Source organism: Micropterus salmoides, unplaced genomic scaffold (genome assembly GCF_014851395.1).
Source record: "Micropterus salmoides isolate LMB-PRFRI ecotype aquatic unplaced genomic scaffold, ASM1485139v1 Ms_hic_scaffold_18, whole genome shotgun sequence".
Lineage (NCBI taxonomy): Eukaryota > Metazoa > Chordata > Actinopteri > Centrarchiformes > Centrarchidae > Micropterus > Micropterus salmoides.
The window spans coordinates 13254857-13382734 of record NW_024040928.1 but is presented as its reverse complement, the minus strand read 5'-3'; the positions used below and the strand labels follow the sequence as shown (position 1 = coordinate 13382734).

The window sequence follows — 127878 nt, the reverse complement described above, 5'->3', positions numbered from 1 at the left end:
GACAAGTAATCTGATTCACATAATTCCAGTGTTAAATTTCACATCATACATAATGTTCAAACAGTTTTACCAAGAATTCATGTCACTCTAATAAATGTTTAAAGCCTCTTTTATTCTGCAGAACATGAGTTAATAATGTACATCTGTCATGTTCAGCCCATATCCCACTCACCACGTACCATCTGCTGGGTGCAGCTCTCCACCTTTCTTTTATCAAAGAAGCCGTTGCAGGGGATTCCCAATTCCTCCCAAGGTCTTATTCCTGCGATTTGGGGATGAGAAGTCCAATAAAAGCGGAGAGCATTTTGAAGGTGAAAGGTCGGTGTTGGATGAAATTCCTCAAAGAAGAGAGGCAGCTTTATAGAGCAGGGCCAGAGCCTGAATGCGGCTCCACATGACACAATACCCAAATAAGAGGTGAGGATTATTGTTCATAGCGCATGCGTGTTCGCACTGTTGCCGCAAATACATGGACACACACATGCATGTGGGGAGGCTCACACACACGAAGCTTGCATACATCCACGTAAACGTGTATGTACGCACAGTCTCACACCTGCCTTTCATGTACAGTGATGCTATATGGCAAAAAGGTGAGAAACACTGCAAATAAAAACATGCAGAATTTTTCACATTCACATTCACACCGATTCGCCATTCGTCATTCGCGCGCTCTTACCACACACACCCGCAGCACGGCTCAGCTGGGGTAAGCAAATTAGCTCTGTGTTGTTAAAACCAGCTTTCTGTCTATCCTTACACAGCTGCTCACACCCCTAAACAAACACACACTCTCACACACACACACACACACACTCACACATAAACACACAGTACCTGTCATTTCCTGAAGAAAAGCTTGATATGACCCCTGACGGACATCCACACGCTTGTACAGTGGACATTATGACAGTGGAAGCCAAAGGGAAACCAGATGAGAGAGTGTGTGAGGAAATGAGAAGCAGGGGTTATGCAAAAACAATCATACGACACGACTTCGTCACACAATCGGTACGTCACTAACTGGATGAGTAAAAAAACAAGAAACAATACTTGTTCTTCAGTAAAATGCTGCCTGATGAATGGTTTGGACTGCGACTTACTGGCATCTGTTGGAGGAGAAGATTACCATGAATGTGCATTTGTGCAAGAGGGAGAAACAATACAAATGTGTCAGTGCAAAATCCTCGGTCTGTGTGTGCACATCACCAGCAGTGAAGGTACATTCGGTTTAAATCATATTCTGAGAATTTGCGGGCCCACATCAGACACATGTGCCAAAATGTATTAGACACACACACGCATACACAACACACACACACACACACACACACACACACACACACACACACACACATACACATACCCTGTCATAAACAAAGGGTCCTGTGGGAGGAAGTGTGAGGGAGGGAAAGTACCTCATCAAGACAACAACAACAGCAGAGGTGCAGGGAGTGACAGCTGCTCAGCGAGAGATACATGAGGGATCACCTCTGTGCCATAACAACAAACACAACCCGCACAGCACGGCCACCACTCCCACAGACAGGGCTGCACAGAGAGCAGACAAATGTAGACATACTTGACAGGCATAAGATGTCAGGGTCCATACCCACAAGCAGATGTTGGCTGTGATGTGCAGTTTTGTTGATTGCTGACCAACAGAACACGAAGAAGATGCTGGGATTTCCTTCTGTCAACAACATCGTGTGTGTGTGTGTGTGTGTGTGTGTGTGTGTGTGTGTGTGTGTGTGTGGTAAGATAGCCCCAAATGTATGAAAGGGGTGTTTGCTCTCTCTCCACCTGTTCTGCTGAAACATTGTATTTGCTGGAACAAACTTCCTCTAGGATGTACCCTAAAGAGTGCAGCAGTGTGTGATATAAACAGACTTGGTCAGACACCTGAGGCCTTCACACCCACGGCTACAACATACTCTGGATTCCCCTCTATTTCTTTCTGCTTTCAGTCTACAGACAATGCATATGGCCAGCACTTTTTGTGACCTTGCTGCTGTGACCTTTATCACTTTAATTTCTCAGTAAAAAGGCCCTATTCTTTTGTGGTTATGATAGGAGCAAAAAGCCCTACCCAGCTCCACCCATCCTGAGCACAAACCACATAACACGTGCACACTCACTCTCACTCACACACACACACACACACACGCACGCACACACATACAGTGTCTGACCACAGTAGGTACCTTTCCTGACCACAATTGACTCCAATCAAACGCATTCACAGCACAAACCATGGCCACACCTAGAGGTCCTGTGCTGGACGTGCCCTGCTATTATGTATAAAGGCAATGTTAATTTAGAGGTAACATTGTTGTTAGATTGGGAATCCTTGACTTGCTTGTTTGACTGTATGAAGAATATGAATCTGACAGTCATTTAGACATCGATCATTGTACGGTATTGATAAGTGAAAGTTGTGAATTACTTAACTTGGGGGAACTCCCGGCTGCAGTGTCGATCTCACACATATGCAAACAGGCACACACCTGCCTCCAGGGGAAAGCACCTCAATGGGCATGGCCTTAGATAAATCAATTATTCATTATAATACACAAAATGCAATAATCATGGACAGAAAACCCCCCCACCATGTAACAGTAGCACCACGTAGAGGTATTTGGCCTGACTCAGTTTTCTCAAGTGTTATTGTTGGCATGTTAGTCAGGTGAGTTGTAAAGTACAGGTGCACAGCCCTCTGGACAGATAATTGCAGGGTGAGGAGGAGTTTTTCATATGCAAACACACACGCACTCCCACACACACACGCGCACAGGTGCATCCTGGTATCATGCAATTTAATCACCCAGGATGATGTTACAATTTATTTAGGCTGGATGTCTCACCTGCAACATAAAGATAGCCAGTCCTATCACCCACGCTATGTCAAATGTATTTACATTTTTTGTATTTCTGCCAATTTACGGCATATAATAATGCGCTGTCCACATTTTTTTTCTTTAAAACTAGGGTAGGAAATTTATTTTAAATGCATTTTCTGTTGTATTTGTTGAAATTCTCTTTCCATCCCGGTGGCAAACAATAAATCAAATGCTTGGACACAAAAAAAAAGGAAAAATCTGTTTTCTGTGGCTGTCGCAGGCAGCACTACCTACCTGCCTACCTACTTGTCTTACTACCAAACTGCGCACACTCTGCCCGTGTACTCCTTGCACATGAAAATGTGTGTGGCTTTGGAGGGAGGCCTGAAGGGATGGGGTGGGATATTTTTTGTTGGCTAGTTTCTCCGCAATATTACGTTGGCTGCACAAAGTACAGCAATGAATGTATAGCTATAGCTAGCTAGCAACATTCTCTTTTTGAGGTTACAGCTCACGTAAGTTCACAACTAGCATATCCCCAGTGTTGTATTGCCCTACTGTTTGGAAGCGTACTATCAGGAGTTAAGCTAACGTTTGCAGCTCTGTCTGGCTCTTTATTTGATTTGATGAAATTTCAACTCCAGCAACTCCAGCAGCTTTACCAGAGATAGCATTACGTTAGCCAAACACATCGGTTAGTCCTCGTCCTATAAGCTTTTTCTCTTGTATAAGTGAAGACATACTGTTTCTTATTATATTTACATACCGACCCTAACTAGTTTTACACTGCAATACAATGGTGTTTCTGTCTTCTACATGGATCATCAACTGATGAGGATGCTGACTGGGACTTTAGCCTCATTCTTTTACTGTGTACATAGCCATCAAGTGCACATTTAAGACCCCTGTTTTAATGAGTCAGCTGGAAACTTTAAAAAAAAATGAATTCAGCCACCAAAAAACAATGGTTGCCAGCTAGCTAGATGAGAAGCCTGTTTATGTATACCTCTGTCTGAAATAAAAAAAAGACCAAACATTTTGTGTGGTAAATCAACCACTGTTATCATTCTAAACTCCAAATGTGCCATATGAGAAGGGAAAGCTTGGAAGTAATTAAACAGAGTGGTGCTCCAAAACTTGAATCTATTTCAACCTTAACACATCTTTATCCTCAACTTTCTATTTATTTTAGCCATAACTCAGGCTCTAAATGATCATTTGAATGGATTCAGACCTTAAGAACCCTTTTTATTGCCTAATGAAAGGCAGTCATCTAAACCATTTTATGAAAGCTTTATGATATGAAAAATGTTTAAAACAAATGGCCAACATTTGTGCTAGGCTTCTCTAAGAGGCCACATACATACATATGTCTCAATGTTGAATGCCCACTCTTAGGGTGTCAGAAAACAGGCTGTTCCTGAATCAGCCAGAGGCAGACGTTTTCTGGGAGGGCATGGTGAGAATTGCAAAACAGGAAACACAGGGTCTTGATAACACACACACACACGCACATTACACATACAAAAAGTGTGTGGGCATGTTGCGTAGGACACTTGGAAATGGTATGTGTATTTGTCACTGCTACAGGGCCCCTGATGCTCTTCTCTACACACCTCTGCAAGTACAGGATGTGTGTGTGTGTGTGTGTGTAGGTGTGTGTGCAAGCTGTGAAGTTGAAGATGCGTTTGGGGCTCGCAGTACATGCCAAGATGATCACAAGGTGTGATTGATGGCACTGAGGCTGTTCTGCAAGATTAACAGGTACCTAAATGGAAGGAGGCCTGGGTGGAAAAAAAAGAAGCATAAGGGCAAAACATCATAAATGAAACCAAAGGTACAGTAACATGAGTAAGTGCTCATTCAGGAGGATGAGCACCTCCTTCTCTTCATCTCTCTCTGTACCTGTTCCTCTGCAATACACAGAAACACACTCAACAAGGTGTCACCTTTTATGTGAGTCCTGGACAAGTTTGAACATGTGCATCAGCCCGTGATGACTTAAACACACACGGTTCACATGTTGAACCAGCACTTAGCATATGTTTCATCAGAAACATGATAGGGTTGTGTCACCAGGGAGTTATTGTAGCAGGTATAATTGTGGTAAAAGATCCTACATCCTTGAACACACATGGTTAAGTTGGATATTATTCTGTTTAAATGCCTGTTAACATAAAAAAATCACATTAAAAGTCAGGGTTTCTTGACCTTGACATTCTCATTAGAAACCTGCACGTTACCTAAACAGTCGTGTCTTGTTCCTTTCTTATTTCTTTTATGTTATAGGAATTGCTGTTCTGAAAATGTATGTTACACCTTTGATCTCGTTCTCACAATTCATCTAACATAGGAGCCCCGCTTCTCTTTGCTGTGCTTCACAGGAGCTTAGAGCTTAAAAACTTTTCCCTTGCATTTAAAAAGCTACTACTGCAACCACTCAAACGTCCTTTTCAGACATGGAATATGTAACTTTGCTGACTTCATCAGTCTGTTAAAGTATTGAGTTTTAGGCATACTTCATAAATGTCTTTAATGGCTTTATTGAGACATGACAGTAATATTATAGCCACAGTGCTTCACATTTGGCACCGAGCATGCAAGAGGGACTTGTGGCATCACCGTCGTGCTCGGGTGCTACGGCGGATTTCCCTATCGTAGCTTCCCAACAACGCTTTCGAATGTCTTTCCGGCAACCGCAACTCTCGTACATCTTTCTGTTTAGATCATCAATAAATCATTTAATCATACCTGTTGATTGTGTGGTCCTTGCTAGTGAAAAACTCAGTAATGATGCGTTAATTAATGACCATCATCAATTTCACTATTGATAAGTAAATTCCGCTGTCATCAATGCAGTTGGCATGAATTCAAATTTAAATAGGGGGGAAATTATCAATAATTATTATTTATCAAGTGCATGTCTGAAAGGGACCAACGTCTTCTAGTGGTTGAGAGTCAAGTCTGTTGCCAAAATCCCAAAAATTTTTTTGGTTGTTTCATTGCTACACATGCAAAAGAGTGCAAAACATATCATCTTTGGACTGAGTCACTGGGCCCAGTCTTTGGAGCATTTGTATTCTACTGATTTTGTAATGTGATGATAGTACAGCATTTTGACTAGAGAATATCTAAGGAAGACATGTTGTTTTTATTGGCAGAAAGAGAGACTGCGTATGCCCCGTATCAGGTCAGAGGCAGTGGACAGGGAAGAGATTGAAGAATTAATGCTAAAATTGGACAGTGAACAATAGACTGCCGGTGATATTTTTGTCCTCCTACAGTCATACCGAGTACAGACTGGTGCTTCATATCTGAAGCCCATTTATAAAATGCAGTTATTCAAATTGAACCGGTTTCTTCATCCCTAAAAATAACATCCAAACCCCTACAGCACAAATCAAACTGGCTTTTTTCTGGTACCTCAGAGTTAAAAAGCCCCGTGCAGGAGCTGGCGCTTGAAACAATATTAATATGGCACCAGAGAAACACTATGTAAAAGTATGGTTTTGTCCTTGCCATTAAGGGGAACTTACTTTAAATGCTGTGGTACGGGTGGATGTGTGTGTGGAGGGGTTCTCTGGAACAGGATGTACTGAGGCTGTAGCTGTGCAAACACCCAAAACCTTCTTTTGCTTGTGTTTGCACATGAGATGAAGCAGCAAAAAGAAAACAAAAAAACAGCAGCCCAGATCCTTTGCCGCAAGCCTCAGGTCTGCAAAGTACCCTTAGTGGGAACTTTACCATAACCTTCATCCTGCCAAACCAATGGAGAAGAAGCTAACACCAGATAAAAATCTCAGTTTGGGATTTACTTTATAATAATTTAGAGGTTTAGGCACACATAAGAAACACACACTATTTTACAAATGTACAGCAGAATGGATAAGCTGGCAAGCAACACAGTAGAATGCAAAACTATGCAAATAAGATGCAAAGAGTGAATCGGTGCTATGGAGGAAAATGTGTTCTTGCTCAAACACAGTTTTTCACTACAGTGAATAAGTAAATAAAATGTGATAGTCTTATGGTCACAGTCATAGTTAGTAGTTAGTTAGTCACAACAATCATGACAATACTTAAAAACATTTATGTAATTACGTACTGTATTTAAGTACAATTATCAGCTACTTTACTTGAACATTTCCATTTTGTGCTACTTTATAGTTCTACTCCATTACATGTCAGAGTGGAACATTGTACTTTTTACCCCACAAGATGAATGTGGCAGCTGTACTAACTACTTTTCAGAGTTCTATATAAAAAGAACAAAATAAGTTTATAAAATACTATGCATTTTTTAAAGCTTAAACCAGCGCTCTCCAACCATTTTGACTTGTGACCTGTTACAAAAAAGCAGCTTCTGGTTAGGGCCCCCTTGTTCTGTATGTCTATGAGACATTTCCCATCAGAACTTTTAATTAAAAAATTATTTGAGACACAGAGAGTTCAGATTATCCAATATTTCACAAAAAAGCAAACACACCCAAAAAAAAACCCAAAAATGTATACACATTTGTGTAGATTGGGAACCATTGGCCTAAACTACCTATCTGTTGGTCAAAATTACCTCCATCTACCAACAGTAAAATGTTATTCAACCAAGTATGAGTATTAACAATCAAATATTAAAAAACATATAATAATATATCAGTCACCGGGGCCATTTTACAGTGTTGAAATGTAACTAACTACATTTACTCCACTAATGTGCTTAACTACAATTTTGAAGTTCTTTGTTTGAATATTTCCATTTTATGCTACTCCACTGCATTTCAAGGGAAATATTTTTTCCACTACACTACATTTATTTGACAACTTTGTCTAAAATGTGATGCATTATTACAGTACCCAAAAGTAAATAAAAGACTCCATATTGATAATCAGTAATAATCTTTCAACAATAAATATGACAACTATAACTCTGTAAAATGGGCCATTCTGTAATTTAACTTTTGACACTTTGAGTACATTTTGCTCCAAATACTTTTACTTTTACCTTTACCTTTTTGTGTAATGAAGTATTGTTATATTGTAGTGTAAGTACTTTAATTGAGTAAAATATCTCAATGATCCTTCCACCTCTTACTTTTAAGTTTGCTAATAATACTTATTCAGCCTACTTAAGTATCCAATTGAATGTAGAACTTTTACTTAATGGTGTATTGTTAGATTGTTGTATTTGTACTTTTACTAGTAGTAAGTAAAGGACCCTGATATTTTTTCCACCACAGTAGCAATGTTACACTTCAATACTTTTTAAATCAATTACTTAAAGTCAGAGACACATGTAGCAAAAAACTGAAGAGAGAATAAAGTCTTGTTGTCTCCAGATGTAAAGTTGTAAAGTTCTTGTTTCAGTTGCTCGCTCCACAAGGAGGCCAAAGCTCAGACACAGTGAGTAGACCTTGTCTGCAGGCACCAGGTGCTTGTCAACACCAGCTTGAACTCACCCCGCGGAGTATAGATTATACGGCATACATACACTGTATGTAGAGGCATTAACGGTCTAATAAACTACTTAGGTCCTTGCTTTTGGCTCATAATAATTCCCCTGCTGTGTTCCTTAAAAGAGCAGGAAGAGGTGGTGAAGAAAAGAAATCCCTCGAAGATCCAGCTGATAAATGAAGAGAAAGAACAGGTTTGACAGCTATGACTTATCCTCCCAACAAAGATAGCAAGTGGTGGATGGAGGAGTTGGAAAGAAGAAGGGAAAAAGAGGGCAGAAAGGAATAAAAAGTCACGTCATCGTTAGTGGGTCACATGAGATGCCAATGGCAGGGGCAAAGGAGGCATGACATGAACCACACCCTGGCATATTCTACAAGTGTGTCTGTAGTGTATGTGTTTGTCCACATGGCAAACAGCTGCAAGGAGTATTTAACCAAATACATTATTCTTCTCACACTGACATCTTGATAAAACTACGTAGGCATTAAACTCCTGTCTCCAGGCTGAAAACCTGAACAGTTATGAGAATCTTGTGGTCCAGAGATGGCCAGCTGATGCCTATCTATCATTTTTTCTCATGAAGCTCACATTTAATCCCACCTACAATACACTGAAATATGCCCCCAGTTTCCCCATGCAGCTCCATATATCTTTATATTTATCTCCTCGTCTCTCCTGCCTTTGCTGATTTTATTTTGCTTCTCCCTGGACCGAGAAACGCCGGAGGTTTTTCTCGTGGGAAACTCTTGGAGAGGTATGTTGCTCCGCGAGGGCGGAATCCCGTTTTTCTGGGTCTAGTCTCACTCCCTGTTCTGCGATCCCATCCCGGACTCTGTGTCACGGTCGGCATCGTGTCAGAACTCGCACCGGTGTTAGGAAACTCTCGTCTGTTCTCGCTCAGCCGGATTGTGGGGTTTTAGTTCTACACGCCACATATCCTCTACTTCCCTCTGAGTCTCTCTTTATTTTCTGTCCCTTTCTTACATCACTCTGTTTTTAATCATCCTTCCATTAGTCATCAATCCTTTTTTCCATCCAGTTTCACTCCTATGTTTCCATTTAATTTTAAACATTCAAACCACTTTATTTCTGATTTCCACCTGATAGTGCAGTGTGTTACTATAACACACATAAAGGCATCTTACAATGACCTTTATTTTATTCTTTTAAAAGAACAGAAAGCAAAGGAACCAAATCCTTTTAAAGAACACTGAACTGTATTTTTAGTTGATGAAATAAATCATCATAATTAATTGTTAAAAAAAACACACCCAATACATTTGGCTCTATTGTACATGTGCTACTAGACCTTCACATAAAACTCACCAGTCAAGTTTAAATAAAAGACTTCTCCTGAAGTCACATGCTTTTCAGTAAGTGGCGTCATCTTCAAGGAGGGAAAACAACAGTGAGAAGTGTGTTTTCCAGCTGCAGAATATTTAGAATATAATATATAATAGAATAGAATGATGTATGAATAATCCACTGATTTATCTCACAACAAGTAATATGCCTTTATGAGCGAAAATAAAACACCACTTCTTGTGAAAAGCAAACCCCTACTGTACCTAATCCTGTCCAGATTATCATTTATTCTGGGAGTTAAAGGTACTCAGAAGATAAGGATTTTGGTGACAACTTGAATGTTTGTCTAATGCCACCACCATGTCAAACTTTCCTCTTGATGGACACTTGGTCCACGATAATGCATCTGAAAAGACTGGTGGCTGGGTTTCCAGAAGGCCAGAGTATGCTTGAAACTTTCTAGTTTATACTATGTGTCATCCAAACACAAGAAAAAGTGGGTCTTTGAGCCACACTCCAAGGTGGGGTGAAAAGCCTGCTGTAGAGGTGGGAAGCTGTAACAGCACACACTTCCGTACAGTCTCTCCTCAAAAGGTTTTCATGGTGTTGCACTAAGTTGTGCATATGCAAAGTGAACAAAATACTGGCATATAGAATGAAAAAAACTAAATACCTACCTGTCTGCTATCTTACTTACGCTGAGTGAAGTGGGTGTGCTTGTCATGGAATTGTCATGTTTCAAAATGTTTCATAAATTGTTGGAGGCAGAAAGAAGTTTTTTGGTGACCTAATGACCTTTTCTTTTACATCAGCATGGAACTAATATTTCCACTCTGATTGCATTCAAATATACTGGGTTTCCCAGAGGATGAACCCTTTTAATGGAAAACAGCACTTTAAGGTGTTAAACACAAATGTGCCTTGTAAATTTAACAGAACAAAGTCATAGTAGAAAAGAAAACACTAATCAAGAGTCCACAACTGTCTGTGCTGAAATAAAAAAACTGAAAGTATCTGATTCCTGTATTTTGAAAAAATTTATTTTTGATTAAAAAAGTGTGTCTAAAAAGTTCTAAAACATGATGTGGGCAAATCTTTTTAATAACATTAACATGCAAAAAAGAGAGATACAGTCTGCCCTGTGAACTTCCTCATTCCTCTTCTCCTCTCCCCATTTCCCAGAAAGCGAAAGGGAGAACAAGGAAGAACCCTCGTATGTGTGTGTGTGTATTTTTCACACATCTGGAGTCAACCTTAAAAACTGTGAGCCAAACCTGGATTTTTGGTGAAATTAAAATTTTATTTAATGAATTTAACACATTTAAAAGCAAACCACACGCTTTGTATGCCGATGGATTATTTTGAGATGATCAAAAAGTCTCATATCCCTGTTCTACTTTCAGAATCATGTCACTATAAATAAGAAACTGCTTTTAGTTTTTGTTTGGAGTCCAAATGGATCAGCCATCAAAACATGGAGACAAACAGCCCATCAGAGAGGAAAACACTGAGACAGGTTGGCAGGAAAGCAAGCAGAGAGGCCATGTGGACCCGTGTAAATCAGGATTCTTAAAACAAGAGAGGAAGACAAAAAGAGAGGCCAAAAGCCCGGACAAGGAGGTCTAGAATGAACAAAGCGAACAAAAGATGGTCACAGACTTACACTGAGATGACACAACATCTGATGTCCGTACGCTTCGTCGTGTGGAAATGAAAACGCCAGGACTTGAGACTGAAGGAAGGGACGCAGAGAGAGTGGACAGGAGAAGACGTCAGGAAGTGAGTGATATCAGCTGGGGGAAGCGTCTGAGAGAGACGCAGCAAAGCTTCCTGGGTCACTCAGATACACACACACACGTGTACTCACATGTGCATACATGGGCGTTTGACGACTAACACACGGTGATGCAAGCGGCGCTGTCGTGACATAACCATGATTACACATCTAGCCTACATATGTTTATGCTTTAATTTCAAACATTTAGAAAAATGTTCTCACACACCAACACGCATAAATGCCTTTTTTCGCACATTTTTGCTCTTTGCTAGTGGGAAAGGTCAGCAAAGGTCAGAGTAAGAGTTTGGTAACTTGTGTTGTTGGGAGGTAAAAAGTCAAATTAAGTTAATTAATGTTTTACTGGGAAGCAATTAGGTTAAAAATTAGGAGGAACCTTCTCAATTTTATGGTATAATCACTTCATAGAGAACTTAAGTGGAGGAAGTTTGATGCAGGAGGAACAACAACAAAAGCAATTTCTAGTAATTTTATATGTGTGTCAGTAGTGGAGCACTGGGCGCATCGATCTTTCTGCAAAATGCACACACACCTATGAATGCAGGAATACTACACACACAAGCGCACACAGTCACCCTATTGTACATGCACAGAAGAAAAAAAGGGAACCTCTCTTTCAATGAGGTGAACAATACTTGACATATCTTGACACAGTTTTACTACACACTTCCCCTCTTTGTGACAACTTCCTCACATTTTTCACTACTAGCACTGCTTACTACTAGAGGCGGCATATGAATGAAGAAAGATGCACACACACACACACACACACACACACACACACACACACACACACAAGCAGGAGGAGAGAGAACAAGAAGAGAGTTGTTTTGCAACTAGAAAGAGGAAGGCCACATGTGTCACTCAGTCTTCTGTGATGCAACACGGGCAACTCAATGGACACGCGCTCACACTCTCGCACACAGGCTCACGTTATCCCAATCTCTTATCCAATCTTTTATGCATAATATTATATATCCCACCTGGGTACATTTTCATTAGAGAGAAAAAAAAGACAATGGGGGATCTGTGGCAACAAGATGGAGCATGCAGCATTCCTCTTTCCCTCAGTGCGCACACACACACACACACACATCTGAACTGACCCACCCCACTTTGTACACTCTCCCTGCATCCAACTCAGTGGCACAGCTGATTTGCATAGATATTTGCCAGTCAAATGAGATGCATGGGAAAGTAGGAGTGTAACTTAGGAGAGCAAGCTCCAGAATTCCCCTCTTCTGGGACACTCCCAAATCACTTCCAAGAAAAAGGGCAGGTGGGATAAGAGGATATCTCACAGGACAGTTTGAAATTTTTGGACATGCGTACAAATGCTTGGCCACACTAAGTTCTGGGATTTGTTGAACTGACTAACACAAAAAAGAAAAAAGAAAAATATGCATTGCACCTGCTCACATGTGAGCAGAACTTTAAAAACAGCTACAAAGACCCCAAGAACATTGCACAATAAGCTTCCTCATGCACACACCTATGTTTTTTCAAACTTATTTCAGAACAAAAACAGTAGATTGACATTCTTCATGAACCTCACACAAATCAGCCTCAGGGCACATTGCTGAAATAAAAATGCTGTCACGGTCATTTGCTTTGCTTGTAGGTACATTGTTGATAGAGATGGGAATGTTGCCTTGGTTTTCTGCTAATTGACGCTTGAGGGCTCAAGACCTTACTGCACTTCGCAGGCTTTGATTACACACACAGTTTACCACAAGTATGACCATGACCCTCATTTTAAGGTCAGGGTTTGGAAAGTACTTTCTGAATGGAGTTTTTGGTGCTCATAAGCAGACTAAGAAATACCGGAGGCTCCCAACATTTGTCCCAGGTACCTCCACATCAGAGGAGCTCAAGTGTTTGAGTGTTTTAAAGTGCATGTTATTTAACACTATCACTTTTAGAAATATAGGCCTATTGTTACAATAAATTTTTCTTAAAGTTAATGTGGTTGTTGTGGTCAAGTTTGCATTCAACTACCACCACCACATTTCAACCATTTATCCATTACTTTTGGTGTTCAGGTGTATATAAATTATTTTTATCTATTTCAAACTACTTACTTCTAGCTATTTCAGCCACTAATGCATAGCTTTTCGCTAACAATTTGTCATTCATTACTTTTAGCTAAAGCCTTCAGCTGTGAAGCAACTACTTTCAGTGACCCGTTTAAACTCTTTACAGATTATTTTAAGTTGACTATGCTATTATTTATCCCTTACTTTCAGCAAATTATTTCAACTTCATTGTCAGGTTATTGAAGCTGGTTGCTAACTGGTTATTGTGACATTAAATGCACTAAAAGTCAGTGTCACACCAGTTTCTTATTCTATTTGTTTTCCTCCTTAACACAAACATGTGGATATACAGCATGTGGATATATAATACTACCTTATACCTCTGGTATAAATGGCTATAAAACTGTATATCTTGTTGGAACCAAACAAATGTATAGGGAAACATACACATAATCACTCTAAAAATCTCACTGCCCTGATGTGAATTGGAGCCTCTTTGAATTGATCAGGTGACATTTTGACTATGCAAATGTGTGGGTCTGCCCTGTGGCCCCATTGGTCCTTAAGTTAGAATACTACTGAAGTTATTTTTTTGCTCTATTTTGGGTAATTAAGGATTCTATAGGATCTTCCAAAGGCTCCCTATCAGTCTCATGTTGCCCGTCTACCTTCAGTTCAAAGGTGATATCATTTAGTAGACTGGAGTTTCACACTTTTGCTGAACACGACTCTATAGTGTTAACTCCAAAACACGAAAGGTAAATTTGAGATTCTGCAGGCGGTGTTCCGGATTTAAACACAATCCTACCATAAAACTTGGCCGTGCAAACCACAAACAGATCGCAGATCCGCCAAATCTATACAAATAAACACTGACACGCATGGATTCATCCAAAACTAAACACTGTGTTTACAGCAGCAACAAGGAGCCCTTACTGAGCCCATATAATTGTGACTGTGATAACAATATGATTTGACTAATGATGCAGAGATGGAGGAACAGGTTGAGCAGGTTGAACTGTACTTGTAACAACAGGAGGAGACGTGACTTACTGGAAACTGCTTGTACTCCCTCACCAGGCCTGAACGGGAACTGCATAAACCAGCATAGATTTGGTTTCATGCAAACAATGAAGGGCCCCTGTCACAATACTTTTTGGGGGCCACAAGCAACACTTAATAATACGCTATTAAGTATGTTAGTATTTTCATAAATTAAGTATCTTAAATTGAAGCCGCCAGCAAGAAAAATGAGAGGGAATATTTCAGCTCACAATTTTACAAACAAATGCTCACTAATGGGTACTACTCAGTCTACGAATACAGTCAAATGATCTTTTCTGTGGCTCTAGAGAGAGTTTTCCAAAGTTTGAGAAAAATAACTTAAAACATAACTGTGATGATATCATCATTCTCAGGTGCATCATCGGAGTTGTAGGATCAAGTATTTTTGAGCATACCCCATACCAGGGACTAAAATGATTTGACCCCTCTTTTTTTTCTCCTTTGAGTACCCCGACTTTATGGGTACAATAATAAATCACTGGAATAGGTTACTCCTTAAACTATTTCTTCCTTTAGTAGATTCAAGGTTTTGGGTTCTACTTCTGCAACAAACGTGTGGGTTTTACTGCAAAGACCAAAATTCACTACCAGGGCATCTATTTTAACAACATAAACATCAGGAAAAGACAGGAAACCATACACAACCCACTTAAATATTTTGGTGACAAATTACAAAAACACTCTCACTGTGTGTGATAATGAATAAGTCACAGCAGGTCGCTGCACCCCCTGTTTGGAAATGAACATCTAGCTAGGCCCTAAGTGCATAATAATCTGTTACTGAGGCTTGTGTCAAATGGTCAGAGAAAAACTAAAAAAAACCCTATGTTCATCATGTACTTTTCATATGCTAAAAGCCCTCTCATCTGCCCACACATTCTTACACATATTTGCAGTATGCAAATTTCTGAAAGCAGCCAAGAAATCTGTACACATACACATGCATTAACCCTCCAAAAAAACACAAAATCACCACACTGTGAAAATATGAACACTAATGACTGTGCTTAGATGTACACTACTGACTGTCCATCATCCACACAAACACACACACACACACACACACACACACACACACACACACACACACTGAAACGGAGCAGGTGAAATGTGGCAGGTGTGCTTCTAGAGAACCTGAGGGTGTATCATTTAGTCAGAGTTACAGCAGAAGGACAGGGGTTAAGAAAATAAGATAAGAGATATTTATGCACACACGCACACACACACACACACACACTCAAGCACACACACACAGTCAGCGGCGCAAACAGGTTTTGCTCCTGGATATTGATCATGTACATATTTGTTTTCAGAATGTTTGTGGATGTGTGGGTGTTGCATATAAGCCATCTCAATACTGCATGACAGATTAACCCTTTATTTCCCCTAAGTGTACGCTTTAGTCATTCCACAACACAGAGTGCTGCTTGGAAACCACCTGCTGCACAGAAACACTCAATCGCAGGGATGTAGTGGAGTGTAAACCCGCCAAAATCCAGTTTACAATTAATTTTAGTCATACATCAGTGTATATATCTGAATGCATAGCTTTTATCATCAAAAAATGTATAAATAATTTATGATTTAACGTAAATTAAAGTTTCAGCTTTGACTGTTAATCAGTGTCTGGAGGTCTTTTACTCAACACTAATTTCTTTGTAATCACCACATTTAGTTTAAATAATCTTTATATATTTATTTAACACATCCACGATTTCACCTCAATGCTCAATGTGTTTAGTAACTTTTTTCAGGTAGTCTCATTGAGATCAAGATCTCTTTGTCAAGAAGGACATGAAAACAACATTCATAGTCAGACAATCGCACAAGCAGTATAAAGCCAGTCAACCAATAATCAAGCGGGAAATAGAATTAATAAAAATAACTGGCATAAAAAACAATAGTACATTTTTGAATCTCCAAATGGGACTGAAAGAATTTCACTTGAGGGAGATTGCAGTTCAAGGTGCATGTTACCTGGATCTCTGCACATTCTGTACATATGGAATATTCAAGGTTAAGCTGTAAGTAGATTGTGTACTGTATTTACAAGACTTAAATGAGAGAAGAGATCTAAGATAATTTAAAACAGCAGAGCTTTAAAGATAATATCACGATGAATTGTTCCTTCTTTAGTGAGGAATTACTTTGTGACACAGAAAGCAGTTATGAGTACAAAATGTGGCATTAGTGATACAGCGTGACGCACCTATATTGTATATTTAGGTATTGCTTGAACGTCTAACACTATTATTAATGACGTCTCGTTTAATGTGCACAGGATTAATGCTACATTAACGTTTACAACACAGCAAACCAAAGTGGCACTCTGGCATGTGCCTCTCTGGTGTAAAAATAAAAGCACATTGGCAAAAAGGTGCCTAGGGTGCCCCACTCCTACACCAGCGGGAGGGCCACAGCAGTTCCTCATTTTCTGAAGTTGAAAATAGAATAGCTGATCTACATGGTGACATAAACTGTGCAGTATGTACTGTATGTAAGTGACAGTGGGGTACAGAAAGAGCGAGTAAGATATCATTCGCATATTTATATCTCACATGCTAACGTAGAGGGGGTGGACAGAATAACAGAGACACACGCTTCAGAAACATAGTAGTTATAGCAGTGCTGTTGGACTGCATTAAACTGGCATACATTCTTGTTGTTCAAAAAAAGAAAGAAACATAATGCACAGTAAGAGAGCATAATACAGTACACATAGCAGGGACAATGACAAACAACAGGAGATTAACCCTTTCAGGGCACAGTACAGGGGCCAGACAGACATAGCGAGACAGACACAGTGTAAGACCACAAGTTTCATTTTTCACTTTCGGCACACACAGTCTTAACTCTTCATCTCACAGCAGTGAGGCCAAGGAGATGTCAGAGTTCACTTGACATTTCCTTCTCAGCTCATCATGTGATCAACCCCCGTCCCCCTTTTTTTACTTAGGTGAAAAAATTAAATGTGTATGGATGTCATGTGATGGAGTATTACTATATACAGTACTCACACATCTATTGGTTAAAAATGCCAAAAAAGCGTCTTTTTCATGTTGGAGGTAGATGGTTATCAGCACGATGCGCTGTTGGGTTGTTGGGCTGTTGGGCTGTTGGGCTGTTGGGCTGATGGTCGACGGTCATTTAAGGGGCAAAAGAGGGGGCTCTGTTTGCAGTGTCAATATTTACAGTGACACATTCTGACTGACTGAGGTGAATTGTGTGTGTGTGTGTGTGTGTGTTTGAGTGAGAGACAGAAAGGCGGTAAGACATGCTCTGATGAACAGATTTGGGCCTTAAAAAACACAATTTATTGTTTGGAGAGTGTGCACTTTCATCCTCCCTGGAGTTGAAGCAAACTAAAACACCTGCCTCACCTTTTCCTAACTGTCCACAAGATGAATTTTAGTCCACCAGTATGGTGTAATTAAAGATTAATAGGTGACCAATCACAAGTGGACTCTGCATCTGTCACAATCTACAAGCCTCTTTTGCATTGCAAATCAGAGATGTGCAAATGAGGGAAACACAGGCTGCCTGTACCACTTTCTTCACCACACTATCTGTATCTCTTATCCAATGTGCTTTCCCTTTTACCTCTTTTTCATCCATATATTTACACTAGTTTCACATTTCTTTGGTCTTCTCTTTTGAATACTAAATCCCCATTAATCCTCTTATCATTAGTTCTCCTTTGTCTGACTATTTTCACTTTACATTTCCCTCCCTTCTGCTCATATTTTATCTTTGAACTCTATCATTCTGCTTTATGCACTCTACGTTCTGTAAAAATGAGCTTGTAAGTTGGTGAGAAGACGCTAACAACCTCCCTGCAGTAACTCAGTATAAAGTTTCATGATTCAACACTGACTCATTCAGCTTTATGTTCTGTTGTTTGCTCTGCAAGCTCTACAGCTAAGCGCAACTTGACGCTGTTTGATTACAGCCTGTCTTCCCTCAAGTTTTTTTATTTACATATGAGCTCATAGCCCCCAGCTATGCTTACATTACAGAAATCATCAAGTTGACTCACAGGTTGACAACTGTATTTATATTGTAAACAAAGCAGCAGGGAGAGGCGCCCATAATGTACCCCTACCATGAGGAGTAATAGTGTTTTCCTCTGGTACACAGAGCCACTGAAATGATTTTATTGCCCTCTAGTGGTCAAACAGTGTCAGTCCCCTGTATCTCTCTGTAAGTCTGTCTTGTTTCTAACACACACAAATACGCATGGAATACCTAATGCATCGGATGTTAATTGTAAAACATTTATTTTATTGTTCACAGTGCTCAGAGGCTGGTTGTCAGGACAAACGTATACAGTCAAGAAGTCAGATGACCCATTCAAACACCAAAATACAGAGATTCAGATTAGACAAGTCAGTCTTGTTTGGATCACTTGATAGAACACAGCGCAAACATCTCTATCAACTCATGCACTGTTAGTTATGGCTACTAATAACAGTACAAAAATTAATTTTGGATATCATTGGCTTCATTTGAAGGGTCCCATTCAAAAAGTCTGTAATAATTACTAAGTAGATTCTTTTTTTTCTCCGAAGACATTAAGGTAGCATTTACTTTAGCTATCTCCTGCTATCAGTAGCGATCTGTACCCCGAGAGAACAGAAATCTGAACGTAAAATTTCATATGATATGACTGAAAGCTACTTAATGGATCTTATGGTGACATATTATTTCTCAGCTGCTGGTTAAGAATGAACTTTGAAAAACATAGATAAGAGGTGCTTGAAGTATTCAGAGAAAACAGAAATTTGAACATCTACATCTCCACAACTAAGTGGACAGTGTGGTGAGATCTGTTAAATTTTTCACATGGTGTATCTGCCTCAGTGGGACCCGCTTTTAATTTTGCAGGTCAAAAAAAGAAAAGCATACTGTTCGATTACTACCGGGGCACTGGGATGGGTTATTCTTTCAGACCATCAGGTGACTAACTCAACTACCTCTGTCATAGTTTACAGACATATTAGTATTCCTGTTAAATTTTGCCCATTAGTTGTGTCTGATCTGATGATAATCACAGTCACTGATTTTGTGAAAGTAACTTCTTTTTAATAAGATTATAATTATATTGAGTCTGGCATAATAATCACTTCGGCATAAAAATGTTTATTAAACACATACAGTAAATATTTGTACTTGTTAGTGAAACCAGTATGGCTCAGTAAACCTGTATCAGTGCTGATTCAGAGAGGTATCGAAATACAAGGCAGCCTGACGCCTCCTGTCTCAACTAGGTCTACAATGCGGCAGTAATAAACGGTGTGCACTTAATAGTGTTACATAGAGTGGGAGTTACAGCAAAGCCAATGGAGTGCTATAGCGAAGACATGACTGATTTGCTTATTAATTTACCAGAGCTATAGATAGATATGAATATGTCTGCTTTCTTACAACTTGGCCAGGACTTAACTTTATTGCACTGCACACAGTTACTTTTAAAAATAAACCTTCAGAAATGCATCATATATTGTTAATTTTTTTTAGATAATTGTCAATATTTGAGGTGTGATAACTTTAAAATATACATTTTATATAGAATATACTGTGTGTTAGCTGGGTTGTTAGAATCATAAAGCTCAGGTTATTCCTCTATAGTTCAGGGAAGACGTGGGGGCCGGGGCCTCTGTTAGCACCGTGTGCACAGCCTCGGCAGTGCCGTTGTGAATCTTAAATGTGACAATTGTAACTATACATATTTAGTGGTTAAAAAAAAATTCTGTTTTATATCAGTACAGCTTACACTTGGACCAACTAGCGTTTACAAATACTTTATATACAGTTTATATCAGTTTCACCATTGAAATTACACATGTACAGTATAATTTAAGATTGTATATATTTTTAATAATGAATGACCGTATATACTTTTCTGTAAGAGACATTTTAATTGTCTTGAATCTCACTGCAGGACATAGTGAATTACATATTATAATTAGAGGTATTTGCAATTACTAATTGGCCCAAGTCTGTTCATGACATAAGATGCAGTGCACACAGTGCCTGCAGTATGTGTAAAAAGAAAGTAATCTAAATGCATTAGAGAGGTAACAGAGCAGTGAGATGATGTGTCAGAACAGTACATTGGCACCTTGGCAATGATGAATGGGTATAAGACAAAATCTGACCCTGATACTGGGTGAAAGATCAAACAGGAAACAAGCTGCTACAGTACTGTGTGTGTGTGTGTGTGTGTGTGTGTGTGTGTGTGTGTGTGTGTGTGTGTGTGTGTGTGTGTGTGTTTCAGTATGCTGGTATGGCTGAAAAACAAACAGGCAGAAATGAAGTATAAGAAAGCTTGTTCACAGACAGACCAAGTTGCTGTTAAGGCCTTGTTGTATATGAGCTTGTAAAGAGAGGTTATCTGATACATAAATGTACCCATTAAGTTGTTTTTAAGGTCACACCAGTATAAGAGTTACATTTCCCAATATCCACACCCAGTAAAAAGGTTAATACATTGCTGAGATTTTGGCATGTGAAGTGCTGAGGTTTTATGTCACAGTAAGTACAGATTATACTGTTCATAACAATACATGAACACAAACACTTGGCTCTTGTTTGTGTTCTCCACATCGGTGAGTTTGCTCAAGTCCAGAAAAACCATCAAGCTGACTTTGTGTCAGTCATTATTTTGTATCGGCCTATTCAGTCAGTCTTACAAGTTACACCATTAAAACAGAATACATTTTACAGTACCTTGACATACCAACTTAGTGCTTGAGTTAAAAACGCATGTCAGTGAAAAGTAGATAAGTGAGACACTTGTAAGAAAGAGCATCTAATATAAGTGAAAGCTGTACAAAAAGAGGAAAAGTGAAAAGAGCTTAATGCAGTATGTCTTGTCTAAAAGTTTAAAAAGCATAATATAGTGGATATATTCCTCTTTTTCTATTATTTATTTTATGTCATCTTTTCCAGCACAGCCCAGCTGACTTGTATATAATTTTGGATTTTTCATTACTGTTCTAGCAGCATTGTGCAAACAATATTTGTCTTCACTGATCCCTCCTCTTTCATTAGCCACAACCTTTTAATAGTATTCCTGCTTTTCTCAGATAGTTTGATATATCACAGGGTCAAAGAGAAAGGCATAACTTTATCAAATTGGCATATATTTACTAAGATTATCCTCCATCTGCCCAACCTTGAATCTCTCCATCTTATTTTTCCCCCCTGCAGGGCTATAATCCTCTGCTCCAGCAGAGGGAGCCATTTCTCATGAATCCAAGCCAGACTCCCTTCCAGTGCTCCCACTTTCAGAAGCTGCGAACAACCAGCAGTGGGAGAAAATCTGCTGGAGAACCAACAAGGAGGTGGTTAAACACTCCTCCTCCGTTCACAAAGGGAGATAAAACGCCTCAAGAAACAAGATGGAGATTAAGGGATGTCTTCCCCCTTTCCTCCTCCTTCAGGCACGGGCTCCTCAGAATGAGGTTGTTTTTGCATGTCTGAAGGTGTGTGCGCATATCGCAGTTGGCTCCAGCGGGCCTTGTTCTTGTGCAAATGACCCATCATGGTCTGGCTGAGCGAGCTGGGCTCGGTGAAGCGGTACCACTCCTCAAACAGAGGCTCCACAATGTAGGAGATGAACCCTGAGAAAAACACAAAGGCGTCTCCTAGTAAGTTGTGGAACATCTTCAGTCAGGGATACATGATGACATCGTATACAGTTCTGGGTGTATGCAAGTGTGTACACAAGTACTCACCTATCTGAATGGCTGGGACAGAGTCAGCCTGCTGGTTACATAGAGGACTTATCTCCAAGTCAATCTTTCTCTCCAGGTCACCTTTCAGGATAAAGACACAATTCAGAAAACAGTATCCACATGAATAAAAGACAAGCAATAACTAATTATGAGGCTGATGCAGACCATCATACAATCTTTAGGGTAATAACTTAACACACTAAAATGCTAGGGAACCTGAGAATTTTATAAGCTGTTCAAACATCAATGACAGCCAGAATCATCTCATATCTGAGTTATCGTAATTTTCAGTTTTTTTTACTTGTAAATAGCATTCACCTAAAAATCCAAGTCTTGGAGATGTAGATTAAGAAAACTTATGATATATCCGACTTGGTGCTTAATAATACAAAAGTCCCTGAAAACCAAACAAACACGGATGCCTGACATCTGTTTTTCAAGAAAATATACACCAAATTTATTAGTTATTGTTACAGTTAGCAGTATTATTAACCCTCACACAGCCAACTCTGCAGTCATATAAACATGTTGACAAACATGTTTGTTAACGTGGGAAAATTCCTCATCCCTACCATCCATCCCATACAATGTCAATGCAGAATAAGCCTTTAAAGTTTCCTTCAATCATCTTTTAACATAAAGCAAAGGGAAATGTGGTCTTACTTAAGGAAAATTTGCTCTTAAGATAATTCTCCTGTGAAATTGAGACTATAAATAATTTCCGCTGTACTAACAAAGTATGTAATGGTATTTAATGGTATTTAGACCAGAAAAGCATCAGTTACTTCTGAGTATTTTCCTGTTAACTGAAATTCTGCTGTCTGAGATTCCTCAGGTCTGATAGCTCCGGAGGGTGAGGAGCTTGGTTTTGAAAATTTCAAATGACTGTTGGGCCAACGACAGGACAACTATCTTAACAAAAGTTTACTGGGCCATCTTGTTTCTGTTTTCTTCAGTAATGTTGAAAGGGAAGACGTCTCCAACCTCTCAATTTTCTTTATGGAGGACGGCGTGTCAGTCCTGCAGGTGCTTTGCTCAATTGGTTTTGTTAGCACCGCTCTGTACCATCGCTTGCATATGGGCTTGCTTGTATCATTTGCCAGCATCCATTCACAAAGTGACGAGTAGGGCTGAAACGATTCAATGATTAATAAAATGCATCGACACAAATTCCTTGCATCGATGCTTCGTTTAAAACTATTTAGCACACTGTTTCGCACGGACATTTATAGCGGTCGCACATCATGCTTACACTGTGAACACCACGTAATTATAATGAAGCTGTTTGCAAAGTGGAGGAAGAGAGAGAAAATAGCGAGGGACAAAGAAGAAAGTATCCAAAGTATGGGATTATTTCAAGCTAAAGAAAACAACAACAACTCTGTAATGTTACCGTCCGTCCACCATAAAACGAAACTTATGTCGCCTCGGCAACAGCACGACGGCGCCTGATAAGAAAGAAGCCGGTGTTCTGCCAGCGGACCACAGACAAGTTAACAGTAACTGCAACTTTGGCATTTAACTGAAATCATGACTGATTTTTGAGTTGAAGGCTAGCCAAAGTAAGCCGCAGACCTCAGCTGTAAATGTACACACATGCGTTTGTTGTTGTTCTTTTTGGGCCGTGAGGTGTAACCTCACAGTCAAGAGATAACTAGGTGTTGGGGAGCTGCACCTTTTAACTCACCCCCAGCTCTCTCTGTACCTCAGACAATCCCTGCTACCTGCATGTGCTAATCCATCCTTTCACCCATATTCTTTGTCTTTATAATTGCCATCTTTATAATATCAAACAACAGCTGTTTCGTGTGCAGGATCGATCATTTCCCGTTTCACATTTCACGTGTTTTCTTGACAAAACATGGTTTGGAGCCGCTGCCGCCTCCAAGAAAAAGTAGCTACTTCTTAAATGGCTCATCCATGAATCGTTGAAATAATCTATAGAAGCTTTGAATACTAAAATCATCTTTAGCTGCAGCCCTAGTGACGAGTACTAGCCAATCACAGCACAGTAGGGTGGGACAAGTCGAAAAGGCAGTCAAAAAATAAAGCGAGTCAAGACGAGAAGATGGCACTATGAGTGAGAGGAGGCGGGGCTATGTGGGCACTGCTGCAGTGTGTGTGTGTCAACTCGCTATCAGGGAGAAGAGATCTTGAGGATGTGCATTTTCAGTATCGATACTGAAGAAAATGAGTAGAAAAACCGTCTAAAATATTCGCAATCGATATTTATCAGAAACTCGATATTTTTGACAACACTACTTCTTATATTGATAATCTATTTCAACTGAAAGGACACTTTACTCACCCTGTCTGTAGAATTCCTCACACACCCTCTCACTCCACTGTCTGCTCAGCTCCCAAACCCGACACGGATTACAGATGTCCGCACACTTCAGAGCAATCTGAAGGCAAAGAGAGAGGGATTCACACATACTGTACTGTGTAGCTATGCTAGTTTTGCTATTTAAATAAATGCATAATGCAAGTTATTCAATGACATACATATTATAATTTTTGTGAAAATTTCATGGATATGCTGTACTGTCAGGTGGGTGTGAAGCATACCTGCAGTATGAAATGCCTGTGTGAAGTGAGTTGAAGATCTAAGTCCTGGTTGTCCAGATGTTCTCTGAAGGTCAACAGGAACTCGTTCTGCCTGCTGATGTCTGTAGCCAGGATGAGAGAGCCCAGCTGCTGCTCCATGTCCTGCCTGCAGAGTAGAGGGGGACACCACTGAGCCAAAACAACAAAACTACTAATGCTATGGTAATTTCTGATTCTACCTGCACCCCAGCAACAGCTACAGGTTTAGGAATATGCTGTACATTTGCTTGTAACTTATAAAAGGCGGTCCACTTTCTATACCTTTTTACAGCTGTGTGCTAATTGGAGAGAAGACCCTGACCTTTCAGAGGAGGCTGGTAGATGAAAGGAGATTATGTCACCAAATCCATAATGATCAAATATACTGATGTGAGTACAAAGCACTGACAAGGTTATTTTACAACTGGTTAAAATTTGTCTTGATCAGAATTCTTCAATGACCAAAGGAGTAAGTGATGTGTTTCTGTAAAAAATCTCAAGAATTGATATCAGCCTTAAAAATGCACAGACTCTGGTGTGCGTGTGTGTGTGTACTTACGACATGTCAGCAGGCAGGTGGGACAGCAGTCCTGACTCTCGCAGCATGCCCACTGTGGATCTCCAGTGGTGACTCTCCAGCACAGACGTGTTCTGTACACGGACGGGTAACATCCAGAGCGTGTTAGAAACAGACTTGGTTACAGACCGGACACTAAACATGCCACACATGTGTTAACCCACACACAGACACATATCAGCACGCCCGTGTGTACCTGGTAGAGGGATGCCAGGTGGTGTCGGGTCTTGATGAGGAAGGGCTGGTTGACCCCTGGATGGTCCACGTCGTGGGCCGCTGCTGCCATCAGACCCAGGAACACGTCCAGAGGACTCAGCTGCTCTGCCAGCTACAACATACGAAAAGTTCACAGGGAAATGGTTGTTCCTTGTGTAGGAAGGACACTTGCACACATTTCGAATGAAACTTTGAAAAACTTTTCTTCAAAGATTCAAGAGAGACACCATGAAGAGCTGAATTTACAGTGTTTATCCTGATTAGCATCCGGTTTCTTCATTATTGTCACCTTGTCAGTTTTTCAATGATGATGGATACAAAGACAGTGAATATTTTATTTTTTGTGGGTCTTCTCCAATACATTAAATTTTAAATGAAGGGTGTTCGAAGGTGTTCATGTTGGTGAACAGTGCAGGACTTGAGCCCTTTAATTCTTAGATATATATAGTACTGGGTTAAAAAAAAAAGCTTTGATTTCTACATCATCAGGGCCCAGTTGTTCAAAAGTAATCAGATTGGATTTCGGCTATTGGATTGGATCAAATCTTGAAAATGGGCTGTTCCAAAAAACTTTCAGTTTGTGTTGTTCAAAACTTTTTAGTAGGATCGGGATCCTTTTGATCCAAAAAAAAACCAACAAAAAAAACAGGATTACCCTGATCCCAACAGAAGGGTGGATTCAGGGTGGATTTTAAGAACAAAATGTCATAACCTTTTTAAATTTTCCACATAATACAACATTTTAAGAACTGCATTCCTTATTGCACATCCAGTCAGTCCATCCTTCTGAGATCGCCTCCTAAAAGCTTCTCTCTGAATGATCTTGGACAACACATGCTCAAAATATCCAGTGTTATCTGTGAATAATGTACAGTGAGGAAAATAAGTATTTGAACACCCTGCTATTTTGCAAGTTCTCCCACTTAGAAATCATGGAGGGGTCTGAAATTGTCATCGTAGGTGCATGTCCACTGTGAGAGACATAATCTAAAAAAAAAAAAATCCAGAAATCACAATGTATGATTTTTTAACTATTTATTTGTATGATACAGCTGCAAATAAGTATTTGAACACCTGAGAAAATCAATGTTAATATTTGGTACAGAAGCCTTTGTTTGCAATTACAGAGGTCAAACGTTTCCTGTAGATTTTCACTGCAGGAGGGATTTTGGCCCACTCCTCCACACAGATCTTCTCTAGATCAGTCAGGTTTCTGGGCTGTCGCTGAGAAACACGGAGTTTGAGCTCCCTCCAAAGATTCTCTATTGGGTTTAGGTCTGGAGACTGGCTAGGCCACGCCTGAACCTTGATATGCTTCTTACAGAGCCACTCCTTGGTTATCCTGGCTGTGTGCTTCATTCATCGTTGGAAGATCCGGCCTCGACCCATCTTCAATGCTCTAACTGAGGGAAGGAGGTTGTTCCCCAAAATCTCGCAATACACGGCCCCGGTCATCCTCTCCTTAATACAGTGCAGTCGCCCTGTCCCATGTGCAGAAAAACACCCCCAAAGCATGATGCTACCACCCCCATGCTTCACAGTAGGGATGGTGTTCTTGGGATGGTACTCATCATTCTTCTTCCTCCAAACACTGTTAGTGGAATTATGACCAAAAAGTTCTATTTTGGTCTCATCTGACCACATGACTTTCTCCCATGACTCCTCTGGATCATCCAAATGGTCATTTGCAAACTGAAGATGGGCCTTGACATGTGCTGGTTTAAGCAGGGGAACCTTCCGTGCCATGCATGATTTCAAACCATGACGTCTTAGTGTATTACCAACAGTAACCTTGGAAACGGTGGTCCCAGCTCTTTTCTGGTCATTGGCCAGCTCCTCCCGTGTAGTTCTGGGCTGATTTCTCACCTTTCTTAGGATCATTGAGACCCCACGAGGTGAGATCTTGCATGGAGCCCCAGTCCGAGGGAGATTGACAGTCATGTTTAGCTTCGTCCATTTTCTAATGATCGCTCCAACAGTGGACCTTTTTTCACCAAGCTGCTTGGCTATTTCCCCGTAGCCCTTTCCAGCCTTGTGGAGGTGTACAAGTTTGTCTCTAGTGTCTTTGGACAGCTCTTTGGTCTTGGCCATGTTAGTAGTTGGATTCTTACTGATTGTATGGGGTGGACAGGTGTCTTTATGCAGCTAACGACCTCAAACAGGTGCATCTAATTTAGGATAATAAATGGAGTGGAGGTGGACATTTTGAAGGCAGACTAACAGGTCTTTGAGAGACAGAATTCTAGCTGATAGACAGGTGTTCAAATACTTATTTGCAGCTGTATCATACAAATAAATAGTTAAAAAAATCATACATTGTGATTTCTGTATATATATATTTTTTTTAGATTATGTCTCTCACAGTGGACATGCACCTACGATGACAATTTCAGACCCCTCCATGATTTCTAAGTGGGAGAACTTGCAAAATAGCAGGGTGTTCAAATACTTATTTTCCTCACTGTATATTTGTTGTGGCTCAGATGGGGGGTCTGATTGTTTAAAGAAATTGAAAACGAAAGGAAATGTGTTATCGTAGCGACTGGGCCCAGATGAGCACTTTTAACATCCTCAAATTTGCTCCTAAACTCCTAATATTTTATTATTATGATTCAGGAAAGTTCTGATTGTGTTTTAATTTTTTTTTTCAACTGTATAAGTCTCTGCGACCCTGTACACAGGATAAGCGGTTGACGACGGATGGATGGATGGAACTGTATAAGTAAAATAGGTAAACTAAGTATATTTACCTCTGAAAAAAAACTCCAACAGTGACACAGTTCAACACTGGCCTCCATTTCTGTACACTCATAATTATGGACTTTCATTCGTCATCAATAAAGGACAAAATGGCATATTGATCAGAGAATCTTATATTGTGAGCGTCTGCTTGTTATCTTCAACACATCGTGTGCTGTGTTGGATTCAATTTATGTAAGTGCTTTTAACAAAATAGGTGCATCCCTAAGTGTCTTAAAGGGCAGCAAAGGACACAAAAGCAATTACGGTATAAAAGGAAAGATGCAGAGACACTTAATCTGGTCAGAGGGGTTCAGGGATTTTCTCCAGGCTGTCGATGGATGTGTTGTTGTGTCTAAGTGAGCAGGAATGATCCCTCAGGAAGAGAAGCTAATAGAATATGTCAAGGAGAGGCTAAGGCCTAGTGAAGACTTATAGTTTGTGCGTGTGTGTGTGCGCGAGTGAGAGAGGTGGGCAGAGGGAGGGGTAAATACAGCATTATTCATTACCTTGGGCTCCTTCAGGTAGCAGTACATGGCTTGAGTGACATCAGCAGCATGAACAGCATTGTGATAGGGATTCTGGGAGTGGTAGTCGTCTTGAACCATGCCTGGCAAACACACAAAGATAACCCAATTAAAAGTTCCCATTTTTATCTGATCTTTTGGCAACACTGCTGAAACTGTCATGTAAATGCATTTATTTCTTCAGAGAAGAGGCTTCAGTGGAATAGGTACAATCCAGTTTACATGCCAAGACTTTAGCTTAAAGGTTCAGTGTGTAAGATGTAGTAGCATCTAGTGGTGAGGGTTGTGAATTGCAACATTCTATCCAGCCTACCCCTAAGAGGGTAAGAGCGCTACGGTGTCTGACACAGCACAAAAGATGTCTCTTCTGAGACAGCAGAGAGTGGCCAGTCAAGATATTAGGTTTCTTTAGGTATATTTATTAAGAAATTATCTTTACTTAATTATTCAATAAAACCATATATTATTGCAACTTTGCCACAACTGTATGATTGAACTGGTTAATTAAGTATTATCATAGATGTATTGCTAAACAACTACATATGTACTTTATTTCTTTGTAAAGATGGATTCAGACTATAGCTGCACAAAACGTGGTGCTTTCGTTTTCTTCTGCCGTTTTTAGATGCAAAGCCTCTCTATGAGTTGTAGGTGAAACTCATTACCAGGATCATGATTAGCTAGGCTCGCTCCAACACGCTGTATGCAGTCATGTGATTCTGATGACACTTGATATTCAAAATGAGGCATGAAGGGATGGAGTAAAGCCCGTACTGTGCTAGTTACTGTTTGTTCATTGTATTGTCTCAGTCAACATGTGTGTGAAATCTGCAATCAATCCAATTCATTCATAAAAGTGACATCACAATCTCTCCTGCTTTCATGAGTAATGGTATTGAATAATACCCTTCTATGTAAAAAAGGTCATCACTTAATCGTTGTATCACATTAAACATCGGTCTGAAATTTTATCATAATTACTGCATCAATTCCTTAGTTATGGCCAAAAATGTGTTAGTCAAGGTAATTTTGAGGTCACAGTGACCTTGACCTTTGTCTACCAAATTCAAATTGCTGGTGCCAAATCTAAAGAAGTTCCCTGTCCTTCCTGGGATATTGCGAGAATTTAACGGACGGATGGATATGTATACTTTCTGTAGTGAGGGTATTTGCCGTGCATGTACATGTAAATGATCAGTTTGCAGGCAGTGAACATCAATTACTAAATTCAAGTTACATATTCTGCTAATAACAGAACTAGTCTAAAAATGTATAAAGTTGCCAAAGTGTCTAGCAAATCTCTAAAGTCATGAGCCTAAAATGTTGATGAAAATTGTGATACACTTTTACATCTCTTCTTGCGGGAGAGAAAAGAGGGGAGAGGGAGGATGGGTATAGTCTGTCACACTTCCTTACCAAGAAACCTGTGTAGTTTGACCATGTCCAGCTGGAAGTGGTGAATGAGACCGTAGACATTGAATAGATGGCACATCAGAGTCACCAGGCTGTTACCTAACACACAAAACCATTCAAGAAAAAAACTTTTTTAGCGCAGTAAGTCAATTATCTGAAAATTTGATTTTATAGTACATAATGTATGTGATCACTGTATTATGAGAGAAAAAACAACATCACCTTCTAAAAACACACAATTAGTTCAAGTGAAGGCATTTGGTATGTGAGGGACAACATCTGTTGAATTTTAAGCAACACAAAAAGCCATCTTACCATTTGTAAGACGGTCAAAGAGGAAAATGTCAAAGTTCCATGTGCCTACTTTTGATAGCATGTGCTGTAACGAAAGACAAGTTGTAATCAGAACTGATCCGTGATTCACACCTAACACGTATGCAATACAGCGAGCTATGCCGGTACCTGTACCATTTGCACAGCTGTTTGGGCTGCGAGTGTTCTTACCACAGCTTGTCCCAGGTAGTCATCGTCCAGCAGGTGCAGTGACCCTGGGGTGTGGGGCACCAACCCCCTGAGCAGCCTGGAGGCGTGGCAGTATCTCTGAAAGCTCAGCAGACGCTTCACCTTTCTCCTGGTGCCGGACTCTACCTCCCCCTGCTGGGTACTGGCTGAAAGTTCAAATGATTCACATTACCTTGCAGACATTCCTGAATTGTATGCGGCTCTGTTAAAGGACTAGGATTTTTGGAATTGAGCAGTTTCGTACTTCATCAGGCAAGTAGACAAATGTTTCTCTTGACGCAAATTTAAGGCTCAAGTACCCTGATTCTGTCCCCGAGCTGTGTTCAGAGACAAGCATTTCCCATAATCCAAAATCAAAATGCTGATAATTACCTGCATCACATATTAGTAGCCACATCAACAAAATTATTAGCTGTTTAATAATTATTATACATGTGGGTAAATCTGGCACATGGATTATTGTAGGAGCTTTCTTATAATCTGTCAGAGATTTTTTTATATCAGGTTGTGTCCCTTAATTTATGTACAGAACTCACTTTAACAGCTTTATTAAAGTCATTACATTGAGTAGTTTTGTATTTAAATGTGTCAGAAGACTTACTTTTGAGGATTCGCAGGTCAATCAGCGGGTAGGAGCCTCGTCTCTCAACCAGCAACACACCAGCATGACTAGTGTTCAGTCTGCCATCAGCTGCAAACGGACAAAGAAAGAGGGGAGGAAAAGGAGCGGGGGGGGGGGGATTAAGGAAGAAATATAAATATTTGGAGGCATTACTGATGTTCTGTTGTGGCTACTTTTACAAACATGCTAACAAGATCCATGAATCAAACTTTCCAGGAGGAAGGAGAGAGAAGAAGGCAGTGTTTAGACTAGAGAAGAGGAAACAGAGGAAGAATCAAGCAAAAGGTTGATGGCTAGACGACAAGCAGGAGTGATGAGAGAATAACTGAGCAAAGTGTTCTCCAGTGCTGTGAATTGATGTTCAACATAATCAGCCTCAAAAAAGCAGATCTAGAGACATTCTTAAATCAGCCTCAATGAAACAAGAGGATCTTTGACATCGCTGAATCACCAGGACATCATGTGGATTTCACGCCATGGTGCAGCTGTTATGGTGCATATCTGAACATATTTTACTGATCAGACTGCTGCATTGACTGCGTATATTCTGCTCATACAATAATTATTCTTGTTTTTCCTGTAGTTTTACAGCGATGCTGATTGGTTAGAGTGGTTCATTTTGCAGCATAGGTATCAGGGCTTGTGGTTCATAACCTGTGTGTATTATAACCAACGATTAAACAGAAGGAGTTGCTTTTCTGCTATAAAAAAAAGGTGTTTGATTCTATAACATGATAGGCACCATTTAAACAACTTAAATGTTTTCTTGTGAAGAAAAGGAAATGAATATTAGTCGTGCTTATGTATTTCTGACACTTTTTCCCCCTTGAATCCTTGAATACTGTCTCTGTTTAAAATGCGCAGTTCACATACCCTGCGGCCAGTGACAAGAAGACACAACAGAACTAGGTCCTAAGTCACAGTGCACATGCACACACAGGCAATTTACACTTGAATAAACTAAATGGGAATACTGAATAATTTACAGATCAGATGCGAGGAACTGGAGCGTATTATGTCCCTGAGGTGCCCAATTCACATCACCTCTGTGACTCCCGCTTATGAGAGCAGCTAAACTACCTGTTAATGGGTTTAAAGTCACTGTGGTAACTCCCTCAGTTTGCCAGATCTTGCCCTGGAAGTGCAGGTTGCCAAAGGGGCAGGCCGAGTTTGCGGGCAGGTGTTGTGGTTTTGGTAAATGTGTGTGTGCGCTGTGTAAGCCACCCACATTTGGTGGAAAAGTGCCATCATTCCCTATTTATGCATCTTATAGTCTAACAAACAAATATAAACTGCTTGGGGGGGAAGTGACTCAGCCTTGTGAGGCAGAAGAGTCCTGGCTGCCGGCCTAGTTGAAGCAAGAAAAGGGGGAAAGCCTCGTTGCTTTTTTATTATCCTGCATGGTCGTGGGCGAAAAGCGGAGGAAATTCATCATCTGGAAAAAACACCACAGTAATACACACACACACACACCACCCCCTGGCTCTCTTCCTTTACTCAAGCCATCTCTCCATACTTCTATTTTATATGTCACCACATCCCTCATTCCTCCCCTACTTCTGGCTCTTGTCTCCACATCCTTCTCTCTATCCCTTACTACCCACTCAACCTTCCCATCATCCTTCATTCCTTCCTATTCAACAACAACACCCCCTCTCCCTGTCTTGATCCATCACCCCCCCCCCCCCCCCCGGTGGTAAATAGGTCATTGTCTCTGCGCAGCTCAGAAGTGGGTCATTTTGCATGAAAACGTGAATCAGTTACAAAGGGTGTTTAAAGATGTGGCAATGCACACGTGCCTCATCACACACCTGTGCATGACACTCAAAGCGTGCGCACACACACACATGCGCACACACACACACACAAACTCTTGCGAATGAGGTTAAATCCCTGATTCCAAATGCGAAAACAAGATCACACACTTGGCAGACATCACACACACACACACACACACTTAAACACGAGGCACTGATATAAATATGTTCACATGGGTTCATTTGAATCTGTGGGTGTTTACGGCACAAATTGTGCTTTGGGACTGTTTTCAGACACATCACTGCAACACTCGAATACAAACACTTTTAAATACACAGTGGCAGTTTCCTGCTGCCTGCAGCTGCTGCTGCTTTATCCGGATACATAGACACACACAGTGCATCCACACAGCTGGCTGGAATCTCCAGATACAGTTAACTCACTGGCAGTGCTAACACTTTTCTGCATGATTTGGCAGCAAACAAGCCAACATATACTGTATGTTACACTCCAAAGATATGTTGTACTGATTTATATTTGCTTATCCCACCTTTCTTCTAAACACATTGAGGCACACACATTTTCAAGTACTTCAGAACTTAAAGAAAACGTGGCTTCATCTTCTTCTAAATGTACCAGCAGCCTAAATTCCAAAAGATTGTTTAATATCACAGCAAATTAAGAACACCAGCTAATTTGAGGGGCTTCAACAAGTGAATTCTTGGCACTTGGGACGGTTAATTGATTATCAAAATAATCTGCAATAAATATTCTGCCGATTGACTAATCAATAAATTGACTAATCATTTCAACTCAATCACAATCAGAAAAAGTTAACTTTTCATTTTTTTTAAGATTTTTCAGTTGGCCTGTATCCTTGGGATAAAATGCTGAACTCTGAAAGAGTAATTTTTTCTACCCATCTTCACCTATAAACACTGATCTTTTTTTTTTATCCCCTTTCAGTCCTTGCTACAGTAAATGTCAGAATGACTCACTATCACCGCTGACAAGTTATCTCACAGCGTCCCTACACATGTTGTGGTGAGATCAAATATTGCACAGATAGCCTTTCACCCTCTGTCAAGGGTCATCAAATGAACGAGGTCATCACTATGCAGAGGGAAAGTCACAGGAAGTGAAGAGCGTGCATTTGTCCATTTTCCACCTTATGAGTCAGTGCTTGTGCTCAGGTAATTCCCCACAGTGTGAATCATCACTTCGTCATAACTCTTCAAAAGCACATTTATATGTACAATTTTCCAATTTTGTAACCAGCTGATCACTGCTTAAATTATTACTCTGTAAAGACAATGCTTGTCAATCTCAGCATTCACTACTCGTGTTTATATGCTAATATCAAAGTAAAGTCTTCTACTGCATCATGCTCACTAAACGGCGATGACATCACCTTTATCAAAAAACATTTGACAGCTTCAGTCTTGTGTCAATCTGACATTAACAACGACATGATATCAATGTATGAGGCAGAAAGCCTGATGATTAGATCTGGTCATTGTTTTAATGTCAAATCATCCTGTCTCTATTGAAGTCATTCACATCTAACTGTCAACAATGTTACTTTGCGTGGTGTTACACTCCAGAGAGATGGGACAGCTCGACTGATGGTGTCACCTCAGCGTCATCAGTAGAGCTGCAGCTCAGCAGATGTTAACAGAGCTTTATTTAATGGACAGTCTTGGGCTTTACAACCCAAATCCCCCATTTCACTGTCTACTCTGCCTGGGTGTCTGGGCTGCTCTGAACCTCGTCTCGAACTACGTCACTCACAAATCACACACGCACGTAAATATAATGCCAGAGGCGTGCTTGTCAAAAATAATCTGTCACACACACACACACACGTCACCCAGGCATGTTCAAATATTCAAATCCAGGAATTGGTGCACAAAACCACACAAAAACAAGACCACATGTATTCATAATGTGTGGCCTGCCAAAAAACATGAACACTATTTTAAAGAGACAAATGAACAATAAATTAAACACAAATCACTACACAAAGGAGGAAGGATGTCTTTTTTCTACCATGAATGTGTTTTCATGTAGAATACACAGTTGCTGTAAAACATACATTAGACGTTAAATATTTATCAGATATCTGACTCCCATAAGCATGTACATCATGTAGTACGTGAAAGTTACCCTCAAGATGAGCGCTCCTGTCCTCTATGTCATTCTTCACCTCCTCTACCTCTTCCTTCTCTGCTTGTACCCAAGCGCTCTTCTGACTTCTCTCAGGCCCCAGAGGGCCTCCCCTGCGAGCCTTCCAGGCCGCCCTGAGGTGCCGTATGAGGGCAGGAAGCTCCAGGGCCAGCGACAGGCCCCCGCAGGTAACAGGAGGCATCCTGAGAGGCCCCCAGAGCGGTGAACGGGGAGCCTCATCTGGACAGACCCCGACTTCGACCCCAACACCGAGACCGGAGTCCCGCATCCTGAGATCTGGGCCCCAAAGCTCCTCCAACACTGGCATCCTCACTCCAAAAGAAAGCAGATGGATGACGGACAGGTGCAAGGAAAGGAAAGATCAAAGTGAAGGGAGGGTTGAAGCTGAGGAAGGGGAGAGAAAAGACGGTGGTGAAAAAGAGAGTGGGAGAGGAAAAGAGATGGTGGAAGGACAATCTCACTGTCAGGTAGCCATAGGTGAGGAAGAGGAGGACAGACAGAGATAGTAGCAAGTCGGGATGTAGGACAGCAGAATAAAAAAACAGCAGGGAGAGACAGAATCAGCAGCAGGAAGGACAGAGGGACAGGGAAACTGAAAGAGAATGGGTGTGGAGTGATAAAAAAGGTGCAGGGAAAAGAAGCGCTGTAAAGCTCGATGAAAGAAGTGAGAATCTGTCTCTATCCCTCTCTCCCGGAGTCGGCCGCTGACGGTCTGCTGCCTCCTTCTGCCGCATTCTCTCTCCCCGCAACAGTCTCACTCGCGCCAGTGTTGTTGTAGAGTCTGAAAGCCCCTCCCCTCCCCACTTGGAGCTCGCTTACACACTCTCTCACTCTGCCTATGTGCTGCTACCCCGATGGCAGACCAATAGAATTTGTGCAGAGCTTTGGGTTCACGGACAGAGCGCCGTCTCACAGTCAGGTCAGTGGGAAGACAACACATATACGCAGAGTCACACCTTCCCCACATGCATTTCTATAACACACAGGAACACTTTTGTACAGACTTTGCATATAAAAGCAGTTAAGAGCATCAGAATAATAAAAAGTAGAGAAAGAAGCCCGTCAGAATTTACCAGAGCCCAAGGTGATGCCTTCATGTTGACTCCAAAAAATAAAGGCTTCAAATAACAATGATATAAAACCGAGAAAAGCAGGAAATCCTCACATTTGAGAGGCTTGAACCTGAAACTATTTTTTTTGTGAATTTACATAAACAATCATTTTGGTGTCTAATTGTGCACATTTATTTAACCTTTTACACAAACACCTTGTTTCCAGACACACTGAATAAATAACATATTGCCACAGGAGCAGCCTCCATTGGAACAGAATATTTAGCTTGAAGGTAAAACAAGGTACAAGCTGTGAGTCACCCCTCATTAAGGATTCACTGGAATAGAAACACTTTGGCGGGTTTGATTTATTTGTTCTGAATTCTCCTGTCCATGTGACTAACCAGCCTTGGGCTTAAACGCAACTAGGGTTCCTGATAGAAGCAGAAGGACACGTTGTGATTGAAACATTAAATTATTGGAAGCTCAAAGAAATGTCAAAGATGGCCTCTAAACTAAAGACTAAATTGTGCTCTGCAGAGTCTCAGAGTCAGAGTCCGATTCAGCCTTAACTGAATCAGTTTTAACGCAGATAAACTGAACATCCGTTTGGGACTGAAACCACTCTCTTCTTGTTGTCCTTAGATGTCACACCAAAGGCTTTCCTATGGCTGCCTAAAAGATCAGATATTAATTAACATGAATACAATTAGGTGAATGTATGAAGTAAATAAGATGCATGCGTTCCTCTTTACATACACGTAATCATGAAGGATGCAGTGCTATAACCATTAGATTTTTCCAGGGAAATGTTCCCTTGAGAAACAGTCACACGCAGACGAAAGTACTGATACACACACACACACATACACACACACACACACACAAACACACAGGCAGCCACATAGCCTTGAACGTCATACATTAGACACAAGAAGTCGATTGCAAGGAATCATGAGACAAAGAGCGCTAAGATAAAAGATACAGGCTGTGAGAAACCGTGAGAGAGGCAGTGAGACGTAAGTGATTCAGTGGAAATGCACCGTGGCTATGTATGATCAGTGTACAGTTGTTTTGTTGTAGCTCTGATCAGCAATTCATATTGTAGTGTAAAATATTGTTTTTCCGTCAGGTGTAGCGATATCATGACAAATAAAGCACGTCCCTTCCTCAATTTCTTCCTTTAAGCTGTGAACACACCTTAAGATTATTGAAACCTACAACGACTACATACTTCACCTAAGACCTTTTTCACCAACATGCTTGCATGTTTGTTTGTCTTCACAGTCACATATTGAAAGACAACATGTTTCTGATTACAGTCACGATACTAGTTAACCCCTGAAATCCTGCGGGAACATGAATTCTCATGTGTTTCTGTACCAAACCTCCATCAAAACGAATTTATGATGCAGTTGTGTGTGGAAAAGGGAAACGAACAGGGAAAATGCAACATTTGAAGGTGGAGGTGGGTGAGCTTTTTAAGAACGAGGTGAACTTGGGGTGAGCTCTGCACTTAAACCTGATGAACTGGATTATACAATTATTCTCACTCACGAAACATTGCACTGCTTGACTTTTTGGTCTCTGTTTGTTTCCATCATGTTCTCTTCTGCTAGGCGACATCGGCTATGCTCCTTCCCATCGTAAAAATGGCATCATTATGTTAGACTGAAACAGTGCCAAAGACAGCGAAACTACCCCTATTTATTTTAACCAGTAAAACAAAATTATAAAACCTGTACTGTAAAATACAATATGTGACTTTGATAGATGTGAATGTGTGAATAAAGCTGAAAGAGAACAGTAGCAGCAAAGAAACGGAGCCAAGGTTCGTAACTGTGTGAATGTGTGAAAAGAGAGCATGTGACAGGGAAAGTAAGAAACAATGATACAGTGATAAAAGCACAGAATTAGAGGGAGAAAGATATCAGACAGTAGACAAGGTCAGTGGGAGTCTAGATGAGTAAACTTGGGAGTCAGCCAGTGGACTGCTGGCTCCAATGATCCCTTCCTCCCTCTCAGACTCTCAGACACACACACACAAACACACGAGATGCCCAGTATGGAGTACGACTGAGCACTCAGCATGTGTGTGTGAGTGGCAAAGTCTTACTTTTGATTCCCTTCAATGAAGCCACAGGTCACATTTTCTGGCAGGTGGTAGCAGAGGGTCAGCCAGTGACTGAAATGGCCGGTCTAAAGAAAACTCTGGCAAGTGTTTGTATCTACATTACTGCTTTTTTGTGCATGTGCATTATGAATAATGAGTAATGTTTAAGGCTGCTTCAAACTTGCACACAACTAAGCACTTTTTCAGGGAACTTTTAAACAACTTTGACTTTAATATGGAGAAGAAAAAGCTTTAGCTACATTTCAAGGTCTGAAACTGTAGTTATGATAAACAGCTACATTTTAGTCTCCAGTCCAGACACTACTTCACCCATGACTGGAGTAAAACACTTAACACTTGCGTACAGGCTTCTCAACTAGGTGGGTTCAGATTTATTACTTACTTACTTCAAATTGACAGAGATAGCAGAAATATGCCTCCATGTTTCACAGAGATTAGGCCAAACATTAATTACAGTCTGAAGCACTGTTAGCAAATATTAGGACACATTCAGCACCATCAATTTGCAGCTAACTATATATATTAACAACCTTTTGCACTGAGGTATTCAGGTCAGTTAAGAGTTCTTACCCAGCATGCGAACTTGCGTGGCATTCTGCTCCGACCTTTTAAATGCGACTGCTCCACACCTCTGTGGCAGAGAGAAAGAGAGGCTGAGATTAACATTACAACACCCCAAAATACACACTGCTATCAAAGAGCATCAATGGGCCTCGCTAATAAATAGAAACTGTGCGAAAAGTCATGGTGACCCCTCTTTGCAAGGCTTCACATACCTCTTTCACTCTAGTGTGCCATTCCGCCAGCCTGTACTGTACCCACAAGCCCTCAATACCTACAGGAGACTTTAACTTTACATTTCGTCTTCTATTCTTTCACATGTAAGCAACATTAAAACATATAAATTAGTTTTTCATTAAGATACGAATTCTGATTAAATGATTATGTGTGTAAAAATCAAATAACTTAATCTAGGGCGCTTAACTTAGGCAAATATATGATGTCAGTCAGTGTAATTCACTGTTTTATATCCTTTGCACGTTTTTAGTCCACTAAATAGTTACAATGGGGATGTTTCACAATTTATGTCACCTTCATTCGTTTGGTAGTAAATCAAAAACTAAGTCATGCTTTTGGAACTGGAGTAAAAGCATCTGTTTAAAGACAAGGCTATTCTTCATCTTAGTGAGCAAAATAGGGTAAGTGCATTTAGCGACAGTGGCATCTGCCGTTCTAGTAGCAACATGTCTGTGTCTTGGCCAACAACACTGAATAAGTGGGTCAGGCATAAACTGGCAAGGATTTGCACATTAATCACATGCTTCCACATGGTTGGTCCTCATGGTCAGGGTCTTAGTCATCTTTTTTTTTGTCATTTTCTTTCAGACGTGTTTGTTTCAAATCCCAGTTTTTTATTTAAATACTGATGACAGACAGACATGCTGCTTTTCTCACATTTATCTGCTCACTCTCCCCTAACATAATACTGCTGGGGGATTTTCATATACATATGGACAATACCACTAATGCATATACAAGGGAATTTACATCTTGCCTGGACAGTTTTGGATTGAAGCAACATATTCACTTTCCCACTCACTCCAAAGGTCGTGTTTTGGACTTGGTTTGCTGCTCTGGTGTCACTCCTCATGGTTGCACTGCAGCTGACCTCCCCATTTCTGATCACATGTTAATTTCTTTTAATGTCAACTTAACACTATCCAAAATAAAACTGCCACGTGTCATTTCATTCAGAAATATTAAGGACATTAATTTAAACACTCTCTACTGAAATTGACTGCCGCCCCATTATAAACTGTTTTTCCAACCCTGATGATCTGGTTTTTCATTACAACGATGGCCTACAAAACATTTTAAATTCTCTGGCTCCTTTAAAAACCCGGACTGTTTCCTTCACCCATTCTGCCCCATGGTTTACATCAGAACTACGCCAGCTCAAGGTAAAAGGTCGTCGCCTGGAACCCCTTTACAAGAAAACTGGACTCGTTGTGCACCAAGAAATGTACAAAAACCACATTCTCCACTACAAGGATGCTCTTTCTACAGCCAAATCCATCTATTATGCAGATATAATCAGTTCAGGCGAAGGTAATACCAGAACCCTGTTCTCTATGGTCAACAACATAATACAACCACCGGACTCTCTTGCATCTCATCTGTACTCATCTGCTTACTGTAACTCCTTAATGTCATTTTCTTATTCTAAAGTGAACAAGATTCGCCAGCAACTGACTACTAATACCTCTCACAGTCTGGCTTTTTCAGTTCACGCACTGGTCACATCCCGCATTGATTATTGTAATTCTCTTCTCGTTGGTCTTCCACTCAAATCCATACATAAACTTCAACTGGTTCAGAACTCTGCAGCCCGTATCCTCACCAGAACCCCTTCTATTAATCACATTACTCCTGTCCTTCAGCAGCTTCATTGGCTTCCAGTTAAATACCGCATTGATTTCAAAACTCTGCTCCTGACCTTCAAGGCCATTCACAACCTCGCTCCTCGGTACCTTACTGACCTCCTTCATATTAACACACCCACCCATACTCTTAGGTCATCTTCTTCTATTCACCTCACTGTACCTCCTGCTCGTTTGACCACCATGGGGTTCAGAGCCTTCAGCTACTCTGCCCCTCGTTTCTGGAACTCTCTTCCACCAGACATTTGCAACATTGACTCGCTTTCCATTTTGAAATCCCACCTGAAAACACATCTTTTTAAACTGGCATATCCCACATGATCACTCTTCCTCAATCTTTGTTTCCAGTTGTTTTGTACCCTGATTTTATGCACTGTAATTATAGTTGTTAATTTTATCGATTATTGCTGTACTGTTTTATTATGTTTTGTAAAGTGACCTTCAGCGTTCAGAAAGGCAACCTATAAATAAAATATATTATTATTATTATTATTATTATTATTACTACACACACACACACAGTCCCTGGCTACTGTATAGTAAACTTAAGTACCGGGTTGAACCCTCCTTTGCCTTCATAACTGCTTTAATTCTTCGTGGCTTTCAACAAGGTGTCCTCAGAGACTTTGGTCCATATTGACATAGCATCACGCAGTTGCTGCAGATTTGTCGGCTGCACATCAATGATGCCAATCTCCTGTTCCACCACATCCCAAAGGTGCTCTGTTGCATTGGTCAGCAACAATACTCAGGTAGGCCCACACCGTTACACCACCACCACCAGCACCGTCAATACAAGGCAGGATGGATCTATGCTTTCATGTTGATCAAGCGAAATTCTGACCCTAAAAAAAAAGTTTCCTGTTCTTAGCTGACAGGAGCGGCACAAGGTGTGGTCTTCTGCTGCGGTTGCCCATCTGCTTCAAGGTTTGACATGTTGTGTGTTCAGAGATGGTATTCTGCATACCTTGGTTATAATGAGTGGTTATTTAGGTTACTGTTGCCTTTCTGTCATCTCAAACTATTCTGCCCATTCTCCTTTGACCTCTGACATCAACAAGGCATATTCATCCACACAATGCACGCTCACTGGATATTCTCTCTTTTTCAGTCTATTCTCTGTAAATCCTGGAGATGGTTGTGCATGAAAATCCCAGTAGATCAGCAGTTTCTGAAATACTCAGATCAGCCCGTCTGCAACCAACAACCATGCCACGTTCAAAGTCAATTAAATCCCCTTTCTTTCCCATTCTGATGCTCGGTTTGACCTTCAGCCAGTTGTCTTGACCATGTCTACATGTATGCTTTGAGTTGCTGCCATTTGATTGGCTGATTAGCTATTTGTGTTAACAAGCCATTGAACAGTACCAAATAAAGTGGCCCATTTGTTTGGCAACTGAGATTGAAAGAAGAGTCATATCAAGCCTCCATTTGTGAGTCCTTCTGTTGTATCACTCCTAATCTACGCAAAGCAATATGTTGTGTGTGTTGAGTGCTGACAGACACATATTTCCCATCAACAGTCCTGACAATACCATGCCCATCTCTTTCTGACATATTTACATCATTGTGATAATCTGTCACTGTTCCGCGAGATGAGGCCAGTTCCTAAGGCTAATTACAACCCAAAGTCCTGCACTGTAGTTCAGGCAGACGCAGCTCGGCACATTTCCCAATTGAGGTCATCTATTTATAATAGCAAGTAATGGCTATAATAGTTATAATGGCACAACATCTGTGTGCAAGAGCGAGGGTGGACTGAGTGCACTAAGCAGCGTCATTCAGAGACACATGAAGGCAAAGACAAAGACACATACACATTTGATTGAAACAAGGCATCCCAGCTGACGTGATGGACACATAACAAATCATCTGTCTTATCACACAATGTTCAGTGTTACCCCTCTGGAGGAAAACAGTCATACAAGTGTACCTTGAGTAGGAGGATTTGCATCTAAATCTGCACACTGTTGTTTCCTGGCAGGCAGGAAACAGGTGGATGGAGACAAACCAGAGGCAATGATGCTTCACTCATCCAGCCCACATGGCTATATGTTTAGGAAGCCCTCTGTCAAATGTTTTTCCAAATGTCCATGATCTCTAGCTCAATGCTCACATCATTATTCACATCAACTGGGCAGCTCTCAAGTTAATCACTCTGTTTCATCTCTCTTTGTCTTTGTTTAAGGCTAGCTGTTTAAACTGGGCAGATCTGTTCACCGTCTCCCTTGTGTCCACTGAACTGGCATAAAATATGTTTTGGAATTTTAATTTGGAATATAATGTACATTGCTGATGCACAGTGTTGCAGTGATACATATCTTCTGTGCAATAACTATCTATTTTCACACAAAAACACAAGAAATGTGTATAAGTTGATTCAAATGTGGTTGAGAGATTACACAAAACTCCCATTTATATTTAAAAAAGAAATGTAAACACATGTTACTTAAAATTTTAAATATGGAAGGGCGGAGACGCAAGTACAGAACAAAACAACAGAGGTATTAGTTGGGGATACGCTCTCCAACAAATAACAAGTGCTCAATTAAAATATTAGCTAACAGAAAAAAAAAGTCTACAATGCATTAGGTTATGCCAACTGAGCCATCTCCAGGACAACCAAGCAAACTTGAAACCATGAGATGTGTTCTTAAACAAAAAAAAAGTTGGTCACCGGACCTTGAGTTAATTTGTTTCCAAGTTCAAGAATGAGCCTTGTGTTCTCTAAAAAGCTAGGAAGTGAACCTTCAGCTAAGATTTGTCTTACAAACTACTGTTTAAGCTCAAGAAAGAAGTTTCACGCTCAAAATGCAAATTTGTTTTACATATCAAAGCACCTCTATGTGTATTTTAACTGTAAATATAAACAATAAACCCGCTGGTTACCACAATCAAGTTCTTCCACAACCACTTTACCTGGACATATTGTGCTTATTAAGATATCTTATTAAGCATCCATAACTGTTTTAATAAATATAGCATATAAACAAAAACCCAAGCTCCTTCCTTATAATGCATCATAGGTGCCTCCTCTTATGTGGTCTGCAGTATCCAAGCTGCAGGTTGGCTGCTGTAGAGCTGTCACATTGACGTGACACACTGAAGTAATACACAAGGCCTACTGTAGTCCATCACTGGGGCTTATTAAAAGGATATATATAATTGAAGAAGTGGAAAAATATTCCTGCCATAAAAAAACAAGGTCACGATAAACTCACTACAAAACATTTTAGTCACTATGACAACATACATATTGGAATTTCATAACGCCGCAGCACACATAAAGTAGTCTATACTTCAATACGATCAGTTTAAACTCTAGTCTGAGCACTAAAAACACTTTCCTTACAGTAGCATATGAATGTCTGTAATGTAATGTGTTTTTTGTTTTGGTTTAGCCAGGCCTATTCCAAAACAACTCTCTCTGTGAACAAACCTGTGCGCGTGTGTGTCATTTAGGAGGCACGCAGCTCTTATAGCTGTAAAAGTCACAGTCTACATACCTCGACCATTAAACAGGACATTTAACCATCGTGGCCGCTCCTGGACAGCAAGTGAATGCGACGGAAGCAGGCGCGTGCGGAGCGTTTTCATGTCACGGGAAGCGCACGAGTGAGTGAACCGCATGCAGCAAGACGAAAGGTGACTGCGCCCTAGCTGACACCAAACTAACTATTTCATCCTCCTACCGCGGTTCTGTCTTAACTTCCTCACACTGTCAGGACAGTGTCGGCTTTTTAAAAGGTAAGGTGAAGTTGGCGTTTCCCTCCGCCGCGTCTCTCCGCGTGCCGCGTGTATGACTTGGTTGTGAGCCGCAGAGAGAGGGGAGGGGAGGGGCTGGTTGTAGCATCACAGGGGTGGGGCTTGTGGGGATGAAGACGGTCACTGATTTGAGTAGCCTACACTTTATAGTCCTCAGTAAATGGTCCTTTAATTTGGAATATTATGACTGGAAGAATGAAGAGTGTGAGGGACATTGTTTGCAAGGAGTATCTCCCAAGTAAAAGGATCTGAAATAGAGCGAGGGCCAGATCAATCCACTAGAGGGACACAAGAGCTGTGGGACCATGTTGACCCTCCAAACACCCGCCATTTCTTGGAGCTCTGCGCATTGTATTTAAATTAGATAGATGTAATTCCTTTGTGGTAACTTGTGTAAACACAAATGTATTTTGCAAACTGCAGCATGCAAGTGAAATGGGCTATACTGAAACACTACAGGCCTCAGGGCCTTCACAAGAAAAATGCAGGTGGCGCCATAAAGCCCATCATTTCAGTTCATATTGTGTTTTTGTGGTGCATACAGTATTAACAAGAAAAATACCTAGTTGATAATCCAGCCTATCATGGAATGGCTTATTAGTTTACGTTTGTGGAACCAGATGAAAATGAATACAAAGAGACTTGACTGAAACACTGCAGCAAACTTTAATGAATTGAACTACCAGTTGGTTTAAACATAATATTGGAACACACTGATACTACTGCTGCAGTTTTAATGGCCATTTGGATAGTGAACAGGCCGTCATTACTTCCTTTTGAAGAACAAGAATTGGTTGTTATTTTGCATTGTATGTATAAAAAAAAAAAAAAAAAAAAAAAAAAACTACAAAAGACAAGCAACTTAGCCACCATATGCTTAGTTTGTACATATGAAAACCCAGAAAGGCAGTAACCATGAAAAACAAAAAACTGCTCACACACATGTATGAACACTTGACACCATTTCAGGAAAAAAGTCCAGACACCAAGAAAATGCTACTATGCCTGAAATGAATAAAAAAGGCATTCATTTGTAAATTAAAATCATAAAAATGCAGTCAGTTGTAGAAATATTAAATGGCCTTCATACACTGACACCTGCTGGAACAGAAATTAAAGTTACTGTACAGGTGCTGGTTATATAATTAGAATATCATCAAAAAGTTGATTTATTTCAGTAATTCCATTCAAAAAGTGAAACTTGTATAATGTATACATTCATTCCACACAGACTGATATATTTCAAGTGTTCATTCCTTTTAATTTTGATGATTATAACTGACAACTAATGAAAACCCCAAAATCAGTATCTCAGAAAATTAGAATATTGTGAAAAGGTTCAATATTGAAAAACCTGGTGCCACACTCTAATCAGCTAATTAACTCAAAACACCTGCAAAGGCCTTGAAATGGTCTCTCAGTCTAGTTCTGTAGGCTACACAATCATGGGGAAGACTGCTGACTTGACAGCTCGCCAAAAGACGACCACTGACACCTTGTACAAGGAGGGCAAGACACAAAAGGTCATTGCTAAAGAGGCTGGCTGTTCACAGAGCTCTGTGTCCAAGCACATTAATAGAGAGGCGAAGGGAAGGAAAAGATGTGGTAGAAAAAAAGTGTACAAGCAATAGGGATAACCGCACCCTGGAGAGGATTGTGAAACAAACCCATTCAAAAATTTGGGGGAGATTCACGAAGAGTGGACTGCAGCTGGAGTCAGTGCTTCAAGAACCACCATGCACAGACGTATGCAAGACATGGGTTTCAGCTGTCGCATTCCTTGTGTCAAGCCACTCTTGAACAAGACACAGCGTCAGAAGCGTCTCGCCTGGGCTAAAGACAAAAAAGACTGGACTGCTGCTGAGTGGTCCAAAGTTATGTTCTCTGATGAAAGTAAATTTTGCATTTCCTTTCCTTCCTTCCCAGTGTCTGGAGGAAGAGAGGAGAGGCACAGAATCCACGTTGCTTGAAGTCCAGTGTAAAGTTTCCACAGTCAGTGATGGTTTGGGGTGCCATGTCATCTGCTGGTGTTGGTCCACTGTGTTTTCTGAGGTCCAAGGTCAACGCAGCCATCTACCAGGAAGTTTTAGAGCACTTCATGCTTCCTGCTGCTGACCAACTTTATGGAGATGCAGATGGAGATGCAGATTTCTTTTTCTTTCAGATTTTCGGAGATACTGAATTTGGGATTTTCATTAGTTGTCAGTTTTAATCATCACAATTAAATGAAATAAACATTTGAAATATGTCAGTCTCTGTGTAATGAATGAATATAATATCCAAGTTTCACTTTTTGAATGGAATTACTGAAATAAATCAAATTTTTTATGATATTCTAATTATATGACCAGCACCTGTATGTACTGCATAAACACAGTATGTAGTGAGACAATTATTCAAACTAAAACAACAAAAAATGTAGATGCCGGTTGAACATGCTACACTCTAGAAGCACTACAAGTTTTTATTATGCTGCACAATTAAGCTAATACATCAAATGGTAACATTTATGTTTAATATTATAAATGGTGTCGGGATTAATCGTGTGTGAAACAGGTTTAGGACTCAAACGCAAGAAGTGAAAAAGCCCAAAGTACACCCCAAAGGGAGTTCCCATCTCCCACAGAAAACACTGCTCTAAACAGCTCGTTTGTAGTTTGTTTGTAGTTTCTTGTGACGTCACAAAAAACACACGTCATAATTCTTGCCTAGCTGCTACCCAGACACATCTTCAATAACACATGGAAAAACACACTGAGCTGCAACACACAGTGACTGTCTCCACTTTCCCTTCCAAACATTAGCTACCCTCCATGCAGTCAGTGGACATAAAGATGTTACTGTGATGTGGAGACACAGTTAAAAAAAATTAATAACTCACCACTCTGAAACTCTTGCTCCCGTCTATGTTGCTAAGCTAGTAAGGGGAACATAAACAGCTTAACCGAGCCATGTTTCCCGGCCGGTTTCAGGACCCGGCCTACTCTGCTTCTGATTGGCTAGTTGTTGTTGACTAGGAACTGCGCATGTGCAACTCCAAAGAACTTGTAGAGGTAAGATGCTTCACTCCATAGTTGAAACGGAGAGTTCAACACAGGGTGAAAAGAGGAGCTGCAGCAATGTGCAGTATGGCAAAAATATAGTGTTACCATGTAAACCTGTTCTGGTACAACCCCTAAATAAAATGATACACATGAAAATGAGCAAAATATGACATCCATAAAAAAAGCAAAGCTAAACAAAACAAATGTGAGCACACTTACTGAGGTGGTTCAAGAGCAGGGAGATCCAGGAGCACAAACGGACAGGGTTACAGCAGGACACAAGGCAGGTACAAACAACACACTTGACATGGGTGACCTCTACATGCTACCATGATCCAGCAGCGACAGAGCAGAACAGAACAGCAGGTAATATATACAAGGCTAAGGAGCAGGGAAAATAATAAACAGGTAAGACACATGAGGTGCAAGCAAGACAAAATAGGAAACAAGCTGGATGCAAACAACAGACGCAGACAACTTCAAACTAAAACAGGAAATAGGACAACACACTGAAACACGAACCAAACAGACAACTAAAACCAACAGAAGTACAACACAAAAACCCAACATAACCCGTAACCAGGGAAGAAAACGAGCACCCAGACATAACAGACAGACGTGCAGATCAACCCCCAAACAAGTACGTGACAAACACCCAACACAAACCATTTAAAAATAAGACAGGAACAGGACTAATATGCTGATACACAGGTACCATAACCATGTAAACAGACTGAAACAAGAATACAGACAGACTTAGACCAAGATCGTGACACACAATCCCTTACAAATAAAATCAAATAAATTAAAGCAATGATGAGCAGGTTAATAACAAATATTGCTTATTTTTTTAACCTTTATTTATTCAGAGGAACCTCTCTTGCCTCACAAATGTTAAGCAATCCATTCATCTCGTGCAAACGCATATTTTGACTTAACTAGTATTTGGAGGATTTTTTTCATATTCAAGGTTTGTCTGCTGTAAGTGTGAAGTTTCAGTTTGGGTGAAAGTCCTTGATTTTATGTGGGGATCGTTTTTAACATTTTGTGTTTCCATTACATTTTGACAGCTCAGTATGAAATGCACTAGCAGGATGTGGGTGACAGCAAGCTGCAACTTGTGTTCAATTCAAAGAAAGGAGGTAGGAGTTGTATTCTTGAGAAGAGCAAGGTGAAGAGAGTTAAAGTTAATATTTAATAGGAAATATGAAGGCATTAAAAATTATGGCATAAATCTTGCAGGAATGTTTCAGTCAATATGGCGAAGATGTTTTTTGGGAATGCGAAGAGAGTGAGTTGTGTGATGAATTTAAACATGAAATCTTTTTTTGTATAGTGCTTGTGGTATGCAGGGACTCTGCAGGTTAAGCATAGTGTAAAAGGAGAAAAAGCCCTCTTCAGCAGACACAGTAGAGTGAAAGTATAAAAGTTAACTAAGTTAAGGTTAGCAGTAGTTGAAGCAAAGAGGGTTGGCTTTGGGTTTTATAGTCAAACACATATATAAAACAAGCTGAAACACGTGTCAGCTGTGGATTTGAATATTCAAAATTGTCAAATGGGTTTCAGTGTTGATTGTAGTTGTCTGCTTGTGTGAGACCTTTAACCGAATCTAACAGAGCATAACCTTAGCCACAACCCATGCACCGAACATACTGCACAACTTTTCAGTTGCATTACTGATGCACAGTACAATAAATGCACACAGTCAAAAGCAAAACATTATATTTTGAAGGTAAATTTCAGTTTTACATCCAGTTCCAAAGTTACAGTGCACAATCTTGTATGTGCCTGCTTGTAAGGCATAGTATGAAACCTTTACTGACTTGTAGGAAGCAAGAAGACTTCTGCACTATGGTGTCCTGGACATTTGCACTTACCCAGAGATCCTCCAACTTGACAACCATGTAGGGCTTCAAAATCAGATTTTTTAGTATAATATTTTAACGTCAAAACATAATCTGAATGAGCACATTTTTTAAATCAGAACAGCTGTGGGTGTTTTACAACTTACAATATGAGGGTTGTCAGTCAGAGGTACAAACTTATCATGACATGTTTAGACTATAGTTATAATCGCAATTCAATTTCTTATAATTACATATATTTCACAGGTAATTTTGTTCACGTACTTAAAAAGGTCTACTGTATGCTCATGTTCTCTTGACGAGTGACCACTTGCGGTTATGTCAATAATATATGTCTATTGTAAGCAGCAAAGGCAGATGCAGCATGGAGTTGTTTTACTTTGCAAAAGGTGGATTGTTGTTTGTACAAAAACTGTCAGGCACAGCAGTTTTATGTCCTGTCTCCTCCCAAACCACTTTGTGGGTGGCTGCACCTCACATATTACTGTGCAGTGTGAAGTTTCCTTTCAGAACTGAAAAAAACTTTGTGGCATGCAAAAAGGGAAAATACAGAAGTCTTACTTATACTTTTGTCCTTTGCCATGGACAGAGACTTGGCTTCTTCTTGGGCTATGAAATGATCTTATATGTCTCTACTAGATGTCTAATATACATAGACATCCCTAATCCAACCAACGAGGATGGATATTCATTTTCAATTTTCTCAGCTGAGATGGTGAACCACTATGTACCAGCGTGGACAGAGGAAAAGTTAGTAACTCACAGATTTCAAGAAAAGAGGTATGATTCTTTTTAGGTTTTTGTTTCGAACACATGTTGACTCCTGTGTTATCAGCATATAAGATGTGCCTAGTTGGAAATGTGAAAGTATTTTTTATGTATGAAGAGAGATACTTCATACATCATATTATTCAAAGTGAATGTTATATTTTTAAATAAATGTTTTAATGTGTTAGAGAAATTCTTCCTCCTTTAATAAAAAAACAAAGTCTGACAAAAATAAAAAAACAGGTTTCATGTAACTATTTAGATAGCATTTTGACATCCTGTTGTACATAATTAATACAACATTGCATAAACGTAACACTAACGTGGTCTGATGAAACCACGCTGTTGTGACGTACAATACGTTTGAGCATAAGAAGCAAGAAACACAATGGCGTACTACAGTGAAACTGCGAATCGGGTAAGCTTAAAATGTTAAGACTGTAATGAGCATGCCTGTAAAAGTTTTTGGTTAAGTGTATGTCAGTCATGGAATTTGGGATGTTGTTTTTGTATTTGGATGTGGATTGACTTGGAAAATTAAGTGAATGAGTGAAGTGTGTTTCTTTGATTGAAACATTAGCATCGTTAACATCTTGACTGTTAAAAACATAAATTCAAGCAATTTGCTATTAAAGTGGTTCAGTTTGGTATTGTAATATGGGCATTACATGATACATTTCCTTTTCATTATACATTTTTGATGATATTGCAGATTTCCATCGAGTGTGTGGACAATGCTGAAGGATTTCCTGGTGTAATCGTCTATGACGATAAAACATTCCCCATTTCTTCTCAGCGAGTAAGGTTTATCCCATTTAGTGTACAGGAAACATCTATTTAAATATATGGTTGCAAATACACAGTTTTTGTGTACTAAGTGTTTTGTGTTCAATTTTGTTTGTTTGCTTTGTTGCATGGCCAGGATGCCATAGCGCGGACTGCTTCTGGTGATGGACAAGACTCTTACAGGTTAGACAAGGCAAGGCAAATTTGTGTGTATATATAGCAAACCTAAAATTTAGTTATGCAATTTAATAAATTTATGAGAATTGATACCCAATTATGAATTTTTAACATTCATAAAATCAAACAATGTTCCTCGTTAAGGGCACCACCGGAGTTGTTATAATCCTAGAGTCTCCGGACCTCTAGGTAGTTTTAATAATTATACAATTACAACTAGTGATCAGTTAGTTAATAATCGCTCAATTATCTTAAATCAATCAGTCAGTCTCATATCTAAAGGGTCAATAATTTTGGCAGGGACGTAGAAATAGGTCACACACACAGTTCTTGATTATATTACATATTACATATTTATACATTTAACGGCATTTCCAACGAGGGCATGTAATACTTATTTCGCCCACTTCGGGGAGCTCAGGTTACATGAGGAAAGCTTGGATTAATCCAAGATCGTCTCTCCTTAGGAACCAGGGAATTTCTGTTGATTCATCCTTAAATTCAAGCTGGCGGTTAAGAGTATAGTAAAACATTCCTTTGTCATCATTTCTAAAGGAATTTTGTAGGAAAGTATTATGAACAAGCATTGACAAGGAGTGTCTTGCTGAAAATAAAAACACTGCAAAAGCAACTTTCTTTTCAGCACTAATATCAACAACGGATAGCTACAACATGTTAACATAACTACTCAAATAGAGGCAAACGTAATCAGGTAACTAAAGATTTAATTAAACTTAATTAAATGCTTTGAGTCTTTGGAGACTGCAGTCTTTGGCCATTCAAAGTTCGGCTGTCCTGGATTATGTCACACCTAGGTGAGACAAGGAGTATCCCTTTGATGGGATAATAAACAAAGAGCAAGGTCAGTTGCCACGGAAACATGTGCAGGGGGGCCAGTTTTGATAGGCTGTTCAGGGAAATGCCAATGGCTGGTTTGTGTCCCTTTGTCAGTTTAACAGTCAGGCCCAGCGTTATCAGCTTCGGAATCAAAAAGGTGCCAGTTTTATGGTGGGGCTAACACTTAGAGAAAGCAACTTTGACCCCTCCCCTTCTTCTCTGGGGGAGGAGAGAGAAATTTGGAGTAGCTCCAAATTTATTCAATATAAAATGCACAAATCCACACCGTTGTTCACTACATATAGCACCTTTCAAAAACAAAACAATTCAGAGTTCTTTACATTAGACATGAAGGCATTAACATAATATAGATAACAAAAAGAAACAAAGCACCATAAAAGGACAATACAAAAGATACAGACACATAAATAGGATTTAAAAGTATTAAAACAAAGTAAAATCGAAGGTGAAAATAAGCTAAAGTAAGTCCTGATTTTAAAAAAAAACTGAGCGTTGGAAAATACCTTAAGTTTTTATGGGAGTTTGTTCCAGATATGGGCAGCCTCCCCATGTTTAGTTTTGACTCAGACCAATCCAAGATGATCTGAGACGGTTCATAATGGAGCTGCAGACCAGAATTTTCTTTTGCCCTATACCATTCAGTGGTTTAGTGGTTTTCTTTGACAGATCTGATCTGAGAGCTCAAGCTGTGTTTAAGTGGATGCCTTTCATATGGTAGGTAACAAGTGCAAACGCACCGCAACTCAAAAATAAAATAATAGACAAAATACAGGCAAATTAAGAAAACATCTTCATTAATTTGGAAAAAAAAATGAGCACAACAAACAACAGCATTTAGAATACATGGTGCAAATACACAAACACGGTGCAAATAGACACAACACATCCAAATACACAAAGGCACTGCAAATTCACAAAATGACAACAGAGTTTCCAGAGGACTCTAAAAAGGGATGAACACGGCTCGGACATGTTTATTGTTGCCACGGTTTGTGACTCATGAAGTTATTTAAGTTGGATCCATGTATCATCCATTTATGTTTATGTTGTGGGTTTCCGAATTCTGCTGCCTCTCTACTCTACTGTGCATGCGTTGTAAGTGACTGCAGCATGTACATCGCAAGACCTTGCAGAGCGAACAAGGAGTATTCTATCAGTAATCTTATTGATATGTGAGAAGATCTAGTGTTTTTGACAGAGTTTAACCTTTACTATCCAACCACCATGATAAACAGGCATTATTACACCGGAAATATCCCTAGGTAAAGGCTACAAAGGGCCAAACATTGTAATGATAAAGTGAAAGTGATATCAGCTTCAATGTTTAAAAAGTTATTAATGAAGCTACTTTGACAACCATGGCCACAAGATGCTCCTGTAAGACCTGAGAATGACAAATCAAAGAGCTTAATGTTTCCTCATAGTGCATCACAGGAAAACTGTCTAAACTATCATGTTTAAAAACTTAAGTGAGGACAAAACTGTTTCTGGGTTTAATGCAGGAAACCTTGCTGACAGTAGGAACACTTAATCACTCCAATGTTCATAAGAGGCTACAGTCAGTATGTCATCCCTTATGATAGTGGTTATTATCTCTGATTAACAGTAGTTCCACTTTCAAATTTCTTCAGATTTATCTTAATTTTCTTTGAATCTGCATGCTCCAGCGAGGTAAGTACACATAGCAGATCAGACTGTATATGCACAAAGTGGAGAAACAGTACAACAGCCCACTCAATTCAATTCATTATTATTTAAAACTGGAGGTTTGATATGGTTCTATAATGGCTAATTAGTGAGTTATTGAAATTGTTCTTTTTTTAAGAATGGCTTAATATAACTGGAGCTTTCAGGGCCTGTGGGAAATTGCCTGCGACTGAAGAATGGTTATCAGGGCAGCAGCAGGAGGATTTCAAATGTTATAATGGTTATATTGTTGATAGGATGATTGATTTAAGTGGAGGCAAGGACAATACATATATCATCTGCTTGATATTGGGGAACTGACAGCTGATCAAATTTTTCTTTTTTTGTTTCAGTACAGGGGTCATGTGCCTTGCCTTTTCATTGTTTTTGGCAATGATATCAGAGAAGAAGAACTGCCCTGCATTTCTCAGTTCTAAATTATATATTTTTATGCAGTTTTTTACATCTATTTTTTAGTGTGTCTGCAGCATCTGTAGGTGAAACAAGCTAAGAATTTCAATGTGTAGCCATTGCACATATGACAATAAAGAAGTCTTTCGTTATACTGCACATTGAGATTGCCAACTGCATATATTTTTGTGGGTATTATTTCTTAAAAGTTGTTTCATGGTGTTATGATTTTCTTAAAGCTACATCTTACTGGATAAAATAATTGTAATTCCAATGATTATTATATTATTATAAGATCAGAGTTATTAAGTCATTCTAAACTTCTCTGTTGTATTTTCCACAGTCTTCAGGAGGAGGAGGAGGAGGAGGAGGAGGAGGAGGAGGGTGAAGAGGATGACTGGAGGCATCTACAGCCATCAGGCATCACTATGACAATATTTTGTTGTAGATTTGATTTATTTTTTCTCATCATATGTTTTATTGTTTGAATATTTGCTGCAACTAACGGTAACGGCCTTTCTGTGTGGAGTTTGCATGTTCTCCCTGTGTCTGCATGGGTTCTCTCTGGGTGCTCGGGCTTCCTCCCACCGTCCAAAGACATGCGGACTAGGTTAATTGGTGACCCTAAATTGTCCTTAGGCGTGAGTGGTTGTTCGTCTATGTGGGTCCTTGCAATGGACTGGCAACCTGTCCAGGGTGTACCCCTGCCAGCTGGGATTGGCTCCAGCCCCCTGCGACCCTGTACGCAGGATAAGTGGTTAACGATGGATGGATTGCCAGGCAACGAAGACCTCAGGAAGTAACTGGTTCCTGCCAAGAAAAAGTCTGTAAAGAGGAGAATTGTCCTTTTAACACTTTGGTGTTTGTGAGGATTGAACAAACAAGATATACATGTTAATTAGTGATATTTAAGTGTTGGAAGAAGGATTTTGTTGATGTTGTCCTGTTTCCAGGCTTTATGCTAAATGAATCCGTCCGTCAGCTAGGTCTGGCTTTGTATTTGACGTACAGACATGAGAGTGGTATTATAGTCTTCTAATCTAATTCTCAGCAGGAAAGCAAATAAGATTATTCCCAAAACATGAGGTGTTGGATAAAGGTTTACCCTGACCTACACTAGATCTTTGATAAAAAATTATGAAAAGTTATTTGGGAGTTATCTCATAATGTTAACCGGAACACTAGATATGATTTTTGAATCTGGATCCCAAATATAATGTATAAATTTGGGGCCTTAACTGTGTGATCCGGATAACTTTGTTAAACCCAGGATCCTCAGTAAACTAACAGGGACTGATGTTGAATGTTTTATGCAGTTATTCAGGTAACTTAAACCTGCTTCTTTGAACATGACTGTTGCACATGTGTAAGGGGTTAAAGGCCATTTACAAGTCTATTCATTGTAATGAACAATGTACAGTATTTCACCTTGACAGTAGTGGGGCAAAAGTATTCAGTGCTCTGTGAGATTAAGATAAGTAAAATCTGTTAGACCAATGAAGCACCATGTAATTGTGCTGTTAAAGTCCAAAAATAAATTTTGCTCGTCATATCTGTCAAGAGTCTTTATTCTACTGAGGGCTAACCGCTAGAATTCCATAAGCAGGACATACTCCATCACAACATTACATACACTCAGTTTTTCCTATGGATTAATTATCAAAATAATAATTATTCACGCAGGTTCACCAAATTGGACAATAGAAGATTCGGAAAAACGTTGCCTGGTCTGATTAGTCTCTATTTCAGCTGCGACATTCAGATGGTCAACATTTGGTGTAAACAAAATCATGGATCCATCCTGCCTTGTATCAACTATTTAGACTGGTGGCAGTTGTATAATGGTTTGACTCATGATCAATTGGTTCTAAGGGGCCGAAAGTGTGTATCATAGATGTGCAGCCAACAAATCTGCAGCAACTGCGTGATGCTATCGTGTCAATATGGACCAAAGTCTCTGAGGAATGTTTCCAACACCTTGCTGAAAGTATGCCACGAAGAATTAAGGTAGTTCTGAAGGCAAAAGGTGGTCCAACCTGGTACTAGCAAGGTGTACCTAATAAGGTGGTCGGTGAGTGTGTATCACAGCAGTTGAAAGAAACCCTTGTGTAATAGTGCAGATCATACTACAACGCCAAAATTGTCAAGTCTTGTGAAATCCTCCACCCCTCGTAATGGCAGTCTTCCAATTTTTAGATTCAGTTTGAACTGGAACACAATGAGTAATCTCTAACCATCTGTCCTGACAGCCACTGGAAAACACTGATGACAGTCAGCTGATGTTTGTCTGACTCTGCATCTTAAAAAAGGCATTATTAATGATTATCTTCTTATAAGCATACATTCATTTGTTAATATTGAAGTGGAGACAAGGCTTTTGCCTTGTCTATCTCTAACCTTGACCAAGTAGATGTAGTTTCCAGAATGTTTTGAGCAAGATTAGGTTTTCTTTGAGAACTGAAAATAAGACTAATTTGCTGATCTTTGGAATTCTTGTGGCGAAATGGAGAAGTACACGCCTAAGTATGTAATCATTTCCACCCCAGGCATTTGTTAATCCACTGCTTATGGTGCGACCAAGTTTAGACGGTATGAATCAGACCATGGAATCCAACCACCACCTTACTTATCTGTTATTTCTGGATAGGTGACCACTGCAAACCAGCATCGATGGAGGGACACTCTAATCAACATTTTGTACAAGGATCTCTGAAAAAGAGGTATGTTGTGTTTTGCCAAAAGTAATTTACAGACAAAGAATTATATAGTATGTTTTCCTACATGGTGATGTTAATTATGTTTGGGTTCAGTTAGACTTCTTGTGAGCCAGCTGTTAGAAATCTTCAATAGGAGAAGACCAAATACCCTATTTGGGACTTGGAAAGAGTAGTGAAGCGTACTGTCAGCACCAAGTAGTTAAAGTATTTTTTAAAGAGGGAGAGAAGTACTTGTGAGTGAGTGTTACTTTAAAAAATAAATAACATTTTTGTTTTTAAGATAAATTAGAGTTTCTAAGCTTGACACAAATGAAAAACAGTTAATAGAACATTGCATGCTATACCTAACGCCTGTTAGTCTGACGTCATCACGCTGGTGGATGTACCAATATGTACGTGCATTTATGTATAATAGAAAAAAAAGAAACACAACAAAATGGCGTCTTTGCACCTTTCCATCGAGTGTGTGGACAATGCTGATGGATTTCCTGGTGTAGTCATCTTTGACGATAAAACTTTCCCGATTTCTATTCAACAAGTAAGGTTTATACTATTCAGTTTAAAGTGCACAGTTGAAATCTCTTGTGAACAAACTGTTAGAAAACATCAATAAGACAAATCCAAATTGATTTCTTGGGGATTTAGGAAGAGTAGTACTGCGTAAAACGTACTGTCAGCACCATCATAGCTACAGTTACATTTTTTTCTGTAGAAGATATGTCATCATCTGATGTCATCACATCAAAATCATGTTATAAATAACTCATAAATTTATAAGTATAAAGATGATAAAACAACGTTAGCCTGTTCCTTGAGCTGTTAAAGAGTGCCCAGGTTCTTCAAGACAACAAAACAGGACAATAAGGTTCATACTTAATTATATAATACATAACATTAATAAAGATTAAAAACAGAAACCACTTCACCACATTTCTGTTAAGTAAACATAAGTCTGAGTCGTGTGTGGTGGCAAAATTAGCAATGTTAGCTTAGCCAACAAGGGAAATTAATTTTTAAATATGTTATAGATTGACTGTCTGAACACTCAGGAAGAGTGTTCAGTTTGTCAGGTTTCAATGACTTGGTTTGATTTGTACTGAACATGAAATCTGTTCATATAAAATATATATATATATTGATGTTATTTTATGTATGTTTTTCTCCTTGCATGGCTAGGTCACTGCTCTTGGTGCTGGACATGGACATCACAGGTTTCTGTAGATATATCCTCTATAGTTTGCACATCAATGTGTGAATGTCTCACTTTAATGTCATCCTGAATTAATGTCTGTTTTGTGATGGCACTAATCTATCTAATTTATCTGTGTCTCTGTGTAACCTTTTCTAATTAGTTCTGTGAGAACTTTCCAGTCACCCCATTATCAGGATGAGGAAACTGCCATGGAGTATGATTCAAATGCAAGGTAAAATGAGACACATGACAAATTTTCTTGATAGCCATTTTTCACAAATACTGTCCTTTTCAAAAGGAGAGAAAAGGACCATAATTCAGAAAGTGTGAAAGAAAGAATTTGAAAATGGTTGTAGTAGGGGTTTGATGATAGACTCAACTCATGAGACACGATATTGGGTACACTTAATTTCCTGCATTCTTGTGAAACTTTCTCCCTCAATTTATGGTGGAGATGTTTTCATTTATATAAAGGGAAGCAACAAATTCAACAGGCAGGAGACAATTAAAAATATAAAAACTGTAATTGAATATAAAGCAGTAAGGCTCTACAGGTATCCTTTATTGCTTTCAGATATGTTTCTCCTGTATCAGCTTTTCTCATTTAGTATCATCCCGGCTACATCAGCACACATGCAGGCATGATTTAGTCTTCCCCACTCTTTTGTATCTTTTTTTTTTGTGCATGTGGCATCTTTTCACCTCAATGATAAATTTATTAATTTTAATTCCGTTATAAACTGCTGGACTTTCATAGCTTCTCACCATTTCAGCAGGTTGTCTACACATGCTCAAAACATTATGCACATTCAGAATCTATCCCACATCATGAGAAGCTGCCTAAGCCAAAACTGAATCCTTCGCACGCATATACAAACATATACGCTTGCACATACAGACATGCTGTCATGTGAAAGTATGTATCTATGTGTGAGGTTGAGTAGTATGCATCTACCCCCCCCCCCCCCAAAAAATGGACTTGTGTTTAACAGGATTTGATCACCAGACCTGCTGTATGAAGGCCAATGACACTGCCACTGCACCACCCAGCTACAGTATGTAGGTTGAATTAGGACACCAGTAATATGACGCTTTTATCCAAAGTGACTTACAATTGTCACTTATAGTATATACAGTGCCTTGCGAAAGTATTCGGCCCCTTGAACTTTTTGACCATTTCAGGCTTCAAACATAAAGATATAAAATTGTAATTTTTTGTGAAGAATCAACAACAAGTGGGACACAATTATGAAGTGGAACGAAATTTATTGGATATTTCAAACCTTTTTAACAAATAAAAAACTGAAAAATTGGGCGTGCAAAATTATTCAGCCCCTTTACTTTCAGTGCAGCAAACTCTCTCCAGAAGTTCAGTGAGGATCTCTGAATGATCCAATGTTGACCTAAATGACTTATGATGATAAATAGAATCCACCTGTGTGAAATCAAGTCTCTGTATAAATGCACCTGCTCTGTGATAGTCTCAGAGGTCCGTTTAAAGCGCAGAGAGCATCATGAAGAACAAGGAACACACCAGGCAGGTCCGAGATACTGTTGTGGAGAAGTTTAAAGCCGGATTTGGATACAAAAAGATTTCCCAAGCTTTAAACATCCCAAGGAGCACTGTGCAAGGGATAATATTGAAATGGAAGGAGTATCAGACCACTGCAAATCTACGAAGACCCGGCCATCCCTCTAAACTTTCAGCTCATACAAGGAGAAGACTGATCAGAGATGCAGCCAAGAGGCCCATGATCACTCTGGATGAACTGCAGAGATCTACAGCTGAGCTCAACTCTGTCCATAGGACAACAATCAGTCGTATACTGCACAAATCTGGCCTTTATGGAAGAGTGGCAAGAAGAAAGCCATTTCTTAAAGATATCCATAAAAAGTCTCGTTTAAAGTTTGCCACAAGCCACCTGGGAGACACACCAAACATGTGGAAGAAGGTGCTCTGGTCACATGAAACCAAAATCGAACTTCAATCGAGCAGCATCATGGTTTGGGCCTGCTTTTCTTCAGCAGGGACAGGGAAGATGGTTAAAATTGATGGGAAGATGGATGGAGCCAAATACAGGACCATTCTGGAAGAAAACCTGATGGAGTCCGCAAAAGACCTGAGACTGGGACGGAGATTTGTCTTCCAACAAGACAATGATCCAAAACATAAAGCAAAATCTACACTGGAATGGTTCACAAATAAACATATCCAGGTGTTAGAATGGCCAAGTCAAAGTCCAGACCTGAATCCAATCGAGAATCTGTGGAAAGAACTGAAAACTGCTGTTCACAAACGCTCTCCATCCAACCTCACTGAGCTCGAGCTGTTTTGCAAGGAGGAATGGGCAAAAATTTCAGTCTCTCGATGTGCAAAACTGATAGAGACGTACCCCAAGCAACTTACAGCTGTAATCGCAGAAAAAGGTGGCACTACAAAGTATTAACTTAGAGGGGCTGAATAATTTTGCACGCCCAATTTTTCAGTTTTTTATTTGTTAAAGTTTGAAATATCCAATAAATTTCGTTCCACTTCATGATTGTGTCCCACTTGTTGTTGATTCTTCACAAAAAATTACAGTTTTATATCTTTATGTTTGAAGCCTGAAATGTGGCAAAAGGTCGAAAAGTTCAAGGGGGCCGAATACTTTCGCAAGGCACTGTATGTCAGTGGTCGCACGCCTCGCTACTAATGACAGTTTAGTAAAATGAAATGAATGAAATTCCAAAACTATGATATGCTTCCAAAACTTTAGCTATGTATGTATGCAAACATATAAAAGCTCTTTGCCTACTTCAGTGCTCGCTTTGGGAACTAGCAAAATGCAGTAAATTTAATCTTGGGAATGAAGAGCCTAGCTGTTCACAACATATTTGGTGAATTTACATACTATTCTCAGGTCGTAATCTGAGAATGGCTTTAAATTAGTGTTTGGCAGGGCCTCATCAATAAGAGGTTTAAGAAAACAAGAAGACAACCCAAGTATAACGGACAGTGCCTTACTGTTTGTGATAAAATTTAGAACTCCATCAGATAGACTTGCCCATACATGAATGCAAAAATGCATGCAACTACAGTCTATCCGATGTGACTGAGCATAGACAAAACAGTGGCAGTAAACAAAGCGTCTCTTTGGCCAAGAAGCAGACAAGGGTCTTTTTTGGGGAAATAAAGTCACAGCAACATAATTGTTCTACCATGATCTATACAAAAAAGCTTCTCTTAGAAGTGGTAAAGAAAATTACTCTAAGTGACAGAATCATCTAAACTCCCCCACGTCCCCTTACTGGCCTTCTCATAAGCTTGTGGTCTTCATGAGCAAATTAATGGTCTCTGAACATTTTTCTCTTACTAACCTGCCACCATAAACTAGATGAGAGAAGACCGGAGTCACCCTCAATTATGACCAAATAAGCGATGAACTCAAAGAGCAATCTTGGTATTTTCAACCTGGACCTGATTTTCGCATGTTTTTGTGTCGAGCTGACTAATGGGGACAATTTTTTTTTATTGGTCCAGTATGCAGTGAGTGCAAAACCTTATAGAAAGAATCCCTACAGAGATAGACCGTAACATAAAGTTAAGATAGTTTTTGTTTAACCAGAAACAGCTGATAATGCACTCTGTTCAACACTTACCCAGCAGAACATGGGAGTTGCTCGTCTACCTCTGCCTTGATTAGTTGTTTGATCGGTTAGTTTGTTTAAGTCACAGTAACAAACTAACCGATTGAAGCCCTCCTTGAGAATACAGGCATAAACGGGCACAAAAAATATTAGGCTGATGGGTACATTAGCTGCAGATGGATACACACACTACCAAATGCATCAGATAAATATTTACATATTTACATTATTGCATTATGTTTCTCCTTGTTTTTACATCTCCATTGGGCTACACAGGGTGCGATTTGGGTGGGGGAGGGGGTGCGTGGGATTTCCCCCCTTCTGGTTTATACATCCCTACCTCTGCTGAATAATTTTCAACCCCTCCCCCCCCTCTGTTTTTACACAAATCACACCCTGGGGCTACATATAACTGGATTTGAGGTTTAGTGATTTTTACCCACTCTAAACTTTTCTTTTGTAATTCTTTTAGTCTTGAGGACGAGAATGAAGAGATTTGACTGAAGACACCGTCACCTTCCAGATGAACCTGCAAGACATATTTAATGCCATTCTGACAAGCAGGTTGTTAATGTTTTGTTTTTTAGATGTCATACAAGGTTTGGTCTATAGCCATGCTGGCAGCTCTGAGGGGCTATGCTTTGAGTGCTTTGAGAGAAATGCTAACATCAAGCTGATATCTGATGACAATGCTTGCATGCTGAGTTTTAGAAATTTTTAGAAAGTTATTGATTTCCAAATTGTGTTAACAGCTATGTTTAACTCTCAAATAACCAGTTCAAGACTAGCAAGTGAGTACCATAAACATCTTTATCCTCTCTACCATCCATGCGTGACAGCTGCACAAACCCATAATTGTCCAGACATTTCATAAAAATGACAAATGTCACCTTAATGGTGACACTAGAGGTGAAGGATCAACAAATTTATTGTTGATTCATCCAATGGGGACCTTGAATGGATGCTGAGATGTTTTAGTCTGAACCAAACACGGACAGACCTGCCCTAGCGCCTCAAGCATGGCTAGAAGAAACAAACAAAAAAAGAAATTAACTTGTCTCTCAGAGTCACCCGAAAATGTGAATGTGAATTCTGACATTTCTAATGGTGTGTTGTTGGTAACATGACAAAAATATGGAGGTGTGTATAGTTTTTATAACATGTATCATAAGTAACCTGATTCATCTTTACAGCCTACTTTTCATTATTATTTATCTCTTTATGTATATATAGAGATGTAAATAAGATTTATTTTTGATACAAATTATTTTGTAGATGATTTGTCCTAATCATTCCACCTTATTTTTGTTTTGTTGGTATTACTGTCAGTCAAAAATGTCAGAATTTGAATTCTGTTCTCTGAATATTGAACAAGTTAAGAAAGCTGTCTCTGTGTCTTTACTTTTACTCACAACCTGATATTGTTAGGGATAGTCTTAGCCAACATACTCTACATTTACAAATCTCACCTCAGCAAGTACTACATTTATCATAAAAATAACATTTGATTACCTTAATTCCTTCAAGACATACAGAGACCATGAATTCTATTAATGATGTCACGAGAACCAATACTTTTGGTACCAAGTCGATGCCAAAATCCTGAAAAAATGCTGTTCGTTTTTACCATCAGTACTGGGAATCCAACACATGGCAGATGGTGACAAACGTGTGCAACTGCAGCGACAGCTCCACCTCGACTCAAAGAACAGTACACAATTCGACACAAAGAAAAACAGTACAGTAGAGTATGGAAACTGGAGTGAAGTTAGTTTAATATTTACCTTTTGTTGTTACCTACAATAGCTCTGTGTCCAAGCATTGATTTCTCCCAGTTTTGCGATATTTTGGAGAGCTAATTTAGGTAGGGCGCTATGATTTCCATGATGTGGTAAACATGGACGGAATTGCGGAATTTGATAATAAAAGTGGAATCAGCTGTTAAATGCGAAATTTGCTAAAATGTGGTTGCAATTTATAAAAATCAGTGGGTTTCCTAGCATTATAAGCGTCTTTTTCACAATACTTAAGCCAAACAAACTATACTATACTGAATACTATACTGCTATGTTTAGGTGTAATTTACATGTCATTTACTAGCACCCTGCTTCTCTCCTCTGCTCTATGTGTCGATGTTTCACTGATACACGAAGTCAGTAAGCACCTTGTATATATACACAATGGTGAGAACTTGCCTTCGGCTCGCATAGTGCCTTTTCTTCAGCATTGAGAACCAAGGTCCAGGGAGGCCTTTAAAGGAGAACTCCGGGCATTTTTTAAGTTGATCTTGATCGCTATACCTTTGTGAGTACTGTCTATAGAAAAAAAAACGAACCGGATTGGTGCTTGCAACACGGAGCTGCTACAGCTAATGCCCAGAGCTCCCACTCAGCTAAAATGGCAGTTATGGGGGCATATACAGAGTGTCTTTGTGCCTCTTAACAGACACAAAATGCAATTAAAATGTCTGTCCAACAGACAGGGCCCTTACATGAAAACATGATGCGTTTAGCAACTTAACCATTGTTTAAATTCACCTAAATAGTGTTTTAGACGGCTAGCTGTAGTCTCGCGCTGAAGTCCTGTGAGAACTCAGTTGTTGCCGGAAAAAGGTAAATAGCAGTGTGCAGGTGGGAGGAGCCGATTGTGCTCTCCTCCTCGGCTCAAAACACCGCCCTCTGGGCAGAGCTTCAGGAATACGGGGTTCTACTCATACACAGTATATTACTGGACGAAGCCACCCCACTGATTTGAATGGAGAGCAGTGAAGCCCGTTTTGGACCAATAAAATACTACAACAGGGCTACTTCCTGTTGGCACCAGCGTCTACTGCGCATGATCACGCAGCATAACCGTGGTTTGATGACGTAGAACAGCAGCAGAAACACCGTAATTCTGGTAGCTGCATAGCTGCGGCAACAAAAAGTTTCATGGCTCAGTGTGTTTGTCTGACTCGACTCTGACATCAGGGTCCTGTTTTATCTGGACGACCTGCTGCTGCTGGCGCCGCCCAGACGCCCAGCTAGTTGCACACCTGTCTTACCTGGGCTTCACGGTGAACTGGAAGAAGAGTGCTCCTCTTCCCTCCCAGAGACTCACCTATCTTGGCGTGGTGCTGGACTCTCCTCTCTCCGGAGAGCGCGGCTCTCTCAGGAGAATGTGGATGATCTGATGGAGCTGCTCGACTGTGTTGTCCCTCGAGCGGTGGTGCCAGCTCTGTCGGCCTCATGTCGGCGGCTCACGTGGTGGTCCCCCTGGGCCTCCTCCACATGAGGAGGCCGCAGCGGTCTCGGTCGGGGTTCCCCTGGGCAGGTTCATGTCTTCACGGACGCCTCCCTCATGGGCTGGGGCAGGACCTGCCTTTCTCAGGTTCGACACTGCATGGTATTTTATAGTGAATAGCGTAGATGCTAAGTGTGTAGTGAATAGTTTAGATGTTAAGTGGATAGTGCATGTACTTGGTGTTGGGTCTGCTGCCTCTTGTCTCCCACAGTTGCTGATTGGGGTGGTGTGTATGAGGCGACCTGACCTTCCTACCCTGAGGAGAGTAACACAGTTTTCCCCAACCAATTTAGTATCAGGCTAATTTTACTTATATCGTTGGATTTTAATTGGGATTTTAACAATATACTTCTACAATGTATGCCTCTTTGCAATTGTTCCCGGTAAATCAGAGTTCACTACACACAACCTTATATACCAAGAGTTTTAAAGGGTTCCTCCCGCCCTTACCAGGAGGTGGCATTGTCAGGTCCAAAAAGGTATTGTTTCTACTCTATTAGGCACCACGTATATGATCTCCTCGCAATAAGTAATGTTAGAATATATAGAAGTGTAGCTTACTTAGAAATACTGAGATGCCAAAATATTGATTAGACCTTGCAGATATTCCGTTGTGGCTTGGCTGAAGTTTGATAGGACTAAAGGTCATTGTAAGTATTTAATCTGAGAACATAAGAATAGTTTTTTTCTCTTCTTCGTCGTTGTCATCGAAAGTGTTTGGGCAGCAAAAACTGCTGGACGAAAACTCACCAAAATTGGCACGTAGGTTGCAAATTCCACCCACTATTCAGACAAAAAAATGGCCCTCGTAGACCTCATGGTGGCGCTATAACAATCAACTTTGCGTTTTTGCACTTATCTCAAACGGCTACATTTAGAGTCAAACTTCTTTAATCATTTTAATCTCTGGATTTATCTGCATCTTTGCTCCAATGGTCTTCTGATCTAAAAATGTCAAATTCTCTGTCACTTTTCTCTAAAACCTAGACGTCCCAGACAGTTTCGCCAAACGACCTGAAACTTTGGCAGGATCATCGACGGACGTTGCTGATCAAACGTTATCAAAAGAATTTTGATACGTCAATCTGTTTTTTTTTTTTCTTAAATTTTTACACTGAAAAAAATCATAGACCCATTTAGTTATGTCAACTTACTTCTTCTTTTTAACTCAAATAGCTGTGACAAGTTTTGGATTTTGAACTCAACTGTATAAGTTTTAGAATGTTAAACTTGCATTAATTCATTGTGTTGACTATTTGACACTTTTGTCGTGTTGATTAAACTTACGTATGTAAGTTATCAGTTGAAAAAAAGGCGAGAGTATGAGGATTGCCTAGGTGCTGCGTCTTTTGAGTTTGAGAAAAACATATACATAATCAACTAATTATTAGGGTTTAGCAAGTACTTGGTTGAAACGAGTATCCGGTACAGATACTTTTTATGAGTGTCATCAGAGTAAAATGTGTCAATATCTGTTTTGTTATAAACTATAAATATATGAATCTTTTTTAAAAAAAATCAATTACTATTCTCTGAAGCTCAATTCTGAGGCTGTTCAGTAAATGGTTTTCTAATAAATATAGCTGATAGAAAGTTAAATAAAGTTCTGATAGAAATTTCAGGCTTAAATAACTTCCAGTTAATACCGCCCACTTATAGATTAAGCCCCGCCCCTTCTGAGCACAGATACAGAAGATTTGGTGTTCTTTCTCAACCCTGCTAATTATACACTGCAGATATGCATATATTCAAATTCCAACCAAAATATAGACACTTCTGTGGTAAACAAGACTAGTGCCACCGGTGGAAAGAGTTCCAGACAACAGCCTTAAGGCCCTTTCAGAAAAGAGGTGACACTTGCTGCTATTTTGAACTTGGACTGCGGTGTGCACAGGCGCACCAGCAAGCTACCCTGCCCCGTCACAAGTCATTGAAGATAATAGCACAGTGGTGCTGTTGTTGTGATCTGTCTTCAAGGCCCTGTAGATGTACACTGAAACTAATTTGGAATTTAAATCCCTTAACTTGAAATGGAAAGTAGTGTTAAGTTAGAATAACTCACACTTGTTCATTTAAATAACATTGGGACAACTAGAACACTGTAGTTATATCCACTTTATGAATTTAAATTTATGAGTTGAAACAAAGGCAATCTTCAAGTTGAGTTATCTGAACTTAAAAATGTGAGTTGAAGGGGTGTAGAATTGTATGTTTGTCAGACAAGTGAAAGCAAGTTTCCTTGAATGGACAATGTAATATAGATAGTTGTTTTAACTCACAGTATTAAGTTCAAACAATAAATTATCATTAATTAAACAAATTGTATAACATCATGAGTTGAAACAAAGCTTTACTTAAAGTTGAATTTACTCACATTTTTAAGGCAGCAATTGAACTTAAGTTTTTAAGTTGTAATGATTGCGCAAAGTAAGCATGGCTTATTACAAGAAATGTAAATTTCTAGACATTTCTTATTCCTAACATCAAAAAGAAGAAAATCATCCGTACCTCTTAGAGAGCCGACATTTTTTCAGAACATCCACTCAAATGTGACTAACGATTGATTCAGTGCAACATATGGTCAATTCAGAAGTCAGTCACTCTATAATTCAATTAATATCTATATCTCCACAAGTCTTTCTTCCAACGCTACCAAACTCGACAGTCGTTCTCCAGATGGCCGATATCAAGTGTTTCAAAGGGTTTTCAGATCGGTCAAACGGTGAGTCTGCAGTGATACTCAGTATCTTGCTATTATGATTATGACGATTATATAATGACACTCTGATTTCAAGGTGATGCTGTAAAAATCAAGTTTACATTTCCGCAATCATATAAAAATCCTAATTCTTTCATCACTTTAATCTCTTAAGTTGTCTGCATCTGTTCTTCTCCTCTGAAAATGTCAAATGTTGCGTTTTTTTCGCGACTGGCTTGGATCCCGAACATTCCCGCTCGCGGCTATATTTTTCTCATGAATTTATGTTTCTTTGTTTTTACATATAAGAAACATCAAACTCATGGTTAGATATAAGTTCATTACCCAAACACAGTGGTGGATGAAGCATTCAGATCCTTTATTTAATTAAAAGTATTAATACCACACTGTAAAAGTACTCTGTTACAAGTAAAAGTTCTGCATTGAAAGTTATACTCAAGTAAAAGTATGTAAGTATGATCAGGAAAATGTACTTACAGTATTAAAAGTAAAAGTACCCAATGCACAAAAATGTCCCCTGTGACTGTTGTACTAGTATATATTATGTCATGAGAGAATTTTACTTGTGCTTTCATGTAAAGCAGGATGTTGAGCTGGAACTCATTTTGAACAATTTTGTATCTGACTGCAGCTAATGATTATTTTTATTATGAATTCATCTGCTAATTATTTTCTCCTGAATTGATTGATTGTAAAAATTCTGAAAATAGTGAGAAATGCAGTCACAGTTACCCAGAGCCCAAAGTGACATCTTAATAATTCTTTGTTTTGGCCAACAGTCCAAACCTCAACATTATTATCAAACATTCAAATTATTAAAAGAATTAAAAGGAAAAGCAGCAAATCTTTACCTTTGTGAAACTGGAACCATAAAATGGTTTTGCATGAAAAATTTTGATCAAAATAGTTGATTAATTTTATGGCAACTGACTAATGTATTAGCTAATCATGTATAATATGTTGGGTAGTTTAATTTATAACAAAACATCGTATTTTATAAACTCTTCATATGTTTTGTGTCTAAAAAGCTTAATCTGTAAAGTATCTAAAGCTGTCAGATAAATGTAGTGAAGTATAAGTACAGTATCCCCCTCTGAGATGTAGTGGAGTAGTAGTAGAAAGTGGCATGAAAAGAAAATACTCAAGTGAAGTACAGGTACCTCAAATTTGTACTTAAGTACAGTAGTTGAGTAAATGTACTTAGTTACTGTCCACCATCATGATATTTAACACGACCGCTTTTATGATCAATCTTTCATTAAGAGACAGCGATCTCTGAATATCTTGAGTTCATCCTCAGCACAGAATAAAATCTATCTAGCGTAGGCTACATTACTGCAGTAATCACTGTTTAAATCAAACTCATCTGTATGAAGCTGTAACAGATTAGTGAACAATCATTTGTCATGTTGTGATTAGTCACACTGTAATTATCATTTTTCTTTTTCTGAGGATGATTGTGGTACAGTTGAAACAACTAGATGTAGGCCAGGCCTAGTTTAAAAGTGAGTTTTTGAATATTGAATACTAAAAATGTACAGTCTGTTTGAACCTAGACATTTTCAGAGTTGATTGAACTTATTGTGATCAATAAAGGGGGGGGTGGGGGGGTTGGAATCCAGAATCCAGGCAAACTAATGTTTTCTGAAGGCATAGAAATCAAAATGGGCAAAACAGGCAAGCAAAGCAGAGTTTCATAAACAAGCAGGTTGGCTGGTATGCAAACTGAGACATATAGATAACAGGGACTGGATGTTTGGTCTTTACTTATAAAGAGAGCTGATCCTAGGCAGATAATGGTCAGATGAATCATTGCTGATAACTAACAATCCGAATGGCGTGATAAGAGAGACAGAGAAAGAGGGCACGCGGGAGAGAGAGAGAAACATGGACAAACACACAAAAACAAAACACACCAAGCACATTGCATTTATCCAAAGGCAAAATAATAAAACAAAAAACTCTCACTATCAAACCATTGTCATGACAGGGTGTCGTGAAATGATTTTCTTACTAAGTCTCTCTGAATAAGTTCCATGTTATTCATTTGTTGTGGAGTACGGTTTCAGACTCTCCACTCTCGCAAGTGGCTGCGGCCCCTCAGGACGAAAACCAGAAAAACAGCTTCTTCCCGTCTGCAGCTAGTCTCATTATCAAGGCCCGGGTCCCCCACTGACACTCCCTGCTTTAAAATAATGCAAATGTCTCTGCACATCTAAATTCTACTTCATTTCATATCATGCACAAACCTGGCACATTGCAAATATTTGTTGTTAATTGTTAATCGTTGTTTTTATATTTTGTCATTTTTATAATTATGTATACAATATTCTCTTCCATTGTAATACGTCTGCACAACACAAACTGGAGTAATGCACATGTAAATATCTGCCACATTGTTCCTTCTCTGCAAATAGTTGTATTATTTTTCTGTATTCTTTTATTATTCTTATATAACTTGCATTTGTTTATTCCACATATATATATTTCTAAATATATTTATGTCAACTGTTTGTTTGTCTATGTGTAGCACCTGATCACCAAAGCAAATTCCTGGTATGTGTAAAACACTACTTGGCAATAAAGCTCCTTCTAATTCTGATTCTTCTGATTCTGAGTACAGGTGGAGGAGGAGCCTAATTTGCGGGATATAAATTGTGGTGCTTGCTAGTTTTGGAGTCTGCCTTCTCTTCGAATCATAACATGGATGAATAATCATCTCTAATTCATTGTACAAGGATGTACAATGGTACCTGTTGTTATTCTCAGATGGACCAACATGACCCAATGAAAAGTTGGATTAATCACCATGTATACAAGAACCTCATGAAGAGAGGTGTGTTTTTAAGTGTTTCTTGAGCACTTTTTTTTTGTGGAATTGAAAAAGGAGCCAAACACAAGCCATATTGGGACTAGAAGTAATTTTACATTGAGGTGTTTCTACATTTACTTGTAAGTAAGTACATTGTCTGAATACCTCTACCACTAATAAAAAGCTTCTTTTGTGGACCGATATATGCACTTCAATATTTCTGCCATTTCAACAAGTGCTACAGATTGGTTACTGAATTAATATGTCTTATTTTATACTGTGTAATATTTAACCGGTTTTACCTTGCCTCTGCTGTGCAAAGCACTTTGTAACTTGCCTTTGAAAAGTGATAAAGACAACTAGTGTAATTTAAAAAAATATTATGTTTTATGTGTATAACATAAAACAGGATAGCATAGCATAAAGGTGTACAAAAAAAAAATCTTTCCTGTAATACAAACAAAATGGTCATACCTACATACGTACTACGTACTACGTATTACGTACTGCATACTACGTATACTTACGTACTGTCACGCGACACACACGTGGCTACCCACATCCGCAAAGAAGATGCCGCTTTGTTGCAAAGTATGTAAGCTTTGACTTTAACCAGAAATGAACAAATATGTACAGGTGTTGAGTATAAAGTATATAATAGTATAAGTTTGTGATTCACTTTCGTCAGCAGCCAAGGAAGCTGGCTGTACTTTAATGTGAATTGGAGACTTGGGCAGTTGACGATAGCACAGCTAGCTTGTAGGAGAGAAATTCATCAAAAGCAATAGTTTGGGATATTTTAAGTTGGGTTGTATTAAGTACTTATCCATAGTCAGTGTATTACCTGGAGTAGATGGCAGTCAGCGTCTGCCCCGTTTGGAGAAGCAGAGAGTGGTAACCGCACAGAAGCAGAGCCATGTACGGTAACCCAACGAATCCAGGTCATAGTTATCCAACGAAGGTTAAAGTCAAGGGCAACTGGACTTGGTTGAAGATACTGGAAGACGTTTTGTCCCTCATCTGCAGAACTAAAGAAGTCCTTTGGATGAGGGACGAAACGTCTTCCAGTATCTTCAACCAAGTCCAGTTGCCCTTGACTTTAACCTTCGTTGGATAACTATGACCTGGATGACTGAGAATCTTCATAGACATGTACGGTAATGTTTTAGTTTAAGGTTCTTGTAATAACCAGTAATTAACAGTTAATTAGACACTTATAAGACCTTATAAGATGCTTACAAACATAAATAAGTTAATGTAGGTGTTAATTAAGCACAATTTATTATTGCTTATAGGACACTTACTAGAAACTTGTTAACAAGTTATACCTTATGAACCTTAATGATATGTTTATTAACATTAATGAGACTTAATGAATTTTAATAATAGTATAAAACACATTCAGTATTGGCTCATAAGATATTCATGAGCACCTCTTAGCAATGTGTCAAAAGTTTATAAACCACTTATCAATGTACAATAAGATATTTTAACATTTTAATAAGACTTCCTGAGTGTAGTAATATCATAAAACTCATTGGCTCGTAAGATATTTATGAAACTTTTTAACAGTTACAGACTACTTATCCATGTTAATAAGATGTTTAATGACACTAATCAGACTATAAGTGATATATATTACTGCTAATAAATAATTTTTTCTGCGCTTATTAACCATTAACAATGCTCCTTTGCAGCTACTGGAACTAAAGTGGGAACAGTGTCTTATTAAGATTAGTAATTTTTTATAAAAACAATTTATAAAAGTTCAAATCAAACTCCAACAAGTTTCTAATAAGTGCTCATAAATACCTTACAAGCCAATAAGAAATTTGTTTTATAATATCAAACTAACTAACACTCATTAAGTCATTAAGACTCATAAGGCATACATAACTTGTTAACAAGTTTCTAGTAAGTGCCTCATAAGCAATAATAAATTAGTTAATTGTACTTTACTCAACACTTATGGTATTGAAATATGGAGAATATATGTTACACTTTATTTTGACAATGTGTTTTTTCTGATATTGCAGTTTTTTGTCGAGTGTGTTGGTAATACTGAGGTGCGTCCTTGTGTGATCAGCTGCAGTTATGAAACTACTGACGGAGTTATATGATTCCAGGTGAGTCAAAATGACATTTAAATATAGTCTTAAGTGATGTAATATATCATTTTTATGTAGTTTTGATTATGCTTTGTTTTTTGTTCCTTGGTCAGGTTGCCTTTGAGAGGACTGCTTCTGGTGGAGGCCTCACAGGTTAATACTGTAGTCTTATTATCAGGTGCATTCCACTTTGCACAAGCAATGCATGAACATTTTACTTTAATAACATTTTGATCCAATATCTGCCTTGTTAACTGTTAATGTTATACTTTGCTTCTGTGTAACAGTTCTAATAGACCATTACAATCCCTTAATTGGGAGGATCAGGAAAAATTAAGAATGAAATTGATTTAGGTATAATTCAATTAGCTGGATTGTATTGCTTAATTTCTGTGGCATGTGTACAGCATCATATAATTTTTGTTTTGTGCATACTGTATAACACTGTATAACAAGTCACAAAGTGGAAAGGATACAGAGCATATTTCTGAAGTTGTGCAACTGACAGTTAAACCATTTAAAAGATTAGCAGTGACACAAATGATGTAAAGTCACGTGACTGAAAAATCTCAAAAGGGTCCAACTGCAGAACCTCAGACCTCATTCCTCAGGCCCCTCTCATGCAGTTATTATAGTCCACTGCTGGTTGGAGGGTGTAACTTAAATAAATCATTCATTCATTCATATCTGAATACGATGTAGCAGTTCATGCAAAATCAGTGAGCAGCTATAGCATAAATAAATGACCACAGACATACTAACTTGCTTGTTTTTTGCCTCAAGTTTGGTCAGAAACAGATTTTGTTGGACTGCTATGGTGAAATAAGTGAAAGCTGACGTAGCCTACATCATACAACAGAACCCACTACTCATGCTCAAACCCCTTTGGCTTGCAGCACTAAGGGGCCTCAGGAGGGAGGACTGCAGTTGGACCCTTCTCCAAAACCTAGTTACTGTAAACTCTGTAAATGATGTAAACAAATACTATTACATCAATCTTTTTAACACTAACTATTTGAATAAATGTTAACTCACAGGTGTACCGAACTCAACCAAAACAAACATGACTGATCAGTGATTAGTGAGAAAAGGGCTCATAAAGTCTTTGCTCATCTTCAGCTGGGACTGAAGATGAATAGTTTGTTAAAAAGAGTGTTTTGTTAAAAAGATGTACAATAGGCTATTACATTATTCAGTGCTTATGGAAATGTTTCTGTGGTCACACTGAAACTAACTAACAAAGGCTCATTAGTTTATGAATGACTTACCACAGGCAGATAATCTGTTATCCATGCAGGAATGTGGCATCATCTGACTCGACCATGGATACCCACTGAGGATGAGATCCCAATGGAGGTAGACTAGCAGGCGCAAGAAGACCACTATTCTGGTAAAATATTTCTGTTCAATCTCAGGCTGCTCACTATTGATTAACTAAACGCAAACTAAATAGTTAACTCAATATGTTTGGGATTCCACTTATTCACTTTCTTGCTGAGAGTTAGATGAGAAGATTGGTACCACTCTCTCTGACCAGCAAATATGAAGCTATAGTCAGGCGGTCGTTAGCTTAGCTTAGCATAAAGAAGTCTGGGGGGAAGCCACAACCTGTTGTTGGACTTTGGTTTTGAATGGATTAAAAAATATATAAAATAATTAATTAGTGAGCTTTAAGAATAGTGGTAGTTACATTTTATAACTTCAGACACAGCCCGGGCCAGCTGTTTCCACATTTCCAGTTTTTATGCTAAGATAACTGGGTGCTGGCTGCATACTTATATTTAACGGAACAACGAGGGAGTGACTCAATAAGCTTATTTCCCCAAACTACGAATCTGTTTTATAGTAATAATTTAAGCTACACAATCAACACAACATTTGTGCATGTTATCAGGAATAAATACATACTGTACAAAGAGATAAAGGTTTCTGGAAACTGCAGATAGATATTAATACATACTTTATCATACTTTGTAGTAATACCATAACAGATATAAAATGACCCTGTGCACACAGGACTTCATCAAGCTACCAATATCAGCTGTCCTTTGGGTAGTTGCTGGACAACTTAATGCTCTTTCAAAGTCCAGAGAGATATTAATTTGTAGTTGTAGTCATTTAGTTTTATAACACAATAGTAGATGATTTAGTCTTGGATTAATTTTATCATGCTGAACAGGTCACAGTATTTCTTTGGCTGTTACCTACTATTGACCTTGTTTTCATTTCTTTATTATCAGGGTCAAGAGGATCTTAATGAAGACCCGGAGACCTGAAGAATCTTAATAAATAAACATGTTGAAAACCATGTTGCCATTGTATTTAATGAGCACAAACACACAAAATTATTTTAGGAAGGTGAATTCCTAGACACATCCATTATTCGTAAAATTATACATAATTGTCAGGGGGGGCTATCTTAATATTCTTTATTAGAAAAGAAATTTTTTAAGTTTGGATGCATCTATCACTAACAAGTAACACTTTAAATCCCCTTATTTGGCCACCATAAGTAGTTTATAAACATTGACTAAATTGTTTATAACAAGCTATAATGTAGTTGTAATGTGTTGAAGTTAAGGGTTACCCTCGACTACTGTCACAGTAGTATGAAACTATGTGCTGTGTAAAGTACACTCAACACCAAGTAGTTTTAGTATTTATTTGCGGAGGGAGAGAAGTACTTTAATATTTTTCAGTGAACATGACTTTAAAAATAATAATTTTTCAAAATCAATACATAATTAAATAAATAATAAAACAGACAAAGGAGTATTTTAATACTCTCTTGTTAAAGTAAAATCTGTCTGGCACAATATGGTATCCAGGTCATTATACTCTATACCAGGCTGCTGGGCAGGACAGTTTAAAAAAATAAAAATAAAAAATAAAATAAAAAACAATAATAATAATAATAATTTTAATGTGTAAGAGAAATTAATAAAAGGTCTTTCCTTCTGTAATAAAAATAGTAAATGGTAAATGGTTCACCATTCATACTCTCAAATACACTTTTTCCTTAGAGACAACAGGCTAATCTCAGACCACACTCCCACCTCGTTAGATATACATTAAACCTTCCCGATTACAACCCTACTTTCACACAATGGCGGTTCAACTCTAATCTGCTTGCCAATGATTCATTTGTAAAAGCTATGAGGTCAAACATACAACTATTTTTTGAAGTGAATGACACTTCAGATGTGTCCAGAGGAACTCTGTTGGAAGCTTTTAAGGCCTATCTAAGGGGCCATGTTATATCCTACCCGTCCCATCTCAGGAAATTAACTCAAGCCAGACAGTTGGAGCTGTTGCAAAAGCTTCGGGATATTGACAGCAGCTATGCCAACTGCCCTGAACCCTCTCTCTACAAACAACATTTGCAGCTTCAAACAGAGTTCAATCTTTTGACCACCAATGAGGCAGAATGACAATGAGACAATGAGTCTTCAAATCTGGGTACAAGGCTGGTAAGCTTCTGGCCCAGCAAGCAAGGCCCGCAGCCATGTCTAGGCTCATCACGAGTATTAAATCCTCATCAGGTGCTGTCCTCACTGACCAAATTTCCATAAATGAAACATTATCCCATTTTTATTCAGACCACTACAGACCCATAGACTGTATAAAAGGACAGACCCATGTGCTCAGAATTTTCTGTGCAATACAAGTGTAAGGTTGGACAGAAAAACTAAATGTTAACTAAAAGTATATTATAAAACAAAATGAAAACAAATGAAAGAGATTGGGCAGGTAAACTTTTCAGCTACTCTACAGACATGCATGTTGATGGTCATGCACCTGTGTCATCTGCACCTGGTTCTTTGGAAAATCTCAGAAAGCCAAGTAGCTGATGTAGATTCACCATGTGGCACCAATTTTTGTAATTCTTGTAGTGTTGAAGGAAGAGAAGGACAAGGATGACAAGGTTTAGTAAAGACAAACCTTTTTTTTGACATCCTTATTGTCTTTTGATTTGCGATACAAAATTTGGTCTATACCCATGCGAGCAGCTCTGTGAGGCTGTGTCTGGCCCCAGCAGTGCTTTGAGCAAAACATAACATCATGGTGACATCCAATGACAATGCTAAGATGCAACTTGTATAATTAACTATTTTTTACTCTCAAATTACCAGTTCTGTAAACAATTGTCTGAGTTTTCCAATAATAAGGCTAGCATATCAATACCACGGACATCTTTAATATCTCTATCATCCATGTGTGACTGCTGCATAAACCAAAACTTGACAAGACATTTTAAACCTGATCAGGTTTACACAGCTTACATTATTATTTATCTTTTTATGTATATATAGAGATGTAAATATGATTTATTTTTGGTAAAAATTACTTTGTAAATGAAGTGAAAATAAAAGCTATTAATTTTTGTTTTGTTTGTACTGTAATACTGCAACACATTTCCTGTGATATAAGAAATGACCTGCTCTAGAATGGAAGGAAAGAAATATAAAATTTTGACAGATATTCACTAAATTTTGTGGCAGTCATTAAAGAAGACAGATATTTTATTAAATCACTACCAGGGTCCAAAAATTTACTTTTTATCAGCCACTTCTGAAATGTATGCGTTAAATGCAGGAATAACATTCAGATATTTTAGGCATCATTTGATGTGAATAATATTGTCATTTAATGTTCAATATTTTTAAACAATAACATTACATGCGTGTTTGCACATAAATATATTCCATGTCTTTCAGTACGTGACAATCACTCCACCTTAGAGAATATTAAGCCTTTGAAAATGAAATGTTGATTGCTGTTCACATTTTCATTTTCCAATAGTTTCATTTTGGTCTAAAATAAGCATGCACAAAAAATGCAAATGCAATAGGCTGGGGACGCTGTTTCACTTATTGCATTTGAAGTCCACTAAAGAGCAGAGTAAGTCTACGAAAATGAAAGCTGAAGTCAAATACAACAAGTGAAAATAATCACATTTCATAGTTTCATACTACTGTGATAGTAGTCAGGGGTAACCCTTAACTTCAACACATTACAACACAACTACATTATAGCTTGTTATAAACAATTTAGTCAATGTTTGAGAATGACAATGAATGTGTTTGAGGAAGTGGGAATGTGGCTATAACAAAGGACAGAGGCAAACTACAACAAATGACTGATTTAAGTCTTTAAACAAAAGCGAGCCTTTTATTATTATTTTTTCATTGATACCACGTTTTGTGTGTTTGAATATGTGCAAACAGCATATGTTTAGTTTTTGTTTTGATTTTACAGCAAATCCAAAAATAAATGAAAGTAAGACTTGGTAAAAAAGGCAATAATGGCATGTTGTTTACAAAATCAGTTTAACATATTTAAACCAACACTTAGTTCATTTCTTTAAAGCCTGTTGCCGTGTTTCAGTCCAGTCTCCCCATATTTACATAATGCTTTACATTTCCTGCAGGTGTGTACACATAGTTCATACTACTACTATGTGTGTAACACTTGCACAAAATACTTACTTATTTATTCCAGCATCCTTTGCACTTTGCTCCATCGCACTGTGTACATGTGTACATGTATGCATGCATGTGTATGTGTTCCTGCATATCAGATCCACCTCCAACATGTACATAATTAATGATAATAATAATTTTACTCTTGCGTCCTTTGCACTCTGCTCACTGCACTATTATCAATATGTCTATATTGTTTTTTTTTCTGTTTATAGCATGTATATTTGTGTTATCTATACTGTAGGCTGTGTCTGATTTTAATATTGTTATTGTATAATTATTGTATATTGTAGTCAAATTCCTCGTATGTGTACACATACCTGGCAAATAAAACTGATTCTGATAAGATCCTAACCCTGTCCATTTTGTCAAGATGTTGATCAGATTTAACTCCCCGTCATCAAAGAACAGCCCAGTCTCACCCATTGGTGCACAACATGCAAGGTTTTACATTTTGAAAATACATGTAATGTGTACCCCATAGTCAAATTTTACACACTGTTGCTATGTGAAGCACTACAACAATGTCTAAGGAAACCGGTGTGTTCATAATGGCTCATGCTCTTTTTGTTCCCTAGAAGAATGCACACTGATAATGTCAGCATATAAGGAATTTAATGAAACATTCACAACAAAATCGTGGCGGCCAACAAAGCCAGGGAGGCTTGTTGGCAGCATATCGCCAATGTAGTAATCTCCTAACTTCACAGTGTTCTTGTTGTGTATTCTCTATTTTTCTTACAGACTCTTCTTTTAATCTGATTGAGATGTAAAGGTACAATGGCGTATTAAAGCCATTGTAGTTTTAAAACAGCACAGAGTTGGGGGAGAGTGGTAATACTCTTAGAAAGATGTAAAAAAAAAAAAAACAAACTTGAATATTCTGACATCATACATTACACACAGAAATAATAACAACAAACTGTGTTTTTTCTGTCAAGGAACCTAATCGCTTCACTACGCAAGGCTGCTACATCACACTACAGACGCTGCATCTTGTGGTGTATTATGCCTGCAATGTTTCACTTGCTGCAGTGTGCAGGGCTGTTGGGAGACTTTGAGCATCAGGTTATCAATGAGCTGCTCATTTGAAGTAGGGTTGGGCAATATTATAATATATACTGTATCCATGCAATAGTTGAAATGTGAGAGATTTGGAGATACCATTTTCACCGTGGGAGCGGTGAGTGTTTCCCCTACCAGTGCTTGGGAAAAATATTTTATTTGCCTAATTTATGTACACTCAAGGGCAGGACACACAGACTGATACTTGCCTGATATCAAGAACTTTACTTGAGTTGATGCCAACTTGTTACGTTAAGTAATGCTGAAATTAAAATTATGGTGTTCTGTCGTGAGGTGCAGTGACTTAAACCAATGGTGAGTAAGAAAAAATTTAAATAATATGAAATTTGATAAGCTATGTGTAGAGGAAAAGTCAGCTAACCAGTAGGCTAATTTTTGCAGTGTAATGTGCATTAGGTTTAAGTTAATAATGGTGGCTAGCAAAAAACAATTGTTCTGTCCAAAGTAGTTTACCTAAGGAAAATACTTATGTATCTGCTACAGTTAAGCCTAAAATTATTCATACCCATGGCAAATTTTGATTCATAGTGGATTTTCATTTTACCATGAGGGATTAGAATTGGTTAGAATCTGGCTGGAATTGACATAAACAAGTGACAAGACAATAAGATGTTGTGTTATCTTTAAATAAAGTTATCTTTAAATAAAGAACCGAGTGACGGCAAGGAGGCCTTCCAACCTCAAAGACCTTGAGATTGTTGCAAAAGAGCAGTGGTCCCAAATCCCAGTGGAGACATGCAAAAAGCTTGTTACTAATTTATAAGAACCATGTAATTGCTGTGATGGCTTTGCCATTGATTACTGAGACACTGTTAGGGGGTATGAATAATTTTGGACATTGCATTTTTAGTAAAAATTTTAAAAAAAACATAGAAATAGTAAAGATTTATCATTAACATCTCAACACACAATATCTTGCTCTCTTTGTCACGTGTTTATGACATTTCCACCCTATTGGTAAAACAAAAATTCACTATGAATTAAAATTTGGCAGGGGTATGAATAATTTTGGGCTTAACTGTCAAATCAGGGCTGGATTCTCTGTGATCTATTACTGTAATGTGACACCGTTACCATGATGTCAGAATCAAGATCAGAATTAGCTTTTAATGGCCAAGTATTTGTACACATACAAAGAATTTGACTTCAGTCTTACACTGCATAAACAAAATAGCTAAAAAAAAAATACAGACAACTGCTTATAGTACACACATACACACGCCATAAACAAAACAATATTTGTAGACAGTAAGACAATAGTGTAATAGAGCAGAATGCAATGGATGCTGGAATAGATATGTTTGTGCTGGTGTTATTATGTCCATGAGGTTGGTGGATAGGTAGGATTTAAAATTACATATGTGATAGACAATTTGGGCCATATTACCCAGACCTAATCTGAAGTTTAAGAGAATGGCCCATCTGGCTGTTCATCAAAGGCCCCTAAAGACATACTTTACCATACTACGTAGTAATACCAAAACAGATATAACATGACCCTGTGCCTGTGCCCTCAGGACTTCATCACACTACCAATATCAGCTGTCATTTTGGCAGTTGCTGGACATTTTAATGCTCCAGAGAGATCATTTGTATTTGGAGTCCTTTAGTTTTATAAAACAGTTTATAGTAGATGATTTAGTTTTGGCTGTTACCTACTACTGACGTTGTTTTCATCTGTTTATTACTAGGGTCAAGAATAATGAAGACCTGGAGTCCCAAAGGCCTGAAGATTCTGTATACCTTAATAAATAAACATATTAAGAACCATGTTGTCACTGTTTATACTGAACACAAAAATATTTTTCTATATATTAGGAAGGTGAATTCCTAGAGGCATCCATTATTCGCAAAATTATTTATATTCATCTTTACAATAATTCATTTTAGGCAAATTAGAGAGTTTTTAAATTTGTATGCTTCTATCACTACCAGTTAACTGGTAACTTAAATCCCCTATTTGGCATCCATAAGTAGTATATAAACATTGACTAAATTGTTTATAACAAGCTATAATGTAGCTGTAATGTGTTCATTAACGTATTTTTCAAATATATCTCCTGTCGGCACCTACAAGTGGATGCTGGTGTATAAACAGGTAATCAATAACAACATAAAACAAAACAATTATAATTGTAGAAAATATATATTCAGAGTAATACTTTTGTTGACTATTAACTACATTTATGAACACTTTAAAACGTCCTTATAGCTGCTTACTACTACATTATAGTGCGTTACAAACCATTTAGAACAAGAAATTTAATAATGCTCATAAAAGCTAAATAGGGGGGCTTGTTACCCCCGACTACTATCACAGTAGTATATAAGTATGAAAAGTGATTATTTTGACTTGTTGTATTTGACTTTAGCTGATCACTGAGGACTGGACCTAAGCAGGTAGAAAAGTGAAAAATAACTTTGGTGTACTGTGTAAAACTGATGAGCCAAATAATATATTGTGGTCACTCAGACTGTGTGGTTATGATTAAGCTGAGACTATAATTACCATTAGGGACACGAGTCACTCCAGGTGCACATGAAGTTCAGTTTTCTCATTAAAATAGCTCTGGAGGCAGCTTCCCAAAGAAAAAAATAAGTGTGTAATAAAAGATGGTGTCCAGTTGCATTATGGGAATTGTAGGACCCTGTGTTATTGGAGCTCAATCCATACTCACTTGTTCAGGCACCTTGTTTGATAATATGAAATACCCTTTCACACAAAGCAACAATGTGAAATGACATCACGTAACGCAACAAATTTAAACTAAAACTGGATTTGAACATTAACACACTGAAATATTAGAAAACAACAACAAATTGATCAGTGCACTTTTACACTTTAATAAAATAAAAGAACTTGAAGCAGCAGTTGCATAGAATAGAGCTGTGTGAATCTCAACACCCACTGTTTTTCATTTCACTTGGTTGATTCAAGACTTAAGGACTCACAAAGTAACTTTATAGACATGAATGCAGGTAGCTAACAAGCTACAGTGCCAGCCTGCTAAAATACATTATCACATTATTTCCTCTCAAAAGATATCATTACTGTATGAATAACACTGGAAACATACAAATACGACACAACTGTACCAAAATCCCTCTTTCAAAGAAATCGCTGGAACACAAATATACATTCAAAACTCCCAACAGAGATACTTTACAGGAACAAGCACTTTGTTCATTTGAGACAAACACTATTACAAGAACAAAAGAATAGACAGAAGAAGAAGAATAGACAAACAAAAGTAAAAATGAAATGTAAGTCAGTAGCTGTAGCAATAATCCGTTTGTGAGGCACGTCTGTGGGAGCTGTAATTGGCTGATGACATGTCTGACTTTTGGGGTCAGAAGTTACTGTTCAACAGGATCAGAGGTGGAGGCGCCCCTGACTGCGCCTGGTGTGGAGAGGAACCTGGAATACAAACGTCAGATTAGTAGACCTGCTGAGCTTAAATCTTGCAACCTCAGGTTGTAGTTGAAAAATTAAAAAAGCACTTTGCAACAAAGACATTTATCTGGCCATGTTGTACATCTTTTAGCTGCCTTGTGCTGCTCATTTGGATGAATGGTTACTGTCAGCCAGGTCTCAATTAAGTCATAAGACATAGTGACTGGTAAAGTGAAAATGCTTGAAAGGGATGAAACACGCAGGTAGGTGTATCTTGAGAGTTTTACTTTTTATTGTTGCTAATCCCTGAGTACAGCTACTAACAGACATTACGAATCCCTCAGATGTAATGCGACTTTTTCACAGCAGACATTTTGACTTGTCTGAACTGGTGTTACTATAAACAGTAGCACTGTTTTATTAGTGTCTCAGTAAGCCATAACAGTGCGACAGTGAGCCAGCATAAACAATACCGGCACCCTGAATCAGAAGTAGCTAAATGGAATTTAGCCATCATTTATATTATTACATACACCTGTGCTTTCTCCACTGTGACATGTCAAAATGTCTTGTGTGAAAAAGGCTCACAATGACACAAAAGACACTTTGACTAATCAAAATCAGGAAAAGCACAGGTGGAAATAATAACATTAATGATGTCTCCATTCCATGTCAATGAGCGTGCACGCCCAATACCAAAGCACTTGAACCATCTCTCGCAAATGGACTACAGCCATTTTGATTGTTTTCAATTCCACTTGTGCTTCTGCCACTTAGACAAGTCAAAATGTTTGCTGTGAAAAGGGACTATAGGCATTTTGAGCTGTGGAGAATTGAGACTGGGAAACTAACCTTAGGTATTTCTGGACTGCCGAACGGTGAGAGTTCAAGTGAATTCTCTTTGTCAGCGGAATTGTTATGGCGATGCTGGGCAAACTTTCTCTTTAGTGCTTCAGCAATAAGAGCCGCTGGGTCACCAAGCAATGCTGCACCTCCCTTACTGCGTCTCCTTCTGATTGGCGTGCCCCCTGGTGATCTACAAAGAAAAGAAGGGAAATGCTCAGGGGACAGTTGGTATAAACAGTATGTTGACACAGAAGAAACAAAAAAAAGGTGAATAAAAATAAAAAATGAGGAGAAAAAAAGTTCTTTGTGAGTGCTGAAACTATGGGGGAACTGAAGTGCGCGTTCTCCAACATTAGGAGATATTTATATTGGTATGACTCAATCACCCATACTCTATCAATCATACTGCCTACCTCTCCACTGAACGCAATTTAACTTGATTTAAGTCCTTCAGAACGTCCAGCATGGATGGGATCCCTTTAACTTCCAAGCCCTGACCCTTGTCAAGGTCTTTCTCGTCCTTCCTGCGCTGGCGAATCAGCTGCGAAACAGATGAAGTCTCAGTGGAGGAGCTAGGGCAGGGAGGAGGTGGAGGTGGAGGTGGAGGTGGTGGTGGAGGAGCACCACAGCGTGGCGTGGAGGTGAGAGCAGGTCGAGGGGGAGGATACATCAAAGGGGTGCCTGGTGCATTCTGGGACTCAATTGGACCTAACAAAATGTTGAAAAAGCACAAAAGTGTTATAAGATATGCTTGACTTAGTACAGCATAACATGCTGAACACTTTTGTGTTACGTGGTACAAAGAATGTGAACCTGAGGCTGGAGCAGCAGTAACAATCATGGCTATCTGAGCTCGTAGTTTGAGCAGCTCGCTCTCCAGCACTGTGATCTTCTCCAGGGCGTCTGTATCGGTTGTCTGTCTTACAGGTCTGCCTCCTCTCTGGGTTTGATTGAGGGCCGGTCCTGGGTATCTCACCACATCCCGATTAACAGCACATTGAATCTTTGGAGGTAAATGGTTCCTATGGAAATCAAAATATTTTGGGGACCACATTATTTTGTGTACAGAATTAACGTACAGTTCTTCTTTGCAGTCCACAAAAACTATGGCCAATTCAATGGGTTTCTTTACAGAGACCAGTGTTCTCCTGCTCACACAGACTACCTACAAGTAAGCTACCGGATTACATAACATTTTCATACCAGCCATTGAAGAGCATGGGTATTTACCTGGCTGCTTTACCTAACTACTTATTACACCTGCCTTCAGAAAGCAAGCCTTTCTGCTTGCTTGAGAAGTCATTTCATGTACTAATGCAATAAACAACGGCACACGGTGCAGTTCAAAAGGGGCATTTAGCAGCTACACTAACCACATCAATTTACAGTAATCACAGAAAAAGTATATATTAGTACCTTGCTAACAGTGTACAGTACACACAAACATTAACTGGCAGAAACATTTAACTCAGTTGTCTATTGCCTGGAGGTTGTTTCACATACTCCTGTGCTGTTTCTGGCTTCAGGACCCAACAAAAACTGTCCAAAGTGACGCTCAAAGCAGCAAAGGACTCAGGGTTTCTGCTGGTCAACATGAGTCTTTCTTGTCCCAGCTACTGTAGCAGTAATACTGAGCAGCTGGAGTGGCACCCTCAGCTTCTGCCTGTCTTTGTTCCGAGCGGAACCATGTACTCTTTGACTTTGTCTAGAAATACACTATCCACTATTTTGCTCATATTACGATAAAATATTTTGTCTGATAGCCAATATGTTTTTGTTTATGGTTTCGATTTTCAGCGCATTTGTATTGCATCCATTTGTGTTCCTACCTGGTCTTGGCACAGCTGTCCCCCTCGTCCTCAAACACCCACATGACGTCGGCGAATGAGGGAATGGCTGGTGTGTCCACGGTGATGTCGACATAACCATGGGGCCTATAGGTGAGCAGGGGGATCTAAGGACCAATCACAGACAAGGAGGCATTACACACTGTAACGCTGACTACATAACAAAAATAATAGACAATCACAGAAGTTATGAAGTATGAAGTACAATAATAACATTTTGTCAAGATGTGAACATGATTCTGTAGTTTACACATTACAAATGAGCACTTTAGCTCAGCTTAGGAGACACTGTTGCTTCTGTTCAGAAAGTCCAATGTGACAAATATGGGTAAGACTAATATAGCATTTCATGACTTACAAACTAATAGTTTTATCATGTTTGACAGTAGCTGTATCATAATCACCAAGACTAGGTCTGTTAGAAAACACAAATAGTACAGGTACCTGAAAGTGGACACGTGGTGGAGGCGCCAGTGGGAGGTTAGTCCCGATCATCCGCACAATGCTGCGATACTGACCGCACAGCTCGCTGTCCCACACTGGGACCAGCTACAGGCAAGATGACATACATGAAAAAATAAAAAAAACAGACAATTGTCATCCTTACAAACTCACTTCAGTTCACTTTTAGGAAGGGAAGTAACACTCCACAAAAACAAGTAGGAAGCAACTTCATATCCCTGCATCCTAGTTTGAGAATCAGTAACATAATTCTAAAAGAAGTGTGTATGTGTGTGTGTGTGTGTGTGTGTACGTACTCACCATTTCTGGAGGCACTCCAAAGTACTCCAGGACAATGCGCAGTACATCCAGAATGTCCTCTGCTAAAGACATTGGAAGGACCTTTTCGTGCACCAACTGATGACTGCAAAGCTCCTCTTTCTGCTGACTGACTTGATAAAAGGTCAACACAGAATAGATGCCACTAGGTCACATGCTACACACCGGAAACAAAACATGCAGCAGCACTTAGGTCATGAAAGTGAACAACTGAAAGTCAGCACTTGAGTCCCCAAAGACCACAAATGAAGCCAGAAATCTTAGTGTAGTATGTCCACCTTTCTAGTGTAGTGTGGACATAAATTCTAACATTAACATTAGGGCAATTACAAAATCAGCCTTATATCCCCTTTAAACTATTGCAGGAAATTAGGAACGTCTTTATCTCAGCAAGAGATAAGAAGAAGAATTTGCTTTCAGCTTTAGCAGGCTCAACTACTGTAGAGGCAACTTTCCAGCTTACAGATGAGTCAGAACGCTGCTGTTAGAGGCCTCTCCAAGACCAAGAAAGCAGGTACATCAGTCCAGCCCTCAGTGCTTTACACTGGCTTCCTGTGTGTCAAACACTTGATTTAAAATGATGTACTGCTGTTGGATTATAAAGAATAAAAATAGTTTATGACATCAACAAAAAACACAACTTAGATCTGCGGTCTGCTTATTGTCCCTTAAGTCAAAACTAACTCAGAGAAGCAGCATTCACTTTTTATGCACTGCCTTTTACCAAATTAAATTAGTAGTCATCTTCATTGTACTTTGAAACTGCACTAAGTTTTTTAATTCTTTTATTTTTATTCTATTTTGGCTTATTGTTTTAATTTTCCATGTTTTTTCATTATGTTACATTGCATTATTATGCGTGTTTATTTTATATTGTCCTTTGTTAATATCTTATTTGAATGCCTTTTTATGTTTTATTGAAACACTTGGATAACACTGTCTTGAGTCCATTATTGATCCAACTGCCAAAGTGTAACCTGGTGGCATCACAAACTGAGGCTCACAGAGGAAGTTGTCTCGGTCTGCACCGTTGGATGCTGACTCGACTGTGGAAACGCATTGGATCAGCATAACGGATGGTTCATTGTGGATTTTAGCTTTTAACCTAAAAGCAGTAACGTTAACCTTCTGTTTAGGTAAAAGCACAAGAGCCGCAGTGTCCCTCTGTAAAAAGCTGTCCGGCTCATCAAAAGTAAAATGCGCGACGCCAGGAAACATGAGGAGTAAGCGTAATGAAGTGTGCAGCGTTACTTACCTTGGATTCCTTTTCTTGTAAAAACGTGCATTAGTCGCTACATTTGTCCGAGATCTTTTAAATAACCAATAATATACTTTGTAACTGCAGATAAACACTAAAAATATACAGAATCTCTCCGAGGTCACGCACACATCAAGGTAGCAAGTCTGATAAAGTCAAATAAAGCCGCAGCAGCAAAACCTCCTCTGATTGGCTGTAGATGCAGAACTAGGATGAGAAGCCAATAGGAGTGGGCGACCGTGCAGCGTCGGCAACGGCTGGTCGACCAATTGTGTCACGAGAAGAAAAACCAGCACCAAATTTGTATTTTTATACACGAGCTGCTTCTTTCCTGGGTAAGAAAACATCGCCAAACATAATTTAAATGTAACATTTATCGCACTTTCAGGACATTTATATTATTATTAGTTTTAGTAGTCACATACGTTTATTTTCAAACATTACAACGCAACAAATGAAGGTGTTTTTGTTAAGTTGGCTAACGTTAGCTTCACGTTTCAAAAGCAGTTAGCTTCTTCAGCTAGCCACAACGTTAAGGCTAGCGCTGTAACTTGACAGGACATCTTTAATTTAGCGTATATTATAGACTAGGTAGCTTTAGAACTCGAGCTTCCTAGATTAAAACGTACACTAGTGGCCGTTCCGTTAACTTAAAGTCACCCAGTTAACGTTAGATAATTAACTGTCGCCTTCTCTGGATTGAATTAGTTCAGTGTTCTCACAAGATATATTAGTTATATTGACCGTATCTTTAACGTTAACCTTAAATCAGGGTGAATCGACGCTTAAATAACGTTACCACTGTCAGTTTCAGGTCTGGTAACGTTAACAAAGATGATGGATGCACTGTCTGTAGTGAGTCAGCTGCGGGACCTGGCATCTGAGCCTCAGAACCGGGGGGTGATAGTCCAGGACCAGGGCTGTCTCCCCGGGCTGGTTCTCTTCCTGGACCACCAGAACCCAGAAGTGATATTTTCAACTCTTCAGGTGATGTGCTGTGCATTATATTAACTGCCAATTATGTTTCCTTTTTAAATAATTTATTTTAATCCTTAATATTAGTTTTCCTACTGTTGGGACAGTCTGCTGCTATGAAATGAAAATCAACATGTAGACATGTGACAGGTTGTTAATGATAATCCATCACAGGACAACATTTGGTCTTTATTTTTTGACAAAGTTATAACTTTGTGGCATAGTAATTCACAGGAAAGCTTGGGTTACTTTGAATCGGATGTTCAAATGGTTGGAAGCTGCATCATCTGTACTTTGAGAGTCTGCTGCTCAACAGCTGTTGTCATGAATGCATTGATGTTTATCTCAGATGAAATAACCTTTTCCACAAATAACACTGTATAATGTAAGTTTGAGAACAAGTAAAGGCTTCTAAACGTACACTGTTATGGATAATCATTGTCAAGCATGTTTTTAGTCTCTGAAAATTGATTACCAAAGGTAAGTAACATTACTGAAATAAATGAAAACCTCTGGCTGCTTTAAAGGCAGAAATCCATTCAATTTATTTGCAAATAGTGCAAAAAAAATGGAATGGTAGGAGAGCTTTGCAAATTGGGAAAATATTTAAGTTAATAATTCAGAGCAGCTTGTAATAGTTCAATTGCAACATGGCTGGGTATATTTGAATCCCTTTTCTGTCTTCCTTTGTCCTCAGACCCTACGCTACTTGGCTGAGTTTTCCCCCAACATCCCCACCATGAAGAATGAATTGGGTATGATGGTGAGCTTGGAGAATCTAATTGGGAGGTGAGGTATTTTTTTTAACACTCTTGGTGACACTTATATGTTATGAGTACATGCTTCCCTGAACTGTCTTGAGTATTTCCTTAGTATGTTTATGTGGTTCTACTTGAAATTTGCTTGAACCGTCTCCTGTATTCATTCAATTTCTGTTTTTGTTTTTTGCTTAAATCCAGCTTGATAATCAGACTCAATTGCTACTTTAAATATAATCTTTCTTCATATAGGGACTATGTGTCTGTTGACATCACAGCCTTGGCCCAGGAGGTGTTTGACATTCTGAGTGCACCTGCCAATCCTGTGCCACGCATAGCTGAGAGGCAGGGGAGAAAGAAATCCCAGTTTTTCATCAACTCCTCCAACAGGAAAGCAAAGTCAGTCACTCTGCACATCCAGGGGCTGGACAGCACTGTGAGTAGGCTGACTGACACACACCTATGCATGACAGTAGTGATTGTTGTTATTGCCAGGAAGTTAACTGATATAGTGTTCCTCTCATCAAGGACCAGCGAGGCCTGTGTGAGGAGGCTCTTCTGAAGGTCAAAGGAGTGATCAGCTTCACCTTCCAGATGGCTTCCAAGAGATGCACTGTCCGCATCCGTTCTGACCTGTCCACTGAGGTAACACACAAAGATGAACATTTACCATCAGTCTGCTTAAGAAGCAACTGGCCTTTTTCTTTAAACATTAGTTTATTTCTCTTTAGTTATATTTAACATTTGTGTTATTGCATTGTGAAAGCCACTGATGTACACATGGTCAATATTTGAATAAGAAAACCATAAACCTGATCCCTGGTTGGTGTTTATTAATTCCCGTCACCTCCTCTGTTTGCTGTATGTTTCTTAATTTGTAGAGTCTGGCATCGGCCATTGCTGCCACTAAGGTGTTGTCAGCCCAACAGGTGGTGAAGAATGAAGCAGGAGAAGAGGTGAGGAGTAGTCTTAGAGCACACATTTTGACTTGTCAGTATGAGTATCCACGGGAGAATAAACCAAACTTTGTGGGTGTGAGTTTACATTGAGCCCTTTTAACTTCTCTCCTCTCAAACTTGTTCAGGTTTTTATCCCTCTGAAATCATCTGGAGTGACGGTGCAGCAAAACTCAGCTCTACCAGACTACCTCCCAGAGGAGGAGGAGAGCCCAGAGAGGGAGGTGGACCGAGCAATTTCCCGCACCGCAGCTAAGGAAGATTCTAGTGGAAGCTGGCTCAACACTGCCGCCAGTTTCCTCACCAAAACATTCTACTGGTGAAACTGCCGCAGTTTGATTCCCTGAGATCCAGTGACGTTAAGTTGTGCTAAAAGACTTCACCTTACTGGCCTGACCGTCACCAACTTGCCATTGTCAAAAAACTACAAGTCATCAACACTTGTCGTTTCAGCATCACACACTTGACAATATATCTTTCATCTCTGGACTTACATGATGCTGTTTTCTATCCAGTATTGTCACTGAATGTAAATATTTTCTGATGATCTTTCTCAACTGTCCATTTTCCTTTTTACATGTAAAAAAAAAAAGGTTGAAAAAGTATTTTTCTGTGTATCCTGCTGTTTGTTGGTAGTTGTTTCGGTTAATGCCAAAATAAATTACAATATGAATGTTTTCACATGTACACACTGTATACTTTATTTCTCCAGTAAAATTCTGTATCTTGGATCAAAAAAGGATAATTACAATACCACAGTGAATGAGTAATCAGTTCAAAAAGGTTTATTTACTTGCCAAACAATAGGGCCCTAACAGTTGTTTTTACAGTGATTTCAGCTTTACAGTGGCTCAGATGTCATCCCACAAAGACCCTCTTTGGAAGTAAAGGGCTTATTAGTTGTCAAAGCCTTGTGGTCAGTCTTAGTAAAATATATCTACTTTTAAACATCATTCATAGGACACCTACTGTATGTATAATGTCATTTCCCAGTGATTTTGCTTCGGTTAAAGAAAATTAAGTCAAGTTACTATGATAACTGCATGCTATGCACTACTGGCAGAGACCAGTACTACATAACAAAGACATGAGTAATCTTTCTGAAGTTTCCTTCCATTTTGGTGGTACTGCTCGATTTGAACAAGTGCAAAGTCAGTCCCATGTTTTAAGGACATATTGTTTAACATGAAAGCTCTTATGATCATAGTAGACAGACTGACATAACATTTCATCAAATTTCATATTATTAACAAATCAAGAAAAGGAAGCCACTGGAGACTCCGGGCATGTGGCCAGAATCTTCATTTCAGTGACAATGAGTACCTCATTCTTTCTACGAAGCAGTAAGGCAAAGGAACATCAAAATTAGCAGCATTTCTTAAATCCTTCAACAATGATCAAATTATTTCAGAATTAACACCAGCAGCAAAATTATTTAAATCCATTTTATGCTCGTGGCCAAAACGAAAGTCAACCTTAAATGCAAAGAGACGGTGATGGGGTAAATGTAAAGGGTGAAACAAATGGAAGGGCAGGCCTGAACGTCAAAGCAGATTTGTTTTTTCTTTCTCGGTTTGTACAGAAATAAAGACAAAACAAAGAATCACATTTTATCTGTACAGCAATTAAATAAAACTAAACAAAAAATCAGAAGTTTACACCCTACTTTGCAGATGCCTGAGAGAACAGTATTTTCATTTTCTCATTATTTAACTTAAACTTCATGATACTCCAAAGCATCTGCCTCACCCCAAAAATAACCTCTAGTATTAAAACACTTTAGACACAGCAAAAATATATTACATTACGGGACACTTTCCTGTTGTCTTAATATAACTTCATGCAATGATATCATTCCTATATCCCATCTCTTCTGTAACATTTCAATAGAAATGTTAAAATATGAGAAGTGTGAGGTTCAGTTAAAGAGAGCAAACGCGTTAATCAGACCTCCAGTTATCACGTCACATGATTACAGTGTGTTCTATTGCAACAACAACAGAAAAAAAAACTGTTCAAGTATCATGGCTGAAGACTTTACAGCTGATCTCAGTTTACATTATACTTAGTCTCTCATTCACACACTCACACACACACACACACGGAGAATCACAAGATGGAATAGGCATTCAATGCTCTCCTGTGATTTCAGAACATTCACTTCAGAATGAGGGGTAGTTGGGGCTGTGCACAGAACATTATTACAGAGTGTAATAAGGGTCAGAGACAGACAAACTATCTGCTCCCCACAGTGAGTTTGTTGAGGGACACGTAACTTTTTCTCTGGAGATTCTCTAGGGAGATCTTTGGAGACACCATCTTTGGGAAATGGCTGCGGTGCTCTTCTGTCGCGGGGAGGGTGAGAAAGTAAACCTCAGGAAAGGGTCTGGCTGTGACGCTGCGAGTCCTTTATTTGATTCAGTCCGACAGCCCTGCCTTACCTCTCTCTGATCTTCTCACTTCCTGTCGCTCTGGGAGTTGAATGTCTAACAGGGCATCAGGCAACATCTAAAAACCAAGGAAAGAAACAAAGAAAGGGAAATGTCAGTTCCTATGAAGGCTCAGGTAAAATAAAAAAACAACCTCTTCAAAAGGGGTTTACAAAGTCTACTTTATAAATAAATCATGTTGCTGCTGTGTTGTTGGGTCACTAATGTAGACTGAAGACTATGCTCAGTATTTTCTAAAGTAAAGAACATGTTCTAGTACTTCTGTATGTGCTAGAGCTAGTTAGTCCAGCACTTCGCTGTTATACACCCAGCAGTCCCTCTAGTATGAATTACTTAAACCTGCAGTGCCGAACTTTTGTCTCTCCTTTCTGACAGTGAGTAATTACACTGCCGACACGTGCTTCTGATGTTTAGGCTACACACATTTTCTGCTGTTGCTACGTCGGCCCCCCTTCAGCTCTGGCAAACCAATCATTACTGGTTGGTATAAAAACACATCACTACTGGTTTGACGGCACAGGAATGTCGCCACAGACACCAGATTTTAAAACTCCGCTATACTGTGAGTACAGAGAGATTTACCTGGGGGGGTGGGCTTAATCAGGGTTGTGTGTACTTGGTGGGCTTGAATGTAACAGATGTTCATTTATATGTAAATGCACTGCAGGTTTAATTACTGGGATTTTTTGATTACTGACAAATGTTTTCATCTGGTCTGATACTGTTGTCTTGATATTGAACAGTGGTATTTTAAGTTTCCCTGGATAGGACCATCTGCCAACTGTCATAAATGTACATTTAAATGTAAATTAAGCCAACTGCCCATTTCAGCTAGCAATGAGGCTACAGTTTGCCAAGCGAAGAGGAAAGGATGGATGAACAAATTCACCTGAATCTAACAACATTTTAATATAGCGTGAGAGTTTGCCAGGGTTTTAAGAGTGGAGCATAGTGAAATAAAAACAAACTACTTTTATTTCACAACGACCATTGTGTCTATAGCGGTCGCAATTGTTGTTATTACTCCTCCTTGGTTCCGGCTCACAGCTTCACAACAGCTAGACAACGGTGTTAGCCCTGCCAGTGGTTATTGGCTAATCGTTAGCCCCCTTGCAGAGTTCATTGGCTCGCTTTTTTCAGCCAAGAAACTGCTGTTTAATGTCATTTCAGGTCTGGACCCGGGCAGAGGTGCAGTAGTAGCTCAGTAATTTCCCCTTGTGTTGCGTAGCTGTATCAACTTTATCAGATTACGTAAGATGATCACACCAAAACCTAACCACAGAAAGAAAGCAGAAAGAGGATGCTTATTGACCTGGTCCCTGCTGGGCTGATATATCCTCTATTCCACTCAGAGGCTTTAGGAGGCCGTTCTCCCTGAAGGCTATGACAGGAACTCTCTCCTCCTCCTGCTGCTGCTCCTGTCCCTCAGGAGGAGACAACCTGGAATGTGAAGGCAGTACGATCACCTCTTCAAACTCCCCGTTCTCCCTGGAAAAACAGGGGACGGAAAAGAGAATTTCTTTAATGTTACCCTCGTTACAGTCATGGATAACATCAATGTGACAGTTGTCATGATGTTTACCTCTGATCAGGATGGCTCAGTGTGGCGGTGCTGGGGTTTGGGTTGGGATCAGGTTGGCGACCACTGCTGTTGTGTGTCGGTGAGGCAATCGCTGCAGATGGATTAGAAGCGGCAGTCACTGATGATGAGAGAACCAACACCGCAGTCAGACACAGCCACAAATACTATAGTAGATATATTATATAAGTAGGATTATAGAATAAGGTGAATGAAGTTACCTGCATTGTCTCCGTTTCTGTTAGGAACAACTTTCTAGAGATTGGAAAGAATACAGAGAATGAAAACTTAGGAAAAACACAGATTCTTCATATTCAGAGATGTCTTTTAGCCTTTACCTTCTCTGTTGCATCTGAACGTCTTGTGCGCTTCATGATCTCCTCCAGACGCTGGTGGAAAAAAAAGTCAGCTTTTACACGCATGTTCCATAAGGGATTTTATGAAATATCGTGTGTGTGCGTGCGTGTAAATGCCTCACCTTTTTTCTCTCCAGACGTTCAGCTTCCTCTTTCTGAAAGTGTTTCTCTCTCTCCTGCCTCAGTCGCACCGCCTCCTCCCTCTGTCGAGACTCTTCCTCCTCTTTCTGACAAACACAAACAGTTTTATTTAATTTTTGATCAACAGACTTCTCCAGTTAATTTGTACACTTTCTCCGACCTGTCTCTCAGCCTCCTCTCTCTCTTTCTGAAGTCTCTCTTGCTCCTCCTCTCTCTCCTCCTCCTCCTTCCTTCTCCTCTCCTCCGCCTGACGCTGAGCCTCCTCCTCTCTCTTCGCTCGCTCCTCTGCCTTGCGTCGAGCCATCTCCTCCTTTGCTAACCTGTACAGACGCACAAATAAATCACAGTCAGGGATGTAGATAAACACACAGCTTCAGTATTATCTATCTCCTTGCACTCTCTCCAGATCACACACGTTTACGTGCAGCGCAGCATACCTTGCCTGCTCCTCCTGTTGCCTGCGCTCCTCTTCCTCTCTCTCCCTCTGCTCGCGGGCCAGCCGACGATTCTCAGCCAGGATACGACTCGCCTCCTCTGGATCTGTGGTGCCTGCTGAGGGCTTGTTGGCTGGAGAGCTGGTTACACTCTCTAGAAGAGGTCATAAATTACATTTTGACTGGTGTATTTTATAAACTCACTAATAAAAAAAACAATGTAGGCTGCATGATAATGGTGTGTGTGAAAAGGGTTTGGGTGTAGTAACTGACCGCTGGCTGCTGTTGGTAGTCCTACTGGTGGTGTCTGCTCACTACTGGTCTTGTTCTGACCCACTGGCTGAGGTCGAGGCTGAGGAGGACTGAGGACCCGCTCTTCTTCCTCCTCTACTTGGGCTCTGGTGGGTTGGGGGCTCTCGGGCGTGATCCTGAAAGGTCGAAGGTTTCCAGGGTCCTCTGCCCCCGGAGACCTAAGGAGCTTGGGGGTCGGTGGGCGCCCTGCTGACTTTTGAGGAGGTCTGGGTGCAGGAAGAAAAGCAGCATTTAGCTACAAAATGATTCTACTATTTACTAGCATTTAGCAACGGTTTTCGTGAAATGTAAGCTGCACTGAGCTGAAAGTGACCTGCATGTGCAAAAAATAATACGACGTCACACGCAGATTATGGTTAGGGTTAGCCAATCAGAGGGAGAGTCTCAAATGAGAGTTGTCAAAAGTCTGGCGGTGTTCTGTGTCAAGTGCATGCTAGTTGTCTTGGGTGGAAACAGCAGAGAGTGAAAGAGAGAGTTGTAGCACTTAAGTGCGCTGAACAGAAACAGTAATAAAGGAAATGAAAAGTAAACGAAGTTGTGAACATTGTCATAAATCGTGAGAAATACGAGAAATTGGGAGAATAGTGACCTGGGAGGAAACTGGGAGGGGGCAGTAAAAAACGAGGGTCTCCTGTAAAAATTGGGAGGTTTGACAAGTGTGTGTTTGTGTATGTGTTTCACCGCAGCTTCCACTACCGCAGAATTGTCACGATGGTCGTTCTAGAGTGACACCAGAGTCTGACCTGTATCTGATTTGGACCACATATAAAAGTGGCCCAAATCAGAACTGGAAAAGATCAGATTCCATGTGACTTCATCCATTCCATGTTCACATTGTTATAAAAAAAATCCGATCTGAGTCACATATGAGCAAAAAATCTGATTAAGGTCACTTGCAGTCTGAATGCAGCCTTAAGTTACTGATATCTCACCTTCATTCAAAAAAAAAAAAAAAAAAAAAAAAAAAAAAAAAAAAAAGCATGGCATGAAAATACACAGTAAAACACTACCATACAAAAATGTTACACCCTCTTCCTGTTCCCAAGGATCCATAACTCCAAGTCTGTCACAAATCTGCTTATGTACTTCTCATGTTGTCCTTTACCATGGGTGTGTTCTCCTACCTGCCAGGAGAGGGTGCTGTCGCCCTGCTGTTCTTCTTGCCTGGAGAAGAGGCGCTCTTGTTGGGGGGCAAAGTCAGAATGGGAGCCAATGGGAGTGACAGGTTGCTCCAGGACTTCCTGACATTGTCACGGTCCTTCTGCTATTGGTGCAGGAGATGGAGGGAAACAAAAGGATTTGAAACCTAACCAGGATCCAGGTGAGCAAGCAGCATATTGTCTCATATATGATATAATAGCTTCACTAAAATTTCCTTAGCAACACACAAAGTAATCAGGAGGTACAGAAGGTTCCCAGTCCCAGGTGCCCTGACAGCAGCAGAAGATGATCACTAACAGGATTAGACTCTAGCCGTACAAAACCCTCTGGCACCAAGCCAGGACACCAACATAAAACAACTGTTGCCAAAATTAAAAATAAACCAACTCACAAAGAATGTTTCATCTCCTGTTTGTAGAAGAACGAAACAGTAGTGTGGTTCGATGTGCAGGGCACCAAACTCTCACTCACATTAACACTGATAAATATTATACTGGACTAGGTCTAGGTTATGAATGTGTTTGTGGTCTATGCATGTGTCTCTGGGTCACTGTGTGGAATATAAAATACAGAAGATGCCCTCCCTCAAAGACATTAATGGCATAAGCCCTGACACAGCAGCAGACAGATGGAAAGTGGGTGGTGTGTGTGTGTGTGTGTGTGTGTGTACATGTGGGTGTGTCTGTGTAAGAGGAGCAGAACTTCACATATACTCTGGTATATTGTGTCTGACTGATCTGGGACATCATCAACATAAAAAAGATGAACTAGAGGAAGAAGAGCAAAAAGCAGTGACTCACTTATGTATGTAAGTGTAGTAAAATACTAAAACTTGACAGAAAATTATACAACCATTGAGCATGTACAGCCTCAAAGACACAGTAAATGTGTCAACATCAGAAATATTATATTAAATAGATTCAAGTATGGAAAAAAAAAATTAAATTAATCACACAAGCATGATTTTTACTCTAATTGCGATTATTTTGACTGATATTGCATCTGCGATATGATTTGCGATATTGGAGAAAATGATCATTATAACATAATTATTCGCATTTTCATTGAAAAATATCATTTAAATGATTATGGTGTGACTTTTTCAAAGATCTGTACCAAACAAAGAGGTTTTCTTAAGTCTGTAGAATATGATGTTTAGGCCAGTACATCACTACAGCAAAATTAAATAATTTAAAATGCTATTTTGACCAATATTTTGCCTTTAACATGTATTACACCTCCTGTAATTTGAAATTTGCAGTAGGCTATATTATAATTTTAATAAGATTTCGATTAATTGTTCAGCCCTGCCATTTTTCATAGCTTACATTTCTGACAATATTGCAGTTGTCTTATGTATTGAGAACACATTCTCTGGATATTCAAACAAACTCAGTTGCATGTTAATGACGCGACCCACCGGTGTGGTGCCAGTGGTCCTCCTGCGGGCAGTCTTGGAGGAAGACGAGGCCGTCTCCCTGCTGAGGCTCCTTTCATGGCTGCGGCAGTGAGGAAGTGGCTGGGCCTGCAGGGCTTTGAAGGACATGGAGCCCATGGGGTGGCAGGACACTGAGCGAGGACACACAGGCATGGCTATGGTGATGTATGAGGTGGGAGTTCAGAATGTTTTGAGGAAGGTATGGGTCAGGCCAGTGTGAGGATTTATGAAACATGAGCAAGGGTAAGGAGAAAGAGGAGCACGGAGCGAGAAGTCGAAGGAAGGGATGAGAAGGATGTCAGATGAAAAAATAAATAAATGGAAGCCGTGAGTTTGGGAAGACCAGCGGAGGAGTGAGAGGAATGACAAGATGTTTGTTGGAAAAAGAGAAGAGGAGAAAGAAAGCATTAGTGCTACTGATTGGACAACTGCTAATGTACTGCAACCATCACTTGATAAATGTACTTTAAGAGAAGGATTTATTATGGTTGATTGGCCAGGTTAGAGATTAAGACAACTTTTGAAATTGCAATGCAAAATAGACAATGTTCCATTCACTTAGTGCTTAATGCACTTTAAGTCATCTAGATAGGAGTGGTTTGGCTCCACTAAAAAGTCCCAATGTTGGAAACATCTCTACTATTTTTTTATTTAACCTTTATTTAACCAGGTAGGCCGATTGAAAAAAGATTCTCATTTGCAACGGCGACCTGGCCAAGAAAGTGTAGACATGCAGAACAACATATAGTTACACATTGAATACACACTATGTAGAAATAAACATTTAATTATAAATACATTAGTACCGACACCACAAAGAGGAAGTGAACGTGCAACAAAATACACAAAACAAGCAAAAGACAACGTTAAATGTATTAAAGCAGAGTAGAGGAAAGCAAAAAGAGCTGTTGTGTGCAGGTCAATGTGGGTTCTTGTGTATGTGAGGGCAAGAGAGAGTGTGATTGTTTAAAAAAAAAAAACACAAGACAGAGAAAAAGTCCTTTAACCGATAGAAAGACACCAGAGTAGCTGAGCAACAACAAGATGTTGAAAAATGTCAGGAAAGGTAGTGCACTTCAACAATGCATTCATTTTGAACTGTCAAAAGAAGCAGCTTTACTTGGTCTCTTACAGACTATATGGACTCTCGGCTGCACAGCATCTTCTTTAATGTCCATGGTGGGTTTAATTCAAGGCCAACTGGACTTAAAGATCCAAGAGGTTTCCTCAGTTTAACAGTTTAATATTACTAATCATTTACATTATTAAAATCTTCACAAATACTCATACAAACATGCATACACAAGCTATCTAAAACGTGTTCACTGTGCAAATGAGATTGGGGCGTTCCTGCAAAAGAGAGAGGCTTCCTTTCAGTGAAACTTCCCTGACTGAAAAAAAAGGTAAAAAGTAAAAAAAAAAGATAGGAGGAAAAAACGATTGTTCCTGTTGTAACAACAGAAGGAGAGAGGGAATGATAACAATAGGGGAATATTTCCTGAACAGCTTACTTGTTTAGACATTTGTGTATGCGGGGGTGTGTGTGTGTGTGTGTGTGACCTTTGAGCGCTTGACACAGGCTGGTGAAGGAAGTTTCAGACGGTGTAATGCTTTAAGTCTGGCCAAATCTGATTAACATCCGAAACTGTTCTGGTCAAGAGACCAAAATATAAAGAGCATAGATACTATTAGCACTACAGCGTGCGAGTTGTAATTCCCAGTTTTGTGCGCACATCGTTTGTTTCACTCACTACTAACCGTAAGAGCCAGGAGGGCTCCTTCATGTAGGATCTGAGTATATTACCTGTTTGCTCTCCAGACAGACTCATGGCGCTGCGGCTACGAGCCAAGTAGGAGTGTGTTGGCTGCTGCAGGCGGTTCACCACATTGCTCTCCCATGGCGTCAATGGAAGCCGGCGCAGGCCTGAACACACACACGTAACGTTTAAGGTTTATAACAACTCTTAACCGCCCACTGATTAGCCTACGCAATCAGTCAAAGCAGATTACAAATGATGCATAATTAGTGTATTTGTTACCCATTCCTTCCCTCACACGCGTAGGCAAGAGCTAAAGTTAAGTGGTAACTGTGCACCTACACCTGCATGCACCAGTTTGTTAATTATGAGAGGAAGCAAACAGCCTGGAGTGCAAACCAAGAACAAACACAGGGAGGAGATCATTCAAATATACAGTGCAGAACAAAGCACATATTGCAACTGGAAAATGGTCTTTACTTAAGCTTGCTTCAAGACATTGTGTTTAATCAATTAATCTGGCAAATCATTTTATAAGTGCTGTATTTATGCAAGTTAGTTAAAATATTTAATCATGAAGCACCCTTGGTACCTGGTTAGGAAAGTTGGCAAATTGTACATAAAGTGTAGCTTATTAACCAGAAGTGGACAACGCGACAGTTAATTAGTCTTCATGATAACCTGATTTGCCACTTAAATAGAGACAAAGGCAAAACATGCAGCACTGCTCAGTGCTCACTCTGATAATGAAGCAGAGCACAAGGCCGCGGGTTTCAGAGTGAGGGGCAAAGATACAACTGGGCTGGAAACTGTGCAAAGGAATCCGAGTCTTTAATCTACACCACTTTATATTCAGGCAGTGAATGGTTGCAGAGCTCGTATTACACTCAGTAAATGTGGGATGTTTTTTTTCCACAGTGTCCGCTTGAGTGTGTAGTTTGCCGTGGCAGCATAAACCTGGCACATGATTTAATTTTATGTCTATAATTATGTGTCCCTCTGATTGTTGAAATGTGGGTGCTGATTTTTCAGCTGAGATAAAAACAGCATACAGTGTTCCCACAAAAACAAAAAGATTATCCTTCAGAGGATTAGAGAAAGGGGTCACGCTGGAGGCGGGGGGGGGGATCTTGATCCCTCTGATCAAACACACAGAAGTGCAGACACATGCACATATACAGTACATGCTAATAGCGAGTCTTGACACTGGATCACTCCAGTCTGTAAGTGTTTTTCAATTCAAGGGAAACAGGACGCAGGGTAGTCGCAGTTCCTTTTTAGAATTCCTGAACAGTTTCCAGCCCGTGATCTTTTCGCTTAGCAACATAGTGTGCAACATATCAAACGAGAGACCAAACTGCAAATCAGTTCCTAAAAAACACCTGTGTTTTTGTGCTGGGTGGTCTTTCCCTGGTGTAGGCACGGTTTGGACTGAGCTTTGTTAATGACAGGAGAAGAAGCTGTTCTCATCTGTAAGCCTGTCAGCAACATATGAACAGAATACATGATCTTACTGTTAAATTAACACTTTAAAAAATATACTTCAAAGAATAGTTTGACATTCTGATAATTGTGCTTATTTGAATTCATGCCAGAATTCAGATCAATATCACTTCCATATCTTTCTATTGAATATGAAGATACAGCCAGCAGCCTGTTAGCTTAGCTTAGCATAAAGACTGACAAAAGGGAGGAAAATGGCCTGGTCAATTGATTGATACACTGTAGTTTATATTAACAGTACACAAATGGGATTGATATCAGTCTTTTCATCCATTTATCAGCAAGGAAGCAAATATATTATTAATTATTAACTATTCTTTTAATGTGAAAAAAATATTTTGGTCAATTTCGTTGTACCCCAAAATCTAATTAATTACATAAAAAACAACAACGAGACAAACACAAATGATATAAGATGCAGCCAAAGGCAGACCATCACAAATGGATACTGTAGTGAATAATATTGGCATCTGTGTGTAATGTTCACTTTCACTACCTCGGTCTGGTGAGTGTAGAAGTGTGGCAGAGGAGTAGGAGAGGCGCTTGGTAATAACAGGGTCTGTATGTTTGGATAAATTCATCGTGGACACTGACCGCCTGTCAGCATCTAGAAACAAAGAAGAAACGTGATAAAAGCAAATTAACAGCATATTGCACAGGTGGAGAACGGGGGAAGAAAGAGAGAGCTGGAGCCAGCAATCTCTTTTTGAAGGAAACCTCTAGTCTATTCTAGTTAAACCAGGTTAGATGTGGGGGAAAAAAACTACTAACATGCTGCTAAGTGGGAAAAAAATATTAGAAAATGAAGTAGTTCTAAATGGGTGTTATGTCATCTAAAAATGAAGCTAAAATAGGTTGAATGAATGATCCTGTGTCTTGGGATATAAGTTCAAGTGACAAACTGGATCGCTACATGCAAAGAAAACAACAAACACTAATCATGACATTGGCCTACATTTACACTAATGCCAGTGAGCTAAAACTGTGCTGTACAGTTACAGTGCTAGAGCCAGCAGTCTAACACTGGCTGGCTAACTGACACAGTGCTATAATATTCACATTGGGAGGTCATTCCGTATCTGCGGTAGAGACTGAAAGCACCCTGCATGTGCTCCAGTCCAGCAAGGTCGAGTGGATAGAGGAAAGCCGACTCGACAAAACCTGGACCAGGAGGGGAAAGGACAATGGCAGAAACAAAGAGCAGAGAGGAGATGGAGGGAGATCCGAGAGAGAGTGTGTAAGAGAGAGAGAGAGAGAAGAGGGAGAGAGAGTTGGAGAATAAGAGAGAGAGAGAGGGAGAGGCAGAGCAGGGTGTGAGTCAGCAGTAACAACAGAGGGCAGGGGATCTGAAAAGTTCAAATACAAACATGGCAGAACAATACTGACACGCAGAGGCAGGCAGACATATTTACACAAGAGACACACTGTCACACATCCGGGAGACGAGATATCAAAACTTTTCCATAAACCTAAACATCACTGGTACCAGTGGCTCAACGGCACAAATTCTCAAACCAAACCTGGACACTGTGAGTGTGTCTCTACATACTGTAATGACTGTTGGAAAGTGTCTCGAGTTTTTGCAGGTACCATATGTAGGTGTGTAATGTGTAAATGTACCGGCTGGTGTGCTGGGAGTGTTTGGGAGCACTGCCCCTCCCCAAGACCACCGGTTGGGCTTCTGTCTGGTTCTCTGGCTCCTCTCCAGCGTCCGACGTATCACCGCCTCATGACGGGCCTTTCAGTCACAAAAACAACAATGACATAGTCACAAAATCAGCATAAAAAAAACAACAATGTCCCAACATGCAAATGATGCTGCAAGGCAAGTTTATTTGTATAGCACAATTTAACAACAAGGTAATTCAAAGTGTTTTACATAAAACATAAAAGCAACAGGGAAATATGTAAAAGTTTAAAAGCAACATAAAATATAATAAAAGTTACAGTGTTACAATCAGGGTTAAAAGAGTTAAATGGAAATATTTAATTAAAAGCAATGATAAAAAGCTAAAAACAAAGAAAAAGAGAACAGGACAGTAAAAGTTACAGTGCAGTATAAGTTATCAATCTTAAATATTTAATTAATAGCAATGGTAAAAAGAAAAGTCTTCAGTCTTAATTTAAAAGAACTGACAGTTTCAGCAGACCTGCAGTTATCTGGGAGTTTGTTCCAAATATACGGAGCATAATAACTGAACGCTGCTTCTCCTTGTTTAGTTTTGACTCTGGGGACAGAAAGAAGACTTGTCCCAGATAACCTGAGAGGTCTGGATGGTTCATAACGAAGCAGAAGATCAGAAATGTATTTTGGCCCTAAACCATTTAGTGCTTTATAAACTAACAGCAGGATTTTGAAATCAATTATTTGACATACAGGAAGCCAATGTAAAGACCTCAGAAGTGGAGTGATGTGATCCACCCTTTTGGTCTTAGTGAGGACTCAAGCAGCAGCGTTCTGAATCAGCTGCAGCTGTCTGATGGATTTCTTAGGGAGCCCTGTAAGGACTGTTACAGTAGTCGAGTCGACTGAAGATAAATGCATGGATAAGCTTTTCCAGGTCCTGCTGAGACATAAGTCCTTTAATCCTTGATATATTCTTCAGGTGATAGTAGGCTGACTTTGTAATTGTGTTACTGTGGCTCCTCAAATTCAGGTCTGAGTCCATGACTACACCAAGATTTCTGGCTTGATTTGTGGTTCTTAACATTACAGATTGAAGTCGAGCACTGACTTTCAATCGTTGCTCCCTGGCTCCAAAAACAATAACTTCAGTTTTATCCTTGTTTAATTGAAGAAAATTCTGGCACATCCAATCGTTGACCTGCTCAATACAGTTACTCAGCACTTGTATAGGATCATAGTCCCCTGGTGAAATGGTTATGTAAATGCAAGGCCAATGTTTTGTTATGTTTAGTCTCATGCCGTGTGGTGTGTTTTGTGCACACCAGTTATACCTGGTTAAGTACCTGGCAGATAAATTGTGATTACAATTTTCAAAATGAAAGCAAAACCACTTAAACTTGTCTTGAGTATTGTTTTCTACCTTCTGGAAAGAGATACGATGTTGTTGCAAAGTCATCAACGCTTTCAGCCTCTGTTCATTAAATCAATAACCTAATTAGAGCCTGAAATACGACTCACTGTGATGTGATTCAGGGACCACTGGATAGGAAACCAGCAACTCCGTTAATAGGACATTGATAAACATCAGACTAAATTATTACTCCACAAACACCACCAGACTTAATAAGAAGTACTCTATGTTTTGGGGTGTGTTTGCTTGACTGACAGAGGCCTCAGCCTATTCAATTCAGCCACGGCATTGGCCACGTGCTCCTCTCACCTCGTCTGCAACTGCGACTTTTAGCCTTTGACAAGATAACTTCTGAAATCAAAGCTTCAAAACATCCTTTCAGAAAGCTGGAAATAGGTGTGCAGATAGGAGTTGGCAATAAAATTCAAACTCCACCTGACTAAAGAGGGAAGGGGCATAGAGCGTGTAAATGGTTCACTAAAAACAGATATTTATTAGCCTGTTCATGAGGATGGGAACTATGTTGCACTCAGATCTTGTAGTGAAAGTGTGCGTGCGGTGAAAACATTAGAATGCAAAGGTGAGTACAGGGCCATGTGCGTCACACCTTGTCTTCCTCCAGTTTCTGCCGTCGCTTCTCCTCCACGGCAGCCCGTCTCTTGTCCTCCTTTATCCTCTGCTCCTCCAGTCTTCTCCTCCTCTCCTCCAGGTGCTTCTCATAGTGTTGCCTGGCTCGCTCCTCACGCGCCTGCCACTGGGCCTCCTTGACAGCTGAGGCATGTTGCACGCATCAACACACACACACACACACAAAGTTAATAGTGACTTGATGCATTTGCATGTTTTCACGTGCTCACATGCTAAAAAAAAGTGTATGATTATATGCACATACACATGACACACGCAGGCTTACAGCCATAACGTGTTGGGTCAGCTGTAGATCATGTGACTAGGCTTTAGTCTCTCAACACAAAGCAAATCCCTCTGCCCCTCAGCTGGGGCCAGAGGTATGACCACTGTACAATACTATGAACACAAACACACCTCAGCAATGAAAACATACAAACACAGACAGGCCACGACTTCCTAAAACCCATCTGTTGTGGCATGTCACTCACATGCTCCTACAAAAACCCACTTTCAAAACACTAGCCTCCCTAAACCCTGTCCCATGGCCTGAACCCTTATGTAACATTGGTACCATGGCAACAGGGGGGGTGCTTGGCTTTATGCAACAACCAGAGAAACAGGCACTTCACCACAGCTACCAACCAAGTTCAGTCATGATGTGTTGCAGGGGAAAAAATAAATAAATAAATAAATAAAGAACATGAGGGATACATTTAAAGCCGCTTGCACACTAAGGTACAGTCTACTCTCTGAAACACACACACACACACACACACACACTTGAAGAATACACACCATTCTGTTTCTCACGCTCCCCCCGGCGCTCGCGGGCTAACCTCAGTTTCTCGTCAATCTTGTTGAAGAGCAACGAGTCTGCAACACAAGCAACTGTTAAACAGCAGAGAAAACTACTCAACTACAACTGGTTTGAACGAGATAACATGAGGGAAATAGTTCCCTGTATACTAGTGTGACTTACCTGTTTTGGTGGCAGCATTGTTACTGGGGCTGCTGCTGGTGGTGGTGCGAGTTGGGGTGGGGGTGGGTGTAGGGGTCAGGGTGGGAGTGTAGGTCTGCCCAGAGCCCGAGGAGCTGGGACGGGTGGCTGAAGACGATCTGCCATCCTCCGGTTTATACTGGGAGTAAGACGCTGAAAGACAAACCAGACAAGTGTCAATAACACCAAGACATGGAGAGGGGAAACGAGACTCAGAAAGAGAGGCCGAAGGACACACAAAAGAGAACTGCACATTACTGACAAAGTATTATCCATTTACCAAATACCCATTTACAATATGTGTTGTCATACGTCATAAGGGGTTATGATTATGAAGTTAGACCTGAGAGGTGCCTGGAGGAACCCATACAAAATGGTAATTTGGGTATGAAATAAGACACATAGCAATGTCAGGCAACAAGCAAGAGTGTGGTAAGCGCAGTGCACAAGTAAAAGAGATACTGAACAAGGCAAGTTATGTGAATGAAAAACATTAAGGCCAAACAAATGTAAAGTTAAACCACCTTCAACCTGACAGTCTGCATGGGTTTCTTATACTGCATCTAGGGCATTTAGGGATTCTGCAGTGTAGCCTGACATAAAACAAAATGGGGTAAAACAGTGTGTTCCCTGTATTCTCACATGTTCCCAGTGTGTTGCAGTGTTTCCACTCAGCTCAGGGCAAAGCTATTGATTAATGTCACAATCAGGCTCAGGGTGACTCAGCACTTTCAGGGCCGCCTCCTGCACAAACAATGACTACTCAAATCAGACTCCCCCAGACTACATTGCCAAACTACTACACGTAGACTCCACCTGAAGCTGCACACACTATTCTGCAATTTTACATATGTCAACTATGACGCCCTAGACATGTTATAGCGTATACTATAACTATTAAAACATAGCTAAAGAAAATTCAAGCTAATTTATTAAAAACATCAACACAACACAGATAAAGGCCTAGGATGAACCAAACATTTTCTAAAGAATAAAACTGTATCTTTGATGAAACAGTCTCAACTCAAGGTACACCTGCTATCTTTTGAAGTTAACAGTTATTTTGTGAGAAATGTTTTATATTTACTTATTTCTACACTTTGTGGTTTGTGAAGTGGCATGTTGCAGAAATATTATAAATCTAAAGCGACAGTTCTGTCTCCACCCTAACACATGGAGATGTTTTACAGTAGTTCACAAAGGATATGCTGGATAAAGATGTGAGGTCATAGATGCAGAGGCATTACATTTCACGGTCTATGGGACAGCCACAGATGTGTGTGCACAAGTATTAAAAGGTCTACCCTGCCTCAGGTACACCAGCCTTGGAACCGGTTTCATACTGACCTTTGTTAAAACAGTAAAGGCTGGGCACAATAATGTCTAGTCAATATGTTCCTTTCCCTGAAATACATTTTCCTTAAAAGATTATCCCATTGAGAGAGGAGTATATTGCGCTGCAGTCAAATAATGCACAGGGAATTTGTGAATGACTTTCGGGTAAGCACTATAACAATGTTACCAGGATTTAATTAAAATATGTATGTAATTCATCCAGTGGCTCTTTATCGAGCAACTTCCACAAGAGGTCATATGTCCATAAATAAAAAAACAAAAGTCTGGTACAAAATAAGGAGCTCTTTCCATTTGTGCAAGCTAACTTCTGGTGACTGATGGAGTAGACCTTCTGACAAGCTGAGTAGGCCAGACAATAAGCTAGTGGTGACAGGGTAGGGTCAGTACCACTTTCCTCAATTTGACAACTTGACCTGGATCACACTTCACTGAAAGGAGCTGGTAACAGGCACCTAAGAAACAATTCCCTTCTTTAAAAAGTTGGGCACAGAAACAAAGACACAGGAGACAGAGGAGAAGGAGAGGGACAGAGACAAATGGAGACTCAAGCAGTGGGAAAAAATATGCTCCATTTAAATTTAAATGAGAATCTGTGATTCATAAATAAAGCATGCATGCATGTAGCATTGAAATAATTAATGACTGATCAATATAATGTACCCACTGCTACAGAAACTGGTTAAAAAAAAAAAAGTTATTCTTTTGGGAAATTTGGATCGCTGCAGCAGGATGCAGAAATACGATACATCGGAGCATACATGAGAATAACAAAGAGGAATAGCAATGAAAACAGGTGTGTGTGCATTAAAGCATAAAAACAGCACAGTTTGTGTGCAAGATACAACGTGGCCCATATTCACATTACTCTGATAAGGGGCATCTGGCTGTTATTCAAATTGCATTGGTAAAATATCAAAGTATTTGCCCATATGACACACTATATTCTGTGATAAAAAGCATAAATGGCAGGGACAGATAATAGATGCCGAATGATGCCATGTCAGAGGTGTGTGTGTTTGCATGTGTATGTATGATACAACACTCGCCTTGTGAGTCTAGAGACAAGAAACAGACATGCACCGTCATCATTTTTGGATTCTAAAGTAGCAGATTGATGAAGCTAATATAAAAAGACACTTACAAAGCAGTACAGATGCATGAACACATACTACACTATAAAAAATACAAGAACGTGCATCTGTCTGCCTACATCAGTCAACTGACATCTCATAACAATCCTATGGCCATTCCAGCTTTGCTCAAGGTGGTGCAGCACCATTCTTACTTAAAAATAGAAGTCTATGGATGTGGCTTTGCATAGCCCAGAGTCCCAGACAGAGCGTACCAAATTAACAAAAAGCCAAGAACTGGGGTCATCCTGCATATAGAAGAAGAGGTCAGCTGAGTTCAAAGGGTATCCTGTGGCTCGGAGCTGCAGATGAGCCTGTGCACAGAGCATACGGTTTTAGTTTGGCAATACCATTACCGTAAAGAATGAGTGACTTAAATAAATCACGACTTATAAATAGAGAGGCTGTATACAGTATACAGACAGTTTTTTGATACAAAATTGGACTAGGACTGAGTTGTGGTTAATAAAACTCCATTCTGGACTTATGTCAGTGTTCAATTCCCACATGTAGAAGAGAGTCCCTAACCCACCTTCACTTTTCTGCATCCTCTCCAGCTCGATCTGTCTTCACATCCCTTCCTACAACATGTTTTTGCACAGGAAAAATGGCGGATTTAGGACCAAAACCAAGTTCCGCCATTTTACTTCAATCGCTACACTGTGCAGAGGGTGTCCAACTGTACTTATCAGAAACTTTCACTCAATAGTTTATTGTCTCCCAATACACCATCACATGCAATCCTTAACCATCTGCTGTGGTGAACTTTTTGCTGGTGCATTCGTTCCCTGTAGCTGCATGTGACAGCCTCGTCCATCTGTTGTAGAGGTCATTAAACAGACCTCAATAAGCAGCGAGCATATTTGCTCGTGCGCACTAGACAGCCTTTGCAAACACACCAAAGACAGTTTTATTTGGAGCGAAGTGCTAGCTGCCAGTGATAAATGTCCACCAGTTAACCTCCAAATCAACAACCCCCCTTTGCTACCCTTACACATGAGCTTCCTCCATGTTTTATCAATCCCCCAAAAATGTATTGAAGCACTGCAAGGTCTCCTAATATGGAAAAGAAAGAGACACTCCCTAGACTGGTCCTGTATTTTTACAGTGTAGTCCTGTATATTTTTAATGTTCTAACTTTTTTTCAACACACTGGATTTCATCAGAAACAATTTAGGGTTTTCAAATTCATGTTTGGTTAACAGTGTATAACTTGAACCCCTTCTGAAAGCTGAATGCCTGTACTTCATTTACAATCCAATATTCTGAAGTACAGAGCCAAAACAAAACTGGCCTGTTACTTACAGACTGCACTGTCCTTGTGTTAAATTCCTACCATGTGCCTCGTTCAATCTGTGCTGATGATATATGCAGAAGTCCTGGGATCAAATTGCAATAACTTACCTGAATTTTGGTTCATGATTCCAGGGGTGTCAATGCCAGGATGGGACACGTTTGACCCCTGGCTAGTCTCCTCCTAGTCGGATCTGAGGGCCAGAATCAACGTTCCTACTTCCTGAAACCATCCTACACTGCGAAAGATAAGCTTGAATCCAAAGTCCACGGTGCAGTGAAGGGGACGAAAGGAAAAGCAACATGAAGAAATGCCAGATAACTGAAAAAAGGACCACCCAAAACTTGACTTTTTTCAGAGCAAAGGGGAAAGCAGAAAAGGAGAAAGAGAGAGGGGTCAGCTTTGGTCACAGTCGTTGAGAGCTGACTGAGACAGGTTGTGGCTCTCTCCAATCCCCATCCTTTTGTCCATACGTGTGTGTGTTTATGTGTGTGTGTGTGTGTGTGTGTGTGTGTGTGTGTGTGTGTGTGTGTGTAAAAAAGAGACAGAGAGTGAGACACAGGGAGAGTATGACTGTTTAATCTGCCCCTCCCTCCCCTTGTGCTGGTGTGTGTGTGTGCGCGCACTCCCCACCCCCATTCTATCTGCAGTCATTGGTAGTCAGATTAAATGGTCAGAGTTAGCGATTAATGCTGTGCTGTCGGGGCCAGTGGGCAGCAGGCAAGCACGCTGTATGGCTCCTGCCTCTCCTGCAGCCTGAGAGCTAATCCTCTCACGTTGCTAATGCTAAGCTAAACACTAAGCTCCAGCAAACAGAGAGGCAAAGGGAACAGGGGGTGGGGGTCCTCCTTTCTAGCCACAGGACAGGCAGTCAGGCCTGGATAACAGGTGCCTGAGAGGACGGTGCTACTGCATTTGTTGCACATGGATTTATGTCTCGAGTCAACCCATCACTCATTATGGCTTTTGAAAACAGAAGAATAGAAAGCAATTTTGTCCAATATTGTCGAAATGTTAACAGAAACTTATAAGCAACTTGTCGTTGATATTGGATTAGAATTGGCATCGAAATTGTGATTAAGGATCACTAAAAACAGGGTTACCCCCAGGATTCTCAAAGTTAAATTTAAGACTTTTTAAAACCTTTTCAATACCAACTAGGATGATATTTAAAACCAACTTCCCTGACATATAATGAAAAATCTGTATGAATTTTAAGCTTTGTAAAATTATTTACAAAGTTATATGAATTTAATAAAACATTTTATTATAATTCATTAATATTTAACACACTATAGCTTTTTCGAGTGTGTTTGTATTTTGATATGAATCAAGGTCGTCACTTGTGTTGAAAAGTGGTGGTGACATGTCCCCAGTATCCCCAGCGTACCTATGAAATGAATCTAATATTTGTGCACTAAGAACTTTTAAGGGGTGAAATCAAAAATACTAACAAATTGTGCAGTATGAGTTGTTACAATTTGTGACACCTTGGCTAGATAAGGTAATGTAATATAATATGCCAATTGCTTAAGTGATTATTCATCCTGTTCGGTTTTTGCATCTTAAGGCTGTTTGAAATATAGTATTATATAGTACTGGCTTGAAAGCAGCGGGGATAAAGAGTTGGGCTCCGGTTTGTTTTTTCCTCGTCCCATTGATCGGCGCATCTAGGTGATGTCAGTTAAATGTGCGTTACCATGTCGGATGTTTCCATTCGCATAACGTTAACGTTACCCTACAAAAGTAACGCAACGCCATAACACAGTCATCCACAACTGTCTCTCCGTTGCTGTTGTACATTCACTGACCAGGAGCCTGCAGGCGGGTCTTCCAGCTCCGTTGTTTCATTAGCCAAAGTGTGAACTCCACTTTTCCGTGTCTCTGGCTTTCTGAATTTCAGACACGTTCCCATTCTCAGGCGACGAGCTAGAGTTGGCGTGTTAGTAGCTGATTCGCAAACAGTAACGTTACCTGTAATGACGTCAGAGTCACACCAAACGGAGTAAATTATAAAGTCACACACATAAAAAGTGACGTTACGGCATTTATTTAATCCTACGAAAGAACACAAACAAATTTAAGACCTTGGTAAACGAAATTTAATCCTTTGGTAATGAAATTTAATACTTTTAAGGCCTTATTTTTTTAATATGAAATATATTAATATGAAATTTAAGACTTTTTTAATACTTTTAAGACCCCGCGGATACCCTGAAAAAGTACTTTTCCTCAACCAATGTCAATCAAAACTCTATCTCATCTCCATCCCAGCTCATCTACTATTAAACATAATTTATCCACCCAATCACCAAAGACCGAGCCATGCTTTTACACCCCTAAAATGATGAGTGCTTTGAGAAACTGGTTCTTCAGCACATAAAAAAAACACTATCCCAGCCAGCCTGGACCCTCACCAGTTTGCTGTCAGAACCAACAGATCCACAGAGGATGCCATCTCCACTGCCTCCACTCAGCCCTCAACACCTTGAGAAAAACACCTACATCAGAATGCCGTTTGTGGATTTCAGCTCTGCATTCAACACAGTCTCCCCCATGAAACTGATCAGCCAGCTCAGCACTCTGGGTTTAAATACAACACCCTGCAATTGGATATTGGACCTTCTCACAAACAGTCCCCTGTCAGTTCAGATTGGTGGACTCACCTCCTCCACTCTAGTGCTCAACACCGGAGCCACCCGAGGGCTGTGTGCTCAGCCCCCTCCTGTTCACGCTGTACACCCATGACATGAAGAGAACTCTTGTGAAGTTTGCGGATTACACCACCATCACCGGACAGATTTCAAACAATGATGAGACTTCATATGGGGAGGAAATTCAAAGCCATCAGACTTTTAAAACTCTAATTCATCCTCAGCACTGCTCCAGTGATGAAAATCACATAAAAAGTCCATACATTAATTTTACATGCAGGGGAGTAAAGAAGGAAGCACTATTCTTGATAAATTAATAAGGTAGGCTACACTATATAGTGCATATGTTTATTAACTTTTTAGCCTACTCCATGCATAATACATAAACTTGGCATCTTGGCAAAGAAAGACAGTATCACAGCATGACTGTCACTTTAAAATAAAGGCAAGTGTCAAACTATTTAGCAGTTACCTGATACACTGACCTCATGCTCACTGCAAGAGCTGACAATCATTGTAAGGGCAGAAAATTGTTTTCTTACACTTATCTTTTATTGTCAATCTCTCACCAGGAATACAATTTCCATGACGTCATCTCTTCATTTCCCCCTTTCTCTGCATGCATACATGCATGCTTCCCCCATGAGCAAAATGTAAAACCTGTAGGATAAGAATCATGTCTTACACTAAACTGAAATGCAATTAATTATCAATCTTTGTGATGTCTTGTTCTTTTTATATTATTTAGCACAAATCATTTTGCTCCATGAAGTCAGGTTATCTTAGAGCTGGGTAAGACTGTATGACTCAAGCTAAGTAAATAATGTAATAATAATCTTTTATCTCATAATAATATCTGATCACCTTCCTGTCTCCTTAAGTCAAAGACCCAACCCTTCCTCCATCATATATACAATCTCGGCTTCAGTATCTTTCCTCACGACACTCACGACATGAGGACTAGGGGATCTTTTCATTAGAGGGGAACCCACTCTACCGCTAAGCCAAAACTGTATATTATGTTTTCTGTTTTAAAGACAGTAAAGCGGCATGAAGCAGATTCAAAAGTACCCTGAAAAGTTCAATTTACTCTATATTTTAGTTACCTGACCCTCGTCAACACTGGATGAAGAGGTATTAATGAATGATGCAAATCTTTTGCCTTCAGTTTTTTGTTCTTAATAAGTTCTTGAATAAACCCAAAACTGCAAGAGAAGTTAAACATTGTACCTGCTGTAACTGCAGAGACATGCTGTCCTGTTGACTGACAGCTCTGCTTACTGATGCATTATAACCACATACACGCATGAAGTGGACTGCACCTTCACTCATCTGCTGCCCTTGTGTTGACCCAATCTTGCCTTGTCAGCTGGTTTCCACTCATACACACACGTCAGCCACCTGACTCCAGATGGCTGAATTTGATGGGTTAAGATGAATTTTCCTCTGCAAGAGCCAACAGCACACACACACACACACGTAACTCACTGACGCACAACAATGTAACACAATTACTTCCTTACTATCCAAGCTCCTGGCACATGTAGTCATCATTAACATCCTGCTAACTAACTACACGTGTACAATTGTCTTTAATGCTCCACAATTTCAGATTAAATTGTCTGCTTCTGTGGCTCTCCAGAGACTGGTTAAATAACTCTCTGCCCCACTTGCCTCTCTGTCCCAGATATTAATGCCCTCACTCACACACAGACAGACACACACATACAATTTAATAGTTTAAATGAAGCTCTAACAGTATAAAGTACCAGAGCACGCACATTTATTGTGCTCTCCACTTTACACCCATCTGTTTCCCTCTATCCTTTCCCACCATACCTCGTTTCTTCCTCCTGCAAGCATCTCTCCGTCTCTGTCCCTCCTCTTCCTCAGTGATGGTGAAGAGTGCCGGGATGGCTGAACGGCTGCCTCCCTTCCTCAGCTTCCGTTTGCCCCGCGAGCACCCACCTCCTCCACCTCCTCGTTCTCGTCCTTTACTCTCTGGCATCGCCTGCCCTGTTGCTAACCATCGAGCCCCTGGCTAACTCACCCAACCCCTGCCCATCCCACCCTGCAGTGGTTGATGTGGGGGAGGGTGGGGGCAGGTCAGTGGTGGACGCCAGAGGGTGGCGGTGGAGGGGGTCACCCCTAAAAGCCTTTTTTCTTAGTGAAGATGTAGATAGCTAACAGGTAAAGCTAACAGCTAAATTCTCTGGCTGCACACTGCTGCTCTGTGTCAAAAAGCCGAAAGAAGAGAGAGGGGAAGAGAGAAGGACAGGATAAAAATGGCAGGAGAGATGCAACAAATAATTAAATGTGGTAGAAGAGTAAAGAATGAAGTGCAGAGAGATGATGAGAGAAAAGTGTGAAAGAGAGAGAAACAGACCTGCTCACTGTGACAAGTCCATACTGCCTATGATGGCAGTGCTAGGCTCAGAGACAGAGACTGAAAGAGACTGAGTGTGCGACAGAGTCTCAGGATGAGCTCTCGTAGTCTGGCTTAGAAAAGAAAACTTAATCCACAAGACTGGCTCTGTTGAGAGCTGGAAAAAATTGCACTTCTCAACTCCTTCACTTCTCAAGAGATAGTGCTGCTGTTGTCAGTACTGTTTCTGCAGCACCCCCCCTTTTCCCTCCTCACCTCTCTCATGCTGGGCCTATTCTGTAAATTCAAACTTGTCAGAAGAATCACATCACACAGGCACTGGCTGTACAGTACAGTACACACACACACACACACACACACACACACACAGATAATAGAGGCCCACGGGGCCATTAAAATATTCAGTGCAAATCCAGCGGTGGAAGGTGAGCCGGTACCGGTAAAGGGTTTCCTTGACAACAACAGCACATGGACCAATGACGCAGTGGAAGAGTGGAAGCGAGAGAGCAGAGGACAGGCACACTTTAATGCAACGTACACACACACACACACACACACACGCCTATGCACTCACACTAAACCAAACAATGCAGCACTGGAGCTGGCTCTGTGGAAGCAGTGTGTTCAGAGAGCACATGGTATATGGCTCCGCCCCATTCTCCACTTAAAGAGCCATTGGCTATTTCACACACCACAGCTTTACAGTAGATATGGAAATATTTGTTACTTGCTCTTTAAATTCAAAGTACACAGAAGTAACAATATGCAGTGCATCAATATTTATATCTGAGAAGTATTATTGCAGTTGCACCGCAGTAACAGATAACAGATCCTAAGTTGTGCATCACTTTCATTTCACAGACACTGCATGTGCACATACACTGACACAGACAGTAGGGTTGGTCAGATGGAAGGGAGGTAGACATAATGGGGGCTGTAAAGTTATAACAGGGTACATTATTGGAGGCCTGTCCAATAACAGTGCATGCACACGCTAATCTTGCACCAAATCAAATTACACACATAGATTAAACAACCAGCTTGACAGTTTGAAATCTTCATGCCGCCAAGACGCTGTGGCTCAAAAGAGCTAGGCCAGAAAATGATTGAAGACTCAACCACTTCATCCTGTAGTTGGCCTTACATTTAGGTCAACCTTTGCAAAAGAAAAAGCCTAATATAGACTATTTCAGTGCAGAGTATTTACAATAGAACACAAACAATTTACAGGAATTCGGGACAAGACCTGCTGCCTCATCACCTTTGGGAGCACATGCTGTCCAAACACAGATATTCATGAAAGAGAAATCTGATCTTTGTCCCTGCAGGATAGAGTAATGCTGTAATCCTACACTAAGACTTAAACCGGATAGGCTAGGCTACACACCTTTGTCACACCTATTGAATATGTGTATAACAAAGACAGATGGAAGACAGGAAGAGATTTAATACTTTCATCATTGGATAAACAGATAAAGCCAAGTATATAAGCTTAGTGTTGTGTTATTTTCACTTGTAAATGTAAACAGCAATATTTTTGCAAGATATACCAATAAGCTAATTCTTGTCTGTGTTTCTTACACTGACATGAGGTTTTCACAGTGTAAAACTGCAATAGTTGTATTACAAATAGGCCTTGCTTATTTTGATGACGTCAAGAAAATGAACACATCATCATAATTTGATTCTAAAGTTTACTACTGATGTCCACAGAGATGCCTCCACACAAGAAAATCCTACAACCCACACGATGTGGATAAGACGACCAAACAGAGGGGACAATCCAGATTAGAAAATAATATCATGATGGCACTGCAGGTGAAGAGGGGCTGCAGGGAAGAGGACGGTCTTTCTCGCCATTCTGGGAGTGTGTGGACAGTAAGGTGTAACAACGAGCAGAGAGTATCAGTGCTTGGAACAAAGCAAATCTCAAGACCTTAGGCGACTCGGTGGAAAAAAAAGAAAGATGGCTGTACGCCAAATACCTTGGCAGGATGAAACAATAAGATATGTAAAAGCTGTCTATCATGCAAACGAAGGCCATATAATAAACTGATTAAAAATAAATAAAGCAACAGACCCTGCTTGAAGGGAAGAGTATGGTGATAAACTGCAATACTCTCAAACTTAGTAAGTGACCAAGCTCTGACGTGTCTCTAACCAGTAAAAAATAAAAAATATTTGTCATCTGATCCAGAAAGAGATATTAAAACTGGTTTTGCCAGAGTGACAAATATATAGAAGCATTTGTGCAGGCATTTTGTAGGGCAACTATTGGATGCCACAGATTGGAAAATGGCACATTTGAGAAAACAGTTAATAACCCCATAGAACAGTGATCACAACATTAAAGCCAGCTTCACTGTCGTGGTCAAAGGCACAATGGTGCATGTGGATTGTGTATCTTAAAGCTCACAGCAGCATGGGAATAGAAGATAAATAATGTATGTGGAAGGAAGTTGTTCATGAATTCTAAGTTACTGAACTGAAAGAAGATGAAAATGGGTAGATAGGGAAAAAATAGTGACCAGGGAACACAGCTGCTGTGGTAATGTTACCATGTTGAGTCTTAATTGTGAGCTCATAGAGTATCTGCAGTGGCATAGGTGATATACCGAGATTGTATATATATATATATATATATATATATATATATATATATATATCAATGTGGCACGAGTCCTGTGGAGGTGTTGTGGACCTAACTCAGTTGAGTAAACAATAAAAGATCAATCACACTGAATAAACTCAGTAACACACACCAAGTGAACCTGTACCATCTGTCTTAGGGTTGTTGGGGATGTTTCTTGCATCGCTGTCTTGTACAGAGCAGTATTGTTTTTCAGCACTTGGTGCAACAATTCGCAGATTAACACATCATTAACATCTGAACTTTGTAATGCTAGCACTAAAATAACTGTATGTCACGCCATATTCTGTTAGAAATCTCACTTCATGAACCCGGCATACGCACCTGTCTGTAAAACACTCCCTGGCCAAATGCATACATTCTTAACCTCTTAAACTTTACAACTAACATATCCTAATTAGACAAACCAAACATGTCATACTATATTAGGGTTTAACTCACATTCTGACAATCAAATGTCACTGTTTCCACAGGGGAAATAAGAATGTAAAAAAAAAAAAAATGTGATGAGCCTTCAAAATCTAAACACATTTCTTCAGTAATTTAAATATGCGATTTGTACAATTCAAATCAAAACAGAGCATCTGATGTCCAGTTTGTGAAGTTATTTACTAAAGCAACAAACGTTGGCACTGTCAACACTTTAGCGTTTCATCTTCTTTCATCATTTCCTTTCCTCGGTGATTGAGCACTGAATTACAAAAAAAAAAAGGTTCATCCACGATAGACTCTTGTTTCTTTGATTTTGGCGACATCACTGGCGATAAGTGGCTATTGCTTTGGTGCTTTGCCCTGAACAGAAGCAAATGATTAACTAGACTGACAGCAGCTCACACGCTGTCAAACACACCACACACCATTTTATTTTGCTTGTAGGTTGTCCCGTATTGACATTAACATGACATACTACTTGACAAAAGTGTAACAGAACAGTAGCTTAAAAAGCGTGCTGTAAGTTAACGTTAGTGAAGCTATGAGTGGTCATTTTAAGTACTGGCAAACGACGAGAATATATATTCACAGTTTGGGGTCACATGTGTCCTTTTATCTGATGTTAAAGAAACGTTTTGGGATATTGACAAGCCAGCCTAAACTGTAGACCGAATAAAAAATGTTTTTAAAAGTCACGGAGCAAAGTTGTAACTTTAGCCTAAAGACATGTGAAGCTTAGCTAACGTTAGCGTCTGCCATCCCATGAACAACAACCCTCTGTTCATTTCCATTAATTCACCTGTCACGTCAACTGAACTCATTTCGACGAGTTGACAAAATGTCAGCAACAGGTGTCAGCCAGCGCTGGGGGGAGCTCAAAAAGTCTCTCAACAAAGGGTAAAACTGAAAACAAAGTGTAGTTTATAGAACATGTCGTGTTTAATAAACCTAAGGCAACCGGTTGGGTGAGTTGGTAGATAGATAATCCCACTCCCGTGACTGACCGGGCAACGAGTACTAATTTACTTGAGTCTGTCTGTAATTCAGCGTTCAAACACCGACAAAATCAACTGAAGCCCCTCCGCTAATTTGTACCTAACTGCTTAGATAACAGTTCGTGTTCTACAAAGTTTGAATGAACTTTTCCGTCGGTATGAACTCACCTTGGGACTCGGGAGGAGATGCGTCGCTGCCATCCTGGTCCGCCATTTCTCCTGACGTCAGCTGAGAGGGATCAGCTGCTGGAGTGATCCTGAGACAGACCGGGCACCCTCCCACGGACAGGTGGGGGACGACACAGGCAAACACCTAATCTAATAACAATTACAATATGCTGCTACCTGTAATAGTGCGTTATAATTACATACTACGGGCAGAATAAACTTATCTCTCACTCATCAACAGGCTAGTCTTTCTCACTCATTTGCTTCATTTTGAGTCCTAACTGCACCTGAAAAGACAATAAGCTTGACCTGTAGCCTTGCAGAATCTGTACTCTTGCCTACCTAGCTAACACGTGTTAAATTTGGTTATTTCTGTCTGAATTATGATGTTTGTACTGCTTTAAAAAGAACTGCTTAAGATGGGGCAAGATGTGCAGGTCTGTCAAAAGTATTATGCTGACATCTGCTGGCAATGTGGGTATTCCAACAGTGAAACCATACAATGTTTTTTTGACCAATAGTTTGGTGTCTGTGCAAGTTTAGTAAAACTGTCACATTACATTTATTGACTTAGCCTTTGTAATTATGTTAAGAGCGGGTATTTCATGTCGCCGTTTGACAATAAAAACATCTGCTAAAGGGAGATTTTTAGATATGAAGTTGCTGTGGGTCTGAAAAATTTAGGCAGTGGACCAAACCACCCTGAAGCATATGAGGTGGAAGGGTATAACCTTTCAAAGCTTAAAAAACGTATTGGACTCCTAGCAGAGAAAAAGAGCTGCACCAAATACACTGACGGAAATGATTGCAATTCAGTAGTCGCTGTATATTGGCAGGGACATGACCATCCCTACTAAATTCTACACCCTTGATTTATAGATAATGAGCCACAAAAAAGAATCACAACTCTGTCACACTAAATCAAACATAAAATCATTCGGTACTTAGCCTAATACAAACGTAAATGGATAATTTATCAGTATAAAACAAACAAATAAACAAACATTTATTATATTTAAGCCAATCTCGGGGGGCCGACAAGATATTCAAGAAAGGCCTCAAAAATATACCTCTAATAGGTTCTAGGGATTAAAGGGAAGTATCAAGATTGCCAGAAATTTAAATGTGAACATATCGTAGTTTACTTAAAGGCCCTGCACACCCACCAGGTGTTTTTCAATAACTCTAGCTAAAAATAACCAAGTCACCAAACTCCAACGCCTTTTTCACAGAAAACATTTTGACTTGTCATAGCAGGAAAAGCCCAGTTGTCACTAAAAACAGTAACGATGGCTTCATACCTGGAAGTGTCAGAGTAAAGCATGACAGTGTCACAGCGAAAAGTTACTGTGATCTTTCAAAACATCTTCCATGAAAAAGGACTACCAGCGTTGTACCAGGTGCAACAATGTGAACATGAGTGAGAGAGCTGTCAATGCCAAAAATGTTACCACAATCTCTAATTATCACGATAAATGTCAAATCATTTTCTTTCAAGTTTAAAGGCAGATTTTTGCTCTTGAGTGAAAGTTAAAGTAACCAGATGGTCAATTTCAGTTTTAAACTATTCTTTATTGCCACAACATGACACACACATGCCAAAACAGTGGATCGCTTAATAAATCTGAGGTAGAACAATTCTAAACAATCATGATCAAATCTTTTTTCGACAAATATGCATGATTAAAATTAAGTCGAATCCTTTTTTCTATCCTTTCCTCAAAAATCAAATCAAATCAAAATCAAATACATTTCAAAATAGTAAAATTAAGAGCTGGTTCATTCGTGATTCAAATTAATTAATTAGTTTGCTGAACATTTTTTATATTGAGGAAAACTATATCGCAATAATTCTTTTTGCCCAGGGGTTTTAACATGTTATTGTCTCATTTCCCAGTACAAAAGATAAAATTGTGCCTTGTTACAGCTTTACCCTGACAAATATGAGCTATTGTGATGTTTGTAAACATATTAATAGCCCTGTGTATGATAAAGTTGTAGCTGTCCTGTGAAATTCATGTATCTCCCAAAAAAACAGCCCTGTTTTTAGCTTTGTGATAATGCATTTTTCTGGTAGTCTAATGGTAAGTAAAGCATTATTTAGATTAACGAGTAGGAGTATTTTTTAAACCCAAAAAGGAACACTTAATCTTTCAGTTTGTATGAAAATTTAAAAATCAACAAATTTGGAGATACATGGTTTTCACTGGACAGTGATCATAGTAGCCAAAGGGTTTTTACAACCCAAAAAATCACGTTATTAATGTTGAATGTATTACAACCATATGACCAACAGAGGGAGCCCTCCTATTACATAATAATGTTTGACTCATCAAAACAACACTCAATCACTTTGTGGAGGCTCTGTAGGTTTCATTGATACATCAATAAGATGTTTCAGTCACAAGATTCAGCTCATTGCAGAGCTATTAAAGTGTATTCAGTATTGTTTAATGCCTTAACAGTAACAGTAGCTTTGATGTGTTGCTTTATGCATTATGTCACATTACTAAATGAATCAATTCACCAGACATCAAAATCTGGTGTTTGACAGAAATGTCATTGAATAACATGAATAACAGTGCATTGAAGTATAAAGGGCGTTTCACCTCACAGTTACCTTTTAACAAAGAAGCAAATCAATTAGGCTAAATGAGACGTGAGAGAAAACTAAATCAGACCACCATCATTTCAGCTAACCCAGTGATATTTGAGCAAGGATTTACTGTTCCTGTTTGAATGTATGCTAATATCCGCTCATATCGCTGCTATTTGCCAGACTGTGCAGGCTTTCCCTCCCTCTGGACCCCCAGTAAAATGGCTACACATTGGTGCACAGAAAACGGCAACCATGGTAACCAGCTGTTTGGCAATTCCTCTGATGGAGGAGGTGGAGGAAGGAGATTTTGGCCTGTAGGTATAAACTCCCAGACTTCCACACTGACAGACAGACAGACAAACAGACAAAGGATGGGAACATGCTGGTCGCAAACAGGGAACTTTAGGCTACTTATTCAACCCTCTTGTATAAGGTTAAGGTTTAATCCAAACTCCTCATCCCCCTACTCATTTTTGTGTTTGATTGTTTTATTTGCTTGTGCGGGAAGGGAAGGCTAGTCACGAGGTACAGGGTTAAGTCAGTAGGTTTTGGTTAAGCCTGGGGTTCCATTCAGTGTGTGTTTGACTGTGTATGATGAAATCCACCCCAAACTGTCTGTAATTGGCTCCCAAGGGAGAGGAATGTCCAGATTCTCCCAACACAGTCAGGATAAAACCCACACCATGAAAAGAATATACACTCTGAGTATTTACCTGCTGAACTGAAGAGAGGGTTTGCTTGACCTAAATGTGTACAAGATTTGAAGGGAATGGATGTCAGACGTTTCCACTTTGGGACGCTTATCCTCTGCTGATTAACGTTCCCAGCTCTTCATGGAAGATCAACTAAGGCTGGGGGTGGGCTGCGGAGGAATAAGCAGATCGAGGAACTGATTGATTTTGAGGACAGGCGGTCTCTTTGCTTCTGACTGATTTAGTTGGATTAATTTGTGCACTAATGAGTTTTGTGTGTGTGTGTGTGTGTGTGTGTGTGTGTGTGTGTGTGTGTGTGTGTGTGTGTGTGTGTGTGTGTGCGCGCACTTGCACAGGACCCAGAGCATTGGCCAGCAAACATCAGCGCAGAGGTCATATATGTGTCTAGATTAAACAGGCTGGTTTAAGAAGCAACAACAATACAGGATGGATCTAGTATTAAAGACCCTTAAAATTTGGTTTCAGATCTTAAAGTAAGGATTTTTATAAAGTATTAAATGTTCATTACTCAGTTTAGGGGGAAAATAACATCTTATTATTTAATGGTTTTATTCAAGGGTGTAAAAACACAAGCCAATCTGCTTCAATAGGACTGTGTAGACGTGTTTGATCAGATATGATTGGCAGTTTCTGGCAACATGAGCAGACCAAACCCCACCCACTTCAAACCAGTGAGACCAGCACAGACAAAAACACAAATGTGCTAATCCCTAATGTGAAATAACCAAAATAGTTAGGTAGACAATGTTGTGCTCATGTTGGACAACATCGCTCATGGTAAGAACCTGATTGAGAAAACATGTTTTTAGGGCTTTTAAAGTCTCTGATGAGGGCCATATTCTTTAACTCACACTGATTTGAATTAGAGGAGAGTATGGGAAATAACCACAATCATAATTGGAAATAAATTCATAAATCAGAAACATTAATGAAAAAAATAAAATCTGTTTTGTGAAAGCGAGAATGCCTACAAATTTGTCTCATATAACTAAACTTTCTATTTGTATTTACATTCTGTAGGTCATTAAGGCATCTGTAATGCTCGTGTAATTTGCAGTATTTCTGACTGTAATTGAAGGCAGCATAACAGCTAATTATGTGGTGCTGAACAAGCGTAGAAAGATCTAGTAGATAATGAGGTAAACAATGCATAAGCTGCAAAAATTCCATGTCAAACCAGCTTGCAGAGACAAGCCGCTGTGTTGATGATACTAACACATTGCCACCCACGAAACACCCAGCTCATCAAGTAAACAGATGTCAGTGTGGTGGTGATGTCACTTTAGCAATGGATATTCAAGCTGCAAATTTTCACAACTCCCTTAATCTTTTTCTTGAATGTAGTGCCTCACAAAACAAGAATGTAGTTGATGCTTAATAATAAAGGACATACAGGTTTAACTGCTGTTATCTAGGACCCCACGTGCTGCATTTCATAGCAGTGATGAGAGCAGACGATTATCTGTTCTTGCCATGATTGCACCGGTACAGTGTATACTGTAACCCTGATGAGTTTTTCACTTCTTTTCCTTTATCTTATCACTTTTCCTTTAAGACGGACTCCATCTGCCTCGTCTCTGTCACTACTTCTTTCTCGGTTACCCTCTCTTAAGACCATCTATCCATAGCAACAAATCACTCGTGTCATTGATCTGACAAGTGAAACCAGTTTCTTTAGCCCTGCTGTTCATTTTTCCTGATCCCGTTTATAAAACAAAGGAAACCAGCGAATCAGAGTGTTAATGCTGCTTTAATCCCAGGGATGCCATTGTGTGGTTTGTTGGTTTATTGGTCATTGTTGTTATTTTGAGGAAATATAAGTCAGTCTTTTTTTTTTCTTTTTATGATATAAGATCTTTTGAGATGATGTATTTATGTATGAATCAAATAAGACAAAATCTTACTCTCAGTGATCCTTCCTGTTTAAATTATTTGCGGTTCAAACCTATTTCTCTCCTTTTACACATTTCTGTTGCTGTGTGTACACTTGTAAGGGCACTCAACATGTCTGCACTGTTTTGGTAGCATGATCATAATAATTATCTTTGTCTACATAATTCACTGGAAACAGATGGCATAATGGAGAATGATCTAAACTCGCCCCCTACAGATTCACCCCATGCTTCCTTGAGCACACACACACACACACACACACTGTATCTAGGTATGAGACCCTTTACAGCTGACCAATCTCATCCCTCTGGGCATGCACAGAAAGGGCCAATCGCAGCAAAGAAAACAAACCTCAAAAACTAGCAGTTCATACACAAACAGGTCAGCAGACATATGGCCATGTGACCCAAGTAAATAGTGCTATTAATTCTAAATCCCTGCAATTAATCCCTCTGGTGGTGGCAGTGGTATTGTCTACACCATGTTTATAACAGCAGTGTTTACTGTCTGACATCCAGGCATTTATTGGGTTGGGTAGGCTTAGGGGGCTGCAGAACAATAAAGCATTAAATATGCATTGTTGTCCTTTACGTGGATGTCCTTGGCCTGTTTGTTGAATACTTTGCTGAATACTTTTTTATGCTTTTATTGTTTTATATGATCTCTTAATCAGGGCGTCCTTGTAAGAGAGCTTACTCTCAGTGATCCTCCCTGTTTAAATAATGGTTATGATACTACTACTACTACTACTACTAATACTACTACTACTAATAATAATAATAAACACTTTAGACGTTAGACGGTTCCTGACAGTTTGTACAGATATTTTGGTTATGCAAACGGATTGTTGCAGTAGCTGTCCGGGTCGCTGGTCTCAGACGATCTTGGAGGTGAAGATGCTGGATGTGGAGGTCCTGGGCTGGTGTGGTTACACGTGGTCTGCGGTTGTGAGGGCGGTTGGATGTACTGCCAAATTCTCTGAAACGCCTTTGGAGAGACAGGTTATGGTAGAGAAATGAACATTCAATTCACAGGCAACAGCTCTGGAGGACATTGCTGCAGTCAGCATGCCAATTGCACTCTCCCTCAAAACTTGCGACATCTGTGGTATTGTGCTGTGTGATGGAACTGCACATTTTCGAGTGGCCTTTTATTGTGGCCAGCCTAAGGCACACCTGTGCAATACCCATGCTGTCTGATATTGATATGCCACACCTGTGAGTTGGATGGATTATCTCAGCAAATGAGAAGTGCTCACTAACACAGATTTTGACAGATTTGTGAACAATATTTGAAAGAAATAGGCCTTTAGTGTACATAGAGAAAGTCTTAGGTCTTTGAGTTCGGCTCATGATGAATGGGGGCAAAAGCAAAAGTGTTGCGTTTATAATTTTGTTCAGTGTAAGAAAAAACTGCTGCACTAAAGCAATTCCCACTTATTCAGTCAAATCTGCTGTGTGTGTTCGCCTCCAGCTGTAGTAGTAGTAGTGGTAACAGTAGAAATGGTCAATGTTGGCAACAAAGTCTGTGTGATTTTGTACACGCCTACATCTTTTTATGCTTGAAGAGCAAGAGTTGTAACATTTATGTCTGGAGCGCTGAAAAATTTAATGGGCTCAGTGTAGTGAAATAAAATAGATTTCCCACGAGATACACTGTAGGTTCTGCCACACACATGCACACACACACACACATACACACATTGTTTAAGTGGAACATGTGCATGTGTGTTATGTAGTATTTATAGAGTTAAGACAGGACGTTGTTCCCAAGGATTTAGTTGTACTTAAGGCTGAAGTAGAATAAAGTATTCAGTAAACTTGCAGGTTAGGGAGTGGTAGAGTGCGAGACTTCTTTACCCACAATGCAGCAGGTCGTCTAGCATGCAGGGCTAATACAGCTCTGTGTCATGGAGGTGACAAAAGAAAACACCACCACCATCACTTATTACCAAGACTTTCTCTGTGTCTGGGTAATAACTGATGATGTATGGCTGAATTGTCTGTCATGTGAATGAAGGAGCAGGAGCAGACTGTGTGACACGATGCCCCAGCATTTGTCTGCACTGGGGTTCCACAGCAGTGGAGACGAGATGGGATCTATCTCCCAGCTGAAGGGAACCAACGCGGGGGGAGGGGGTTTTGCATCTCTCTCTTTACTCATATACGCTATCTGTCTGTCTTTTTCTATTCTCAATCTGTGTCTCTGAAGTATTGTCATGATGGATCACTGCATCCACAAAGGAGAGGGGGGAAATCATAGTGAAGTAGGAGAGGGGGTGGAGAGGCACACACAGGATCAAGAGAGAGAATGGCAAAATGAGGAGGGGGATGGGAAGACATAAGATTTACAGTAGGGTTTGCCGGGCTATTTCACATTAGGAGATATGATGTAATGCTTATTGTTTTCCTTTGATATTCACAGTGGCTTCAACAATATAAACTGATAGCAGGTCATAAAAATGGCACTTCCTCACTCTTGCCACATCCACACAATTCTCGTTCTTCTGTCAAACACCTGTCTCTATTCACCTCAGCTTTAATGTTCTGAAACACCATGACCGACAGGTACTCGAGGACAGTGCTGGTGTGAGATTCGCTGGTGTGCAGCCAGCTGACTGAACCAGGCAACGCTGGCTGGCGGGGGGAAGCTCCCGTCCTTAACTATTCTCCTCACATTCACCTTGCAGTCCCAATTATTCAAGGCAGCGTGCACGAGCGCTCCCTGCCAGCCAGGCCCAGCTGTGAAAAGTGGGTCATGGAATTTAAAGGCACACGCAGCCTTCTTGCACTGCACAGTGGCTGCGCTGGCACCGCTTTGGCTTTTCTCTGCCTCCCAACACGCAGCAGCAGCTACAGCATGTGTGCAATTCTGTCTCCTGCAGTGAAATCCACAAGGCTTTTTGGGAATGTGTGTCAGTTAATCAGAAGCCATTCATTATCACGTTCTCTGCAGGAAAAAAAAAGCTGTGGCACGTTTACCAAGTGTGTCTGTCTCTGTCTGCCTCCTCTGTAAACTGGCCTATTTGATTTGCAGTGAGGTTGACTTCTTTCCTCACAGATCAGTGATCATGTGGTTATTCTTTCTTAGCGCCCTCACACACTTCAATCTGTCTTTCTACCTAGCAACAATGTACAGTAGGCCAGTAGGCTAGTCCTTATGGGGCTAGACATGCTGCAGAGAAAGGCTACTCATGCGCACATTGAGCAATAATGTCATACCCTGATGGGCTCTTTACAGAATCACGCAGCACACATGACTGTCCTACTAAACTACTGCCACATTGTGTGGCACTGAAAAGGAACACATTTGCAGCCATGATGCTCCAATATGCCCCTTGTGCATAAACACATACAGTACGCTCATACCAAGGACCACACACAAATAAACACATCTGAATAATGCCCTATACTCAACCATACAAATGCACCTATAAAGACACAAACACTCATCAGGAATATTTTGAAATGCTGGGATATATGGTTATTCGCTTTCCTGTCGACAATTAGGATGATCAAAACTCTCATGTGTCCTGTTAATATGGCTACAGCCAGAAGCCGGTTAGCCTAGCTTAGCAAAAAGACTGGAACATTGTCTTGTCTTTTTT

General features: G+C 39.7%; 4 protein-coding genes and 3 long non-coding RNA genes across 20 annotated transcripts; 4 read left to right on the top strand and 3 right to left on the bottom strand.

Annotated features, from left to right (window-relative positions):
• Positions 1-18745: 18745 nt before the first annotated feature.
• On the bottom strand, positions 18746-44780 carry LOC119908867 (cAMP-specific 3',5'-cyclic phosphodiesterase 7B-like). 2 transcript variants are annotated; one of them, XM_038726779.1, is made up of 13 exons: positions 44512-44780; positions 39135-39195; positions 31413-31502; positions 30794-30957; positions 30605-30668; positions 30293-30388; positions 28859-28959; positions 25591-25722; positions 25377-25468; positions 24800-24944; positions 24540-24636; positions 22232-22312; positions 18746-22117 (listed from the first exon to the last, which is right to left on the bottom strand). In XM_038726779.1, exons 1-13 carry the CDS (start codon positions 44530-44532, stop codon positions 21903-21905), a joined length of 1359 nt encoding a protein of 452 aa, XP_038582707.1. In that variant the 5' UTR covers positions 44533-44780; the 3' UTR covers positions 18746-21902. The 2 variants fall into 2 exon arrangements, with proteins under 2 accessions (XP_038582707.1, XP_038582706.1); XM_038726778.1 differs by lacking the exons at positions 39135-39195; positions 44512-44780 and adding an exon at positions 35358-36089.
• A 5393-nt stretch (positions 44781-50173) lies between these two features.
• Positions 50174-55003, top strand: LOC119909212. Of its 2 annotated transcripts, XR_005445404.1 has the most exons (4): positions 50174-50459; positions 51160-51246; positions 51370-51416; positions 54709-55003. It is a non-coding gene; the product is annotated as an uncharacterized LOC119909212 (long non-coding RNA). The 2 variants fall into 2 exon arrangements; XR_005445403.1 differs by lacking the exon at positions 54709-55003 and having other exon boundaries at positions 50178-50459; positions 51370-51561.
• A 1449-nt stretch (positions 55004-56452) lies between these two features.
• LOC119909211 lies at positions 56453-63288 on the top strand. Of its 2 annotated transcripts, XR_005445402.1 has the most exons (5): positions 56453-56888; positions 57013-57085; positions 58259-58293; positions 58435-58506; positions 62374-63288. It is a non-coding gene; the product is annotated as an uncharacterized LOC119909211 (long non-coding RNA). The 2 variants fall into 2 exon arrangements; XR_005445401.1 differs by lacking the exon at positions 56453-56888 and having other exon boundaries at positions 56902-57085.
• Positions 63289-64855: 1567 nt separating this feature from the next.
• On the top strand, positions 64856-75130 carry LOC119908436. 2 transcript variants are annotated; one of them, XR_005445269.1, is made up of 6 exons: positions 64856-65270; positions 70526-70858; positions 72751-72840; positions 72936-72975; positions 74120-74212; positions 75063-75130. It is a non-coding gene; the product is annotated as an uncharacterized LOC119908436 (long non-coding RNA). The 2 variants fall into 2 exon arrangements; XR_005445268.1 differs by having other exon boundaries at positions 64860-65270; positions 70526-70854.
• A 7081-nt stretch (positions 75131-82211) lies between these two features.
• On the bottom strand, positions 82212-87696 carry mtfr2 (mitochondrial fission regulator 2). Of its 3 annotated transcripts, XM_038726295.1 has the most exons (9): positions 87514-87649; positions 86722-86810; positions 86241-86371; positions 85923-86027; positions 85461-85585; positions 84445-84653; positions 84045-84339; positions 83638-83821; positions 82212-82809 (listed from the first exon to the last, which is right to left on the bottom strand). In XM_038726295.1, exons 3-9 carry the CDS (start codon positions 86310-86312, stop codon positions 82765-82767), a joined length of 1035 nt encoding a protein of 344 aa, XP_038582223.1. In that variant the 5' UTR covers positions 86313-86371; positions 86722-86810; positions 87514-87649; the 3' UTR covers positions 82212-82764. The 3 variants fall into 3 exon arrangements, with proteins under 3 accessions (XP_038582223.1, XP_038582221.1, XP_038582222.1); XM_038726293.1 differs by lacking the exon at positions 86722-86810 and having other exon boundaries at positions 87514-87696; XM_038726294.1 differs by lacking the exon at positions 86722-86810 and having other exon boundaries at positions 86241-86367; positions 87514-87671.
• An 80-nt stretch (positions 87697-87776) lies between these two features.
• Positions 87777-90887, top strand: armc1l (armadillo repeat containing 1, like). Its single transcript, XM_038726296.1, has 7 exons — positions 87777-87851; positions 88325-88503; positions 89189-89280; positions 89502-89685; positions 89778-89894; positions 90131-90205; positions 90334-90887. Exons 2-7 carry the CDS (start codon positions 88351-88353, stop codon positions 90526-90528), a joined length of 816 nt encoding a protein of 271 aa, XP_038582224.1. The 5' UTR covers positions 87777-87851; positions 88325-88350; the 3' UTR covers positions 90529-90887.
• An 88-nt stretch (positions 90888-90975) lies between these two features.
• On the bottom strand, positions 90976-119179 carry si:ch73-217b7.1 (ensconsin). Of its 8 annotated transcripts, none has more exons than XM_038726285.1 (19): positions 119067-119179; positions 105984-106154; positions 105800-105877; positions 104982-105145; positions 102957-103074; positions 101833-101943; positions 101216-101311; positions 99881-100000; positions 98059-98231; positions 96602-96741; positions 95439-95683; positions 95169-95319; positions 94892-95051; positions 94713-94817; positions 94573-94623; positions 94456-94489; positions 94238-94355; positions 93968-94143; positions 90976-92713 (listed from the first exon to the last, which is right to left on the bottom strand). In XM_038726285.1, the coding sequence occupies exons 1-19, from the start codon at positions 119110-119112 to the stop codon at positions 92703-92705; spliced, it is 2268 nt and encodes a 755-aa protein (XP_038582213.1). In that variant the 5' UTR covers positions 119113-119179; the 3' UTR covers positions 90976-92702. The 8 variants fall into 8 exon arrangements, 7 of the variants coding, with proteins under 7 accessions (XP_038582213.1, XP_038582216.1, XP_038582214.1 ...); XM_038726288.1 differs by having other exon boundaries at positions 94238-94328; XM_038726286.1 differs by having other exon boundaries at positions 96602-96738.
• Positions 119180-127878: the final 8699 nt, after the last annotated feature.

Coding starts and splice junctions, on each gene's coding strand:
- LOC119908867 (XM_038726778.1), bottom strand. CDS start 35,685: ATGCCAGTGTTGGAGGAGCTTTGGGGCCCAGATCTCAGGATGCGGGAC. Junction 31,503..35,357: donor CAGGAGCGCTCATCTTGAGG/GTAACTTTCACG, acceptor GTCCGTTTGCAG/CTGATGGCAGACTGAACACT. Junction 22,118..22,231: donor TGTCCCAGCCATTCAGATAG/GTGAGTACTTGT, acceptor TGTTTTTCTCAG/GGTTCATCTCCTACATTGTG.
- mtfr2 (XM_038726293.1), bottom strand. CDS start 87,544: ATGCACGTTTTTACAAGAAAAGGAATCCAAG. Junction 83,822..84,044: donor AAATTGCGTTCAGTGGAGAG/GTAGGCAGTATG, acceptor TTTTCTTTGTAG/ATCACCAGGGGGCACGCCAA. Junction 82,810..83,637: donor GCAGTCCAGAAATACCTAAG/GTTAGTTTCCCA, acceptor TTTGTATTCCAG/GTTCCTCTCCACACCAGGCG.
- armc1l (XM_038726296.1), top strand. CDS start 88,351: ATGATGGATGCACTGTCTGTAGTGAGTCAGCTGCGGGACCTGGCATCT. Junction 89,281..89,501: donor TTGGAGAATCTAATTGGGAG/GTGAGGTATTTT, acceptor TTCTTCATATAG/GGACTATGTGTCTGTTGACA. Junction 89,686..89,777: donor TCCAGGGGCTGGACAGCACT/GTGAGTAGGCTG, acceptor CCTCTCATCAAG/GACCAGCGAGGCCTGTGTGA.
- si:ch73-217b7.1 (XM_038726285.1), bottom strand. CDS start 119,112: ATGGCGGACCAGGATGGCAGCGACGCATCTCCTCCCGAGTCCCAAG. Junction 95,052..95,168: donor CAACAGGAGGAGCAGGCAAG/GTATGCTGCGCT, acceptor GCGTCTGTACAG/GTTAGCAAAGGAGGAGATGG. Junction 94,490..94,572: donor GTTCAGATGCAACAGAGAAG/GTAAAGGCTAAA, acceptor TCCAATCTCTAG/AAAGTTGTTCCTAACAGAAA.